The following is a 141,400-nucleotide window of genomic DNA, read 5'->3' on the forward strand; positions in this document are numbered from 1 at the left end:
TACCTTTCTAAGTTTCTTGAGTTCCAAAAACGTTTCTCTATTTTACCTTTGAATAAGAACCAAAACAGAGAGAACAAGAGAAGATTATGCTGGCCTAGCCTGCAATTTCCAGAAGAAGTAAAAAGAAGAGAGAAGTAAAGTGGAAGCCTAGCGGCAAAGAGACAAAAAATATTAAACTTTGTATAAAATTCTTTTGATGAGACAATCCTTATATATGCATAAGAGGAGTAGCCTCCAAGTACATCTTTTACATGTATTTGACTAATCTTGAAAAAGGTAATATTCTATATTTTTATATTTACCATTATAGTAGACTAGTAGACCTTTGCCTCAGTCAATTCCATTAAAAAATGCTGTGGGCTTAGTTGGGAGGTTGTAAGGAATACTAGTTGAATTAGTTCTCAACTCTCCCCTTTTTAAGTGCTTCCATAGACAAAAACACAGCATATAAATAAAACCTCTCTGGTCTACAAGTTCCAAATCTTTAAAACTTTCAAGTGGATGATCGGTAACTCCAACATTGTTCATGTCAGAACTCTCAGAGAAACTGCGTCTCTTGAAAATGCAGAGTATGTATCTTGATTTTGATGAACATAATCCTGATTTTTCATGTTCATCTCTTTCTTGTTATTTTATGTTCCCGTTTTTTTTTTGACAACCAATCTTGTCGTTTTTGATGAAAAAAGAGCGTAGATCAGTGTTGAATAGTCTCTTGAGGTCCAAGCTAACATCAGCCCCGGAAGTGGCAACGGTTTCCCTCCATTCTGAAAATGCAAAAAAATCCGTCAAAGAAGAATCTGTTGAGGACTCGACCAGAGATCATCATGTTTCCGTGACGCTTCTGGATCAAGATGTTCTTGAATGCCCCATTTGCTGCGAACCCTTGAAGATTCCTATATTTCAGGTTTGGTATTTCTTTCTGGCTGAAGCATATTATACTCACAATTATTGTATTACATAATCCGTTGAGTCGCTAACAACTAGTGTGGTTTTGTCTTGCAGTGTGATAATGGTCATCTAGCTTGTTCTTTGTGCTGCAACAAAGTTAAGAACATATGCCCTTCCTGTACATTACCGATTGGGTACAGTCGTTGCAGAGCCATGGAGAAAGTTATAGAAGCAACTAGAGTGTCATGCCCACACGCCAAATACGGATGTAAAGAGAATATCTCATACGGAAACCAATCAAGCCATGAGAAGCTCTGTGTTTTCACCCCTTGTTCCTGCCCCATGAGTGACTGCAACTATACCGGCTCATACAATGATCTCATGAACCACGTCGATGTTGAACACAAGGAAGACCTGCTTCTTTTTTCATGGGACACTCCTTTAAAAATTAAGTTCAACCTCGGTGAGAAGCTTACAATTCTTAAAGAAAAGAATCATGGGAAACTGATTGTGGTTCAAGGTTCTAATGGATCGCAGGGTATGATTGTACGTGTGAGCTGCTTTGCACCTTCGGTACCTGAAAGTGAAAGGCTCAGTTTGTTTTGCAGTCTGAAATTGAAAAGCTTAAATTACAGATTGAAACATGGATTGAAGGTGACCAATATTCAGAAAATGAGTGATGAACAACCTGAATACGGTTTCATGTTGGTTCCTTCCTATATGCTGGGAAGAACATACATGGACATTTGCATCAGCCATAGACGTGCCGAAGCTTTTTACTAGGTAATGTCCAGTGCCATGTTTGTGATTCAACTTTAACTGAATGTCAAATAAAATGTCATTTTATTGTTGGAGATTGTTAACATATTCGTTAAGATTGTTATCTAATATGAATGATTGGGTATAGTTTGAGTAATAGAAACTAGTCAATGAAGTCGTTTTCACATGTTAAGATAAAAAGTCATTGGCTACTTTTGATTACAAGAACCAATTAGTGTACCTGAAGACACTGTGAACCTCGAAAAGATAAACTGAACATTCACATATTTACTACAAACTATCTATTTACATGCCCTGAAGGCATATATCTAAACTCTTAAAGATAAAACCCCTAATCCATCTTTGCTATTTGGTTCACAAGACTTACTTGAAAAAGCAAAAACACTTGGAGATACATATACATACATGATGATATTAGTGGCTAGCTCGGCTTCAACTCTCACTACCACTGTTTCTGCTTTTGCTGCTGGTGCTACTGCTACTTCCACTACCACTACTCTCAGCTCTGCTTTCACTGCTCTCGCTGCTTGAACTTGAACTCTTCCCCTCCTCCTCTCTCGCTTCTGCATTTACTTGAGCTCTAAGAGCTTCTGCCGCGCTAAGACCTTTATATGATTCATCATCATTGATGTCTACGTCAGCAATCTCCTCATCTTCCATTTCAGCAGGATGCGGAAGGTTAATGTCAATGTCAAGGCCACCAGTTCGAAACTCCTTTGCCAATGTAGTTTCTTTTCTTGCTATGTCTTGGCCATCATTGTCATTTTCATCATCATCATCATCGTCGATGTTGACATCCTCCTCGGATTCATGTGGATCCTCTTCCTTTTCATGATCTGTGACAGGTACACACAAAATGTAATTAACTACACTAAAAACACCACACATACGTACATTCATACACAGTAATGTAAATGAAACATGCCAAAGTAGAAATCTGTATACCTAAGCTAACAGGATTGTTGATGTCAATCTGTGCAAACTTAACCTGCAACATTGAAGAAGGAAAGACAAACACAAAAGCTTGGTATTATTTCTTGAAAACCGATTCGTTAACAAGAGATAAGACTTCTCTTATACCTTTGCTTCTCTACAAACAGGTTGTGAATACGATTCTGCTATCGGAGATTCGCTGGGAAAACGTCGGTATCTTAAACGTTTAACTGCTCGGTGAAGCTTCTCTAATCGAAATGTTTCACCATCAAAGAAGAGAATTGCGTCTTTGTCATTGTTATCTTCACTAACACCATCAAAGCTAACTTTTGGTTTACCAATTTGATTGTTCTGAAACTCCAACGTAACTTTATTATCATTGCTCTTGTGGAACGATCCTGGTTTGGTTCTATCAATTGATGCCGGTTTAAACTCATCTTCAAAATTTCAACACGAGAACATAAACACAAAATTTCCAGAAATCGCTCCAATTTTTTGGAAACAAACAAAAATTTCGACAAATTTAAACCATTTTTTACTTACATCGGAAACTGCAGAATCTGGGAGAATTATGTGAGTGACCATCATTGAGTAGTGATGGCCCTAAGGTGATATTGTACCAGCGATTTGGCTCTGGTGCGATGCTTGGCTCTTCATTGTGATCGTTCATTTCTTCATGAAATTTGAAAATCGAAATCGAGAAAAGAAAGAAAAGATCCTGGATTTTGTTGAAATTGAGAAAACCCCCAAATTCTAGGGTTCATGTTAGATTCAATTCGTTTCGAAGTCGATGAAACTGTACCTTCTCCACCTCAATGGGCTGAGAGAATATCTGCTCGGCACGGCCCATCTGAGCTCAGTCAGCTATGGTCAAGACCCTCTGAATCATTAAGAGGGTTATGCTTAGCAGATTTTATTTTTGGGTTTATTATTTCGGTTCAGTTTTGGAATCGGTTCGGTGTGATTTTCTTGCCCATCCTTTAACCAACTCGACCTAAAAACTTGATTGTATTCAATTTTTTTTCTTCTTCTTCAGAATCGTAGATCTTATTCGATCCAGAAATGGCGAGATTCTCAGTTTGTGGAGGAGACGACGGAGAAGGATCAAGCAACAATCAATCTCGGAAACGACAACGACTTCCATCCATCGATGAAGATGAAGAAGACTCCGAGGACTCTGACGCCGGAAGTTCCGGTGAAGAAGACGAAGACGAAGACGACATTTTTGTTCCAGGAAGGAGAATGGAGTCGGAGGATCGCGTATCCACGAGCGATGATAGCGACCTTGAAGTGGTGATAGAAGAGAGACGATTTGGGAAATCCGTAAACAGCCAGAGTTCTTCGAGCAGAGATTCTCCTCTTTCCGTAATGCTTTTGGATCCAGATGTTCTCGATTGCCCCATTTGCTGCGAGCCTCTGAAGATTCCAATCTTCCAGGTTCGCTTCCTTCTCTCTGATTGATGAATTTTGATTTCAGAAACCATTTTTAGGTTTAGAGTACTCACTAGGAAGATGATGAAGGAACAATAGATGTTAGATGAGCCATCACAGATTAACGATTTTAGGTGGAAATGGGAATTTATCGATTCTTTCTGCTGCAATATGGAATTTTGTGTAGCTCGAGGTTAAGCCCTTTTCGTTGTATGTTAAGATATCATTTTCCTTGAAGAACAATTTCGGTTTTTGCTCGAATAGGAAACGAAAGATTTGATTGCAGACAAAGAAAAATGCTGAATAACTTACGGTTCTAATCTTCTAGATCATTTTCATACGCCATAGAGTTTCACTGATGCTTCTACTTTCCTAGTGTTCTTATTTCTGCTGATATTAGTGCACAAGAAGTTTATCGTCGATGAAAATTACCAGCAATGTAACTAGAAGTGTGATACATCAGCTATTTATAATAACTCTGTGGTTCTGTGTTCAGTGTGATAATGGTCATCTAGCTTGTTCAATGTGCTGCAACAAAGTTAAGAACATATGCCCTTCCTGTACATTACCGATTGGGTACAGTCGTTGCAGAGCCATGGAGAAAGTTATAGAAGCAACTAGAGTGTCATGTCTAAACGCCAAATACGGATGTAAAGAGAATATCTCATACGGAAACCAGTCAAGCCATGAGAAGCTCTGTGTTTTCACCCCTTGTTCCTGCCCAATACTTGACTGCAACTACACTGGCTACTACAAGGATCTCAACAACCACGTCCGTGCTAAACACAAAAACGACCTGATTCCATTTGTGTGGGACGTTTCTAAAGGTATTAGCTTGGACCTCGACAAGAAGACCACGGTTCTTCAGGAAGAAAACGATGGGGAAGTGATCGTAGTTCAAGTTTTCAAGGGTTTGCACGCCGTGTACGTTACTGTGAGCTGTCTTGCACCTTTGGTACCGGGAGTGAGGAAGCTCTCGTGCTCTCTGGTGAATTTAACCGTAGATAGCTCGTTGAGGCAGGGATTCATGGTGAAGAACATTCAGAAAGTGAGGAATGAGCAGCCAGAAGATGGTTTCATGGTGATTCCTTCGTATATGTTGTCTGGTAATTTGCTGATTTCGATTGGCCGTGGCCGGACCTTGTTAATGCCTGAGTTAATAGATAGAATTGAAGTGTGATCAGTCGTTTTGTTCTCATGCACATTTTTAGGTGTATGTGATTGTAGTTTGTGAATCTAAACTTTGTGCATAAAGGTTCTTTGACAATTATGAATCGATGTCTTAGAAGAATCATTATTTATAGAAGATAAGATTTGGCCAGTAATTGTATTTGTGAGATCAATGTTAGATAGGTTCATATCGATTCAGAAGTGAATTCAATTTGGGGGTTGTAGCTATCAAACCGGTTTAACCGGGTTATAGATACCAATTTGAACCTGCACCTTTAAGGCTTTAACGACAAATGATGCCAATAATCGGTTATGGATTAGAATGGACTATCTGGTTTGGTTTCGACTCAGATTTACGGTTTAAGATTTTAATGATGCAAAGAAGATTATCTTTCATTCAGTGTAACTGATTACTTATAGTTTGATTTGATGGAATTTTGGTTTGGATCGATTTGGGATTCAGTTAGATTTTAGTTTTAAAAAACTTTAGCAAACGATGCATTCCACACAAACTTTGTTCTTTTGGACTTATCACACAAGCAAGTACAAGGATTGTTTAAACTACACAATTTTTTGAAATTCATCCTTTCTTTAGAGATCCATCTAAGCTAACCAAACGAATTAAGGCCAAAGGGGAAAACAAAAAAAAAAAAACTCTTGGGAAATCTAGCTTTACCCAATTTATGCAGAGCTCTTTCCGAGAAAGAGTTAACTAATGAATTCATTACAAAATACAAATGCATGCATGTCTAGATTCAAGATAAATAAAACTCTTGGGAAATCGGAGCATTAAAGCGTTAAGGTTTTAACCAGTTCTCTCACTTATATATATCTCTATTGAATCTCATGAAATTTTCAATATTCATACATATCCATAGATATGGCTGAGCAGATTAACTTATCTTCTAGATCCTCGAGTGATGAAAACGACGAAACGAACTGCTCGGCGATGCTCCTTGATCTTGAAGCTCTTAATTGTCCTATTTGCTTTGACGCTCTCACTAGTTCTATCTTCCAGGTTTTAATTCTTCTCTGTTTCTACATATTTCTAACGTTTTAGAATTTATGGAATGTTTTCAAAATTCGGACATTGCGTTGTTGATTCAAAGTAATTAGGATTGACCAGTTTTTGGAAAATGGGGTTTTTGCGTTGTTCAGTGTCACTAGAGAAGTAAGTAGTTTTTTATTTATTTAATTCTCTTCCCATTCTGGTATTTATTATACATGTTTTTACATTTCAGTGTGACAATGGACATATAGCTTGCTCTACATGCTGTGACAAACTAATGAACAAATGCCCTTCTTGTGATTCTCCTGTTGGTCAAATTCGTTGCCGTGCGATGGAGAGAGTTATCAGTGCAATCATTGTCCCATGCCCAAACGCGAAGCTCGGTTGCACCAAGAGTTTCTCTTATGGGACAGAATTAACTCATGAGAAAGAATGTGCTTTCTCTCGATGCTACTGCCCTGCAGAGAATTGTGATTACACTGGCTCTTACAAGGATATATACTCTCACTTTGATGTTCACAAGGGCGAAGCAAGATACAACTACCAGTTTCTTTTCGACGAATATTCTATAATAAACTTTGAATTGACTGAATTTACTTCAGTTGTTTTGAAGGGACATGAGGCTGGTATATTGTTTGTCGTGCAGTGTTTCAGTGAGCCACATGGTGTTTGTGTGACTGTGAGTTGTATAGCTCCTTCAGTTCTAGAAGTTGGTGAGTTCTCTTGTAATATCTATACCGCTTTGAAACCATATACTATAGTTATGTTCCCAGAGGTCACGAGAGTTCGGAAACTGAGGTTGGAAAACCCTGAAAAGGATTACATGTTGGTTCCTTCCTATTTCTTGCGTGAACGTGAAAAGTTGAAGTTGGGGATCTGTGTCAGCAAGTTGAACCAAGAGTAATAAGACTATGAGGAAGATAAAACAGTTTTTTTTTCCTTTTCTTTTTTGTTCTTTTTTTTTGGTTTCTCAGCAAAATTTTATCTATCTTATCAGAGAACTGGAATCTTATCAATCAGTTTTCGTTTTAATTAATTTCCTTATCATTGCGTTACTAGAATAAATGTTCGTTCTGAATAATTGTACAAACCTTTGATAGAAAGTCGGTTAGTAAAGAATTTGGAATGAACGAAATATCTTGTTTGCATCTTGATATGACTCACTCTGTTAGTTGGGGACAAATTTGTGCCATCTCACTACGACTTCAGTCATAGTTGGCCATCTGTGGATATCTTAAGTGGCAAGATAACCCGGATTTTCCTAGGTCTCAAATATTAGTGTGTGTTTCTGCTGTAGAAATTTTGGTTGCAATGCCACTAATCAGAAAATTTCACGGTTTTTGTAATGAAATTTTCTTAATTTTTTTTTTTTTTAAAAAAACTCATGGCTAGCTTAGTTTCCCCACACAACAAAAAAACAAATCCACGCAATTACTTAAAATTACCAGACTCGTTTTTCGTTTCACTAAATTAGGAAAGTGGGGAATGAACAGCCCCAAGATGGTTTCACGGCCATTCCTAATTCCTATATGTTGTCTGGTAGTTTGCTGATTTCGATTGGCCTTTGTTCTCTCCTGAATTATTTGACAGAATTGAAGTTTGAGTCGTTTTGTTCTCATGCACAGTTTTTAGGTGTATATGATTTAGTTTGTGAATCTAACCTTTGAGGCTTTGAGCATGAAGGTTTTCTGACAATTATGAATAGATGTCTAAGGAAGGAATCGGCACTATTCATTGGAGTTGTGGCCAATGATAATATTTGTGAGATCAACGTATATCGAATACAAAAGTAAATTCAATTTGAACCTAGCTATCAAACCGGACTAACCGTGTTTAAAATACCAATTTGAACCTGAACCTGCACCTTTAAAGGCGAATGATGCAATAGTCGGTCTTAGATTGGAATGGACAATCTGGTTTAGCTTCGTAAGGTGGACAACCAAGTAAAGACTACATCTTTTATTCACTTTAATTATATTTTGGTTTGGTTCGATTTGGATCCAGCTATTATATGTACTACAAAATCTTTTCCAAACGAGTCATTCCACACAAACTTTGTTCTTTAGGAATTTGGACTTACCAACACAAAACTAGCAAGTCATCCTATTTTCTTGGATTCGCTAAATCAGAAACAAACAAAATGAATTTTATTCTGAGATCTTTTTTTTTTTTTTGTTAAAGTGAGAGATCTGTTAAATCTGAAACTAACATAAAAGAACCGTATTTTCTTCCCAAACAATTTCTTATGGTGGGTTTAGGAATTTAGTATTAGGCTTGTTAATTTAACCATGGATTTACTAAAAGAGGTTTTCGACGCTGAATTTAACCTTCCTGTTTTATTAGTAACAGTTTAGGTAATTTTCAGCGGATGAAATCTAAAGTTTATGTGAAATGAATACCATTCCGGAAAATTTATGTATGGTATATACGGATGTTCAGCAAAAAAAGAAAAGTATACTATAATATAATTGTTCGTTGTATAAATTTCTCAATTTCTATTTATTTAGTTTTTTTGGGTTCAATTACATTATATAATTCTGATTCGATTGAGGTCTGAATATTAAAGTAATCAAACCAGTCAAGTGATAAACTGAAGTCTTTTGGTTAAGTTCAGTTTTAAATTTTGATTACAGTTCCTTTTTTACCTAGTTAATTATAGTCCTTAGGCCCAATGAAAAAAAAAAAGGAAAAAACTCTTCGGAATCCTCCACCCAATTTATTAAGAGAGAGTTTCAGATTTAACCCATATTTCAAAGTCAAACACAAAACTAACTTTTTTTTTTCTCTCTCCAACTTTTGCCATTTTCTCACAATTTTATCTTTCTCATTTAAACTATTAACGAAAATGTCATTATACATCTAATAATTCGATTTTTCTTTAATTGGCTAAAGTCTTCTTGGACCCTCTAAAGACTTTTTAATTACGAGAATGTCATCGTCTTCAATACCTTCAACCACCATGAACAACCATGAAAATGGAATAAATGCTTATCAACCAGTTTTAAAACTGTAATAAAACAAATATCTAAGCTCATTCACTCATAACATTGCTCATTCTATCATAATTTCTTCTCCAAAACATCTGGGCAAAGTTACAATGCTTCACACCATGCATTTTCGGTGAATTCTGGTTTACTCGACACCTGGATTGTTTAATTTCGGTGAAATCCTAAGTTCTGGGTGGATAAGAGAAACTTAGGGGAGCTCAATTTTGTTAAAGGTAATCCTCACACTTCAATTTCTCCACATTTCAGTTTTTATATCGCGAAAGTAGACTTCTCGTGAACTATACTGAAGTCTATGAGTCAACATAAGGTTATTTTTGCAATTGACTTTTAAAAAATAAACTTCATTAAACCTCACGAGAAGTCTACTCGATATCCTTTGAAAACAAAAAAAAGCATAGTAGACTTCATTTGAAGGCTTAAGAAGTCTACGAAAAAAAGGTTATTTTTGTAGTTGACCGTATTTTGACTTTTGGATTTAGACTTCATTATGAAGTCTACTGGTTTCGTCTGCATACGAAGTCTACTTTCAAGTTACTTTTGTAGTTTGACCAAAAACGTATATGTCATTTTTGTGTTTGACTTCTGTTTTTCAAAAATTAAAAAATTTAAAAAAATTCCAAAAAGCTTCAGTAGACTTCACAAAGAAGTCTACAAACTGTAGACTTCTCTGTGAAGTCTACTTATTGTGTTCGGTCAAACTTAAAAGGAATATTTTTTTGAGTAGACTTCATTGTGAAGTCTACTAAAAAAATTCAATTGCAAAAATAACCTGTTTTGTTCCGTAGACTTCTAATTAAAAAGTAGACTTCAAAAGTAGACTGTCAGAGAAGTCTACTCTTACATGAAGTCTACAATAGAAGTCTACTATGTTAGTCAATGCATTGGTCAATTGCTAAAGTAACCTTTTTTGCCTGAAGTCTACTCCTGAAGCCTACTGAAAGAAAAGTCAACAGATTGGTCAATTGCAAAATGACCTTTTTTTTAGTAGACTTCATTTGTAGACTTATCAATGAAAAAGTAGACTTCTCCTCCAGTCTACATTTGAAGTCTAATGTAGAAGCCTATTTTAAGCAAATGTATAAACTATTTTTCAAATTTTTTGGTTCAGAATTGCTTCTTAGTAAGTGATTGAACTACCCAGTGAATTTTATCTCATTTCATTGGATATTTATTGCTGAATCAGAAGTTTCGATTTTTAAGGTACTTAGCTTATCAAAGTAGACTTCGTCGTGAAGTCTACATTCTAAATCTGCAATAGAAGTCTACGTTTTGACGTTTTTGTAAAAACGCGTTTTAAGCAAATTTATAAATTATTTTTCAATTGTTTTTGTTTATAATTGTTTTTTAGTTAGTGATTGAACTACCTAGTGATTTTTATTCAGTTTCATTGAATATTTATTGTTGAATCAAAAGTTTCGATTTTTAAGGTACTAAGCTTATCAAAGTAGACTTCGTCGTGAAGTCTACTTTGATACAAAAAGTCTCTATGCAGTGTTTGCTAATACGGTTTATATGGTTATTTTTTCAGAGAATGGCTCAAATTCCAGTTGTGTACGGTGAGTGGAAGTTTAAGGAGAATTCATGGCATTTTGTTGTTGACATGGGCAAAGGTGGAAGAATGTGGTTTTTGAACGATGGTTGCACCTTTGGGCAGCTTACTGAAATGGCGCGAGATGATTATAATTTGGGCAAGAAGACTGGGATCATCGAGTTAACCTACGCACTACCAGTCTCAATGTTGCAAAATATGGCTCCAGATACACCTCCAATGCATGTCACCAATGATAGACAAGTTTCAAGCTTGATTGCGTTAAGCAGAGTACATTTGTTACGCCTTTGTGTGTCCTGTCGAGTGGAGATGGATACTGAGGAGAACCAGGAACGATCAGATGAAGAGTTTGGTGAAGATGTTGAGGAAAATTCAGAACATTCAACCGATGATGAGGCAGACAGTTCTGATGTGAACGACGATGGAGAAGATGTCGACGATGCAGCTTACTCTGACGGAGAAGATTACAGTGTCTACGGAAAAGTGAAAGATGAAGATGATGATGAAGATGAAGTCTGTATTGAAAAGGTCAGAACCCGATATGGTGAAACAGGAAGCACACCCATGTCATGGTCTGATAATATATATGTTGGGGCAAGTTTCCTTACAAAAGAGAAGCTGTTATCAGAGGTTAGACTGACTGCCATAATGTTAAAATTTGCTTTTAAAACACAGAAGTCTACCAAGAACCTGTTTGTGGCTAAATGTCGAGTGGAAGGATGTGCATGGATGGTTAGAGCGAGCGTGAAGAATGAGGCATCCACTTTTTGGGTGACAAAATATGTGAAAGACCACACATGTTCAATAGCCCATCGAATGGCTCACCGTGGGAAGTCTACTCCTAAGTATATTGACCAGCTTTTTATAAGCTATTTCGGCATAATTGATGGACTTACACCAGAACATGTCAGGGTTTCAATGAAGCATATGTTTAGCATCAGGATGGATTACACTACCTCTTACAGATCTTTGATATATGCCCAACAATTGGTCAGAGGAACAGCTGAAGATGGATATGCGAGTCTACCAGCTTACCTACATTCAGTGAACAAAGCCAATCCGGGAGCTGTATCAGTTCTTCATGTAGATTCGAATAACAAATTCAAATATCTATTTCTCGCATTTGGAGCATCGATTGGTGGTTTTCAGTACATGAGAAGAGTTATTGTGGTTGATGGCTGTCATCTAACAGGGAAATACGAGGGTACTTTGTTGGTTGCCACCGCACAAGATGGAAACTTTCAGATTTTTCCTTTGGCCTTTGGAATTGTTGATGGTGAAGATGATGCTTCATGGGAATGGTTTTTTTCTAAACTGCGTGAATGTGTCTCAGATGGTTATCCTTTGGTGATAGTTTCTGACAGACATATTTCTATTAAGAAAGCTTGTGAAACTATTTTCCCATGGGCAAAACGAGGGATCTGCTACTACCATCTACAACATAACATAGTAACAAAGTTTAGGGGGAAGCAGCTGTTGTACTTGGTTAAACGTGTGGCTTATGCTTACAACCTCTATGACTACAACCGGTACATGGCGGAGCTGAGACAGATCAAGACTGACCTTGCTGACTATTTGGAAGAAGCCGATGTCTCTCTTTGGTCCCAAGTTCATTTTGTTGGAGACAGATACAATATTAAGACTAGCAATGTTGCAGAGTCTATAAATGCTGCACTTAAGAAGGCCCGTGGCTATCCCATTTCATTCCTCTTGGATTTCATCCGAGAGAAGCTCGGTCGGTGGTTTTTAAAACGCAGAGAGGATGCTTTGAGTCTCACAACACATAATACTCGGGGAGTGGAGTATTTGCTGGCGATTCGTGGACATTATGCAGATGCAATGGAGGTGGACCGAATTGACACTTGGAGATACTATGTGAAAGGAGGAACCAGGAATTGTATTGTTGATTTGGAACATGGAATGTGTGAATGTGGTGTGTTTTACATCGAGAAGATCCCATGTTCACATGCTATTGCAGCTGCCTTAGCCGGTGGGATATCTGTGGATTCTCTTGTATGTCCGACTTACTCAAAAAACTACTTGTTTGCAGCATACTCTGCCAACATATATCCCCAAATCTCAGAGGTCCAAGGAGGCCCAACTTCAATATGTCTGCCACCAGACATTCGCCGTGCACCAGGCAGACGGAAGAAGTCTCGGTGGCAATCATGGCTAGAAATTGCTAGGAGGAAAAGCAAGAAGCCAAGGAAGCTGCACAAAGTATACAGCTGCTCCCAATGCAAACAACCTGGTCATACCCTACCGAATTGTGTAAGTTGAGCTAAACTCGAATAACTATGTTGCAATTTTTATTTAATATACTTAGCCGTCGAAGATTCACCAGAAAAATAACAAGAAGGCTCCGGAATAGGAAGACAAAGCATCTATTGTTCTCAAAGAAGTCATCTATTGGTGAAGTCTACTTTCGAAGTCTACTATGTGTGTGATATTTTGGTACAACGGTTATGTTTGAAACGACTTCATATATGTAACTGCTCTAACGACTTTAACGGTGCGTATAACCGTTGTACCTGTTTGTGTTCTGTATTTCTGCTTATAAATTCTTGGGTTTAGACGAATTATAGGCTCATTCCAGACCCATTTGAAGATGTCGAACCCCTTAAACTTTAACTCTATCCCTTCCGACATTCTGTGGGATATCCTCTTAAAAATCACTTCTCGTTCCTACGGTGGGCTCTGTAGAGCAAGGGTCTCCTCCAAACATCTAAATGAGATTTCTAATGAAGAGGGTTTTTTAAGAGCCGTTGATCTAATAACTTTGACGATTCCATGGGTCTGGGATCAACATGGGAGGGTTGACGCTTTCTTTCGGCGCTGTTTGGAGTGTGGAAATCCTACAGCGCAATACCTACGAGCCGTTTCTCTAATCTTCTATGAAGATAGCATCCAAGAAGGATTTAACTTAATAAAGGTGTCATCAAATGGAGGATGTCTCGTGGCAACTTACTCCATGGTTATGTTCGCTTTAACCATGGATGGTAGCCATGATGTATTTAACCACATTCGTGGTATAGTTCTGGCAGAGGCAACGAAGATGCGGAAGACTATGCAGCACATAAACAGGTGTCCGACCACATATAAGAAGCCTGACGCGTTTCACGAACCGGTCTTCCATGTTTTTGATAAGGCACAATCAAGGAGTTGTGCTTGTATGAATCTGCCAAACCAGCACTGGATGGATGATGAACGCCTCGTGGACTCATATGGTGACAAACTCTGCAGTCCTTGCTTCTGGAAGTTAGAATGTGCCTTATTCTGGAAAACATTTCCTGGATTTGTAAATGAATGGCCGCAGTGAAATTAGTTGACTCCATGTTTTATGTTTTTTGGGTTTACATATATGTTTACATGACTATGGTAGACTTCGTTTGTAGACTTATAATTCTTATTTTAATAAAACTTTTTCCTTGTACACTTTTTTCCGTCTACAGTTTCTGGTATACTTGAAAATTACAGAACTTAATCAGTTGTAAGGGTGAAATCGAAATTAGAAATACTAACATGTTAATAGACTTAGTAGACTTCAGTACGGATACAATTACAACTTAGTAGACTTCAGTCAAAGACTTCAGTCGTAGACTTCAGTTTAAGTACAATATCCTAAACGAAAATACAACATATTTGGCAAGTTAATTATGAGATAGGTGGCCAAAAAACTTCCACACCTATCATCTACCAATTGCTAAAATGACCTCCAATCACATTGAAGGTCATTTATGCAAGTAGCACAAAAGTTGCCATAAAAATCAAAGTTAGTTTTAAGAACGGGAACACTAAGCTTGCCTATCATAAACATCCAGCCCGGTTGCATCTAGCTTATCATGGCCCTTACATCCTGTTTCGTCATAGATCTCTGCAGCCATTTTCTCCCTGATTTTTCGCATGTTTTTATCGCAGAGTTCCGGAGGAAATGGCAAATCCAATGCATGACACTCGATGTACTTCAGGCAGTACACTCTGCAATCACCACTCTGAATGTTTTGAGGTATCTCCGTACCTGGTACTCGCGAATGGGTGAACGGCATGTAGGAGAATCTCCACTTGTCATCGTCAGGTGCACAGGTCTGAAGAAGGTAGGGTATCATAACCGCAAGAGGCTCCACAGCTTCAGCAATTTATTCGTCAGATGCATGTCTGGTTCGCGCATGGCTATCCCAAACCGTGATATGCTTGGTCACAAATGAGACCCATATTGCTACCCAATGGTCCTCCCTAATGTTCAACATGGAGTACAACGAGTCCACATCATATGCCCACGTCTTCTTAGTCTGGCAGTAGATAGGTAATTCGCCAGTGTAGTACGGATATGCTCCAGGCGGCAGAAGTTTGCCAGACCCATCTGCATTCGGCTCGGATTTTTTGAAGTCTTCGTAGTCACGCCTCCAAACAGTAGCAAACATGGAGTTCAGGAAGCAAATCCGGTCGGATACAAACCACTCCGGATGCTTGGATAATCGCAGCCTGAGTAGGTTGATGTAAGCTTCCATGTGCTGCACATTGGGGAAAATAAGAAATGAGTGAAGTCTGCAAACGAAGTCTATTATAGAAGTCTACGAAAGACGTCTACGGAAGAAGTCTACGGAAGAAGTCTAACCACGAAGTCTACTATGAGAAAGTAAAACACTAACCGTATCAGCTAGCCATATCGTCGGTGTCCGGAGAATGTAATACCAATCGATCGAAGCGTTTCTTGGGCGTTTTGGCCAGGCACTGTACAAGTGAAAGAGTTAGAAAGGAAATAATACTATGAGGAAGTCTACTTACATACGTATAGAAGTCTACTTACGGGTTTGATTTGATAAAGTTCATTAGAGTGGTATGCTTCGCCCTGACACCGGTTTGATCAAAAGGATCATATCCACGGGCACGGCTGGAGTGAGATGCCGACGATGGAATGATGGCCTTTGCGGTGCTGTTTCCTAAGAAGGGACTCTTCTGTGTCGCAGCCAGCTGGCGGTGTCGGGCACTCGTTGCTCGGGCAACTAGCTGAGCCGCTTCTGGCTTTGGCATTTTTGGCAAGTGCAACCGCGTCGAAGTCTACATCACACGTCTTCGGGTCAATTTCACAAATACTAGGCTCTGGGGCCTCTTCTTCATTCACGGCAGCCTTCTTTCCTTTTGCATCCCCGGGGGCGTTAACACTCTCACATGCACCAACGTTGACATTAGCTTTCATCGGAGCATCATCTTTCTCTGAATTACTCTGCAGTTTATTGTCAGAAACATGCATGAATATACAAATGAGTACACCAATGCTATAATTTAGTAACATGTTTTATCATAGTCTGAAAATTGTAAGCAACAAGTTTTGAAAACATAAGTAAATAATCTCACATGGTACATAACAGTAGTAAACATGTTCGAATTCAAATGACATTAGTATTAAGTGTTCCTAATTTTGTGTGATCTTGTTCGCATGTAATGTTTTCGTATAGGCGGATGGTTTTTGGAACTAACCCCTTTATGCTTCTTGGATCCAGTGCCCTGCTGCTGGGTTGGCTCTTCCTCAGTGTGCTTCGCCGACCCCGTAGTCAACTCTTCTACCGCACGCTCTACAGATTCAACCTTCTCGGTGAGAAGTTTGATCTGCTTTTCACAGCTACCAAGACCATTCAGCATCTTGGTTGAAAAGCTTTTGAAGCATTGGTCGAAGTGCGCTTTCATAGTAGCGACAACTCCGACCCCTTCATCACCAACGAATGATGCGGCAGATGCAGAGACTGTGCGGGATCTCTTGCGACTTGATTCATCTGAGGGAAGGCTCCACTTTCCGGCTTCTGACTTGACGATGTGTGCACCCAAAATACCTTCCAAAGGCCAATGGTTTTTTGAGAACTTGAAATTGGGGTCATGGATTGCATTGACAATCTTGACAATATCTGAATCCTGTTCGTCATCATCCCACACGGGAAACATATCCGCCAAGTCCTTAGCCACGCAGCACTGTATGCGAGCCTGGAAAAACACAATTAATAAATGGATTTAGGGCCATATGAAGCCTCGGAAAAATACGTATGAAGTCTACTCCTGAAGTCTAACAATGAAGTCTACTTTCAGTAAAAGAAGTCTACTTTCACAAAAAGAAGTCTACTTTCACTAAATGAAGTCTACTTTCACAAAATGAAGTCTACTTTCACATTCTAAGTACAATCCGAGTCGTGAAGTCTACTGAAGCCAACCGAAGCAATCTTAACATTAAAAAAAATAGTATATGAAGCAATCAAAACATCATAAATACTACATATGAAGTCTACAGAACCCAACCGAAGCAATCAATACATGATAAATACTGTATATGAAGTCAATCTACAAAGTTTAGAGTGTTACCGCCTTTATTAGATGCAGCTGGCGCCGAGAAAATACAACCAGATCTGGTAAAAAAACCTAATTCAAACCCGACGGAACAAAAATTACAGGAAGATAGAAGAAATTTAAGAATTGCTAAGTATATAACTTCGGAACAACATCTACTAACCGTTTTGAGGCAGGAAATTACTTTAACCTCCAACGGCGAAAGCAAATCTGCAAAAAAAAAAAACCCTAATTTCAGATCTGGAAAATGGGGGTTTAGAAAACGGAACGGTGATGAATACGGAGGAGTAGGGAAGCATGAGGGTGTGGTTGGAGAAAGAAAACTTGCCTGAACGAGTTTATCGGCGGCAGTTCTGAATGTCGACGGCGCCGGAGCAGAGAAACGGAAATCGCCTTCGAGTTTTTTTTTTTTACACGAACTTTTCGATGGTTTTTTTTTAACGGGATCTGTAATTCGTATATATAGTCTGGTAATTCCGTACGGTTCGGGTAAGTTTTTTCCGGTTAAAGTTGCTAATTTTCCGGGGTCTAGGTTAATTTACCCGGTTAAGGGCAGTTTCTCTTGGTTAAGGGATGTTATTCCCGGTTTAATCTCGGTTAAATGTCCGTTAGGTTAATTTTTACGGTTTAGTAGACTTCAATATCGAAGTCTACAACTTTTAAAACCTAAATAATAAATTTACTTCTACTTAATTTAAAAACATACATTTCCATTTACCAATGTGAAAAAATAATTTTTTTTGCATTTGGGTTACGATTACGAAATTTATGATGGTAAATTTCATACCAAAATAATTTTTTATAAATTTTTAAATTAAATTTACAGATTTAATTACTTAGTAGACTTCATTTGATAAAATGAAGTCTACTAGTAGACTTCAGTTTTACTTTAGTAGACTTCGTCAGGGAGAAAACGGTAATTTGGACATCCGTCTTTTGTTTACTCATACATGATTAAATGGTCTTTTCACTACCCCTGTAGGTTTTATCTGCTAAATGTTTTTTCAGGGATCTACTTTTATATTCAAAATCAAATTTTGGGTTATTTTTAGCAAAAATCTCATTTATTAATTATGCATGTAGAGCTATTTCCGAGAATGTTTTAATGATATTATAACAAATGCATGTCTAGATTCAAGATAAATAAAAAACTCGTGGGAATTCGGAGCGTTAGGGTTATAGCCATTTCTTTTACGTATATCTCGATTAAATCTCATCAAAATTCTTACCTTTGCATAGATATGGCTAATCAAATTAGCTTATCTTCTGAATCCTCCAGTGGTGAAAATGACGATACAAACTATTCGGCGAAGCTACTTGATCTAGAAGCTCTTAACTGTCCTATTTGCCGTGACCCGTTGACTACTAGTATTTACCAGGTTTCGTTTCTTCTTTGTTTCTACATAAAATGTATAGTGAATGTTTCGAAAAAGGGTTGACCAGATTTTGGAAAATGGGTTACTGAGCTGTTGTGTTCACTAGAAAATTAGAAATACTGTTTTTGCTAGTTTTTTATTTATTTAATTATAATCCCATTTTAGTATTTATACATGTTTTTACATTTCAGTGTGACAATGGACATATATGCTGGAAAATGGGGTTATTGAGCTGTTGAGTTCACTAGAAATTTAGAAATATTGTTTTTGCTAGTTTTTTTTAATTTAATTATCTTCCCATTTTGGTATTTATACATGTTTTTACATTTCAGTGTGACAATGGACATATATGCTGGGAAATGGGGTTATTGAGCTGTTGAATTCACTAGAAAATTATAATTATTGTTTTTGCTAGTTTTTTTATTTAATTATCATCCCATTTTTCTATTTATACATGTTTTTACATTTCAGTGTGACAATGGACTTATATGCTAGAAAATGGGGTTATTGAGCTGATGAGTTCACTAGAAAATTAGAAATATTGTTTTTGCTAGTTTTTTTATTTAATTATCTTCCCATTTTGGTATTTATACATGTTTTTACATTTCAGTGTGACAATGGACATATATGCTGGAAAATGGGGTTATTGAGCTGTTGAGCTCACTAGAAAATTAGAAATATTGTTTTTGCTAGTTTTTTAATTTAATTATCATCCCATTTTTGTATTTATACATGTTTTTACATTTCAGTGTGACAATGGACATATATACTAGAAAATGGGGTTATTGAGCTGTTGAGTTCACTAGAAAATTAGAAATATTGTTTTTGTTAGTTTTTTTTTCTTTAATTATCTTCCCATTTTGGTATTTATACATGTTGGTTAGCAACAGTAGTTAGTTAGAAACAGTAGTTAGTTAGAAACAGCAGCCGCGGATCAGTCGGAGAAGTCGACTCTTCTGGAGCGTTGAAAGACTGAGTCTAGGACTTGGTTGAAGACGAGCGGGGATCGAAGTCTGCGGGAGGAAGTAGCTATGCTGGAAAATGGGGTTATTGAGCTGTTGAGTTCTCTAGAACATTAGAAATATTGTTTATGCTAGTTTTTTTTTATTTAATTATCATCCAATTTTGGTATTTATACATGTTTTTACATTTCACTGTGACAATGGACCTATATGCTGGAAAAATGGGGTTATTGAGCTGTTGAGTTCACTAGAAAATTAGAAATATTGTTTTTGCTAGTTTTTTTATTCATTTAGTTCTCTTCCCATTTTGGTATTTATACATGTTTTTACATTTCAGTGTGACAGTGGACATATAGCTTGCTCTATATGCTGTGAAGAACTGGGGAACATATGCCCTTATTGTGATTTTCCCATTGGTCAAATTCATTGCAGCGCAATGGAGAGGGTTCTTCAATCAGTCCTTGTCCCATGTCCAAACGCCAAACTCGGCTGCACCAAGAGTTTCTCTTATGGGACAGAGTTAACTCATAAGAGAGAATGTATTTTCTCTCGATGCTACTGCCCTGCAGAGAATTGTGATTACTCTGGCTCTTATAAGGATCTATACTCTCACTTTGGTATTCACAAGGGCAGAGGAAGATACAACTACCTGTTTCTTTTTGACCAACCTGCGGAAATATACTTTGAACTGTCTGAGTATACGTCAGTTGTTATGAAGGAAAACAAGAATGGTCTATTGTTTGTTGTGCACTGTTTCAGAGAGCCACATGGTATTTATGTGACTGTGAATTTTATTGCACCTTCTGCTGTGGAAGTGGGTGATTTCTCCTGTCACATCTCCTCCCTTGTGAAAAATTATTATATGGTGTTTGTATTGCCGAAGATCAAGGGGATTCGGAAAATGAGTTTTGAAACTCCTAAAGAGGATTTCATGTTGGTTCCTTCCTATTTCTTGCGTGGAAGTCAAGCGTTGAAGTTGAAGATGCTTGTCAAGAAGTTGAACCAAGGGTAAGTAAGCTGCGAGGAAGATGAAAACAATCTTAATTTTATTTTCTCGTTCTTTTTTTTTTTGGATTCCCATCAAAATTCTATCTATCTCAGCAAAGAACTGGAAGCTTATCAGTCTATTTTCGTTTTAGTTATTTTCCTAATTATTGAGATACTAGAATAATTTTTTTTAAAAGAAAATTGTACGACCCTTTGATTGAAAGTCGGATACAAATGAATTTGGAATGAACATCTTGGTTGAGAACCCAGTCTGTTAGTTGGAGTCTTCTCACCATCATTTCATTCATGATTAACCATCTGTGGATGCCTTAAGTGGCAAGAAAAACCCAGATCTGCATATGGTCCAAGGATTAGTAATTGTGTTCAGGAAGGAAATTTCAGCAGAATTTTAAGTAAAATTTTGTTAACTTTATAAGTACGTTCCTGTTTCTTCATTAAAAAGAAAACTCATGGTTAGCTTAGTTTGCCCACACTAAAAAAAAAAACTAAGACAAACAAAGTTTTACGGTCTTAGTTGGTTGCCGTTCTTACAACAAAGTTAGTTTAAAAAATCATTTAGATTTTATTTAATCTATTTTTGATTATGCTAAGTATTTGTTTTACTAAAGATTCATATAAGTGGTATTTAACTGAAAAAATTCAAAAAAAAAGTAGCCATGGAGGGCGCTGAAGAAATAAGGCAATGCATCTTACAGAAGCTTGATCTCCAACTAAATTCCGATCTTGGTACTTTCAGAATTGCGGATTTTGGTTGTTCTATTGGCCCAAACACGTTTCTTGCTGTTCAAACTATCATTGATAGTGTGAAAGTCAAACAATCAAAGGACAACAAAGAAGTTAGCCTCATGCCTCTCGAGTTCCAAGTATTCTTCAACGATCAACCCAACAACGACTTCAACACACTCTTTAGAACTCAGCTTCGTTCCTCCACACATGAATATTTCTCCACTGGCGTTCCTGGCTCCTTTTATGGCAGAGTGTTACCACGAAACAGCATCCACATTGGACATACTTCCTACACAATTCACTGGCTTCCCAAAGTTCCCGAACAAGTATGTGTCAAGAATTCTCTAGCTTGGAACAAAGATTACATTTAGTGTAATAATTTAGTAGAAGAAGTGACCAAAGCTTACAAAGTCCAGTTCACAGAAGACATGAAAGATTTTCTTGAAGCAAGAGCTGAAGAGATTGTTCAAGGAGGATTGATGATTGTATTAGGACAATGTTTGTCTGATGATGTTCCTATGTCTGAGACATGGCAGGGTATTGTGGTGGATATTGTAACACTCCGGTCCTAGGTTTCAAAGGAAACCAGATTAAACCGGCAGTATTATCTAACCTAGCCAATAATTCCTGAATAATCCTTAAATCTTATTCCAAATTAGATCAAATCCAGTCTTACAATAGAAATGAATAACTTGAATAAATCCAAAAATAAGCAGAAAAAATGTCTTAAAAGAAAATACGAAAAATAGTTCTTAAAGCAATAAAAATCTTCCTCCATCTCTGAGGGCACACCACACTAGAGCTACTTGTCTAGTTCCTCCCAGACATCATTACAATCAAATTCATCACACTCACCTGGAATATAGATTTAAGAGAGAGGGGTGAGTGATTTGGGAAAATTACTCAGTGAGAACCCTTGTTCAAAAACTCGGCCGCCTAGCCGCCTAGTCGGCCGCCTAAGCCCTAGGCGATGGGTGACCGCCCCGACTAGGTGCTAGGCAGCGTCTCTAGGCGGTCTCCGATTTTTTACCGCCTAAGATCGTCTAGGACCGCCTAAAACTGCCTAGAACCGTCTAAAATCGCCTAAAACTGCCTAAGATTAATTAAAAAACAAAATTATCGTCTAATTTTTGAAAATCAACCCAAAAAATCTCAACATTTTTGAAGTTGGGCCAACTTTATTAATAAATTTCCATTTTTTATTCTGAAATCGGCCCAAAATCAGTCCAATTGTTCTTCTTTCCCAATTAAAAACGACATCACATTTAATACTTAACCAATTAACGATTTTGACGACCTAATCCCTAATTAACAATTTTTAATTCAACTAAATTACTGAAATCAAATCAAAATCAAATATAAGCAAGTTCAAGTTCCAAAATAATTAAAAATTAAATATAATATAAATTAATCAAAAAATTAATTACCAATTAATCAGCGATTAATCACCGATTTTTGACCTAGGCGCTAGTCGGAGCCCGTCCGCCCGCCTACCGCCTAGCGATTTTTTGAACACTGGTGAGAACCAAACCAGGCTCCCTTCCCACTCATTTATTTTCCACCAACATGTCAAGAATAAATCCAACAAGCAACACACAAGCATCCTAGCGATGCACAAACAACTAACAAGCAATGATGTCTCCAACCCGCCTATCACACAAGGCCACACCTCCCAGTCACACAGACTAGGACAACATCTCCCATGTCACACAGACATAATACCAGGCAGTCACACATACACACCTCCAGCCATACAGGCTCCGGAAGGATCGTCGTACCTTCCCCCACCGTTGAATTACCGCTATAGTCACACAGACAACAATAGCGCAGCAAACAAGTCCATACCTCGACACATCATCACCGAGATGAACACCTGATCTAGCTACATTACCAATCACTACCACACATCAGGGTGAACAATCAAATATGCTGGTTCTTCCTCTGATGAGATCTTAATTCATTTCATTAGACTCACACATGGATCTAGCTAGATGCACAAGGAAACATCCTAGACTCATCAGATCTAGACTCCACACACCAGAAGAAGACAAATGAATAAGAAGAAGACCCTAGATCTAATCCTCACCTTGGCCTAAAAGCAGATCTGACTTAAGGAGAACTGGTGGCAAAGGAATCAAGGAGTTTCTGCGAAGGAGGAGGCTGACGACCACTCCTTGTCCTCTCAGACGGCAGCGGCGGTGAGCTCAGGCGGCTGCGGCGGCTGGAAAAATACCTCAGAGTCATGGTCGTTGCTTACAGCGATGCTGGGTTGATTTTGATCGAGGCAGTGCCTATCGTCGGAAAACTATCCTTTTACGTGGATAATCCGGTTTCTAGGGAATTTGTAAAAATCCTTCCTCCAAGGTTTCATCAGAAGGCAATTCACTATCCGTTGGGTATTGTCACACGAATCGATAACGGCGTCCTTTTGAGTTATAAAATTATTTCTTATGATGGAAAACAGAACTACAACTACTGCAAGATTTTAAGGTTAATGATATATTCATCTGAGACAGGCTTGTGGAATGACGAAACTGTCCATTTGCCTTTCTCCTTTGAGTTAATTAATAAATGTAGGTGCTCCATTAGCTTGAACGGAAATCTTTACTTGCTAGCCTGCAAGGATGACCTTAAAGAATTTGTTTTGTCCATCGATTACAACGCCACTTGCCGTGTAACTCCTTTCCCTGATTTAGACAAACGTCGTAAATTCGAAAGATTTTTCACAACTTCTCAAGGGAATCTCATGTATATGAACATATTCTTCCATGATGGAAGTCTCGATCATAAGTTATTCTTCCATGATGGAAGTCTCGATCATAAGTTATGTGTATGGACGCTAAAGAGCTGGGAATGGCAACTAGTATCTGAAATCTCTGCGGATTTTACCAAGACCTTTCAGTTGGCAATAAACCTTTTTGATGCTACAACAGCTTACTTTCGGTGCATGAAGCGCCACTGTTTGCTATCTATTAACTTAGACAATGGGGAGTTTGTTAGATACCTGAAAGATAACATCTTTGAATGTTACTATTCCTCATTCGTTCTCCCTTAATGGCTGCATCGGATCCCCAAGACAGTGAGGAGAGTCTAGACATAGTGTTTGCAAGGCTTCTTTATATTTGCTAATTACTGAGTTTGGTTCCATAGGCAAGATGAAGAATTGTAGGATGGTATTGTACGGTTTATTTTAAGTGGTTTTGTTTTATTTATGAAATTGGCTACGGCCCTGAGATATTAGTGTTTTCTATATTCAGACTTCACTAAACATCCGACCAAAATAAATAGAGTCATATGGATTGCAAAAACCGAGCTGGAAAGTGTTTGGATAGGGTTTAGGAAAACGGCACAAAATTTTGGATCTTCAACTGTTTATTTAATTTAACCAGCTTCAACTCTTGCCAATAAGAATAAGAGGTGTTAAGTTTGGAACCTAGAGTAAGATTGTAACCAGCTTTCAGCTTTCAACACATTTTTTTCTGGGGATATATAATTTACATTGTATGATCTTTCTGGTTCAGAATCCGTTCTTGAGCCATAGCGTTGAGATTGTTGTTTCTATGACCAAGGTGGTTTTTGTCACCCGATACATTGTAATCTCTTCAAGATGAGTAGCCCACTCCAAATATGAATATAAAAGTATTACAATATTTCGACTGATTAAGCAGGAGTGGTAAGGTGATATTGTTCTCTGGACCTTTAACGGAAATCCTGAGCGTTGAGATTGTTGTTAACTCATTATACAACTTGAAGAATAATGTTTGATTTAGTTGACAGAGAAGAGAAAAAGGTTAAAAATCCATTACCATATCTGACATCTAATGAACAAAAAGAGATATCAGAATCTCTGTTTATTTTGATTCACTTGAATAGATTGAACGATGGTCATATTTAAAAATGAAGTGGTGGTGAATGAATTAGTGATTCCTATTTGTTAACGAGTTGTTTTGTAGGTACTTCTTCATGCTTAGTTATGTTTAAGAAACACTAGACTTAATCACTTAAACGACGTAATATTGTCACTCAAACTTATGTTTATGTTCTTCTTACTTGTGTCACTCAAAGAATGGTTCAATATTCATTAGTGGATGTTAATGAATGGTTATTTACGTTAACTCCACAAAACGCAAAACAGATACTATTCCAAATTCACACTCACTGCATCACACTTCTCGACAAAACACATGGCAAAAACCAGAGTGGAAAAAATATAAGTGTAATTTTGATGCGAGCTTTAATCATGAAAATCTCCACTCTAATGTAGGATGGGTTGTAACAGATCATTGTGGCATACAGTATTTTTGGGGTTCAGCATCGATTGGACAAACAATCCTCACCACTGGAGGCAGAAGCTAAAGCTCTACTCTTGGCAATGCAACAAGTCTGGTGTACAGGACTTTGATCACTATGTTTTGAAGGAGATTGTAAAACACTCTTTGATGTCTTAGAAAAGAAATCTGCTGAGTTCACTATCCAAAATATATGCAGTGATATCTCTCATTGGACATCAAAATTTGTGGAATGTAAACTTCAACATACAAAAAGATCAAACGATATTCTAGCTCACCTGCTTGCCAAAAAGGGTCCTCCAAATTCCATTTTCTTTTCTTCAAAGTTGTATCCACCAAGATGGTTATCAGTTTCTTTGTATTCTGATTATGTAAACTCATTTTAAAATAAATAAAATTCACTTTTGCCGAAAAAAAAAAAAAAACTTGTGTCACTCAAACGACTGTGGTTTTGTCATTTTACCGAAACGAGACGTTTTGGTGCTTCTTCTCTGTTATTCTTGAATCTTCACTCGAGTCGCCATTTCAGCATTTCAGATTCTCAGAAAAGAAACCCTAAATCCTTGCTTCTTCTCCCCTCACTCTCAATTCGTCTGCCTCTTGATCCTTGTGGGTTAGTCAGAACAGAAAAACCCACTAGTAGTTCGTTCTATTCGATTTGACAAATATGCTTATACAAAATTGAAACTGGGCATGGACTTTAGGGATTGCATGTTTGTTCTTAGCTTCTAGGCTCTTTTCTTGTTACTCTCTTAATATTTTATGTAAATGTTCACTCTTTCCTCTGTTTTTCCCCCTTTCACTCTTTTTGGTATGTAATTTGTCTTCTGTTCCGTGATGTTGATATCTGGGTATGATCAAATTCATAAATTTTGTATCTTTGATCTCTTACAATCTCTATTTGTATGATCAGTTTCATAACTTTTGTCTCTTTGATCTCTTACAATCTCTATTTGGGTTTTCTTATTCATGATTGTTTTGGCGATTTAAGTTCCTCGAATCTTGTATTTGTGTTTGCTCTTCTGCTGAGAATTGGATTATGCTATGAAGCGAATAGTTGTGGTTTAAACCCTGTTAGCACTTTTTTTTTTATTTTGAGTTTCTGAATCGTTTCATATGCCTACTTGCCATTAAGCAGATATTGATTTCAATGTCACTTTTAATTTATGCAGGATGGATTCGCAGTCACAGGAGGAAGCAATTGCGGCTCTTAATGCTGAGAATGAATGGGAAATGAATAAGTGTGACTTTGAAAATCAGGAACCAGCAAGAAACGAGACTCAAGCGACTCAAACGGTTTTTAATTCTAATCGAAGCCTGAGAGCTGATGTCTGGAAAGAGTTTGTGTCGGTGGGAAAAGGGGAAGATGGCAAAGAAAGGGGTCGTTGCATCCATTGTAGTAAGAGTTTTGTAATAGAGAGGAATAATGGAACATCAGCTTTAAGGCGCCATTTACTATCTGCTTGCTCAAAGAAGCCTAAAGATAAAAGTGGAAGCAATGGTGAACAAGACAAAGAAGTGGGAGCCTCAGTTTCCGAATCCTCCTGCGACAGAGAAGAAGTGAGCAACATTCTCTCGAAAAAGAGACAGCGTAGTTCGATATCGGAGGACAAGACACGCTCGGCGATGCTGCTCGGTCTGGATATTCTCGACTGTCCCATTTGCTTCGAAGCACTAACTGTTCCTATCTTTCAGGTATTGTTTCTGATCTTTTTTAAAGAGTTTCTTTTTCTTGTAACTAGAACTGTCCATCCCTTGAAATGTGGTTTCGCTATGAGTCAAACTCTGCAGAGGATAGTTAATGCATCCATAGCTTTTGTTGATTTTAGGTTTCTGGCAAAGTTTGACTCTTTGTTTCTAAAAGATTTATATTCCACATTTTGTGAAGCTATATGCTGATAAAGACACATTTTTTACAAAACCCATGTTTACAAATGTAGTTCTTGAAAATGTGTGTATAACTATGGAAGATCTAGTATATATCATGAACTATCGATTCCCAATTGAGGTTTTTTGTAACGCTTCATTTGGGTTTTCTACTGTGACAATGCGATTTGCTTACTGTTTTCAAAGTTCATGTTCCAGGTTTTGGTTTCTTATCTGTTTCAACCTAAAAACAGTTTATCTCACTTTAAAGAGTTTCCTTTTCTTGTAACAAGAATTGTCCATCCCTGGAAATGTTGTTTCGTTACTCTGCAGATGATAGTTGGAGTATCCATAGCTTTTGTTGATTTTAGGATTCTGGCAAAATTTGATTGTTGTTTTTTTAAAAAATTTAGGTTCACCTTTTATGAAGCTATATGATGATAAAAGACACATTTTTTAAAATGTGTGTATAACTATGCAAGATCGAGTATATTTCATGAACTATCAAATACTATATCGATGAATCCTCTCCATGAATTATATTAATTACCAATTGAGGTTTTTTTGTAAAGCTTCATTTGGGTTTATTTACTTTGACAATGCGATTTGTATGTTAAACTGATTTCAAAGTTCATGCTCTCTTCATTGCTATTTGATATTCACTGCGAGGAAATATTTTCTCTTCTTGAATATATTCATTACCTAAAGAAGTGGAAAACCCTTTGCTAAGTTTCTTTTCAGGAATATGTGCGGTTATTAAAGCTTTGATCGAAACTCGTTGGTTTTGCATTTCAGTGTGATAATGGGCATTTGGCTTGCTCTTCGTGCCGTCCCAAGCTGAGTAATAAGTGTCCTGCATGTGCTTCTCCTATTGGCCACAATCGCTGCAGAGCAATGGAGACTGTGCTCGAATCAGTCTTTCTTCCATGTCCAAACGCCAAGCTTGGATGCACCAAGAATGTCTCTTACGGGAAAGAATCAACTCATGAAAAGGAATGCACTTTCTCTCAATGCACCTGCCCTGCATTGGACTGCAATTACACCGGATCATATAATCAGATATATAGTCATTTTGTTGATGACCACAGTCACAAACCCAAATCTATGTCCTTTGTGTGCGGTGGTTCTGTTGATGTTCAGATGAACGTGGCTAGCGACAAGATGTTAGTTCTTTGGGAATTCAAGAAGAAACTATTGTTTGCACTTCAGTGTTTCAATGAGCCGGCTGGTGTGTATGTGACCGTTAGATGCATCGCACCATCTTCTCCTGAAGTAGAAAAGTTTCCGTATTGTCTCTCCTACTCAATGGATGGGCACACTCTTACTTATGAATCACCAGATGTCAAGAAGGTTCTTCAAGTGAGCTCTCAAATCCCACAAGACAATTTCTTGTTTGTCCCTCACTGTTTATTGCGATGTGACTTGTTGGAGATGAAGCTTTGCATTGGGCTTTAGGTTCGTACGGGCTCATAACACTCTCTAAACGTCCATTGGACAATCTCTCTACGTAGGTCTTGTTTGTTTTTGTTTGCAGATTAGTTAATTAACAGACTCGTAGGTGATGGAACAGCATTTGTATCTCAAAGCAGAGCTATTGTTTGATGGCTAAGCAAATAGATATTCTTTTATTTTATTTTTGGTCAAAAGCAAATAGATATTCTTAAGCTCTGGCTATAGGCTTAGCCACTTAATGTTTATTTCTACTGCTCCATAACGGTTTTAGGCTCCATTTATAATTAGTAGTAGTTTTGGTTTATGAATCTAACCTTTGAGCATAGTGGTTTTCTAACAGTTACGAATCGATTTGTCTTGAGGAATTATCACTAGTGGCCTATGATTGCATTGTAAGGAACAATGCTCAATATTTTATTCATTAAAACTACTTTCTTTTCTGATCATAAAATTTCTTTTCATTAATTAGAGAGTTACGTATGTAATCACAGTCACACAAATACTGTACTTTCCATACGAGTGGGCATAAAAACTCAGTTGAAAATTTATTAATCTGATGAATTCATAGTTATCCGAACATTTATACCGTTCGGACCAAACGACAATTTAAAATTTTAATTTGTAAACTGACACGTGGCAAAACAGACTACGAAATTAAAAGTTACATACACTTAAGGTTAATTAACTTATTTGAGCCCATCAAACTCTTCGAAATCCGTCCAAGTCATAATGTATGCATGCAGCTTTTACTCGAAAGTCTTCGGGAATTGGATTAGCAGAGCATGTGTTTAATTAGGTTTAAACCATCTCTTCTATTTATATGTGTAGAAATAATCATCCCGATTCACTAGTTCCATTTTATTTATTTTTCAGCAAATCAATAAAAAATAAAAAGCAGTAGTTCATAATCCATTTTGTATCGATATGGAATCTGATTCGGGCAACACTCGCTTGCACAAATCGAGAGGTTTGAGGACTTGATCACCAACATCAAATATAATGGAGTGTCCAATGATTTCCTCTTCTATAAGTTGTTTCCATACTCTTTTATTGGAGAAGCAGTTAACTGGTTGAAGCAGTTAGAACCAGGATCACTAACTATTTGGAAAGAGACCAAAAACGTCTTTCTGCACAACTTCTATGATGATGCTAGGTCTGAAAAGTTGAGACTCAAAATCTCAACGTTTTCTCAGGGACTGACTGAGGCATTCAAGGCTGCTTAAGTCGTACCAGCGAGATTGCCCCCATCATGGTTTCAGTAATGTTCAGTTGTTGGGTATTTTCTTCAGAGGTGTTATTTGGAGATATCAGATGGCTCTTGATGTTGCAAGCAATGTGAACTTCAACACCAGATACCCTGAAGACGCTGTTGTGCTTATTGAGAACTTGGCATCTAGCAATAGTACCAAGAATGCAGACTATCAGCGAAAGAAGCAGGGTGGAAACATGGATAGATCGCAGATTGCTGAGGTGAAGGCTAAGCTTGACTCTGTGCATAGCCTTCTTTTGGGTAAGAAATCTGTCAGATTCGGACCAGATGAAGCAATTGAGGAAGATGATGTTAACTTCATCAATGGAGCTCGATTTCAGGGTCAGAGATTTGGTACTCAGCAAGGGAACACGAATTACAATGGAAATAATCAGAGGAGTACCTTCACAGGTAATCAGAACTTTTCTGATTATAACTCTAAACCTCAGTACCAGACATCCTACTCCAACAACAGTTATTCAAGGAACTATGGTTCTCCTCCTGCTCAAACTCCTGATAATGAGGTGAAGTCTATGCTGGAACAGATCTTGGAAGGTCAGCAGAAGATGACTGTGGATTTCAATGGGAAGATTGATGCTCTGTATCTGGATCTGAATGGAAAAATTGAAGTTCTGAACACTCATGTCAAGAAGTTTGATACTCAGGTTGCTCAAACTGCACAGTCTGTAAAAAGGCAAGAAGGATTCCTTCCTGGGAAGACTGATACCAATCCTAGGCATTACTGCAGTGCCATCTCGTTAAGGAGTGGTAAAAAGTTGACTCATGTGCTTAAAAAAGATGTTTCTGAGGATGAAATCGTGGAGTTTGACGAATATGAAGAAAATTTCGAAACTGCAGAGCCAGTGTCGAGCGACACTATAACTAGTGTCGCGGGACACCAATCGCAGAGCGAAGCTGAAGTTGTTCAGAATCCGAAACCAACAGAAGAAAGAGTCTACAAACCTAAGGTTCTTTATCCAAGGAGTCCTAAGAAGTCCAAGCAGGAGCTAGAAGATGCTAGATGCAAGGCTTTGATGGAGAAGCTTGTGATTGAGATTCCTTTGGTTGATGCTGTGAAGATTGCTCCTACTCTCAGACACTATGTGAAGAAGATGGTGACTAATAATCTGAGTCATGAGGAAGGAGTGATGATGATTTCTGAACAAGTCAGTGCTGTGATTCAGAATAAAATTCTAGAGAAGCTCTCGGATCCAGGAAGCTTTGTTTTCGACTGTTCTATCTTCTTAGAGAGGTTCAAGAGATCGCTGTGTGATCTTGGTTCGAGTGTTAATCTCATGCCATACTCTGTAGCTGTAAGTCTTGGAATGACTGATTTCAAGCCAACTAAGATCTCTTTGATCCTAGCAGATCGATCTAAAGAATTCCAAAAGGTGTCTTGGAGGATGTTCCGATTAAAGTTGGTGATTGCATAATTCCTACAGATTTCGTGGTTCTGGAATATGGAGAGGAATCCAAAGATCCTCTTATCCTAGGAAGATCATATTTAGCTACAGCTGGAGCAGTAATTGATGTCAAGCTTGGTAACCTTGATCTCCACTTGGGAGATACCATCATGACTTTCAAGATGGAGAAGCTGAAGGATTCAACCATAGATGATCAGACATTCCAAATCAGTGCAATACATGAAGTGATAGTTGGAGATCATAACGTGTTTGATGCTGAGAAGGTGATAGATCAACCTGAGTTGACGAAAACGTCTACAGAACCACTGACTGCTGTTGATCAGGAAGCTCAAAACATCTCACTCTATTCATATCCACCAAAGCAAAGAGCACTTGGTTTTTCCATTGATGATATTGCAGGGAATAGGTTAAAGTCGTCCAAACACAGATCTCACCCTCTTGCTATTCTTGTATTCCTTGGACGACCTCATGCACACAACGCTTACACACCACCATGGATGAGACGACTTTCACAGAGGCATTATATGCCATTGTCTGAACCACCAGATGCATAATCTATCCATAGTCAAGCTAATGACTTAAAACAAGTGCTTGGTGGAAGGCAATCCACAGGTAAGTCTGTACTTTCAGCTAACTTTCGTTTTTCGTTTTCGTGTTTTAGGTGAAGTAGAAGTTGGTGTCGAGCGACACCACCATCGGTGTCGCTTGTCATTTGCTTCTGTCAAAAAAAAAAATTAGGAATTAGGTTAACAGGAAATCCAGAACTGGAGTGGAATCGGGAGTCGGATCGAGCACAAGGAGATTAAGTTCACGACGTACAAGTGTCGCGCGACACTACCTTTGGTGTCGCTCTAACTAACAAACAGGTAAGTTCTCCGTTTTTACTGTGTTTCTCTGTTTCCTTTCTTTTGTTTGACCACCTTCGGACTAGATAACACTGGGGACAATGTTGTTTAAGTCTGGGGGAGGTAGTCGCTGACATTGTGTTTGTTTTTCTTAAGAGTCAATTGTGTCAAAACGTTTTTTAGTCAAAACTTGTTGGAGATTATGATGTTTTTCCTGAAATTATTGTGCTGACCTTTCATCTAAGTGACCACTGCTGCAAATTCAGTCTAGATCCGACTAATGAAAAATCCAAAGGCTGACCAGTTGACTAGAGGCGTCCATGTTTCCAACAGAGTCGACTAACCTGAGCTAATTTCTGAACTCTTTCTTTTACCTCATTGATGTGACTGATGTTTATAGAGCTTGATTCCTCGTTCATACTTGACAAATGAAAGCCTGTGTGAAATCTAATGTTGGTGCTTCTCTCCCTGTGACGAGCTTAAATAAAAAAATGAAGAAAGAAAGAAAAAGACAAAAAGATTGAGATGATTTTCGCTTAGGATTGAAGGGGTAGGAAAATTTCCAAAGATCCCATTATTTCACTTCTAAGTTGGAATGATCACACAAAGGAAGGAAGTGAGGGGTAGGAAAGTTTCCTATGACCCCACTATTCGCTGAAAACCTTTGATACAAGGTAAGGGGACAACTCGGGGACTCGATGGCAAACACCATCAGTACTCGCAGCTTTACCCTTATCGAGTATATGCCAAAGAAACGAGAAAAAGAAAAAGATGATGAGTGTGCAAAAAGAATAAGTCTGGGGGAGAGAAAAGTACTAAAGTGTGTAAGGCTGATTTGTTTGAGTATAGATACGGAAAAAGAGTCTAGAAGGTTCTTGGCATCTAAATCATCAGTGAGATCCAGCGATGAGGGTTTATGGACAATGTTCTGGAATTTTGGACTTAATCTGGAACGCTGTGAATGTTTGCGGAGAAGTACATGGTGGTTCGATTTGGAATGATGAAGCAGTAGTTGAGTTGCAGGGTGATCTCGGTCAAATTGATGTTCCAGTGAAAGGTTGAGTCTCCGTGTTTTCAAACCTCTTTCTCTTATTTTGTGTTCTGTTTGCTTGAGGGCAAGCAAATGCTAAGTCTGGGGGAGTTGATATATCATGGCTTTTATGGTTTTTAACCATGGTATATGTCTTATTTATAGAGTCTTTCTAGTGTCTTTCAAGTCTTTTAGAGTCTTTACAAGTCATAGGTACGTTTGGAGCTTAATTGGTGATTTTGGAGCACTTTGGAGCTAAACAAGGATCAAATTCGTGAAGAATGAATTATGTGCTTTAGTGTCGCTCGACACCATGAAGAGTGACGCTCGACACCGATCGCAGAAATAAGAAAAACGTGATTTTGTTTCCTGTTTGAAGAAGGAGTTGGGCCCAAAAGTCTCCAATAATTATAAGGAAGCCCAAAACGTGTTTTTAAATTATAAATAAGGTTTTTAGCCACCTTATATCGATACCTTAGATTTTCTTAGAGAGAACTTTTGTTTTTGAGAGCTTTTGGGAAGACAAGTCTGAAACTCTGTTCAGGGGAGAGAAGATTTTGAACCCATGTTTATTAATCTATTTACTGCTTTCTGCAATCTATTCATTCATGTTTATTGTTTCAATCTCCATGTCTGAGTAGTTTGCCTGTTAGGTTTAGGGTTCTCATAAAGGATTTCTTTGGATGTTAGATTGATTGATTAGTTAGGGTTCATATCTATTTAGTTCTTCAACATATGTTGTTCTTAAAGCTAATTCTGGACTGGTCACCTAGAACTTAGATCTTAGGTTAATTGATTGACACGGAAGTGTAATTGAATAACTGGAAAGAACCTACGGTGAGCAAAGTAGCTATTCGCAAAGGAATTTGGTTTATATACTTTTTGAACATATCGAACTTGAGTATTAAAACTGGTTTAAGTCTTTAGGGTTTGTAAAGGAATTTAGAATTCTAGGATTTAGACTTAGATAGTTCTCGCAACAGAAGTTGGTTAATTATAATTTCGTGATTTGAGTTTAAAAACCATGCTTAACCCTGAACCCTGATTTACCGAATAATCTGCATTCTCTGATTTCCTGAGAAATACTCTGAGCCTAATTCTTTTCCATCGAGTTTACAACCGTTTTGCTTTAATTGTTGTTTTTAATTTCATTGTGTTTGCTTAGCATAATTCAACTATATAGAGTTTATTGAGCGAATCTCTCGTCTCTGTTATTCGATCCCTATTATATTACAACTACAAATCTATGCTCTTGCAGAATAGTTTCTTAAACTTTGAGCATATCAATAGTATTATCTCATTCAAGTCTAATACACAGTCAGATTTTAGAGTTCTCAAAACTCTGAAAGTATGCCAAAAAGGCAAAAACCAATGCCTTTATCTTTCACACATCACTCTGTATATACGAAGCAAAATGTAACTGTACATTTATGTAATATGCTCAGTTACTATGGTATCGGTAGTAGACTAATTCATAGTCTTTTTCCACAAATATACACTACAGATTAACAACAAATAACTTTTATAATCCATTGTCTTATCAATAATTTTATAGAATTAGGAATTTGAGAGTTGGACAAAAACTATTTCCTTAATATAGCACACTATTAAACACGTAATAAATAAAACAAAATCAGATGAGTTAATTAGATAATTAAACTCTGACGAAAAAAGAGCCACTCGTATCTAAAAAGTGCCCAACATTAATTACTTTTCATTTCGATTCTAGTACATATATTTATATGTAGTTATTATTCTATAAATTTCTCTTAAATCTTTTCATTGTCACTCTAACCTTCTTTTTCAAAAAAATATGAAATCAAATATAATTGTCTAAAGATGTTGTTATTATTGTGGGTTTATCTCTTGTGTTTTGATGAAACTGCGAGTCTCAATAATCGTTTTATGAATGCAGAAACATTGCAAAGTTTCAACGATTTCGAAATCGAAGAACAACTTAGAATCATCAACAAACCTGCGGCTAAAAACATCAAAGTCTGTTTAATCCAAAGTCATTTTGTACTATTTTAGACCATTTCCATAATTTTTTTAAGCCTATATGTTCACCTTAATTTGTTGTTCTTTCTTTCTTTTTTTTTGTTAAAGGAAACGAACGCATGTTCTTACACCATGACATATGAAGTGAACAAAAACATTTTCTAATCTATTTTTGTTTTTGGATGATAGATTATACATGGTGACACATACGGATGTGTGGATTTTTACAAACAACAAGCGTTTGACCATTCGTCGATGAAAAATCTCGTTTTCCATTATGAGGTAAACATAAGATGTTTTGGCCATTTTTATATTTGCATCATATCATTTGATTTTGTCAACTTTTATGCACTATATAATTGATAGTCTAACCATATTTAAAGCACTACTGGTGAAATGAATTTTAAAACAAAAATGTTGATATATTAGCAAAAACAAATTGAGATAATTTATACAATTTTTTAATCTTCGCGCATACACCTATAACAATTGATAAAATAGAACATATGGAGAATTTTTATATGTGAGTTGCAATTTTGTTTTTTTTTTTAAAAATATCTCTAACAACATTTAACAAAAAAAATATCTCTAACAACAGGTGCAGCGTTTTATAAAACAAAATCAATTTTTACAGAAATATTTCTAAGAGTTAGTCCTTATGGCAATCATTAACACATGCTTTATTTTAACTGTAGATGCGTCGGATATCATCCTTCCAAATTTCAAGAGCGAAAAGGATAAACAATAAAACGTTTGGTTACTTGTGGGAAAATGGCATAGGGTGTCCAAGTGGTACCGTACCCATAAAAAGAGTCACTAAAGACGAATTCTTGAGATTAAATTCGTTCTCCGACAAATATAAGCCTCAAGGTTCTTGGAACTGCACTTATAATCAACTTACTGTCAATACTGACCAACATCACGTAAGTGGTATATTCTTTGGCATTTTTCAAAACAAAGTCAAAGAATGGTAAAATTGTTGATTATGAATGGTAATGATGATTAGTATGCGGTTTACCGTACCAAAGGAAAAAAGAAAAACTACAATGGAACAATGACAATAACTGTACATAAAGTTAAACCTAAACAGTTCAGTTCTTCTCGTATGCACATTCAGATTGGAGAAGATTATATTCAAACTGGTTGGACTGTAAGTTTGTTATCATATTTTATATTTGATTTGAGATTGTTGCCTAAATCTATATCAAAATAAAAAAAAAAGTTATGATAAGTTGATACTTTGATAATCTTTACAAATTTAATGCTTAATTTTGATATTACACAGAAATATGTTTACTTTTCAGGTCAATCCAGCATTGTATTCTGATAGCAAAACTCGGAATTTTGTGTTTACAAAAGTAAGTTGTTTAGTCTCTCTATAACATAGTACATTAAGAATATAAAACTCAAGTTCAAAGGAAATTACAAGCTATGCCAGTTGAAAATATTTTCACAAGTTCTTTTAAGATTACAAATTTTTAAAAGATTCAATACTATTTTATGAATCAATATACAAAATCTTTTCATAAGATCTTTTAGTGTATTGTAGGCAGCAAATAAATCAAAACTTGCCCGTAATGCGGATTGACTCTTAGTTTTACAAATTACTTATCATGTGGATGATCAGTGACATGATCACATAGCATATATATGAAAGTTACTCATACCGTACCAAACAATTAAATAACAATTTATAATATTATCATTTTCGTGTACGTCACTATCATATATCTTACCGTCTACAAATATTTAACTACAAAAATATCATTTTCAAGATAACATTTTTAAGAAAAAAAATCAATCAAAAAGTAATAATTATGCCACCATATTGATTATACGTTAGGTATTAACGATATAGATAATAATGGTGCAGGCAGGTAATTATCAATGTTATAACAGCATGTGTCTAGCTGGGATTACAATAGTGCGTCCAGATTTTCCTCTTGGTTCGGTTCGGGATCCTAAAACAAGCTACGAAGATAGATATGGCTTACTCAAGGTTTGCTAGTGATTAACTACTTAATGAGATTATTATAATAGGTTATGTGAGTCGTAAAAAATCTGATGAGCATTCTATAAATTCCTAAGAAACTAGGTTATCTTATTCAATTTTTTCAGTTATATATTATCTACATATATAACTCATCAAATTGATACTTATATTTTGCCGTTTGATGAGTGAGTGAATACGGTGTGACAATACTAATTGGAAAAAGGAGGATCTTATTTGTTTCGTGCAAAGAATCAAAAGAAAAAGCGTATTATTAATGTTTATATGTAACATCCCGATTTTTGATTAACCAAATATAGGATGTTATCAGTTTTTAATTTTGGTTTTAATTAAATTAAACTATTTCTATTTCCTTTTTTTTTATTTCCTTTTTATTTGGGTTTTTCCTAATTTCTTTCTAAAAGCCCATTAAACCCAATTCATCTATTAAATCTCCATATAAATACCTAATTAAATCTCTAAAACCTTCATTAAGCTCTTAATCAATCCTAGCCACCTTTTTCCTCTCTCTTTTTCTCCTCTCTGCGCCGAGCTGCTCTCTTCCTCTCTCTCTCTGCGTTTTCTTCTTCTTCCTTCTCTCTCTCTTGGCCGCCGCCATCCTCCGAGCCTTTCTCGCCGCCGAAGCTTCTTTGCCCAGCCGTGATGTCTGTGCCGCCTCCTTCTACTTTGAGTGAGATGGGATCTGATTCTGATGGATCTCATCTTAGATCTCTTTCGCCTCTGCCTCCTTCTCCAGTTTCTCAGCCTTCTAAGTCAATGTGAGGGCTCTATGGCTTCATCCTCTCTTACATATACATGGTTGACTTTTAAGTGGTTTTTTCTGAGATCAGGCTTAGATCTGCTTGTTAGGGCTGTTAGAATTGTTTAAGACCTGGATATATGTTGCCTGTTTGTTGATGATTGCTGGTTGCTGGTGGAATGAGATAATTAACCTGAATATGGATCTAAACTTATTTGGACCTTAAAATATTGATTGTGTGATGTTGACCTGATTAATGTTCCTTTTGTTACAATTGGTATCACCGAAAGTGCATCTTAATAATGGAAGGACCTTTAAGAAAAGAATGGTTATATGAAATGGATGATTTGTGCATAGTAGATCTCTATTAGGAGCCCTGACTCCTGGAGGCGGGAGTCAGTGTTGTTTGTTGGCTATCGCTGTCGTGGAGGCACAACTAGAGTCATCGCTGGAGTGGATTAGTTATCCACTGGTTATTGGGCCGTCCAAGGGGACCGCTGGGTACAGTTTTCTGGTGAGACCGCTATGAGCAGCTGTCTGAGTGACCGTTAGTGTCATAGCCTGTCTTGGTGATTGCTGTGGACCAGTCTGTGTGACTGGCAGAGTAGACCTGACTAATGGGTATGGTAATAGGCCAGCCATTGGATGGGATTATTCCGGTTGCTTTTCCGGGTGAGGCATGGGGGCTCATGTGGCAGCCTACTGTTACTGGCAAAGGACAGGGACCCGCTGCTTGTGTAGTTGCTTGTAGGGCTACCCTTGAATGATGTGTGAATGATTGCTAGGAATGAACTGTCTATATATAAGTAAATATATATATATATATATATATATATATATGTTGATTGGACTTGCTTTAGGATTAGATCTCTTAAAACCAATTTATGCTAGTTTGATGATGTTGTGGGCTTCCTTAAGGCCCATCCTCACTGAGTAATCCCAATTACTCACCCCTCCTATCCCCTTGCTTTCAGGTTTAGTAGAGAGATCAGCCTAAGTCTATGTTGTTGATTGTTACCTGGGCGTTTTCTTGGCGATCCTGTGTGCTCACCAAATCGGACATCTTACCGGACGCGGTTCGATGGCCGATCTAACATACCCGGTTTCCCGCCTCTTAGGAGCCCGGGATAGGGATGTTATAATTGGTATCAGAGCCCATGATTAGATCACTTTAGCTCCGTTCTAAAGTGGTCACGCCCGTTTTTGTTTTCAAAGAGAAAACTGTTTGCGAAAACATTTTTATGAAAAATCTTTTTAAAATGTTTTCAAACCTAGAACAACCAACAACTTATAGACACTGATCTAAGAGATTCTCTTTTTCATTTTTCCTTTTTCCTCTCTCCTTCCTCTTCTAGATTTTGGTTTAGGACCAAGGAGACAGCCATGAAGAGGACAATTGCTGCTACCCGAGTGACCCTTCAGTACACTCCTTGGAGATGTAATGAGGTGCATGAGGCATCTACAAGTGGACTGAGCCAGGCCAGGCGAGCTCCTTCAGCTTCTCCTCTGCAGCAGCCTAGTTCAGTTCCTGCGCCTCCTTCTGAGACCAAGCCAGTTGCTCAGAAAATGGTGGAGCATGGGCGATGCTGCCAATGCCCGAAGACTTCAGCAGCACCAGGTGCTCCTCCGGTGAATCCACTTGGTGCTTGGAGAGGGTTTGCCATCCAGGCAGACATGACGCTTCTGGAGTACCATCAAGATTTTGTTAATGCAATGGAGCATGCACCTCAGGCCTACTCAGCTCAAGAGTTTGCTAATTTCTTCTTCCAAGGTCTGCATTACAACTTCAGGGCAAGGATCAGGGAGATGGGCAGAGGCATAGGAAGTCGTGTAAGGGAAGTCTACAAGAGAGCCTTGTGGGTAGAGAGATCCTTTCAGACTGGAGGCCCTGTCTACATCTCCTCTGACAGCGAAATGGATGAAGATGAAGACCCTTCTGAAGATGATCTTCCTGAAGATGCTGATAGTGATTAGGAAAAATTGTTTTCATGAGTAGAACTACTTATTCTTTATTTATTCTATTCTATTGATTGATTGCTTGCTTTAGGATCTAGTTATTAGGACTTAGCTAAAATTCTTTGTTGGTGTTTCCTAGTATTTTTTTTTTTTTAAAACTATATGTTCTACTCCTCATTTTTAAATTCATAAGAAAAGGGTTTTGATTTATTTCTAAAGTGTTTTAAATTGCATCATACCTTAAACTCTCCATCCTACACGATTATGTTGATCACTCTGCGTTCTAAACCCTTAGCCTCCAATTCCTTCTTGGCGCCATGTGTCCTATGGCTTCCTTTCTGCTTTCTCTTTCTTAGCCATTAACTCTTCTGTTGCCATGGCTCACTTAATTCTAATTCCTTTTCCGATTTCATTTGTGAGTCCTTCCTGACTCCATTTCTGCCTTTCCGCTTGGTTTCACTTTTGACTTCATTTATGCCTTTTCTCCTAATCATATTTCCAATTTCCTTTCTGAACTCATTTCTGAGTCCTCTGGCCTTATTTTTGTTTTTCTTTCTGATTTCATTTCTAATTTCCTTCCTGGTTCATTTCTGATTCATTGTTTTTTTTTTTCCTCTCAGCCTCTATCCTTTCTGGTGCCATAATTTCTTGTGGTTCTATTCCTAGTCTCCTTCCGAATTTTTAATCATGCTTTCCCTTTCTGATTTCATTTCCAATTCTCATCCTGGAACCATTTCATCTCCTGCTCCCATTTCCTGATCTCATTTCTGATCCTCCTTCTGATTTCATTCCTGTCTTCCTCTCTGATTTTATTCCTAGCTTTATTTCTGAATTCCTTTCTGATTTCTTCTCTGAGTTCCTTTCTGATTTCCTTTCTGGTTCCATTCCTGCTTCCATTCCTTGAGTTCATTTCTGAATTCCTTCTCTTCTGTGACCAAGGTCCTCTTGTCATTTGTGCCTTTGTTTCCCTTGGTTTGTAGTCTTCGAAATTCCTTTCAGGAACTTCTCTCTCTTAGGATTCGGGGACGAATCCTGTCTAAGGGGGGAAGATTGTAACATTCCGATTTTTGGTTAACCAAATATCGGATGTTACCAGTTCCTAATTCCGGTTTTAATTAAATTAAATCATCTCTATTTCCTTTTCTTTTATTTCCTTTTTATTTGGGTCTTTCCAAATTTCTTTCTAAGAGCCCATTAAGCCTAACCCATCTATTAAACCTCCATATAAATATCTAATTAAATCACTAAAACCCTCATTAAGCTCCTAATCAACCCTAGCCACCTTTTTTTCCTCTCTCTTTCTCTCCTCTCTGCACCGAGCTGCTCTCTTCCTCTCTCTCCCTGCGTTTTCTTCTTCTTCCTTCTCTCTCTTGGCCGTGTCTCTCTCTCTCCTTGCCGCAGCCGCCGCCATCCTCCGAGCCTCTCTCACCGCCGAAGCTTCCTTGCCCAGCCGTGATGTCTGCGCCGCCTCCTTCTCCTTTGGGTGAGATGGGATCTGATTCTGATGGATCTCCTTTTAGATCTCCTTCTCCTCTACCTCTTTCTCCAGTTTCTCAGCCTTCTAAGCCGGTGAGGGCTCTGTGGCTTCATCCTCTCTTACATATGCATGGTTGACTTTTAAGTGGTCTTTTCTTAGATCAGGCTTGGATCTGCTTGTTAGGGCTGTTAGAATTGTTTAGGACCTGGATCTATGTTGCCTGTTTGTTGATGATTGCTGGTTGCTGGTGGAATGAGATAATTAACCTGATATGGATCTAAACTTATTTGGGATATTAAAATATTGATTGTGTGATGTTGACCTGATTAATGTTTATTTTTGTTACAATTGGTATCACTGAAAGTGCATCTTAATAATGGAAGGACCTTTAAGAAAAGAATGGTTATATGAAATGGATGATTTGTGCATAGTAGATCTCTGTTAGGACCCCTGGCTCCTGGAGGCGGGAGTTAGTGTTGTTTGTTGGCTATCGCTGTCGTGGAGGCACGGCTAGAGCCATCGCTGGAGTGGATTAGCGATCCACTGGTTATTGAGCCGTCCAAGGGGACCGCTGGGTACAGCTTTCTGGTGAGACCGCTATGAGCAGCCGTCTGAGTGACCGTTAGTGTCATAGCCTGTCTTGGTGATTGCTGTGGACCAGTCTGTGTGACTGGCATAGTAGACCTGACTAATGGGTATGGTAATAGGCCAGCCATTGGATGGGATTATTCCGGTTGCCTTTCCGGGTGAGGCATGGGGGCCCATGTGGCAGCCTACTGTTACTGGCAAAGGCCAGGGACTCGCTGCTTGTATAGTTGCTTGTAGGACTACCCTTGAATGCTGTGTGAATGATTGCTAGGAATGAACTGTCTAGATATAAGTAAATATATATATATATATGTTGCTTGGGCTTGCTTTAAGATTAGATCTCTTAAAACTTATTTATGCTAGTTTGATGATGTTGTGGGCTTCCTTAAGGCCCATCCTTACTGAGTAATCCCAATTACTCACCCCTCATCTCCCCTTGCTTTCAGGTTTAATAGAGAGATCAGCTTAAGTCTATGTTGTTGATTGTTACCTAGGTGTTTTCCTGGCGATCCTATGTGCTCACCAAATCGAACATCTTATCGGACGCGGTTCGATGGCCGATCTAACATACCCGGTTCCCCGCCTCTTAAGAGCCCGGGATAGGGATGTTACGCTTCACATATTTTTATTCAACAATCTTGATCAATAAGTGTGTATGACATATTTTATTTATAATTGTATAATAACAATATGTTTTGTTTTGGTATGACTATTGATCAAAGGACAAGGACACTGGTATATGGGTGCTCGAGTTTGCAGGAGAAGAAATCGGGTTTTGGCCAGGAGATAGATTTCAACAAAGCTCTAGCAACGACGTTGAGTGGGGAGGAGAAGTATATAGTGCATATATGCCGAGTACTCCTCAGATAGGGAACGGTTATTTTCCCGAGGGAAAAATAACTCATGATGCCATTATACATAATATAACTATAGTCGACAAGGATTTTAAGATTTTTGACCGGATAAAGGATACCGAGCTATTCTCGGATAACACTCGTGGTTATAAAGTGTTTAGTAGTATATTTCCATTTCACCCGACAAAACCTATCATATATTATGGGGGTCCTGGGAATATCTAAAGTGAGAAGGTAAGTTTGTGTAAAAGTTGGAGACAAATTCTGCTAAACAGTTTGTAACCGAACATAGAAAATAAATTGTTCCCCTTCCTTGTTTTTACCATCTTGCCAAGATCTTCTACTAGAGAAATGCTGGTAAGAAGCGACTTCACAAGTCATATTTGCCTTTCTTCTTCTCTTACTAGGTAAGTTTCGTCATCACCAGTTATGAAAATGTTGCAAAGGGGCCAAAGAAAATGTGATTCCTCCTTTAAAGAGCATCTTTTTTTAATAATTAATTGAAGGCTTATAAATCGCTTGATAATGGTATATTAGTGTAGTCTTTCTATAATTCATAAAAATTTATATACTCACCCTAAAGAAGTAAAGAACTCGTATGTGCATAAACTCTGATGGTACCGACGAAAGAAGTGTCAGACAGGCGATTATGGGAGAAAAACTAAACTATGGCAGAGACAATTCTGTTAAATTTTAATGATAAATTCTGCTAAAAGAGATTGTAACCGAGTATCTAAATAATTTTTCTCCTTCGACGTTGATGTTTGGTGCCAACTGAAAATTCCGACACAATTTGATCAAATGGAAAAACCATGGTTTTCGGTTTTCTATAAATGAAGAAGAACCAGGAACTAAAAATATGAGAGACGTATTCATAGATCTCCAATAATATTTCATCATCTTTGCAATTTTTTCTCTATATCTTATTTCCATGACTAATCTTTTCATGATCATGCTGTATTTAGAGAGTAATTATCCAATTCCATGGATATGTATTGAAGCTTTGAAAGTGGTTCTGAAGCTCGATGATTTGGATTTAGAGGTTTATGATTGATGAGCTTGAAAATGGAACAAGATGACCTAAAAGGGGGAAAATTAACAAAATAAACGAAAATGGAACCGATCAGTAAATCATTGTGGCTTTGATTCACAGGTCTGTGATAGCCACTAAGTCCAATTCTAAATCTCTCATCAAATTACCATGTAATCAGAGCCACAATGATCTAATGATCATTAGATCAAGAATATGTTATAGCCGTCATATCTTTCTTCAGTTTACATATATATAAGTATAGACTTAATGGCAATTGGTTACAAAAATATCACAGAATAATGAGAAGAGTAGATTTAGGGGAGTGTTATCAATGTCTCTCATCCATCAACTCTTTCTCCTTTCTCTCTCCTTTGTAACAACCCAATCTTCGGTTCTCCAAATCTCGGTTTGTTTCCGATTCTTAAACCCGGATCTATTTTAATGTTTGTTATTTCTGATTGGGTTTCTTTTATTTGATTTAATTTTAAAAGTCCATCAATCCAATATATGAAACCCTAACTATAAATACCTTTTTGATCTCTCATGCTCACCTTTAGAAATCTTAGCCACATTCCTCTCTTCTCTCTCCCTCTCTCAGTCATGCCACCCTCTCTCTCTCACCGTCGCTCTCTTTCTCTCCCTCTCTTCCTCATTTGCTTCTCTCTTCCTCTCTCTAAAACCCTAGCCTTTGCCACCACCTTTCGTGACGGCAAACCATGAGGAGTCACGCAACTATCTACCTATCAATCTGAAGCCCCAAGTCTTAGCTTTCTAAAAAGACAAAGTTTGTCCGAATCAGAGATCTTTTCTCGGAGTAATTGCCGTTTGTGTTGGTGTCAGATCTGCCCAAAGAGGAGAAAAAGTGTATTAGAAAGACATCTGCGAGGACTTGCTGCTTCACCCTCTCTTTCATAAGCATGTTTATTTATAGTTAGTCTTTTCCTAAACCAAAACTTAGATCTGCTTGCTAGGGTTTGTAGATGAATGATAGGACCTGGATCTCTGTTGATTGATGGTTGATGATTGATGATTGTTGGTGGAATGATACTAAGTAAACTGAATTCGATTTAAACCTATAGAACCCTAAAAGAAACACTTTTTTTGATGACTTGTTGTTCTTTTTAGGATTATGTTACACTCACCGCGAATATGCATTTTTAAATGGAAGGATTAATATTAAAAAATAGTATTTTTTGTTGATTGTTTCTATTGTGTAATATAATAGAACTTTCAGGTCCCCGGTCCATCCTAGTATGGTGCGTTGGTGTTCTTTGATGGCTGGTCTTGTGTCTGTGTGACTGTACTAGTAGCCAACGTTGGGTGAGGTGATTATCCACCAAGCCGTCTGTGTGACCACAGCTTGTCTGTGTGACCGTTGGCTATATTTTTTGTGAGACACGGGGACAGTCTGTAATATTGGGTGGATATTGCCTTATTTGGTGGGCATTATCATTGTTCAGGGCCATCCCATGCTTTGATGGGAAGACTAAGTGTCTGTGTGATCGTACTCACCAAATGGGTTCGATCAGGTCCGTTGTTTGGTAATTGTATGAAGAAATACCCCTTGTGATGTAGAAGTGTGTAGGACTAGATAATATATTGTGACTGCTATTGCTTGAGCTTGTTTAGTATAAGACTTATTTTATAAATAATTCATGTTTGTTTGATGGTGTTGTGGGCCTCCTAAAGGCTCATCCTCACTGAGTAATCCCCATTACTCACCTCTCCTCTATCCTCACTGAGTAATCCCTATTACTCACCCCTCCTCTTCCCCTGTTTTTTCCAGGATTAATTAGGTGGATCAGCTAAGCTTATGTTGTTCTTACCTAGGTGTTTTCAATCCTGACAGATCTGAGGCTTACGAAGGGCCAAAACCAGGTGTCTTACTGAATGAGGTTAGACTACTAACCTCACATACCCAATTTCCCTGCCTTTCTAAGAAACCCGAGATAGGAATGTTACAACTTGGTATCAGAGCCTAGGTAGATCTCATAGCTTTTTCCTAGGAAGTCGCGCCCGTGTGTGTGATTTTTCGTGTTTGCGAAATTTTTTTTTATAAATATTTTCAAACCTAGAACAACAACTTATAGACGCTAATTTGATTGATGTTTTTTTTTTTAACTTTTCTTTTCCTTTTCCTTTCTTTTCTTTCCTTGAGCCTAAGCAACCAGTCGCGCATGGGCTGAGCCAAACCAGGAGGGTCTATTCAGCACCATCTCATCAGATTGCATCATCAAAGAAGATCCACCTGAAGCTTATATTAGTGATTAGGAAAAAAAAAAATTTCTTGGGAGTAGAACTTTATTTATTTTTAAATTGATTGATTGTTTTAGGATTTATTTTATTCATAAATTAGTTAGATTCTATGTTGATGTTCCTTTCATTTTTCTTTTTCAAAAAAGGAAAATTGCTATACTCCTTTTGCATTAGTAAAATGGCTTTTGGCTTTTATACAAATGTTTTATTGCCATCATTCATTGAACTCACTCTCCTTCACGATCTGTCTACCACCACTCTGTGTTCCTAACCTCAACCTTCTTCTTCGATCATGTTCCTCTATCTCTTAGACCTTCTCTTTTCTTATTTTTTTATCTCAATCTTTTTCATTTCTTTCCACAGTCTTTTTCTCTAGGATTCAGAGACAAATCTTGTTTAAGAGGGGAAGATTGTAACAACCCGATCTTTGGTTCTACAAATATCGGTTTGTTTCTGATTTTTAATCTCAGTCTATTTTATTTTTTGCTATTTTTATTGGGCTTCTTTATTTGTTTTCATTCCAAAAGCCCATCAATCTAATATATGAAACCCTAATTATAGATTCCTCTTTGATCTCTCATTCTCACCTTTAGAAACCCTAGCCACATTATTCTCTTTTCTCTCCCTCTCTCAGACACGCCACCTTCTCTCTCTCTCACCATCACTCTCTTTCTCTCCCTCTCTTCCTCATCTGCTTATCTCTTCCTTTCTCTAAAATCCTAGCCTTTTCCGCCACCTTTCATGACGTTTCCCCGGTGAATTGTAAGGAGCCATGCGATGATATACCTATCAATATGAAGCCCCGAGTCGCAGCTTTCTAAGAAGACCAAGTTTTTCAAAATTAAATATCTTTGCTTAGAGTTATTGCCGTTTTCGTATCGGGTGTGGGATCTGCCCAAAGAGGAGAAAAGGTGTATCTTCTTCCAGAAAGGCATCTGTGAGAACTTGCTGCTTCATCATCTCTTTCATATGCATGTTTATTTATAGTTAGTATTTTCTTAAACCAAAGCTTAGATCTGCTTGCTAGGGTTTGTAGATGAATGATAAGACCTGGATCTCTGTTGACTGATTGTTGATGATTGATGGTTGCTGGTGGCATGATACTCAAGTAAACTGAATTGGATTTAACCCTATAGAACCCTAAAAGAAACACCTTATTTGATGACCTGTTGTTCTTTCTAGGATTATGTTACACGCACCATCAAATGTGCATTTTTAAATGGAAGGATTAATATTAAAAAGAAGTATTGTTTGTTGATTGTTCCTATTGTGTGATATATAGAAATTTTAGGTCCCCAACCCATCCTTGTGTGGTGTGTCGGTGTTATTTGAGGGCTGGTATGGTATCTGTGTGACCGTGCCAGCAGTCAACGTCGGGTGGAGTGACAATCCACCAATCCGTTTGTGTGACCACAGCCTGTCTGTGTGACTGTTGGCTACGTTTTTTGTGAGACACAGGGACAGTCTGTGTGACTGTGTACAGTCCGTTGTAATTGGGTACAGTCTGTTGTGACTAGGGGATATTGCCCTATTTGGTGGGCATATTATCATTGTTCAGGGCCATCCCATGCCTTGCCGGGGAGGCTGAGTGTCTGTGTGTTTCGACCAGGTCCGTTGTTTGGTAATTGTTTGTAGGGATACCCTTTGTGATGTGGAAGTGTGTAGGTCTAGATAATATTATGACTGCTATTTTTTTAGTTTGGTTTAGGATTGGACTTATTTTAAATAACTCATGTTTGTTTGATGGTGTTGTATACCTCTTTAAGGCTCATCCTCATTTAGTAATCCTCATTACTCACCTTCCTCTTCTCTTGTTTCCTCCAGGATTAGGTAGATCAGTTAAGTCTATGTTGTTGTTATTGGGGCGTTTTCGATCCTGACAGACCTTAGGTTCACCAAAAGCCAAAATCAGGTATCTGACCGAATTAAGTTATACTACCAAACTAACATATCCAATTATCCCGCCTTTCTAGAAAACCCGAAATAGGGATGTTACAACTTGATATCAAAGCCCAGGTAAACCTCTCTCTAGTCTAGAACTTAGGTCAAAGTGAAGACTTGTTACCCTTTACTATTTTCAATCCGTATTTTCCTCATTTTAGCTTAGGCTAGGGTTAAACCATATATTTTCCATGAAGTGAACTATTTGATTGCTGAGTGATCCCTTGACTGATGGAATATTATTTGAATATTTTCCATATTATTTAACTTTTTTATTGCTTGTTTCACAAGTCACCTTAACAACCCCTAAATAACTAATTGACCTAACATCTGGATTTTCTATACACCGACCTTTCTTTGGTCTCCGAGACTTTGTTTTTACCTCTTTTCGACCATTTCTGTTCATCTCTCTTCAACCCTATACAGGCTTTTATCTCAGAGTGCTCTCTAAAACAGCAAATTCTTTTGTGGATACATCCTCTCTTTTGGACCCAAAGTCACTTAAGCTTTTCATTTTTTTCTTTCGATTCTTTATGGTTTCTGTTGTATAAAATTGTTGTCTTTTCTTTCAGTTGTCCTAACTTGAGAGTTGGATAGTCGTCAGAAAATACACCACTATCATGTTTTCTGGATCTTGAAGTGTTTGCTACTTGTGCACGACTCTTATTCTAAATGGAAAAAAAATCTCCCAAAATATATGTAAAAAATCTTCATATATGAATTTGAAGAAAAATTATATATATTATTAGTTTTATATGAATTTAAAATAATAATAGTTATTATTTTTTATATAAATAATATTCTATATGAATTTGAGACGATGATAAATTTAATTGGAGCTTTTTTTTTAAACACCTCTGTGGGTACGACTCTATCTATTGGTCGCTTCTCACACAAGTAGTGGTAGGGTGGTAGAGGGGTACCATATCATCCTTGAAGGGATTACAGAACTCTATTTAAATGGTTCCATCAATGAAGGGACCGGAAGCTAGGTGAGATGTCACTGAAGAGCGTGACTAAGATCTTAGAATCTCGGTATTTTATTAGTATAAGATTTTATTACCACGAGGGACACGAAGTACTAATGTTGTCCATAGAACACACTTGTCCTCTTCTTTTTTCTTTACATTTTTAATTTAAATGTAAATGGTTTATTGGTCGCTTCTCACACAAGTAATGCTGGGGTGGGAAACGGCCGGGCACCATCCTCAAAGGGATCACACAATGACACAACTATAATTAAATGGCTCATTCAATGAAGGGACCGAAAGCTAGGTGGGATGTCCTCAAAAACCGTGCCCGATAGCTTAATTAGCATCTCGTAATAATTTTTAATGTCTATTACCACGAGGGCCACGAGGCACTAATATCGTCCATAGTACACACTTCTCTCTTCCTTTTATACTCTTTCGCTACACAGACTTCTCAATCCTCTCTCTCTGCCATTGAGATTCTGATCTCTGCCTTGGCTTTTCTCTCCCACCGTAAGTGTTCTTTCCTCTTTGAGCTTGGTTTTGACTTGATGATCACTTTCTGCTCTTTCTACACGATGATCCTTTGGTCTTTTTACACTTACGTCTCTATATATGATTGATCCAACTCATACTTGGCTTAGATCTTTCGTTTCTTGTAACATCCCGATTTCCGGTATATATGGAAAGGCTTATAAGAATTGATTTGGCTACCTATGTCAACAAAGTGCACTTATCTTTTCCGGTCAAGTGTGCTGAGAGAACTCCAGAGTTAAGCGTGCTGATGCTGGAGTAGTCTCAGGATGGGTGACCTACCGGGAAGTACTCTACGGTACTGTGCGAGTGAGGACAAAGCACGGGGAAAGATCATGTGGTGATTGCAGGGATAGTAGACAATCTTACGAGCCTTTCGAAATAACGACTCCCGACCGTCGGACAGTGGTGGGCCAACGGGCCTAGAGAGGACGTTGGGCCCACGTGCCTAGAGAGGGCGTTGGGCTCACTGGGAGGGGCGGTTGGGGGGGAGTTAGGATTGATATCGCCGGTCCGCGCCTGGTTCCCAAAGGGAGGGCGGGTCGGGATGTCACAAGTGGTATCAGAGCCGACACCCAACCACGTGTGTGGAGTCGTCATGTGGCCTCACACCGTAACAGGGTGAACGATCCTGGTGCAAGCACTGTGGGAGTAAAGGGAGAATTCGGGGACGAATTCCTTGGAAGTCGGGGAGAATTGTAACATCCCGATTTCCGGTATATATGGAAAGGCTTATAAGAATTGATTTGGCTACCTATGTCAACAAAGTGCACTTATCTTTTCCGGTCAAGTGTGCTGAGAGAACTCCAGAGTTAAGCGTGCTGATGCCTGAGTAGTCTCAGGATGGGTGACCTACCGGGAAGTACTTTACGGTACTGTGCGAGTGAGGACAAAGCACGGGGAAAGATCATGTGGTGATTGCAGGGATAGTAGACAATCTTACGAGCCTTTCGAAATAACGACTCCCGACCGTCGGACAGTGGTGGGCCAACGGGCCTAGAGAGAGGACGTTGGGCCCACGTGTCTAGAGAGGGCGTTGGGCTCACTGGAAGGGGCGGTTGGGGGGAGTTAGGATTGATATCGCCGGTCCGCGCCTGGTTCCCAAAGGAAGGGCGGGTCGGGATGTCACATTTCTGATCCAATTTCTACAAAGCTCAAAGGAAGATTTTTTTCCTTGATTCTCTTTGAGGCATGTCTTTCAACTCTGTGTTGTTATCGTATCTGGTCCTCTTTCTTTTGGTTTTAAGTTTTAGTACTATCGAAGATTATGGCAGAAGGAGGGATTCAGACACTTATTGTTGATAATGGTTCCGGAATGATCAAGGTGACTTCCTTTTTTGACTTATGTTGTGAATGAAAGGGTCGAATCATAGTTATAAGAAATTTGCTGCGGATTTCCAGGGAATTTGCGAGGGATTTTAAAATTTCAAACATGTGAAAACGGCTAATTAAATTAATGGCTATTTAATCTCCGAATTTTTTTTAGGGATTTCTGGCCGTAAAAAAATTCTGACAGAAATGGTGGTAGAAAATTTCTGACGGATTTCCGACTCATCAGAAATCCATAATGAATGTCATCAGAAATTCCATCAGAAACAACATTCTTCTATTGTAGTGTTCTTTTCTCCTTCCTTTGATCAAGTCTCTATCTTGATAGGCTGGTCTTGCTGGTGAGGATGCTCCCAGAGCAGTCTTCCCAAGCATTATAGGTCGTCCCATTGAAGGAATGGGACATAAAGATGCTTATGTTGGTGATGACGCTCAATCGAAAAGAGGTGTACTTACCTTGAACTATCCTATTGAACATGGTATAGTCACTAATTGGGATGATATGGAGAAAATTTGGCATCACACATTCTACAAAGAGCTTCGTGTTGCTCCTGAAGACTGCTCTGTGCTTCTTACTGAAGCTCCTCTCAACCCTAAAGCTAACAGAGAGAAGATGACTCAGATCATGTTTGAGACTTTTCACGTACCTGCTATGTATGTTTCCATGCAAGCTGTGCTTTCGCTTTATGTTAGTGGCCGTACTACAGGTTAGTGTCTTAAGGTATATAGACGAATCTATAGATGAGAAATGTGTGGTTGATTTGGTTTTTCCTTTAGGTACTGTGGTAGATTCAGGTGATGGAGTCAGTCATGTGGTTCCTATATATGAAGGTTTTGCGCTTCCTCATGCTATTCTCAAGCTTGACTTAGCTGGACGAGATATTACCAATGCTTTGATGAAGATGTTGACAGAGAGAGGGTACGCAGTTGAGAGAGAGATAGCGAGAGACATCAAGGAGAAGCTTTCTTACGTGGCATTGGATTATGAGGAGGAGCTTGAGACAGCGAAATCAAGCTCAGAAATCAACAATAGCTACGAGCTTCCTGATGGTCAGGTGATTACGATTGGTGCAGAACGATTCCGCTGCGCAGAAGTCCTCTTTCAACCATCGCTTGTCGGGATGGAAGCACCAGGGATTCACGAGACAACTTATAACTCTATCATGAAATGTGATGTCGACATTAGAAATGACTTGTATCATAACATTGTGCTCAGTGGTGGCTCGACCGTGCTTCGGGGAATTAATGAACGGATGATCAAAGACATCATGGCATTGCAACATAGAAAAACGATGGTTAAGGTGGTTGCACCACCGGAGAGGAAGTACAGTGTTTGGATTGGGGGTTCTACGCTGGCTTCTTTAGCGACATTTCAAGAGGTATTGTAAGCTAATTACTTGTATTGATGTTTCCATGATTCACCCAATGTACATGATACTTGGTTTACCTTGTTTGCAAATGCAGATGTGGATATCAAAGGCAGAATATGAGGAATCAGGACCTGCCATTGTTCACAGTAAATGCTACTAGACAACTTCTTTATGTAGCTTCGGGGCTTGTTGATTGATGATGAAATTGGCTTAAGATGAATATCTTTGGTCTTGGCTTGTTTTAAGTTTTTTGCTCCTTTTATGTTTGTTCATGTGTGTTTGAGAAAAGGGCATTTAAGTGTGTAATTATGGAAAATAAATATTACTAGGTGATTACCCGCACTATGTGCGGAGTAAATATTAACCATAAATATTTTATTTGAATATGCAAATATAATATATATAAATACAACTATAAAAATGTTAGCTGATATTTATAATTGTATATATATATGATGATTATGCAATTGTAAATAATGATCAAAGTTATATTTATTTTATAATACAATTTCATAAATGCTAGATAATTATTGGTTTTATAATTAATTTCGAGTAGTATTTTTTATATAGATAAAATTACATATTAAATATACTAAATTAAATTAATATGTTCTATCTAACCGGTCAAACATCAGACTAAAATATTTTGCTTTGATATAAAAAAAATGAATTATAATATATTGAAAAAAATTAAATTTTTTATTATTAAATAGATAATATGATTATTTTTTAACAAAATTAAGATTAAAGAAAGATGAGATAATAAAATAATGTTTAGTAACATAAATAATATTATGCATTAAATTTTTATAAATATGTTGATAAAAAATAGAAAGAGAGAGAATATCTTACAAATTAAATGTTTGAGTATTAAATATATATTTGATATAAAATAATCTCTTACCAAATTAATATTAATGGTATATGATGTAATTAATCTAGTAAGTTGAGTCTAATTTCAAAAAAATTCTTGAAAAGCTCTATTAGATTGATACATCAGCATGACAAAGTTGTTAATAACACATGACATAAAGGTTTTTTCTTATGTGTCATTCTCAAATAATAATAGAAGATTAGATAGGTTATATATATATGGACCTTTCAAATAAATATATATGTAATCATTGTAAAATAAAGTTCTTGTGATTTTTTTTTTGGACAAATGTTCTTGTGACTTGTTTAATGCATATAAATTAGAAGGTTAAAATACATACTAAAATAGTAGTAAATAGTTGTAATATCATTATCATTATATAATTAAAAATGCAGCTATGACAATAAGAACATGCCTCAAATATAGTTGTAATATCATAATACTTTACACTAAGCATATATATTAAATTTGTGAATTATGCAAATATATAAAAATAATAGTATAAGAGAGTATATTAAAATAAAATAGAAGATAAAATAATATAAATGGTTGTTATGCATATATATTAAATTTGTGAATTATGCAAATACTTTACATTAAGCATATATATTAAATTTGTGAATTATGCAAATATATAAACATAGTAGTATAAGAGAACATCTTAAAATAGAAGATAAAATAATGTCAATGGTTGTTATGTATATATTAAATTTTTGAATTATGAAAATACTTTACATTATATATATATATATATATATTAAATTTGTGAATTATGAAAATATATAAAATAGTAGTATAAGATAATATCTTAAAATAGAAGATAAGATAATATCAATGGTTGTTATGGTCTAAAATGGCATAACTGTAATTATTTTAGTAATATGAAACCATTTTTAAAACAACTCTGAGAAGCTCTCTGAAGATGACACATCAGCATGGCAGACCTGTAAATCACACATGAACCCAATATCCTTTTTATATTTTCCTTGTAAAATAATAATAGAAGATTATATGTGTTGAATAAGTTGTTATAATGATGAGTGTGTTGAATAAGTTTTTGTAATAATAAATGTGTTTTGTATTGATTTTGTTAAATGTTGAGTTTGACTTCCCTTAAAAGTTAAAACCACTAAGTTGGGTAGATTGTTTCACAAAAGGTATTTTAGTCACAAGACCTTTGGTAAAGGAATTTAAAATTTTTGTCTTTCTTAAGTCATGGTTGATTTCGCTGCATTATCTTCACAATTGGACCCCTAACTAATACTCCCAGATTTTTTGTCTCATCACTACATAAGACAAACTCATGTTATTCCTCAATTTACATCATAAACTCTTAAAAATCTTCACATTTAGTAAAATCCGATAATTAGAAACAAAATCCGTTTAGAAACCTACAAATCGTCTTTTGTTCAAACGATTACGATCACCTGAGTTTGGTTATTAAGTGGGCAAAAACAAGAGAAAGAAAAAGTATAAGAAAAAGTATATAAAGTGTGACATCTCCACCCGCCTTCTATTTAGGAACCAGACGCGGACCGGTGATATTAATCCTAACTCTCCTCAACCGTTCCTCTCAGTGAGTTTAACGCCCTTTCTAGATCTGTGGGCCCAACGTCCTCTCTCTAGGTCCGTTGGTCCAACGTCCTTTCTCTAGCCCCGTTGGCCCAACGTCCTCTCTAGGCCCGTTGACCCACCACTGTCCGACGGTCCGGAGTCGTTAGTCCGGAAGGTTCGTAAGACTTGTCTACTGTCCCTGCAATCACCACATGATATTTCTCCGTGCTTTGTCTTCACTCGCACGGTACCGTAGAATACTTCCTGGTAAGTTATCCATCCTGAGATTATTCCAGCATTAGCATGCTTAACTCTGGAGTTCTCTCAACACACTTGACCGGAAAAGATAAGTGCACTTTGTTGACATAGGTAGCCAAATCAATTCTTACAACCCTTTCCATATACCGGAAATCGGGATGTTACATAAAACTTTATATTAGTTAGCAAGGAAATGCATGGATATTTTCAAATGTAAGAAAAACGGAAAATGTAACTCCGGTAATAGCGTAACGGCAGAGTATTCAAACGTTATGGCATAGCTCTTTAAAAAAAGCACAAATATTACCGAGTGCTACTCGAAAGGAATCGTCCATTCACTGAGAATTTAAGAGTCGGACAAAAAAGATTTATGTTTTAGAAAAAAAGAAGCCACCCGTATCTAAAAAGTGATGAACATTAACTGGCTTTATGTTTCTATTTGTCCAATTCATTTTGATATTAGTAGTATATAGGGCTGGAATTATTATCCGGTATCTGGTATCTGATCCGGTATCCGGTCCTATCCGATCCGTAAAAACCGAATATCCGTGAAGTTCGGATCCGGATCCGGATAGTGAAATTAAGTATTCGTTTATTTCGGATACGGATCCAGATAATAGAAAATTTTGAAACCGGATATCCGTTATCCGTTTGTTAAATATTTATTTATTTTTAATAATATTTATTCATTTTTAAAAACTAACTTTAGAATTTTTTTGGTTTAACTCCTTTACATATGATTGAAATTCATATTGTGTGATAAATTTCTATTTTAGATTATGAAACAAAAACATGAAAATGGATAACATATGATAAATTAACTTCTTTATTTGTATTTTTTTTTGTTACTTAAACTTTATGCTATTTGAATATTTTTTAAATTTTGCTATTTGTAACTTGATATGATGATATATTTTAATTATCTATGTTATCTCATTATAATTTTTAAAAATTAAAGATTTTTTTAAAATCAACAAAACCGAATATCCGGTCGGATATCCGTAAATATTCGGTTCAAACCGGATATCCGGAGACCGGATATCCGGAGTTTTCGGATCCGGATCCGGATAGTAAAACTGATTATCCGGTGAATCCGGATCCGGATCCGAATACATTGAAAAGTCCGGATATCCGGCTCCGTTCCAGGCCTAGTAGTATATACTATATACCATTAGAAATTAAGAAAAAAGGTTAGTTTGCTTGAGAAAAAAGCTTAAAAACCAATTGTATTAAATCATATTACAACATAACTTTAGGATTGTTACTAGTCTTTTATGGTATATTATTGGTTTTAGTTCATGTTATTTATTAGCTAATGAGTTTATATGTAAAAAATTTAGAAAGAAAATCATAAATCTATAGAGATTAAATTGTCTTTCGATTTTCTCTGTATACATTTAAGAAAAGAAGGATTTACTCTATCTTTTATATATATATATATATATATATATATATATTAATAATATTGAAAACTATGATGAACCACTATTTTACTTTTTCGTGTATAACTGTTATTTTTATGAAATTTTATTATTATATGGTTATGTTTTTTCAATTATTTTTTTTTTAAATTGTATCTTTCCGAACTACAAATGAACCGTTATCTTTCTAATAAATATTTTTAATTATATATTTTCATGTATAACTGTTAATTTTATGAAAAGTTATTATGGTTATGTCTTTTCATTTTATTCATTTTACATAACTAATGATTTTATGTAAAAGTTACAATGTTTAGTTATATCTATTTTGGTTAATATTTTCAATTATATCTTTCCATACATAACTGCTAATTTAATGAAAGGTTATAATTCTACGGTTGTATTTTTTTCGTTATATTTTATTAATTGTATCATTTCGTACATAACCACTGATTATCAAATGTTGTTTCTCTTAGTACTTATGTCTTTTCAAAATTGTATATATTTTGTTATATTCTTCATTATTTCTTTTATCAAAATATTTTTTTTTATAATGCTCTCTTATTTTGAAAAACAACACCTTATACATTAATTAATTGTTGAAAAACTTCAAATAAACTAAGAATTCCTTAAGAAAAACATAGTTTATTTGCAAGCAATTATTACAGAAATAGTGTTAAAAAAGACTTTTTAGTAGATGGTTAACCATCAATAAAGAAAAACTTGAAGTGAAGGGTGAAAGATCTACTTAGTCCCCGAAATTTTTTTTTGGAACAAAAGCCACACTGAGTGCTTTTACATTAATATTGGACAATACAATTCTTGATTCATAGGTCCTCGGTAAATGCCCTTTAAAAAACATATTAAAGCACTTTGATAATTAGTAAGTTAGTCATAGTTATAAGAAGACTTGGTATATATTACTTACTCCTTTGATAATTTCATAATATGGAGTGAAAAGGGCAAGTCCACCTTCCATAGGATGAAATTGTAACTTCTCTAAGGGGGTATGTAGACTCTTTCCCGAAGCAATGTAAACGTGAGGATCTTCTAGTGGTGGTGGTGTATAATGTGGTAGAGGCACCATTCTGGAACTTTGGTATGGAAAATGTCTTTCTAGAGGGAATCCTTTCTCTTGTATAAACTTCATACCTTTCACCAAACTATGCATGTAGCAATAATGACCCTTTGCATACATCTGATTTGCCATGATCAATCATTTACTCAGTATATACTGTGTTCTTTCCTCAATTATACCTCAATGCACTTACTAGCTCAGATTACATAACAGTCCAACATGAATCTACAAACAAACAAAAAAACTAGAAATAGTTTATAGCAAAATTACAAATTATTCAAAATTTTATGCACTTAATTGTGTAAGTCGATCTTATTGTGGGGTTCTTGGTCTCTAATTCGACCTCTCCAATCAAAGCCCTCCAATAATTCTGATACAACCTGAAACAGAACATAATCATAACAGTTATTAACCAATGACAGTAGACTCTTGTGTGAAATACAACAATATACATACATAATATAACTCCACTACATTGATACAAAGTAAATAAATACAACACCACATACACCTAATTTACGAAAACTATGAGGGAAAATGTGCTTTAATATTAGAATTTTATTTCTTTATATATATTTTTAAAATTAATCACAAGAATTATATGTATACTCTGTATAATTTGTGTCATCACAAGAATTATATGTATACTCAGATATCTCAATAGCCTAATATGTATTTAAAAAAGAAAAACTGAAAGGATGTATATTAAAATTACATTGGTCAAAAATTGTGCACTTAGTTTTGTAAGGTTATATAGTTGTAGGATCATTGATTTCTTATGTGATCCATCAAATATATTCAATCAAATGTCTGTAAGAATTCTAATAAAACTTGAAACAAAACCTTAGTCATAATCACTTATTAACTAATGACGATACATTTTTTATCAACCATTATCATGTTTTTTCAGCTAGCATATGATGTATTATTGATGTCAATTATACCATCGGGTTTTGATTGTATGATTGATTACATGGTCAAACTAAGAATCTGCCTGTAAGGCCTATAAATATATATATTTTGAGGTATAGTGAATGTAAACTGCAAATATGTATACACTTATTAAAATTAGTTACAAACAAATCTTTAACTATAGCTAATATTTGCGCTTATTGTAATAACAATCCCCCAAATATAAAAGATTAAGTGAATATTGCGAGACTTTACCAATCATATTGGAGAAAAGGTAAAAAGAGTTTATTTCAAAGAGAGAAAATTACATGTATTGTATACAAACACAGTCATGTGAAAGTTCAACCATTGTTAAAAGTGGAAATTTTTTATATCAATTTATTGTTGATGCTTACAATGGATAAGATCAAATCAGAAAACAATAACAGTTGATAAGTTGATTAGAGATGATAATGATCCAAGAAGTGTTGCAAAACATATTGTATTGGCATCATTCCATACGAGTAGTCCAAGATACATGGCTGAAAATATCAAGACGGTATGGCTATTTGTTGATGTTTTGGAAATCTTTATTTATAACAATGACTGCAAATTCCAAAATGTGTTGACATCTCTAAATTTTTTAGGTTTCACTGGTGACTTATCTGGTACTAGTAGGCCTGATATAGAAATTCGGATTTTTCATATTAAACTAAAACACTTAGTAATGTGTATTGAAAAAACAAACTTTTTGGCCCAACCAATGGATTAACATATTTTTAATCTTAAAGAAAATTTTATCCAACTATTAATTATTTGCAAGTTCTTAAATATGATAGGAAATATATTTCTTTTTTTGGGGTATTAACTATAGGTTTTTTATGTTGTTTAATTTACACCACCTTAATTTCTCAAATTTTTCTTTTTATTTAATTCTAAATTTTTACTTCTTACAATTCTATTATTTTTCTGTTGATTAATTTTTCATACATTTTTTTCTCCTATTAGTTGTTTATACAGTTGAATTCCAAAAACGTGGACTTCCTCATGCACAGATACTTGTTTAAAAATGGATTTTAAAAATCTATCAGTTTAAGATATTGATAAGTTTGTATCACAAGAATTACCAGACGTAGGTAATGATCCAGAAGAGTATCAATTGTTAGAACAACACATGATGCATGGTCCTTGTGGAATAGATCAACCTACAAATTTTTTTATAGAACATGGAGTTTGTAATAAAAGATATCCACGTGAATTTTGTTCTTCTTCAACTCTGTATAAAGATGGATATATAATCTATCGACAAAGAGATATAAGTTCAATATTTAACCAATCAGACTTGAGGAGAACCTTGATACTCAGGCTTCATTGCATCCTATGTCTCTTTTGATGTTGATGATGCCACAATGCGTGAGAATATTTGATCAGTCACAGCAGTTTGCAAAATTTGCAATGCCATCTGATGTGTTGCGTTTTTAACGTATTCTAACATGATTTTCCACGTTTCAAGACGGAGTTTGGAGACTTAGGAGTAAAAATGGCGAAAAGTGCAAAAAAAAAAAAATTGGAACGATTCAGCCAGCTAAAACGATCCAACCAGAAATTGCGAACATTTTCCAGCACGACCTATTCTGTAAGGCACGATCGATCTATGCTGAAACGATCGTTCCAGATATTTTACATTGATCGTTCCACCTCCCTAGAGAAGAAGAAAATTTTGATTTTTCCTGTTTCAGCCCAAATTCTTCTGATTTCGGCCCTGGACGATTTTTCCTGTTTCGGCCCTTTTGCATTTCTATTTATTGATAAAAAAATAATAATAATAATAAATTATATTAATATAATTTTTATTTTTTTATTAATAAAATAGAAATCCAAAAGGGTTCAGAAATCTTCTCAGAGATGTAGAGTCAGAGATTCGTCTCCCTAATCTTACAAATTGCCAAAAGCTCAAAAGTCTCAATAGAATAGAAAACGTGTCCAAAAAAGTGATAAAATATGTTAAAATAGGTCTGCAGTCGTCCAGGGCCGAAATCAGAAGAATTTGAGCCGAAACATGAAAAATCGAAATTTCCTTCTTCTCTGGGGAGGTGGAACGATCGATCTGAAATATCTGGAACGATCGTTCCAATCGTTCCAACATAGATCGATCGTGCCTTACAGAATTGGTCGTGCTGAAAAATGTTCACAATTTCTAGCTGGATCGTTCTAGCTGCCCGGATCGTTCCAATTTTTTTTTTTTTGCACTTTTGCTGTTTTTGCTCCTAAGACTCCAAACTCCGTCCAGAAACATTTTCTGACCTGAAATGACTCTAAAAAGACTAAAAGACTCGAAAAACACTGGAAAAGTCAGGTTAGAATGCGTTAAAAACGCAACACATCACTGTCATATCATTTGATGATGACAAATTTGAATTTTTTTCCTATATAATTTTATGCTCTTTTTCGAGATTTTAATATTCCATATCATGATAACTTTTTAAAAAACTTCTCATTGTAAAAATATATCTATCAACAATTGAGCTTTATCCATAAAATTGATCATGTTTTTTTTGATAAAATGTGAATATATTACCAAAAGGAACACGCGTTTAATTACAATGCTTTAGACAAAACCAGCAGCTTCAGGCCCAAAAAAAAAATAAAAGCCATAAAAACTAGGGCGGGAACAATATTACAAGATGCAGATGATCAGGCGTGGGTGAACCATTGAGAGAGAAGCTTCTCGCAGCCTCGTTTCCGGAGGCGGGCAAGAAGAGAGTCTCTCACGGTTTGGTCGATTTTCCTGAAAAGAGCCTCCACCGTTAAGGAAACCTGTGTGTGGATCCTGTTGTTGCGCTCATGCCAAAGGAGATAGATTATTGCCTGGGCAGCCAGACATTTCAGGGTTCTAGAGAACGATCTGGTTGGCGTCCTCATCCACTGGAGAAGAGTTAGCCAAGTAGTTAATATTGAGGGAGTAGCCTCAAAACGCTGTAGAACTCTGTCCCAGACCTGGAGCGAGAAAGGGCAGGCGAGGAAGATGTGGTGACGTGCTTCCGGAGAAAGGTTGCAGAGGACACAAACCTCAGAGACGTTGACTCCCCATTGTATCATCCGATCCTTGGTTGGTAGCCTGTTCAAGTTTGCAGTCCAGAAGTGGAAGGCATGACGTGGAGTAGCATGCTTGAACCAGACCGTTTTGAACCAGGTAACCATGGGAGCACTCGGCCTTAGGAAATCCCAGGTGCACTTAGTCGAGAATTGGTGGCGACGGGAACCTTCAATTCCCCATGAAAAGACATCAGGTCCGTTGCTTGTCTGTGGTGGGACAGTGGAAATGAGAGTATTTCGCAGGTCTCTAATTTCCAAGCTCCTCGATCTCGCATTAGGAAGGCGCCAGGTTCCGTCAGCAGCGACCGCATGAGAAACACGCGCGCCGATGGGAATACCAAGTTTCCGGGGCCCCGCATGGCCAATGTAGTCAATTAACGGACCAAGAGCCAACCAGTTGTCACACCAGTAGCTCGCAGAGCATCCATCGCCAATTTCGCAGCCAATCAGAAGCTTGGCGAGAGGTCGGAGGCCAAACGCAGGTTGAGATGTTTATCTTCAAAATTGATCATGTTGATTATAATCGTTGTTTATCTTCTTCTTAATTTCAATCGTATGGATGTTGTTGGAGATAAATTTGATTCTTCCTATGTGGACGAATCACGTGCTAGCATGTGGTATCCATGGCTTTTTTGCAGGTACAACCCCCCCCCCCCGGGCCAAATTAGGGCTGATATTAGGCCTCCGGCCCAATACGGCCTAAGCTTATAGCACCAGGCCTCGAATCCAGTTGGATTCGGGAGATCAGGCATGATTGGCCACCTTTTCCTTGGATTACTCGTGCCTGATAGCGCAGGCCACGTTGTAAGAACAAGGAAGTCAGGAACTGAGTGGTCAGAAGGAGTAGAGTTCACATTCTTTATGTCCTAGACCTAAGCTCAGTGATCCGAAAGATCGGGATATAAAGAAGAGTGGCCCGCACAGGTACCCGGAGAGCGAAGTCATTAACTCCCGACAGTCCAGTCTCAGTATCGAGGGATCCGGGCCATGTATGAATAATCCATTTGGGCGGGAATACTATTCAAATTTCCTTCGAATCGACAATAGTAATATGCCTTGGTCTGATTTGATTGCTCATATTTTTACAAACCCGCAGAAGTGGCATTTAATGCGTTTCCTTGTGTGTGTCAGGTGAAAACGACTTTTCGCAGGAGCCAGGGGAAAAAGTAGAGGTTCAGTAAAGAGTTATACCACATCTGAGCTGCCGACCCAACTCGTACACTGAGAGTGAAATAGACACGCCAAGAGACGGTCTCGTTGCAGGCAGAACGCACTAATGAAAGTTGGTGAGACCATCAGAGGAATGATGCCATCACACGATTCGAGTCCAGTCAAGTCAGGTCATGGGCCGATCCACCTTAACCACAATCTATGGGCCAACCCAGTATACTAATCAGAGTCAGGTAATTCCTTATAAATACATTATTCTTCCCAACGGGGAGGGGGTTCACATTCTTAAGCTATTTTAAATCTCACGATATCTCTCTAGATACTTGTGGTTCTTAAGCTCAGGCATCCTACACGATTCAAACCATTTCTCCGATCATCTTTTTGATCATCTCTATTCAGTTCACCTCCAGGGCGGTTCATAAACTGTGGAGCTTCTTCACTCTCAGACTTTTCTTCTCTCTCTTTTCACTGCAAAAACCCCATTCACACTCAAAGATCCGAGTAGATTGTGCCTTTCTCAAGGACTCTCGATCCACCTTCCTTCACAAAGTTTTCCGATCTCTTTCTGCTCTCCGACAGCTATATTGTGGTTTTTGTTGAGCTGTTTTCTGACTTGAGCATCAGAGTGCCTTCGGAAAACACACCCCCATCGTGTTTTTTGGGCCCTGACATATTTTCTGTTTTGGAGGAGACTTGCCCCAGTGGTGGACTAAAAATCCTTGTATATGTTTAGGTACATTGTTACATTAATTGTAAACTATTAACTAAATAAAAATGTTTTTTAATTTCTTTGTATAGTTTCATTCATTTTTGTATTTTTTAATTTTTGAAAATTATATTTATTTATTTTTTTATAATAGTAGTTATTTTTCAAAAATTTTTATTATATATATAATTATTTATAAATATTTTAAATAATTAAAATATTTAAAATATTTTATTTCTTCTGCGATTTCGCAGAAGCTCGAGACCTAATATATATATAAAAGTTAATATATCTATATTTTCTAATTTAAATGAAAAAGAGGACATTCAATTTTTTTTTTGTTATTTGATTCATGACAATTTTTTTTCTTTCAGAATTCAAGCTTTACTGGATATAAAACTATAAGAGGAGAAAGATTAAATCAACTTTTTTTAGATATGCAATCAATAAATTTAGTCCCAATTGGTGTTTTCTATTTTATTTGGTACACACTTTCATGAATATATATATATATATATATGTTAAAGAACATTAATAATATAGTTTTCAAGTTGTATTTTCTAATATTCATTTGGCACAAAAAGTTTTAAAAAACATAATTACATTTTTTAAGATTATTTTATTTTAAATAGAAAAAAAACGAGTTGATGAGGTAGCATTTGGTTGGAAGGACTCAATATTCTATAAATCTCTCTTTAGTCTTTCATTGTCACACTGAAGTTTGAACCCTCTTTGTTAGAAAATATGAAACTCTCAAGTTGTCGGAGGATAATGTTATTCTTGTTGGGTTAGACCTTCTGTATTGATGAGATGATGAGTCTAGATTATCGCTTTGTGGATAAGCAAACATTGCAAAGCTTCAACGATTTAGAAATTGAAGAGGAACTTCAAGTCAACAACAAACCTGCTGCTAAAATCTTTAAAGTCAGTTTTAATTTCAGGATAAACATTTTTTTAGCCTACCTATTAATCAACTTTATTTGTAGAAATGAATGCAAATTCTTACGGATGCTAGACGCATAGTCATATGAAGTGAAAAAAAATCTTCTAATCTCTTTTGTTTCTGGATGCTAGACTATTCATGGTGATACATATGGATGTGTCGATTTTTATTAAAAAAAACCAGCGTCTGACCATCCGTCGATGGAAAATCATATATTCCATTACGAGGTATGTATTGTATTGTTTCTGTTTACTGTTTTATTTTATAACAACTTGTAACCATTTATTTTTGCTTTATATTATTTTGAAATTTTCAATTTGCTATGCATTATTTTTGTTGTCAACTCTTTATGCGTAGTTTCTTATATTTAACTATCTCTATGAGACTAAATTAGTATTTGCAAATGCATTGTAGAACAAAAATTTAGAGATATTTTATACTCCTCTGTCCCATAACATAAGATGTTGAAGACTATTTTTGTTTCAGTTTATAAGATGTTTAGAAGTTTGTATGCAAGTTTGAATGTAATTTGATACTTTTAAGTCTTTAAATTATATTCTGTAATTTTTTCAAGATTAGCTGAATTACATATGTTTTTTAACTAATAATTAAATTATGTTTTGTTTTAAAAACTCTTATATATTTTGGAACAGAGAGAATAACCTTGCTTGGCGTTGGCTTTTATGGCTGTTAAACCAATTTTACAGTTTAAAAAGTTATATTTTTGCCAAACACACTTTTATTTCATTGATTACTTTTAAAGTTTTAAAAGCCAAACTTTTGATATTGGTCATTAATTCTAAAAACTAAGTGGGAGAGTAGCTTTTAGAAAAAACTCTAACAAAAATAAATATATTTAATATCTTTATCTATTTATTCTCCTCCCAGAATTATTCAAATAATTTTATAGATATATATATAAATAATTCCAAATTAAATTTAATTGATTAAATCTTAAAAAAAATTTTGCTTTCTTTTGAGATTCATTTCTTAAAGTAAAAATTTAAAATTTTGTAAATGAAAAGTTAGCAGTTAATTTCTACAGTTTTTAAGATCTATTTATACCAAACATTTTTTTTTAATTTTTTAAGTAACAGCAAAAGTTTTTACAGCAAAAATTTTTAAAGTTAAAAATCTACAGTAAAAATTAGAAATAAAAGTTCTTACCAAGCAGGCCAGTGTTATTTATTAATCTCTGCTTATTCACAGAAAACTAATACGACAAATAGAGAGAAAATTAAATATATGTAAACTCGATCATTATTTCAATCACTAATACAAAATTTATTTACTTGTCATTGTAGACGCTTGAGACATCATCTCTGAAGGGTTCAAGATCAAGAAAAAATAATAAGAAATTTGGTTACTTGTGGGAAAATGGTATTGGGTGTCTTATCGGTACCGTATCAATCAATCTAATGCTAAAACTGACCAACATCATGAAAGTATTTGATTCTTTTTTATTTTTCCAAACAATTTTGATAGTGATTAGTTTTCTGTGTCCCGTACCAAAGAAGGACAAGGCAAAACTTACAATGGAGCATCAATGATCATTACTAATAACGATCCTAAAGTTAGATCTGAGAAACAGTTCAGCTCTTCTTTTTTTTTTTTTTCTGTTGACGTCAAACAGCTCAGGTCTTCTCGTATGCACGTTCAGATTAAAGAAGAATTTATGCAAACTGGTTGGACTGTAAGTTTATTGTCATATCTTATAATCGATTCGAGTTATGCTTCTTGTGGCCTACATAATAAAAAAAAATTCATGATAAGTATATATCTTTATAACTATTTAAAAATGAAAATACATAAGCAAACTTTCAAAGTTTTTGTTCAAAACTTAGAGCATCTGAATCTATGAATCTCTCAAAAAAGTCTTTCAACAAAGAAATGTTAGTATTTTCTTAGAATTATTTTTATTAATTTTTAATTTAAAAAGATAATTGAACTATGAAACTTTTATTAATAAAGTTGAGCCGATTTTAAAATTTCAAAGATTTTTGACTATTTTAAAAAATTAAGCAATAATTTTTTTTTAATCAGTCTTACGATGAAAAATTAGAGAATTGCCTAGAAACGCCACCTAATACCTAGTTGCGGCGGTCATCTATTGCCTAGCGCATAGGTGGCCAACTAACCAGCTAAGTGGCCGATTTTTTTTAACATAGATTAATAGTACTCATTTCATCCTCTCCTTTTTTTTTAGATTTAAAGATTACTACATCGCTACTTTAAATTTCTAATAATAGCACAATTTCAAAATCTAAAGACTAAAAAGTTTTTCCTAAAAAGGAAAAATTGAACTCGTAATGAAGAATAAGGCATCCAAACATTGGGTTCGAATGGTGACGGCGTATTTGATTGTGCGAGAAAAACGATTTTAGAGTGCGGTACGGTTCAACTGCGATACGTGCAGGAGAAATATATTTACGGAAAAAGTACATTAGTAGAATAAGCGGTATAAAATAATATTTAATTAATAAAAATATAAGATGCGATAAACATAAACTAATTATTTTTAATATTTGGAATTATCAAAACATCCATTGCTTATAAAAATGCATAAAAAGATAAGATTTTTAAAAGATTTTGGTTTCAATTTTTTTATAAACAAAAACAAAAACAAAAACCACAATTGAAACACACCAAAAATACAACTTTTCAAAACCGCATAATTTTAATCACTTTATGGACCGTATTTAACACTATCTAAAAATTTTAATATAATTTTGTAACAAACTGAAAAACGCTGTATATGTATCATAATATGATGAATGGAAGCAAAATAGCGGTTTTGCAAAAACCGTACCGCATTTTATTGCCATTATCTCTTATATTTAGATTTAAATGTATTCCGTGTAAACAAATATTTTCACATAATTATTTGTGTTATTTTCGAATTTTAAATTTGTGGTGATAACTAATGTTTGTGCTATTTTAAAGTATTTCTCTACTTTTGTAAAGACATTTACCATAAATATGTTTACATTTTGAGGTTCATCCAAACTTGTATTCGGACTGGAAAATAAGGAATTTTGTGTATACGAAAGTATGTTTATTATTATCTATGTATGTCCAACTATATTATTAACTATTGCATCATAATTTTTTTAATTTTTATAGATGTACGTTAGCCATAACGATTTATATTTAATGTTACAGTCAAGTAAAACTCAATGTTATAACAACATGTGTCCATCTGGGATCGTATGTGTCCATTCTGATTTTCCTTTTGATGTTGTTCACGAATCCTCTTGTGTTCGTTGTTCTGAAGAAATTATATACAGTATATATGCCTTACTCAAGGTTTGCTAATTATTAGTATCTTGTTTTTGTCTAAGTTTACAAGATTCTTTTTTTAATTAATCTATACGTTTATAACTAAATAAGCTTATACATAATACTAATAATCTGTTTTTGTTTTGATGTAACTATTGATCAAATGACAAGGGATTTTTTGGTAACTGGTGGTTCGAGTTTATGGGGGAAAAAATCGAGTTTTGGCCAGCAAGTAGATTTCCACAGAGCTTGGTCAACGATGTCGAGTGGAGAGGGGATGTATATAATGCATCTATGCCAAGTCCTCAAATGTGAAACGGTTATTTTCCGGTACAGCATCCATTTTACGATGCAATTATCGATAATAACTATAGTCGACGAGAATTTAAAATAAATGATTGGATAAAGAACACAGAACCGTTCTCAGATAATACTCGTGATTATAGAGTCGAAGATGACATATATTCCCAATTTGGGTCCAAATTGATGGTACATTTGGAGGTCCTGAGAATCTAAAAGAGAGAAGATAATTTTGTTTTAAAAAAAAAAAATAATAAATAAACTGTTCACCTTCGTTGTTTTTAATTTGTTTGGTGTTTGTGTATGTGTATATATCGCCAACATCTTCTACACGAGAAAACATGGCAAAAGAAGATGTGATTTCACTAGTCATATATTCCATCATTACTTATGAAGATATTACAAATGGCAAAAGCAAATGTGCTTATTAAACTACTTGATCATGAGGGCATGCATAGTCTTTTTTATATATAAGTGATAAAATTTATTTACTCTCCATATGAAATTGTAAGTGCATATATTCTCAGATAGTAGAACTCAGCTATAGTTAGAGCCATGCATGCTTTTGTGAAATCCAAGGCCAATGAAAAAACTGAAACATTTTTTTAAAAAGTTGTAGTAATAATGATGGTGTCAAAATGAGATAAAGAATCTCGTAACAATTAAAAATTTCAACAAAAAATAGTAGTTATTTTTTTCATCTAATAATATAACATCAAATTCTAGATTTTTTCAAAAATCGTTAATCAAAGGAAAATTGCATCAAATAACCAACAAAAAAATTATAATTAACTATATAACCATATTTTTAATATGGTTAGACTATTCTGTATATTTTATATAATATGACAATGTTTACCCTTAACCAATCACAACCACTTATCTCTTCCCTTTTTCATATTTCTTTCTCTTCTTTACTTTATTTTTTTTATTTCCTTCTTATCTCTTTGAATCTTTAAATATAAAATTAATTTAAATTTGTGATATCACTAGAAAAAATATAGATTTTTCCAGGTATATTCTATAGTTTGAATTTTTATAAACGGACAAATTGTTTTTAAAAAAATATATATATACATCTAAGGAATAACAAAAAAATCTTATATACATGGACACTATAATGGAATAGTATTGAAGACATTCTATATTTTAATGTATATATAGAACGTCTATTTTTTGTAATTTTATTTCTGACAACAAATTAGATAAAAATGACAATATGTATAGAATATCTATATGAAATATCTCACTATATTTTTTCCTTTATAGTATTCATCTCTTTTCCCCGTCTATTATACTTATCAAATACTATTATATAATTTTTTTGTAACCAATATTATCTGTAATTTGTATTTCAAAATTTGATATGTAATATAGTTTAAAAAGTAGTCTATATAAAACGCATAGATTGTCTACACTAACTTACGTATATTATATTCTACGTGCGACAAAGTTTTCTCTAGACCACTATATTTAAATAAAACGTTTATTTTTTTATTGAAAGGCAATCTTGAAGTTGTATAAAATCATCTATATATTTTGTATAGAACGTTTATGTTGTATAAAAGTTCTATTTTGTATAAAACATTCTATGATAGTTTGCCTTAAATATTTATAAGAGCATTTTTGTCCTAATAGCATTCAAAGTGTTACTTGCTTAATTATGACAATTGCATGAATATTTTCTTTTCTGGTTATCAAAATTAGTTATTAATTTAATTATCCGTTAATCAAATGATATAATAGTTTTCAACTTATTTATTTGTTGATATCAAGCAAAGTCTACAAAAAAACAATTTTCAAATTATTTACAGAATTTCAATGATTTTATTATAGTCTGAAAGTAACTACACTATAATGTGTACGAAAATTTCGAATAAATAGATTTAAAATTGAGTTTTTTTTCTTGTAGTATTTTATAATTTTCCAATTTTTCTATGTAGTTCTAGTTATTCAGCCTTAAATATTTTTTTTCTTTTTGCAACTGGTAAACTCGTTACATTTCGGTCTTAATTTGTTTTATTAAACTTAATTTTATTTCAATTTATTCAATCTTATTTGCTTAGAGTAGACTGCTTCTCTGACATGAAATTAAAATATACATATATGTTACTCTTTTTTCGACGCCGGATATCTCCATATCAATAGATAGATAGTCATCATGAATCATTATTACTCTTTTTTCGACGGCGGATATCTCCATATCAATCGCAGGATATCCAGTATTTCATTGAGACAGATAGTCATCATGAATCACTATACTGCACATAATAATTAATCTAATCTATTATCCCAAAACAAAAAAAAAACATTTACGTATGGTTACTTTAATTGACAAATGGCAATACATTATAAGTCATTTAACAATTTTACGTATGGTTTAACTTGTTTCTTCCCAGCATTACTCTTCGAGATCCCTACTTCCCTCCAAAGTTATGTTGTATGCGTTGGGAATCGGAATCTATTGGAGATTAAAAAACACAATATTAAGCGTTTAGCTTTATAAACCGATTCCATTTCAGTTTCAGTTCCATATTCAAAGTAAACCTTATTGATATGGTGAGTGCTTCTTCAAATAGTCATTCGCTAAAGAAACAACGGCTAGAGGATGAAACTCGATGTGCTACCTTGCTGGATCGAACTGTTCTTGACTGTCCAATTTGCTGGGAGCCATTGGTCATTCCCATCTTTCAGGTTAGATTGTGTTTTATCGGTTTTATTCAGATTCATTTTGTTGGACTAAACTATGGACTGATAAGATTAATACTGATGTTAACCATGGTCATTTCACTTGTGGTCGTTTTTGTTACAGATCTTAGAAATTTTGGTAGGTGTTAAAGATTTAGTTTAATAATTCTCTCTTCTTCATAATTTTTTTTTTAACTTTATGGCTGATTTGAGATTATATAGCTCAAAAACAATTTAGAGTAATTTACCTAGAATGTTTTTCATATTCTTCTTCTTGTAATTTTTTTGTTTGCCATATTCTTGTAATTTGATAGCTGCATGTTGAGGAAATTTTGTAAGCAATTATTTATGTTTATTCTTATGTGATTCTTATGTGATTACATCCGATTTTCAATTTAATCTTTTCTTTTTCTTCATGTTCATCCTATTAGAAGTTTGATAGCTGCAGGTTTAGATGTTTTTATAAGCTTTGATTTGTGCTTACTCATGTAACTACATCCGATTTGATATGTTTTCTTTTTTAACTCTTTGGTTGTGAATTTCAGTGTGATAATGGCCATTTAGCATGCCATACTTGCTTTCCAAAACTCAAAAATAAATGTCCTGTATGTGCTATCCCCATTGGTAACAATCGTAACAGAGCAATGGAGAAAGTTCTTGAATCAACTATTGTCCCATGCCCAAACACTCAGTTAGGTTGCACCGAGAATGTTCCTTACGGGAGAGAATCAAATCACGAGAAGGACTACTGCAAATTCTCTCTATGTTCTTGCCCTGATGAAACCAATGAATGCAATTACACCGGCTATTACGATGACACTTGGCTTCACTATCTTGCTTGCCATTTATTAAACCCCTATTGTTTCTTCGCTTTTGGTCTACCCAGTGAGGTGCAGATGCACATAAGTGAAAAGATTCTGGTTCGTTCGACACTTGAAGAGAAGGTTTTGTTTGTGGTGCAGTGTTTTAGGGAGCCAAATGGTGTTTATGTAACTGTGAAATGTATTGCACCATTGGCTCCAGAAGTAAGGAAGTACTCATATCGAATCTCTTACACGTCCAACGGACACACTCATACTCATGAATCGGCAGAGATGAAGAGGATTCGTAAAGTGAGTTTCCAAATCCCTCAAGAGAAGAACTTCTTGTTTATTTCAAACAGTGTATTGCGAGGTGAAAAAGTGTTGAACATGGAGATTTGCATATCGGAAGTCGGACAAAGGGTAATATAATTTTCTTCTTACTTCTGGTTCTTGGACTACTTGTAGGTTCTGGTTTTGATATGGTTTTAGATGAGAACGCTGTTGGTTTTAGTGTGTTCCTACTGTTTGTTGCTGCTGACTTGGTGTGGTTTTTCATTCATTGTTGCTGCTAGTTTTGGTTCTTGCTTGGTATGGATTGGTATCTGATTGTTTTTCTTGATAGTTTCCTTGGTTCCAGGCTGGTTCATCATCTCAAATGGCACACTCTCCACCAACAGAAACAAGCTAGGAATGCTCATTCGATAAAGTTGGAGACTATGTTTAGCTTATGTCTTTTGACTATATGTATTTTGGGTAATATCGAATGAGAAACATTGTCTTTTGTCTTTTGAATGTATGTGTTTGACTTGAAGTGTAAAACTCAAACTTGTAGAAGCTATTATGAAAGCCATTTTGGTCTTTTTGTGGCTATGTTTAAGTTAAATGCAATCTTCTCTTATGAATTCTCCAATTTCCTCAATATTTGGAGCTGTTTCAGTATTTGTTCAAAACGGATCAAGAAAAAGAGTCACATTTCGTTTGTGCTGGTGGATTCCAACAACATAATTAATGATGCCACGAAGACATAGACTAGAGTTTGTAGGTAATAATCAAAGCTATGCTTGATTAAGAAGTTATAACTAAAAACAGAAAAGAAAAAAAAAAAAAAAAAACTCTGACTACGTATCATTGATTTCAACTTTGCAGTGCCAGTTTTTCTTAAAAGTGGTGGTCCTTCTTCTTCCATTTTTAGTATTTAATCTTTTCTTAAATTCTCACATTGAGATTTTGACACTTAAAAGCCATGAACGTTGACCAACAGAAACTCTCTCTTCCTCACAAGAAATTGGTGTGTAGTACTCTGACACTCACCTTCTCAAAAAGCTGACAAGATCGAGATTTCTCTGTGGCCACCAGAATCTTTGTCTCTCTCCATATTTTATGTATACATGTATCTATATCTCTTCCTTCTCTTTTTATACCAAACTTTTGTTTTTCTTTAGAGTCCAAAGACATAAGAGAAAGAAGCTAAAGGAAAGATCAAATGGAGAAATCAAGAATGCCAAGAAACGTATATGAAACTTTAAAGGTACTCCTCTGTTTGCCTTGAAGACCCAAATATTGTTCTGTTTCAAATCTTTTTTAATTTTGTGCTTTTTATGTAACAGACATATTTCCTCAAGGTTAACATCAACTGCCAAGGATGTAAAAATAGAGTGAAGAAAACACTTAGAAAAGTTGAAGGTGAGATCTTAAGATTTATCTTGTCTGTTGGTTCAATAACTGTCTCTTATGTGTTCGTTTTCCATGGTTCTTTGGTTTCAGGTGTTTACTCTGTTGACATAGACACAGATCAGCAAGCAGTGATCGTTAGAGGGAACTTAGATCCAGAGATTTTGGTCAAGAAGTTGAACAGAAGAGGAAAGCATGCAGAGCTCTTGTTCTTCAGCCTTAACCATAAGGACCAGTTTGGTAATCATCAACCTGGTCTTAACCATGACAACAGAAGCTTGAGGAACACACAATACAATTTTGGAAGCAATCACTTGAACAATGTCCCAAGTTATGAAAGGCAGAGTCTTAATCATCCTAGTGACGAAGAGATGATGATGATGATGATGGCGAACAACATGAAGCCTGTGATGATGAACGATGCTGATTACTTTCAGATGAGCAATTCACCTGAAGATTTCCAAGAGATATTTGGTGAAGTACCACGAAGACACAACTATGAAGAGATGAATCAAAATCTGATGAGGGACATGGAGCTTGGATATTCTAACGCATACCCTGCAGCAGAAACAATGAATATGCAGGTTGGAGGAAGATCAGATAATATAATGATGATGAATGAGAGAGGTTTCCGAGGTCAGATGATGAATGGTGCATCTCCAAATCCTCCGTTTATCAATCAGGAACAATTCAGCTCAAGGCAACTTAATGGGTTTTACTACTGATTGAAGAAGTTAGTAACGTTAGCTTAACTAGCGATATGTGTCATTACTTGGTTTTACTTCAAGCATAATAGACTATTAGTATAGCTATTTTGTTTCAGTGTTGGTTAAGTGTGGGGAAGAACAAACCCTGTTACTACATTAGCTAAAAACCATACTCTAGTGGTAACAATCTCAAATCTAAATCATAAGCAGACAGGTCAACTGAGTCAATGTTCCTATATCATCATATTCTCTTAACAACACCAATTATTGCAATTCCTATGGCTATGGCCTACGGGTCTTATTTTGTTCGTTGGTCTAGTGGGAACATCAAAGAAAAGGGTTCCTCTGGTAAGACTTAGTGCAAATGTAGCTTCTCTGCTATCTTGTTATGCAAAAGTTACCACATTCAATGTCCGTGAATCATGAAAACAAGTTTTCTGTTGTCACAAGTAATCAGGCAAAAGATTGTCAGATCTACTAAGCAATTTTAAGAAGGATAAGTGGAAGCAGAACAGAGGAGAAGCTTGTAGAGTTAGATGGTGATTTGCTTCCACGGCAGGACTTGGATGGATCATTACTTAAAGCTATGTGCTCTTTTGTTCAGAGGCAATGTTGTGATAATAACCACGTGAATCCGCAGAACAGGGTTGCAAGAAATTGCACACAAAGAAGATATTGCAAACAAAGACAGAAGAGCAGAACTAGAATCAAGGCAAGAATGCATATCATTGTATCCTCTTACTCTAAAGTCTGAACTGTTTATATGCACAAAAGAATCGTGCAACATAATCATTGTATCCCCATTACAGAGATCTCAACTAACTTACCCCCCATTTCTATGTTTTCTTATTTTAAATAGAATATTGTTACATTTTCACCTTCTTCAGCTGTATCTCTCAGCTTTCAGTTCGACATTTGGTTTGCGAATCTCATCCTGGCTTTGTATTAATCTAATCTCCAAACTGCTTGAGGTGGGATCATACCCAGCTCGTTTGTAATCATCAAGTGTCCTTCGCAGAAGGACCTGCTCACCATAACAGAGAGTTATTCAATCCTTAGTTTCAGTAACAATAAGCACACACAAAAAACAAACAGTACAGAAGCTACTATATAGTAGCTTTTTACAAGCTTAGAAGCTTACCTGCAACGTTGAAACTGCAAGCTCGGCTGCCTTGTCAAGATTGTCAGGGTATTTCTGGATATTACAATTATAAAACAAGAAACGTCAAAACGTATATGGAAGATCGATAGAGATTATTTAGCTTTCATATGAAAATGAAGAGGCATTACATTACTCCAGCCGAGTAGAAGTGCAGTCATGAGATCTCCTGTTCCCTGCAAGTGGTGTTTAAGAAAGTGAATCAACTTCAGCATTTCAAATCTGTCGGAACCACTGGAACAAAACTTAAGCTAGTTTAATGATAATATATGAATGTGTTGAGGCAATGAAGTGCATACCGTAAAATACGCAGGAATTTTGTGTATTAAAATCTTGAATTGCTCAGGCTTTAGACCCTGAGGTTTAAACAATAAGATCAGTTTACTCGAAAGCCACTCTTCTTTTTTCTTAATTAAAAGATACCAAGGTTGCCAAAAGCTGGATGTTGTTACAGAAATCTACCTTCTCTTTCTGATGGCTTCCAATAAGCAATAGAATGCCTCCTATAGTAATGCTAGTGATCACCACCTGCCAAACATTAAAATCATCGATTTTTATAGAAACAACGAAGCTAATCTTTCACGCTATGCAAAGAAGCTTCTCAACCCTTTAAAGATGGATATAACCAGCACTAAGTTATATGGAAACCTATTTAGGAAGGGTCTGTTGAATGGAATTAGTAGAGAAACGACTTTGAAAGTTTATGAAACAAACCTTTGAAGGACCAGCTGCATGAAGAATCGCACAAGCTTCCCTGCCATCTTCCTCAGAATTTATCCTGTAATGTTCTAAAAACATGATGTTTTCGAGGCAGGACAAGAGAAAAAAATCTAGAGTAGGGAATCCTCCAAGTCTTGTAATAAGATAATGATCAGGTAACTCAATCAAAAAGCTAAAACATCATTATCATGAAAGCATGAACGTCATAGGTGCATAAACTGATGAAAGGCACAAACTAGAGATCCATCATCCATGACAACCACTTCAAACACAATCCCATTCATGATAGCTCGTGAGCTAAAGAAAGCAAGTTTTGCGTCTAATCAAGTACCTTAGTCCTGTTAATTTTTCTGCCTCAAACTGGTTAGGAGTCAACATAGAAGCCAGGGGAACAACCTAAATAGAAAAATTGCGCTCAACTAAGAAAAGGGTCATACATAAACAGCGTTATCAACTGATCAAACTAAAAGTACACAACCACTTATTTCTTTGAGTCGCGTTTACCTTTTCACGATAAACCTGTACCAACTCTTCAGGCACATACAACTTCCCTTCATCACCCATCACCGGATCACATACTAAACAAGAATAGACTAACATTAGCGTAATACTACCACTTAAGAATGATGGTCACATAACGAATACTGCATTCCAGCACTCCAGTTTTCAAACACTACAGAGATAGAGCCTAACTATATCTTTGTTCCGATACATCCTAGTTATCCAGAACATAGAAAAATATAATGAACAACAAAGAGAAACAATATGGTATCACAAAGCACTCACCATACGTAAGATTCGGGTTTACAGAGCGAAGCTTATTGATAACCTCCAAAATAGTATTCAGAAATGACACTGATCCAATATAACCTGGATTTTAAAAACATAATTAATAAAAGGGCTAAACATAAAGCTGTGCTGCTTTGAGGCTGGTGTTCATAGTGAGCTGAAAATTGTTAGTTTGTTACCTGTTAATAAATGAGTGTAGAACAATAAATCGTTCGATTCAAGACCTTCAATCAAATCCCACAACTGTTCACCATTCAAAACCTGTCCTTTGAATGTAGGATACCCTGGAAAAAATGTTTTTAGAATAGCCAAAATCAGTAGATTCTCATACACCTACGATGAGACGTAATCCTGAAGTTTTTCAATCAATTGTTAAAAATTTCTCACAGGCTCTATACATTAATCTTACCTGTATGGTTTGAGAACTGTACTGAGTTTATTGGATCTACATCATACCCCAACAATTGAAGAGGAAAGACAGCTGATTTGTTACCAACATAGCCCTAAGAAAAGCAAAAATACATAAAACAACCATATTCACTCTTAGAGAAAGTTCCTGACTTTAGTTGCTAAGGATAAATACGAGATCATCACCCTCACAAATTGGTAATTAAAGGAACAGAGTATATACTAGTTCTACACATCATGCTCTTCCCTTCAATTAAACAAATTTTAAGACATTTTTTTTCAAGTCTAAAGGTAGAATCTTAAATCTTGTAATAAACATATTCAAGGTGAATCAGCACACCATATTATTGACTCAAATGCAGAAGGAAACAACAAATTTTTATGTAATCCTGACTTTAGTTGCTAACGATAAACACGAGATCATCATCTTCACTAATCGGTAATTAAAGAAACAGAGTATACAATATTTCTACAAATCAAGTTCTTCCCTTAAACTAAGCAAATTCTAACCTTTACTATTAAACAAATCCTAAACTTTTTTGTCAAGTCTAAACGTAGAATCTTAAAGCTTGTAATGAACATATTCAAGGTGAATCAGCACACGATCTTATTGATTAAGGAAATAACAAAATTTTATGTAAAAAATAACAACAAAAAAAACCCATAAAAATCAAGCAAGCAGATTTTTATATACAAGGAAAAGATCAAAACTTTCTCAAGAATTTTAATCCAAATCGTTATACAAAGAAAAATTCCAGAAATAAGGGATATAAAAGTCTGATAAAGGAAAAAAGGAAAAAACCTGAACAGTGTGAGATTGGATACTAAGAACTCGACCAGTATCTGAAGGAAGAGCGAGCGAGAGAACAGGAGGCGTCGTCATTCTCGAATTTCTCGATCTTCACCAATCAAATTAAACAATACCTCAATTGGAATTTAAATAAACATAAAAAAAACGAAAAGTTGATATCTAAGATTAACCTGAGATTTGGAAATTGGTTACGATATCTAAGATGTGGTGGTTGTCAGAGAGAAAGGCATAAAGAGCTGACCTTTAAGATAGAGCGTCTTCTGTTGACCAGCGGGAAGTCGGAACTACAAGACTTGTAAGAAATCTGTGTTTAAAACCGGGTCAAACCGGCTAGTTGAACCGGTTTAGTAAGAACCAGATGATTATTCGGTTTTAGACTTTGGAGTACCACAACACAGTTTAATAAAATTACTTCTAGATCTCATCGATCTTAGGTTTTTTTAAGTACATCTTTATGATCAAAATATGAATATTATTAGATACGAAAAATCTGAACTGGCTAGAAGTTTTGATTTTGCTGAAGACTACATGTATAAAGATGCATTTTTATTTCTGATCAAAAGGTTCTTTTAAACCCGAGACCAAAACATGTGCCACTCGATTTTGCGACCGGAAAAATTTGATATATTTCAAGTCGAATTAATGATATTTGGTAATAAGCTTTGAATAAGTTGTAGACAAGAGTATTGCAACTTCAAACACTTATCTTTTGTATCATATATAGTGTGATTGGTAATTCTCCAAGTTTTCTACCATCCAAAGAAGTTACCAATCAATAATATATTTTTCCTTAGGGACACGAGAAGGCAAAAAATAACATATTTACACTTAGCTATTTTATATTAATTCTTAACACTTTGTCGAGTTGGAACATCAAAATCTCGTCGACCTAACTGTTTGATGAAAACAGTAAGAATCTCGTACTAAGAAACATGGGATTGTCGGTTAGGTTCAAACTGTATTTTATCCCCAATAGGCAATAGATCACCATCGACTTTAATATGCTCAAAAAGAAGGATAATGGCTGCCTCGAATTCTATGGGCTGAACTCGATAAACCAAAAGAAAACTTTCAAAGCTAACCACCAAAAAAAGAAAACTCAGAAAAACAAGAGAAAATCTCAAAATATTTCGATAAAACGTGAATGATCAATACATGAGAGTCTGGCCCTTTATATAGGGGTGAAAAAAAAGTGCAAAAGACATAAAAAAAAATTAAATGAAAGCATTAAACTAGTTGAATGACCACTCGGCTCCCTTGACTGATTTTTTGACTCCTTATCGCGAGTGATCCTTCAGCTCCCTTGTAACGGCTAGTGAACTTACTACGGACAATGAGTGGTGTAACCCTTAACCTCATTAAAATCCCATCCAGTAAACCCAGTGGGACAAACCCGGATACAAGGAAAAAGAGTATTAATTCCCTAAATGTATTTAACTCCTTAAGATTACTTGATAAACACATATATGTCAAAATTTGAATTTTTTTTTTTTGTTTAGAAAAGTGTTTGACTTTATGAGATGGTAAGCCATATCATTCTCTTCATCTAAATCCCCCATGAACCTCAGAAAATATTGATTATAAGATTTAAGGGTTACATTTCGTCGTAAATTCGATGGTATTTTACGACGAATTTACGACGAATCACACCCATTCGTCGTAAAGTCGTCGTAATATAAACCACATATCTACAAGTTCTTTAATCTTATACTACAAAAACTTATATAACACATCAGCTTACTCATGAAAATGCACCAAAAAACCATTCTATAAGTTGGGAAAGCGAAACCCTATAGGGTTTAGGATTTGCAGTTTACGACGAATTTACGACGATTATTTGGAAATCGTCGTAAATTCGTCGTAATAGTCAACATATGTCCAAGTCACAGGCCATAATGAATATTGCCTACCAGACATACCAAATGGATTAAACCCGTCAGTGCAAAGACCAAGATAAACATTTCGCTTAGACCTAGCAAAGTCTGGATGTACGGTGTTAAAATGTTTCCAAGATTTCCCGTCAGACGGGTGAGTCATTTTGCCATCTGTTTGTGAATGTTCTGCATGCCATCTCATCGACGCAGCTGTCCGTTCAGATTGATATAGTCTTTTTAACCTATCAGTGATAGGAAGATACCACATTTTTGGTAAGGAATCTTCTTACGCCCAGCAATTTGCGGTCTATATCTTGGCTTTTGGCAGAAACGACATTCTTCAAGCTTCTCATCATCTCTCCAAAAAAGCATACAATTATCAACACAAACATCAATCATCTCAGAAGGCAACCCAAGACTAAAAACCAGCTTCTGAATTTCATAATACGTTTCAGCAGCCAAATTATCATCTGGCAAATACTCTTTAATAAGATCTGCCCAATCGTTCATGCAAACTTCAGATAGATTGTGATCAGTTTTTATTGTCATCATCCGAGCTGCCAATGATAATTTTGATAAAATTCCCTACATCCCTCGTAAAGAGGCTGTTTTGCTGCGTTTAACATATCATAAAAGCGTTTCGCATCTGCATTGGGCTCCTCAACAGTATCAGCATGTGTTTCATGAAATGCATCAGTAAGCATTTCATGCATCCTATCATGATCTTCAACCTGAACTTGACTACTTTGATAATCATTTGACGCTTCAAAATCCCCATGTTCTTGATGATTACTACTACTCCGTGCAGCCATCTGACCACTACTTTGACCATATCTCTCTTCATGCTGATTCCAAATAAAGTATTGGGGCATGAACACTCTATTCAATAAATGCTGCCAAACAGTTTGTCAATAGGAATATGTTTCCTATTTTTTCATTTTACACAAGGACAATACATTTTGCCGCTTTCAATTACAGTTTGCATAAGGCCGGCCTGGTACATGAATATTTCCAATCCGTTTTGAAGTCTTCAGTTAACGACCCATCACTATTTTTGGGCGTATACATCCACTTTCGTAGATCGTATATAGACATTTCAAAAACAAATAAGTGACTTTTTGTTTTTGAAATTTGATATAAATTTCAACTACTAAAAATTTTACTTAAACATTCAAAGACTCAAAAAATTTGTGTCTTTATATGTTTTTTTGGGTTGATGGAATAATGAGAGAAGAAAGGGTATATATAGATTTTTTGTTTGGTTACCAACATATTACCATTGCATATTTACATCAAATTTACGTCGAAATAAAATTTACATTATATTTACATCGATATTACGTCACTTACAAGATAGAGGACAATTCGTCGTATTATCGATGTAAATTTACGACAACATTACGACGAAATAAAATTCGTTCTTTATTCGTCGTAATGTCGTCGTAACTTTACGACGATTTTACGAAGGAATTTTTTTACGTCGAATTTACGACAAAATTTTTGGACGTCGTAAATTTACGACGACCATAAATCATCGTAAATAATTCGTTGGAAAAGCCCCTCTTTCTTGTAGTGCTACACCGTCCGAGTAGGTCAGAAGCGTTACGGCTTGGTCACTTGGTGTAGCGTCCGAGTTCTTGACCCATAGATCAGAACATAACCTCCAAATGGTAATTGATAGCTTCTTGGCTCGTGACCGTGTTGTTGGCCCACTTGGAATGATCAGGTCATCATTCAAGTCTTGTCCCTTGTCCCGTGTTCCGTCCATGTCCCTTGTTCCGTCCAGATGGTCGGCCTCATGGTCATCACTTGGGTCCATGCTCGTATCATTACTAACTACTAAGAATAACCAACTAGACAGTAAACGTGTAATAGGTTAACAAAGGGAAAACAGAAAGTGCAACTTTCCAACAATCAAGGCAAACCTATTGCATCAACTAAGAAATTATGTGATGATCATGAAGCCTAAGGCATGTTTAGCTTTTGGCTCATGTTGATTTGACATGTATATTTTTAGGTTTTTATTGGTGACACTCCAAAAGAGATATTTAAAATAACAAAAATTGAAAACCGCTATGTTCCTAATCAAATATTTTTTTTAACACAAATGCGTTTTATTTTTTAAACAGAACACGGTTTTACCTATTGAATAAAAACAAAGAATCACACCCTTAAAACTGAATGGAGTCATTTCCCAGTAGTTTTTATTGAAAACCGCACTTGGATAAATTTATTTTAAATATATTATTTTTAAATTACTAAACCTAAACTCTAAAAACTATACATACCCCATATATTGTTGTTTTGTTCTATCATATGCTATATTAACATACATATGTTAACAAGTATTGGTTTTGAATCAAAAGATTTTATATATATATATATTTTTTTTTTTTGAAAAAATGAAACAAATAAAATAAAATAAACTATTGACAAAAAAATAATTTGTATTAATTAAATATTTCAAGTATTAATTATGATTACATTTTTAAAAACTTGATTGAACAGAAAATAATGAGATACCTTTAAAGTAATATATATATATATATATATATATATACATGTTTTAAAAAAATTTTACTCTAAATAAATTTAGATATTTAAGGTTTATAAATAATAAAAATGTTTCTTTATTAACAGTAAACAAATAATTAATTTTATATATATTAATTATATTATATTTATGCTATTTAGACATTAATGTGTACCGCAAATCAGTTTTTTTACCAATTAAACAACAGTTATTATATACCACCCACATTTGTTCTACATATTTTTTCTCACACGTATCACAGTTGAACCGTACCACACTATTAAACCTCTTTTTCTGCATAGCTAAAAACATTGTCACCATTCAAACCCTTAATCTATTACTGATTTTGATATTAATAAAACAATACTTAATTTTAGTATGTTATAAATGGCTAATTATTGACAAACTTGGTGTTGGCTTGCTATTAAATTTTATACACTTAAATAACTTGGCTTATTTTACTAATTATTTATACATGGCACACAGAAGAAAAAAAAAAGATTTGGCACACAAAGGCAATTCGGTAGATTTTATTAAGTCACTACACTTATTTTTCAAGTACAATTATATTTTTTCTAAGTATTTTGTTTTCAATTATTATTATCCAACACATTTGAGATCATAAATAATTTGAAGAGTTTCATATTCAAACTGATAACGAGATATTGGATTTATTAGTGGTTGAAAAAAAAAAATCTTGATTAGGGGAAAATTATACAGGATTTCAAATAACTGTGTCAAAAACTTTATCAAGAGTGCATAACATGCTTAACATGTGTCCACTCATGTTTTCAGTAAAATATGCTCACCTACCCAATGTATCAATATCTACTAGTTTATTAGGCTAATTAAGCCTACAATAAAACATGCTTAACTAACTACCTAAAACTATTTAACCTTTTTAAGTAACTGTATCAGATATAAAATAGTTACAAAATAATAAATAACTAGATTCTAAACCCGTGCGTCCGCACGCGAATTTTTTGTTTTTTTTCCTAATATAATTTGTATTTATTTTTTTGTTTAGATATAAGTTTTTTTTATTATTTATTTATTTTCTTAAATCAAAAATATTTATTTTCAATTTCTCAAATATGAAAAAATAATAAGAATGAGATGTGTTAAGTTTTTCATCATCCTAGTGTCAAACTATTTTTTGCAGGACATTTTGTTATCATGTTTTATCTTTAAATAGTATAGATTTGTATATTAGTAGATTTAGAATATGAGTTAATTAAGTATATTTCGATCTAATATTAATTATAAATTTTGTTATTATGTGATTTTAATTATGTAAATTTAATTATATAATTTTAATTATGTGGATTTACATATAAATAATTTATATATCTATGAATTAGCTAATCAATCAGTTTAGTTGCCTTAAATCATTTTTTAATATTTTATATGTTTTTAAAAACTAACTTGTATAAGAATGTAATTATAAATGCATAACCCTAACCTGTTCTATCATATTATTATTATATAAAAATATTTACTAATATTGAATTTAGGTCGATTTGATTACGATAAAATATAATAAGATATTCAAGTACCATTTGTGTTATTATAAAAATAGATATATCTATAAATTGGCTAACTTGTTCATTTAATTACCTCAAATTATCTTAATATCTTACATGTTTTAACAAACTAACCCGTATAAGACCTGAAGTATAATAATACATAACCTTAATCAGCTCCATCATATTATTGTAAAATATAAATATTTATTTATCTTAAATATTTGATATTTTAGACCGTTTAATTATGATAAAATAAAATAAGATATTTGTTTACCATTTGCGATATTATGAAAGTACAATTTAAATTTAAAATTTAAAATTAAATTTCTATTTAAAGAATTCTAAACCCTAAATTTTTGTAATAAAATTTAATTATAAAATTTTTACTTTTTTGAATTTTAAATTAAATTAAATCTAAATTTTTGTAATTATATATAGTTATTAAAAAATTTGAATAATTTGAAATTTTATTTAAATATAACTATATTTAAGGAGAATCTAAAAATATATAAATTAATATCTAATTTTCGGAATTAAATATAAATATAAAATAAATAATTTTAAAAAAACTTTAGAAGTGTTTGGAAGCAAACACTACAAATGTTTTTATTTTAATATAATAGATTGGAGTAACAGAGAGGCTGGTTTCCAAATTGGTTATCCGGTTATAAGTTCTAACCACCCGAAAACCGAATGGATTTTAATCAAACCGGAAAGCAAAAGAACCTGAGAGATCCTTCGTATCCAGATCTGTGGTTTCCAAATTGGTTATCCGGTTATGAGTTCTAACCACCCGAAAACCGAATGGATTTTAATCAAACCGGAAAAGCAAAAGAACCTGAGACTTCATATCCAGATCATCATCATCATCATCATCACTTTCATCAAAACACCCACTAAACTGTGTTGACTCTCTCTTCTGAAACTCGCTCCTCGAGCTTCCCTCTCGGGCGATTGTTTTTTCTACCAGTGAAAGGTATATTCATGAATATCTGGATTTTTCTCTTATCGATCCTTTACTCTTTTCGTTTAGTTTGAGTTTGAGTTTGGTTCTATCTGAAATCTCATCACCTGGCAATGATCACGATCATCTAAGTTATTTCTTTCGATTTACTGGATCGAAGTTTTGATCTATTATCATCGATGTTGCGTACAGATGTTTCATTAGAGGAAGGTGATTAGTTAATTTGGTTAATTATTGATTTGATTAGCGTCATTTCCAGATTCTTCCCTCGAATTCAGAATTTGATTCTTTATGATTCGAATATCAATTCTGTGCCAAGATGTTTCACTAGAGGCAAGTGATTAGTGAATTTTTCTTGTTTGTTTTGGTTGATTAGTGATTTGATTAGCATCATTTCCAGTTTCTTCCTTCGAATTGAGAATTTGATTCTTGTGGTTTATAATTCTGATAAGGCTAGGGTTTATGATTTTTTTTGTGATTTTGCAGATAGAGAGAGTGAGAAGATGGGTGCAGTTATTGAAGGGAAACTAAGGTTTTGTATTGACAGAGGAGGTACTTTCACTGATGTTTACGCCGAGATCCCGGGACATTCCGATGGTCGTGTTCTGAAGCTTTTATCGGTGGATCCATCGAACTATGACGATGCTCCGGTGGAAGGAATCAGGAGGATACTCGAAGAGTACACAGGGAAGAAGATCCCAAGAACATCTAAGATACCAACAGATAAAATCCAGTGGATAAGGATGGGCACTACTGTGGCTACGAACGCTTTGCTGGAGAGAAAAGGCGAAAGAATAGCTTTGTGTGTTACAAAAGGGTTTAAAGATTTGTTGCAGATAGGTAACCAAGCTAGGCCAGATATCTTTGATCTTACTGTGGCGAAACCGTCGAATCTTTATGAAGAGGTTATAGAGGTTGATGAAAGAGTCGAGCTTGCGCTTGAGGAAGAAGATAATGATGATTCTAAAGGTCTGATCAAGGGAGTGTCTGGTGAGCTTCTTAGAGTTTCGAAGCCGTTTAATGAAGAAGCTTTGAAGCCGTTGCTTAAAGGTCTGCTTGATAAAGGGATAAGTTGTTTGGCTGTGGTTCTGATGCACTCGTACACGTACCCGAAACATGAGATGGCCGTGGAGAAGTTGGCCTTAGAGATGGGTTTTAGACATGTCTCATTGTCTTCTGCGTTGACTCCAATGGTTCGAGCGGTTCCTCGTGGTCTTACTGCAACTGTGGATGCATATCTGACGCCTGTGATCAAGGAGTATTTATCAGGTTTCATCTCCAAATTCGATGATGATCTTGGGAAAGTGAATGTTCTGTTCATGCAATCTGATGGAGGTCTAGCACCAGAGAGTAGGTTCTCAGGTCACAAGGCTGTGTTGTCAGGTCCAGCAGGAGGAGTTGTTGGTTACTCGCAGACACTCTTTGGTCTTGAAACTGAGAAACCGCTGATTGGATTCGACATGGGTGGTACATCGACGGATGTTAGCCGCTATGATGGAAGTTATGAGCAAGTCATAGAAACTCAGATCGCTGGAACGATCATCCAAGCGCCGCAGCTTGACATAAACACCGTCGCTGCTGGTGGTGGATCGAAGTTAAAGTTTCAGTTTGGTGCTTTCCGGGTCGGACCGGATTCCGTGGGTGCTCATCCTGGTCCAGTTTGTTACCGGAAAGGAGGAGAGTTAGCAGTTACTGATGCAAACCTTGTTTTGGGGTTTGTGATTCCTGATTATTTCCCATCCATCTTTGGACCTAATGAAGATCAGCCTTTGGACGTAGCAGCGACAAGAGAAGCATTTGAAAAGCTTGCAGGACAGATCAATGCGTATAGAAAGAGTCAGGATCCATCTGCAAAGGACATGACGGTGGAGGAAATAGCAATGGGGTTTGTAAGTGTTGCTAACGAGACCATGTGCCGTCCCATACGGCAATTGACGGAGATGAAGGGCCACGAAACAAAGAATCATGCGCTCGCATGCTTTGGAGGTGCTGGACCGCAACATGCTTGTGCAATAGCTAGATCTTTGGGCATGAAAGAAGTTCTTGTTCACAGATACTGTGGGATTTTGAGTGCTTATGGAATGGGTTTGGCAGATGTCATTGAAGATGCTCAAGAGCCGTATTCAGCTGTTTATGGTCCTGAATCTCTTTCAGAGGTGTTTAGAAGGGAGACTTCATTGCTGAGAGAAGTGAGAGAGAAGCTCCAAGAGCAGGGCTTTGGTGATGAGAATATCTCTACTGAGACATATTTGAATTTAAGATATGACGGCACAGATACAGCGATCATGGTAAAGGGTAAAAAAACTGGAGACGGGTCGGCATTTGATTATGCTGCAGAGTTTCTCAAGCTTTTCGAGCAAGAGTATGGATTCAAACTTCAAAATAGAAGTCTCCTCATATGTGATGTTCGTGTTCGAGGAATTGGAGTGACTAGTATATTGAAACCACGTGCAGTTGAAGCTGCCCCTGGTACTCCTATGATTGAAAGGCACTACAAGGTTTACTTTGAAGGTGGATGGCATGAGACACCGTTGTTCAAGTTAGAGAATTTAGGATTTGGTCATGAGATCCCCGGCCCTGCGATCATCATGAACGGGAATAGTACAGTTATTGTAGAACCACACTGCAAAGCCATCATCACAAAATATGGGAACATTAGAATCGAGTTAGAATCTGCAACGAGCAGTGTGAAGCTTGCAGATAATGTTGCAGATGTTGTTCAATTGTCTATCTTTAATCACAGATTCATGGGTATAGCTGAGCAGATGGGAAGAACCTTGCAACGTACTTCCATATCGACAAATATCAAAGAAAGGTTGGATTTTTCTTGTGCCTTGTTTAGTCCTGACGGCGGTTTAGTTGCTAATGCGCCGCATGTTCCAGTTCATCTTGGTGCCATGTCCAGTACAGTTCGCTGGCAGCTCAAACATTGGGGTGAAAATCTAAACGAAGGAGATGTGTTGGTAACTAATCATCCTTGCGCCGGTGGTAGCCATTTGCCTGATATAACCGTGATCACTCCTGTTTTTGACAAGGGTAAGCTCGTGTTCTTCGTGGCTAGCAGAGGCCATCATGCAGAAGTTGGAGGAATAACTCCAGGAAGCATGCCTCCTTTCTCAAAGGCGATTTGGGAGGAAGGCGCTGCGATAAAGGCGTTTAAAGTTGTTGAGAAAGGTGTTTTCCAGGAAGAAGGAATCGTCAAACTTCTTCAGTTCCCTTCTTCTGATGAAACAACAACTAAGATTCCCGGAACTAGAAGGATTCAGGACAATCTCTCTGATCTTCAGGCTCAGATAGCTGCAAACCAGAGAGGAATTGCTCTAATCAAAGAGCTGATTGAGCAGTATGGCCTTGTGACTGTTCAAGCTTACATGAAATACGTGCAGCTTAACGCAGAAGAAGCAGTGAGAGAAATGCTGAAATCTGTTGCTATTAGAGTCTCCTCCGAAAAGCCTGAATCAAGAGTTGGTAGTTCCGTAACCATAGAAGAAGAGGATTACATGGATGACGGATCTGTGATTCACTTAAAACTCACGATCGACGCTGACAAAGGAGAAGCCTTCTTCGACTTTACAGGAACAAGCCCTGAAGTCTACGGTAACTGGAACGCACCAGAAGCAGTTACATCCGCAGCGGTTATATACTGCCTCCGTTGTCTGGTTAACGTCGACATCCCTCTAAACCAAGGCTGCTTAGCTCCGGTTGAGATCCGCATACCGGCTGGTTCTTTCTTATCTCCAAGCGAGAAAGCAGCTGTTGTCGGAGGAAACGTTCTGACATCTCAGAGAGTTACAGATGTTGTCCTAACAGCTTTCAAGGCTTGTGCTTGTTCACAAGGATGCATGAACAATCTCACATTTGGAGATGACACGTTTGGCTACTACGAGACCATTGGAGGAGGATGCGGAGCTGGACCTACATGGGACGGGACAAGCGGAGTCCAATGCCATATGACCAACACGAGGATGACTGATCCAGAGATCTTCGAGCAAAGGTACTGAAAATTCTTCCTCTTAAACCTGTTGAGACCTACTTGCACTAGACTAACACAAGGGTTGGTTTTATCAGGTACCCGGTACTGTTGCATAGATTTGGATTGAGAGAGAACAGTGGAGGCAATGGGTTGCATAAAGGAGGAGATGGGTTGGTGAGAGAGATAGAGTTTAGAAAGCCTGTGGTGGTTAGTATTCTCTCAGAGAGACGAGTCCACTCGCCACGAGGATTGAACGGTGGCCAAAACGGAGCTCGTGGAGAGAACTATCTCATAAGTAAAGACAAAAGGAGAATCTATCTTGGAGGCAAGAATACTGTACATGTGAAAGCCGGTGAAATCCTACAGATTCTCACTCCGGGCGGTGGCGGATTCGGCTCCGGCGTTTGAATTACTCATCTCCTCTCTCGTAAGTCCCTTCTCTAACTTCATCACTTCTTCATTCAGGCGTAATCAGATTAATGTTTTACGAGTCTTTTTGTTTTTTTTTATTGTCAGATTCTTTGGAGGTTGGCCACTTTCGGTGTAATATGGATCAATAAGCTGTAAGTGATTTTTATATATATTTATGTTGCTCAACAATTCAGACATTGTACAAGCGTTTCGTTTGATTATAACGTTTAAACAGAACTTCAAGAGTTTTACGCCAACCAATAGCTCTGCTTCGTTATAATACTAACTTCCTCATTAAGCATAGCTCTTCTCTGAGCATATAAAATCCAGTCTAAACTGAAACCTTTGTAGAATTAAAGCCGTAAAGCAACTTCTGATCTTAGCTCGCCAGGACAAAAACTTACATCGAGCAACTAGATCTGATCTTAGCAACTAAAACTTACATATTAACGACAAAATGCGGACGAGATAGATAGACACTCAGTATTAAAAGGGCCTTCTTCTAGATCACTCCAACCTTCTTACTCTTTCTTCAACTTCTTGATGCAAATCTTCATCTTCAACGAGTCACCACTTAAGCAACTGCGAGGGATCAACAACATGGAATTCTCCTGAGGGGTTTCAAAACTCACTTCACGAATCCTCTTCACCTCTGGTGATTCATAAGTCATAGTGTGTCCATCGGCACTAGTGTAGGAGATCTGATATGAGAACTCTCCTACTTCTGGAGCAGATGGTGCAATGCAGCTTACTGTTACATAAACACCATACGGCTCCCTAAAACACTGCACTGCAAACAATCGAGACGTTGTAGTATCCACTTTAATTGATATCTTATCACTGATGTTCATCTGGGCACAAAAGGAATTGCCAAGACGGCAAAAGTTAACAATTGCTGGATAAGAAGTTATGTAATTGTGATCGTAGAGATAGTGATCGTAGAGATCCTCGTATAGTCCAGTGTAATTGCAGTCTAGCTCAGGGCAGGAGCAACGAGAGAAGGCGCATTCCTTCTCATGGGCTGATTCTTTTCCGTAAGAGACTTTCTTGGTGCATCCAAACTTTGCATTTGGGCATGGGACAAAGATGGAGTCAAGAACACTCTCCATTGCTCTGCAGCGAATGTGGCCAATAGGCGAAGCACAAGAAGGGCATTTATCACTCAGTTTGGCACAGCAAGAAGAGCAAGCCAAATGCCCATTATCACACTGAAATGCAAAAACCAATGATTAACAATCAAGTTTACACTAGAGAAAAACTAACCAATGAGTAGTTGTGGTTCTCTTAATTCATTGATAATATGCCAAATTATACAGATATTTACAAGAATTACTTCCGCAGTCTGCAAACATGAACATATCTTACAAAAACTTCACTAGATCCTCAAAATCATCAAAACAAAAGCTAGGGATACTCTTAAAATCCAACTCTTTTCTTCATTCTACTCCAAATTATCCTCTTCCTAATGCAGATTTTGACCCCAAAATTCTACATTTTCAAGAACTATAACTGTAAACAAGAGCTAAGTACACTTCAAATTCACAAATTCTACCTAATGCAGAGTTTCGTTGACATATTTTCCAAAGAAAAAGCTTGGGATACTCTTAAAATCCAGTAAATGGGCACAATTTCTATCTACGTTTACTTAAAATCGTTTAATTAAAATCATGAAAACAAAAGCTAGGGATACACTTATATCCTCGAAAATGGTGACAGTTCAACGAAAAAAAAAAATCTTCCTCTTACTCCAAACCATCCTATTCCAGATGCAGAGTTTGAGAAGCTACAATTCAATTCAGGTAAGAGCAAAACCTGGAAGATAGGAATCGTCAATGTTTCGAAACAAATGGGACATTCGAGGATATTTAGATCGAGCAGCATCGTCGAGAGTCGCTTATCATCTGTTCCCACTCTCTTCGCTCCATCACAGGGAGATATCGAAGAACGTGGTCTCTTCTGCGAGAGTATGCTTCTCGATCCATTCCCTTCGCCGGAAGCTTCCGCACTCGCCGCTTCCACCATGTCGGAGGTTTAATCGGAGAAACGGCTAAACCCTAGTCCCTTTTCTATTTCCGATAATTCTCTCAGGATTAATGGCTGAAAAGTGATAAATGAGAAAAAAACAATTTTCCCTACCACATTTGAATGAGCGACAGGCTAAAATGTCTGTAAAAAAAAATGCCAAAATGCCATGTAATAATTAATTTAATTTTGATTTTTATTTAAATCCAAAATCTTGGAAAATTCTACATTTTTTTGAAATTTCGATTTATTTACATCAAAACCAGAATCAAACTCATCTAGTATTGGTTAATCCGTTAACCCGACCCATTCGAAATTATGTTAATTATTTGAATTAAATATTTATAAAAACCATTTTTTCTTTTCATTTTCTATATTTTTTCTTTTTTATCTTCATTTTATTCGAAACTTTTCAACTGCTCTCTCTTCTTCTTCACACGTTCACACTCCTTTGAATCGAAAACCGATTCGCAACTTCCCTCAAAACCGTTAAAGCTCTAATAGTGCTTTCTAAACACCGTAGAATCGTTTTCTTCTGGCGAATATCGCGAATCTGAGAAGGCCGCGTGAATCCCAAATCTCCGATTTATGGCGAAGGTGAGAAACAACGGCCAAGAGTATGAGTCTTCTTCTTCAGCGGCGGAAGTCCAAAACCCGACGGAAAACGAAAAAGAGAAACCTGAAAGTCGGCCGAAAGGAAACCCGGCTGAAATTGAAAGACCCAGAAAACGGGAACCCTAACAATCCGGCGGAAGGGAACCCGACGGAAATTGAGGAACCCCGGCGGGAAGGAATGGCTGTGGAGGAAATCGTAGACCCACAAATCGAGAACCATCCTGAAATTGAGAACGCCGAAGTGAGCATGGCCACACCAACGGCAAACGATGGTGACGGGGAATTAGCAGGAGAAAATGAAGCAGAGGAGAAGGAAAAAGAGAAGGAAAACGAAGAAGAAGTGGAAGAGAACCAAGAGGAAAAGGAAGAGAACAATGAGGAAGAGGAAGAGGAAGAGAACAATGAGGAAGAGGAAGAGGAAGATAACCAAGATGAAGAGGAAGAGGAAGAGAACCAAGAGGAAGAGGCAATAGGAGTTGAAGAGGAAGATGGTACTGCGCCTGCGCAAGAGGAAGAGGAAGCGCAAGAGAACCAAGAGGAAGAAGAGAAGGATGAAGCGCCAGCCAATGTCAACGAAGAGGAAGGAGAAATGCTAGAGGAGGAAGCAAGAATGCAAGAGGTATGTTTTAGACTCCCATTCTTGATAATCTTGTAGATTATTGTCTGTTTGGTATGTAGACAACTAGGACAACTATGTAGTAACATGTATGTTTGGTCTGCGGACAAATAGGACAATTTTGTGGCTTAAGATTTCTTTGGTATTTGGACAACTGGGACAACATATAGTTATAGTGTATAGGACAACTGAGACAACTTAGGTTTATAGAACGTATGTGGACAACTGGGACAATTTAGGTTTATAGAACGTATGTGGACAACTGGGACAATAACTCGTTTATAGTATTTATTGGACAACTGGGACAACTTGTCTTTATAATATGTATATAGGTTACTATGGACAATTGGGACAACAAGTTTAACTAATTTATATAAAAATTGTGTTACTCTTCTGAATTTCAGGATGCCGATGATGAAATGATGCTAATGGGGCCTGAGAAGCTTTATTTTGGCCAACCGAATATAGCAAGGCGTGTAAGATAATTACAAGATGTGCAGTTAAGAGTGTACTTGATGTGATTGGGAAGCTGCCTGAAGAGTTGGAGTGGTTCAAATCGCATCCGCAATTCAAGCACCTGTTTCATATGTATAAGGAGCCAAATCATATGAATCAAGGGTTGTGGATGCTTCTTCTTCACACAGCTTATACTGAGAAGCAAAATGAGGCGTGGTTTGTGGTAAATGGAGCGCCTATTCGATACTCTTTGAGGGAGCATGCACTGCTATGTGGTCTTGACTGCCATGACTACCCTGCAAATTATAAGAATTTGGGTAAGATGAACTTTGTAAAGAAGCAGTTTGGCAGGGGTGACAAAATCAAGATCGGAGAAGTGGAAGCAAAGCTAGCAGAAATGAAGGAACCCTCTTTGGACAGGAAGAGGATGGCACTACTTTTGTTTCTATGCAAAGTATTGAAGGCGAAGTCAAAGCTTGATGGAAACATTGACCCATTCTTGCTCGCAGCAGCCGGAGATCTGAAGCTGTGCAGAACGTTTCCTTGGGGGCGTTACACGTTTGACGAGACTATAAGGGAGATCCAGTGTGTGGTCACCAAGTTCAATGGCAGCGTCAAGCCTAAAGGAGCTGAATGCACAATCTCTGGTTTCATTCTTCCTCTACAGGTATGTCTTTGTTAATAGATTATCTGTTTGGTATGTGGACAAATAAGACAACTTTTTAGATAAATATATGTTAGGTCGATGGACAACATGGACAACTATGTGGATTCGTTATATGTTACGTTGATGGACAACTGTGACAACTATTTAGAATGATTTTTTTAGTTTGACTTTGTAGACAACTCGCACAACTGGGACAACTAGTTAGTTGTGTGGACAACTCGGACAACTTGGAAAACTATTTAGTTGTAATTTAATTTGGTCTGTGGACAACTAGGACAACTGGGACAAATATTTAGATTGATTTATGTTTTGACTTTGTAGATTATTGCGTTTGAGTGCATTCCAAGTCTGGGAAAGAGGTTTCGTGAAGCTGTCCATGCTGAGCCTAACTGTCCAAGGATTTGCAAGCATAGGTTCACAGTGAGAATAGGTAAGTATGCTTTTGCATAGTCCCAGTCTGATTCAGTAGGCACACCGTCCAACTTCCCAAGTTCTACCATGTATTTCTCATCCTCTAACTCAAGCATATCAAAATCTCTCTTCAATTTCAAAGCTGATTCCAACATCAGATATGTAGAGTTCCATCTGGTCTCAACATCAAGAGATACACCAGAAGTAGATGAAAGCTTTAGGTGAAGAAGACACTCTTTGAATTTGTCTAATCTTGCCGGAGAGGATCTTACGTACCGAACAGTAGAACGTATTCGACTAATGGAGGCTTTATTTTCTTCCAACCCATCTTTGACAACCAGATTTAGAATATGTGCACCACATCTCATATGAAGATATTCACCATCAAGTAGACTATTACCCCATGACTTAACTCTTCTTTTTACGAATCTCAGTGCTACATCGTTTGCACTTGCGTTGTCTACGGTGATTGTGAAAACCTTGCTGATTCCCCAAGACACCAAACATCTTTCAACCATTTTCCCTATCAGCTCACCTTTGTGACTCAGAATTTGGCAAAAATTTATGATTTTTTTTTGCAAATTCCAGTTCTCATCAATAAAATGTGCAGTCAAACACATATAGTTGATGTTCTGAACCGACGTCCAAGTATCTGTCGTTAGAGAAACACTCCCTTTGTGTTTCTGAAAGAACAGCTTCATCTTTTTCTTTTCTTCAAGAAACAAACTCATACATTCTCTAGTAACAGTTCTACGGGAAGGGATTTCAAACCGAGGTTGGAGAACGTATATGAATTCTCGAAAACCTTCCCTTTCCACAGTCCTAAAAGGCAACTCATCCTTTATAATCATTCTGACCAAACCTTTTCTGCAATCTTCTTTATTATATTCTAAGTATGATGGAACAGCTTCATCATTCTCTTTTTTAGATCGATGGTGCAGGGTTGCTTGCTTAAGTCTTTTACCAGCGACAGTCTCAACCTCAAGTTCTGGATGTAGCTTCTTACATCTAACCATGTGTTTCAGCATAACACTAGTATTGACACCAGATGGTGATCTAATGGTAACTACTTGGCCACAATGATCACACTTAGCTTTGTCTCCATTCTCTAATTTCTTAAAGTTAACCCAAGCAGGAGATCTTTGTCTAGGGACTACCTTAGATTCAACAGATTCCATAGTTGGAGCTGATTCACCACCATGTCCGCTCTCCATTTCCTCTGCATCAGTTTTTTTACCTCCACTAATACTATGTTGCTCAGATTCCATCTATACAGAAAAGTTCACAACTCAAAATGTTTAAACAATGATGGAAGACATAAAGATTGAACCCTAATAAAAAAAAACAAAGAAATTCATTCAGATATTGTGAAGACAAACCTGATTAGATCGATAAAATTGAGTGATTAAGATAAGCAATGGAGAAAAAATCAACGGCTATGAAAAAAAGTTAAGCAGCCGCTTTCTGCTTTCTTTCTATTTTAAATCTGAGAGTGAAGAGATATCGAGAGAAGCCCTAGATCTCTTAAAAGTTAGAAATAAATAGCATCGAAAATTATAACAAAGAAATTTGGATAGTTTTTGGGCTTAATCTTTGGGCTTTAATATTTGTTATAGATTTTGTTATTAAAAGGGACCAAATAAGTAACAAGTATAAGTAATGAGACAAGTAACAAGTATAAGTAATGAGACAAGTAACAAGACAAGTATTAAAAATAAAAATGATACTTGATACTTACCCGTACTTGCAAGTAATGAAATTTGTTGACTTGTTACTCGACTTGACAACAACAAGTACTTGTTTTATCAAGACAAGTAGCGAGTACGGGACGAGTAACAAATATTTATGCCCAGCCCTAGGTTCACTGATGTAGCCATGAGAGGTATTCCTTTGGATGACATCAACCAAGCTATTGGCACTAGTGCGGAGGTCAGTGATTTTTGATTATTGATATTAGCTTGATATTAAACATGGTTGGTGGAGAAATGTAATAAGTGGTATTTGTTGATATTATCAGGACATTATTAGCATTTTGGAGGCTGACTCGGATGAAGAAGAGCTATTGGCGGAGATCGCAGATCCTGGATTCGATGATGGTATCGGATATATTGACATATTTGTCAAGGGCTGGATGGATCACTTAACCAAGAAGAAGAAAAAGATTGTTTGGAGAGAGCTGTATGAGGCTGATATTGCTTCTCGGGTTCAAGTCCCTGATATGGAACCAAGGGAAGATGAGCCCATATCAGTGGTTCAGCTGAAGGCGTCAATGGAGAAGAATCAAGAGGAGATTGTAGAGAAGGTATAAGGCATGGATAGAAGATTGAAAACTCTTGAGGGGATGGTACCTCCATCAGGACGAGTCTTCGATACAGCACGGCCATGCTCACCAGTGCATTCGCCAGCACCAACACGATCACCAGTGGAACCGCCAGCACCAACACGATCATCAGTCCGAGTGCAGTCGGCAGCGCCACCAGCCTCAGAGCACTCTCCACTTGTACCAGATCCTCCAGCTGTTGCCACCACACCTCTTGCACCAGGTCCCTCCTTATACGTAGCAGGTTCATCCTCACTTGCACCAGGCTCCTCGTCACCGACAGTGGAAGAGGAGAGAGCAGCAATGAGAGCAGCCATATACGAACCTGGCAAAGGACCATTTAAGAGGACGAAGAAAGGATATAAGTAGAAATTGCAACCACGCGAGCTCCGACCACGCCCTAAGAGATCCCATGTACCATCGAAACATGTGTCATCCCCTTTTACTGAAGAGAGACCTGCTAAGAAGAAGAAGGATGAATAATATGTGGGGTTATTTATGGTTTTTGGATAACTTATGTTTATTTGATATCTTATGCTTTTGGATATTGTTTGTTTGTTGGATATTGCTTGTTTGTTGGATATTGCTTGTTTGTTGGATATTTATGGGTTTGTGTATGGACAACTGGGACAACTGTTTACATGTGTAGGTATCAATGTATTAGTTATCGGTAACATATAGGACAACTGGGACAATTATGACATCGTGATAACATTGGACAACAGGGACTATTATTAATAACTTTGAAATTGTTAATATTTGGACAACTGGGACAATAACGAAATTGTTATATAACTGGGACAACACTAAGCATAGAAACACATAGTAGGGGGAATACAAATCCAAACAGATGAGTAATACAAAATTCTACTTGAAAAGATATGAAACCACAGCAAACATCATGAAAAAAGCGATTATCACATATTCATCACCTCTGTTGGCAATCAATTCCTTCATCCTTCCAATCTCTCTTTCCATCCCAGATAAAAGCTCTCTGAGTTGCCTAATTTCGGATTCATGTGTGTCAAACGAGCTAGTCTCATGAAGGCAGTTTCAGACAACTCCCATGTTATGCAAGCTTTTCATCCCAGATGTGGCATTATCAACTCAAATTTTCAGAGTTGATAGCTCTTCTATAACTGCGTCCTCCCACCATTTCCATATGTGGTTATGATTTGGGCAAGGCCTTTTATAACAGTGAAGCGGAAATCAGTAAATTCGCCATATTCTAAATCCTAAAATAAAATTCAACTAAATCTAAAATTGTAGAACTAATTAAAACTCCAAAAAGTTATTACCTCAAATGTCCAATCTGGGCAAGTGTACATTTTCCATCCTTGGGTGGCTTCTGACTTCGATTCCCTGATAACCATCAGGAGACCACACCAACACGATTCTCTCATACCATCTTCTCCATCAGCTCGGTAATATGAACTGTCCCACGAGTGCCTGGAAGAAGTAGAACCCGAACTGTAACTTGGCATCTTGTTGTCCAGCGGCGGCGGAGGAACCCTAGATTTCGAGTTGGGGGAATTCTATTTTTTTTTTCTCTAAGAATTTCCTTATAAAGGAGCCTACTTATCAAAACGCTGAGTTTCCCTCTAATATTTGTCGGCGCCGCAAATATTAATTTAACATGTGCTTCACGCGCTCAATACCGATAATAACACATAGTTGTACCGATACGTCATGTTGTCCAAAATTGTTCATAGTTGTCCTTTTTGGTTATTCTACTTGTCCGGTAACATAAATCTATATTTAATAGTTGTCCACATGACTATACACTCATGGTTACTATTTACTATTAGATTGCAATAAAAGTTGATCAAAATCATATAAATTTTGTTTTGACCATTGTAAGATGCTCCATTATCAAAGAGTTACATGTATCATATGAGGTTGTTGATGTGAAACCCATACATTGTTTCAACAAACCAATAATATCTTGTCTATTTACGTTACTATTGATTTATTATATATTACATAGATTTAGAGTATGTGTTTTATTTGTTTATTTTGTTTAATTTGTTAAGTTAACCAGAATTTTAACATATCAAATTTAATATATAGTTGTTCCAACTTGTCCGGTTGTCCCAGAAATTCAAAAACCATTGCATACATGAATCATAACGTAGTTGTGTCAACTTGTCCAGTTGTCCAAGTCATCCGAGAATTTAAAAACCATTACATTTAAGAAACATAACGTAGTTGTGCTCATAGTTGTCCAGTTGTCCAAGTCATCCGAGAATTTAAAAACCATTACATATAAGAAACATAACGTAGTTGTGCCAACTTGTCCAGTTGTCCCAGTCATCCGAGAAATTAAAAAACCCTAAACATAACTTAGTTGTACCAACTTGTCCACTTGCACTTGAGAGATAAACTACATCAAAGTACAAAGACCACAAACAAACTAAATTGGGTTTCCACTTTCATTTCCACTTTGGTTCCCACTTTGATTTTCACCAGGGTTTAATGGCTCAAACCAACGTCTGAGATGTATTCCGGGTTGTGCCTTGTTACTTCCTTTAGGGCGAGCTTCTCCGGTTAAGGGATAGCGCTTATCTCGCTTTCTTCCACGTTTCTTAGTGTAGTCCGGTGATAAAACGACTAACTTCTGGATTTCATCAGGGATAATCCATGTAGACTGATGTGGTACCATATAAATAGTCCTGTAATAAGCTAGGGCCCACGTATCAATGTGGTAATATTTTGAGCACAACTCATGTAAGTGGAGTTCCCTTCTTCTCTCAGCCGAACGCATCATTGGAATGTCAGCGGCTATTGCATAAACACAGGGAATCTTGTATATATCAAAACGCCTACAGCTACAACATTTACTTAACAAATCGACCAGATAACCCTTCCCATCATCTCCAATCACACTGTATTCTAGATGAGTAACGTTAAGCTCAGTGACAAATAATCTTGTCCCAATCGCACATAGACTATGCAACTGGTTCTCAACATAGGGCACCAATGTCTTCGAGTCTGATGCATATGCAGTGTCTTTCCTATGCTTGTTGAACCATTCAGAGATTTTTTCAACATATGCATCAATCAACGGTAGTAAGGCATACTTCCTTGCCTTCTTGAAGACACTATTCATAGACTCACAAGCATTGTTTGTGTCCAAGTTTTACTTGTCTCCTTTAAAGAAGCACCTTGCCCATTTATCAACCGCAACATGCTCATCTAAATACTCAGAAACTTTTGGAAACCATATCCTAAAATCAGTGTACGCACATAGGAATTCACTTTCAATGTATTTGTGAGTGCATTCTTTGAATTTGACTGCACACAAATCTTTGCAGCCAATCCCAGCTTTCCCTCTCACGTTTTGCGACAAATTCCAAATGCAATATCCATGCTGAGACTGAGGGTACACCTCCTTCACTGCTCCAATGATGCTCTTATGTCTGTCACTCATAAAAACCAGTTCCTTATCATCAGGTATAACAGTTTTGAGTGTTTCAAAAAACCACTTCCAACTAGCATCTTTCTCACTATCAATAACACCCATTGCAATTGGATAATGGTGATGATTCGGATCCTGCGCTGTGGCAAATACTAGCATACCACCGTACACACTCTTAAGAAAGGTCGCATCCACAACTATGACTTTCCTCATTGCTCCAAAGCCTTCAATACTAGCGCCCAAAGCGACAAAGAGATACTTAAACTTATTTTTGGCATCCAGTTTCACACTGGTTATTGTCCCAGGATTAACAAGCTGTAACATGTAAAGATAACAATACAACTTTTGATAGCTTTCTTCTGGACTGCCCCTCACTTCACTAATAGCTAGTTTTTTCCCTCTCAAGGCTGTAGAGTATGACACATTCACGTGAGCTTCATTTTGAACAACTTTAATCAAAGCTTTGGGCGCAGGGGTGTCTACTTCACCTGGATAGCACCCACGCAAAACATTTGCTACTACTTGTGGTGTGCCTTTTCTTTTATTTCGAACTGTGCTCGCAACAACCCGAGAGCAGGTATGGATATTCCTATACACCCTAATACTGAAATAATTTGAATCCACAATTCGTACGACGTGTAGATACCATGTACAACCAAGTTCAGCTTGCCGGCATCTTAGTATGAGTCGCCTTGGATCCGACTTTACCGTTTTTACCTCAAAACAGCCCTTATGTGAAGCTCTGTCGACCAAAACTCGCAAAGCCTCCTTGGATCAAAATTCTTGACCTTTTTCAAACCCAGCTCCATCCTTCCATTCTAGAACAAACCGAGTTTGTTCCACAGGCCGTAGAGGCTCAACATGATCATGTTCATCTACATCTTCATGCATGCCACACTCCTCATGTTCATCCAGTTCCGCATTCTCCTCTAGTAACGCAATTTCACAGCTTACCCCTAAATCAACATTCTCCATCCTCTCAGGTTGTCCCTGTTGTCCCTCTGCTTCTTCCGGGTTGTAAACAATCAACTGGTCTCTTTGTTGTCCCTGTTGTCCCTCAATATCAGGGGCGTCCTCTGCTCTGGGAAGCTCTTCACTTAACTCGCCTCGCTTATCTCTCTCAATATCTTCCATTAGCTCCACATTCAAAATGGATCTAAGTCCCTCTTTATCCATTGTCGTAAGATACACATAAACATCACCATCATCAACAATACATGACTCCCTAAGAGGCTTAGCTACCAACGGAATATAGCTCAATTTCAGCTTCCTCATACTGTCGTTCAACCCAATCTTCTTGCATATACCATCTACAAGCACCGAATAGGTTAACTCCTCCATAGATAAGTTTCTAAATGATATAGCATATATGGAATTTTTAGAATTCCATTTAAACTCTTCTCCTTTCAGTGAATAATATCCTCCATACTAAAAATATATGTTTGTGGGCATGCTCATCCTCTCCTGCAAATACAAAAAAAAAAAAAAATATTGCCAATTGTCAGCTTTCTCTCAATTGTCCCACGTCAGTAATAGTATTTGTACCAGTTGTCCTACATATATTCTATTTGTACCAGTTGTCCCACTTCCATAAGTACTACCACTTATACCAGTTGTCCCACTTTCTTAAGTTCTACCAATTGTACCAGTTGTCCCATATTCATAGGTTATACCATTTGTACCAGTTGTCCCATAATCATAGGTTGTCCCATTTGTACCAGTTGTCCAATCTTTCTAAGTTGTACCAGTTATACCAATTATCCCGAAACTCTTAGTTATACCACTTGTCCCAATTCTCGCAAATCTCACGGATTCATCATTCACAACCTAGAACACTACGACTCAGCTCGATTCACCAACAACCATCGACTAATCGATCCATATAGTTGTCTTAAATATCCAATGTGCATGCTAAAACTCACAAATTTCACAAATCGACCCCCAAAATTAGAAAACTCCAAAACCATACCTAATGCTTTGCAAGGAGCTCACTCGAGTTCAGAGTATGAAGTCGTTGTGTACAGGAGGACGACACAGTGGCTAATACGTCCCGGCGAGATGGGTCACGAGTCCAGCGCAAGATTCAGCTTGGATCGGGAAAATCCAATTTCTCGAAAATGGATTCTCAAAAATGTGCAATTCGAGGAGAGAGAGAGGAAGATAGAGGAGAGAGAGAGAGAGAGCACAGCTGAATATAATATTTTAAACTTTTAATTATTTTCTGTTTTCTTTTCCTTTTTATCTTTTAATTAAACCAATAAAAAAAATCGAAAATTCACATATGCCACAAATGAATTTCATTAAGGGTATATTAGGGTTTTCAGTCATATTATGGTACTGAGACTCCATTATAGCAGTGCAGATTTTTCCTCTTCAATTTATGGCAAATGAGCCTTTTTCCATTTGAATCTGTGTGCCATAAGACATGTGATATTCCAAATTTATCTTTAACGAGTAGTTTTTATGGCATTAGTGATTATCTTATTTTAATTTTTTTTTTGAAAATCGATTAAAATGAAAATTGAAAACCTAAAAACCAAAGCCGATTAATTTTTGGGTAGCTCCTGAACCGAAAGAACCGACCGAAGTCGAAAATCTCCCCAGAAATCGACCGATCGTTCTACTTGAATCGGGATTCCGTCTGTGATTATTTTTGCTCGACGAGGTGCGCCGACCTTCTCTGAACCCGTGTTGTTCGTCAAATCTTGTTTCTCTGCCGTCATTTCGCAGTTAAGTAAACTTCTTCTATAGTTTGGGGATTAGGGTTTAGTAATCGATTTGTCAATTCCGATCGTTTTAGGTTGCACATTGGATAGTAGAGTGGCCTATATATGTCGATTTAGTCTTCTGAGTGTTAAAATTTAACTTGTAGCCGTTGAATCGAGCTGAATCGTAGATTTGTATAGTGAATCTGTGAAAATGGGACAAGTGGTACAATTGGGTTAACTGAATGGAATGGGATAACTGGTACAGTTGGGTTAACTGAATGGAATGGGACAACTGGTACATTTGGGTTAACTGAATGGAATGGGACAACTGGTACAATTGGGTTAACTGAATAGAATGGGACACCTGATACAATTGGGATAACTGAATAAGGTGGGACAACTAGGTACACTTGGTATAACTGAAAAAAATGGAACAACTAATACAATTGAGATAACTGAATTGAATTGGGATAACTGAATGGAATGAGACAATTGGTACAATTGGGACCCTGAATGTATTGGGACAACTAGTACAATTGGATAACTGATTGAGATATGTGGGACAACTGGTACAATTGGTACAATTGTGAGAAAATAGGAAATTCTGTTATTCGTTAATGACTTATTTTTTTGTATTTATGAACAGAAGAGGATGAGCGGCCACACAAACATACATTTTGAGTATGGAGGATGTTATTATAAGGAAGGAGAGGAGTTTAAATGGATATCAAGAAGCTCCATCTATGCTATATCATTTAAAACCTCTTTGGATGAGGTAACCTATTCGATGGTTGTAGATGGTATATGCAAGAAGATTGGGGTAAACGATAGTACGACGAAGCTCAAGTTAAGCTACATTCCGTTGGTAGCTAAGCCACGCAATGAGTCATGTATTGTTGATGATGGTGATGTGTATGTCTATCTAAGAACTGTGGATAAAGAGGGACTTAGATCTGTGTTGCATGTGGAGATAATGGAAGATTTGGAAAGATATAAGATTCAGGAGCTAGAAACAGGGGATATTATGCGTGAAATCGAGGAAGCAGGGAAAGAACAAGACGAACTTGCTATTGTAGCTGTTGCTGAGACTGAGAAACAGATAGTGATTGATGATGTTGTTTCACAACCAGATGATCATGAACATGTAGAGCCTGCAGAGTATGGTATGGATGAGCATGATCACGTAGAGCCTGCTGGGGCTTTAGAACCGACTCAGTTTGTTCTTAATGGGAGGATGGTGCTGGTTTTGAGAAAAATCAAGAATTTTGATCGAAAGAGGCATTACGAGTATTGGTTGACAGAGCTTCGCATAAGAGATGTTTTAGGGTCAAAACTGTGAAGTCTGATCCTGGGCGACTCATTCTTAAATGCCGTCAAGCTAAAAATGGTTGTTCATGGTATGTACATGCTGTAAGAATGAAGGATTCAACTTACTTCAGCCTTAGAGTATACAGGAATATGCATAGTTGCTCTCGGGTCCTTACCAGCACAATTGAGAATAAAAGAAAAGGCACTCCACAAGTTGTAGCAGATGTTTTGCGTGCTTCGTATCCAGGTGTAGTGGACACACCGGCTCCTAGAAGTATAGTGAAGGCTGTTCAAAATGAAGCTCATGTGAATGTGTCCTACTCTACTGCCTTGAGAGGAAAAAAACTCGCGATTAGTCAAGTGAGGGGTAGTTCGGAAGAAAGCTTTCAAAGATTGCATTCTTATCTGTATGTGTTGAAGCTGGTGAATCCTGGTACAGTGACGAACGTGAAAGTGGATGGTAATAATAAGTTCAATTATCTTTTTGTTGCTTTGGGTGCCAGCATTGAAGGCTTTAGTTCAATGAGGAAAGTCATAGTCGCGGATGTGACTTTTCTTAAGAATATTTATGGTGGTATGCTAGTGTTTGCCACCGCTCAAGATCCTAATTATCACCATTACCTCATTGCAATGAGTGTAATCGATAGTGAGAAAGACTCTAGTTGGAGGTGGTTTTTAGAAATGCACAAAACTGTTATACCAGATAATCCTGAGATTGTTTTTATGAGTGACAGACACACAAGCATAGCGAAGGCAGTGCAGGAGGTGTACCCTCAGTCTCATCATGGATTCTGTGTGTGGCACTTGTCTCATAATGTGAGGGTTAAAGCAGCCAATGGTTGGAAGGATTTGTGTTCTAAAAAATTCATTGAGTGTGCTCATAAGTACACTGAAAGTGAGTTTCTAAGTGCATACACCGAATTTGGTAGAATGTTTCCCAAAGATGCGGAGTACTTAGAGAATGATCTTCCTCTTGAGAAATGGGCACGGTGGAATTTTAAAGAAGACAAGTACACTTGGACACAAGCAACGCCTGTGAATCAATGAACATCATCTTCAAGAAGGCGAGAAAGTATGCACTATTGCCTTTGATTGATGCGTATGTTGAGAAAGTGTCTGAATGATTCAACATGTATAGGAATAACATAGCTGGTGCATCATATTCGAAGAAACTGGTGCTGTATGTGGAAAACGAATTGCATAAACAATGTGCAATTGCGACAAAATTAGATGTGACTGAGCTAAATCTACATGGGCTTGAATACAGTGTTGTTGAAGTTGATGGGAAGAACTATCTGGTTAATTTGGATTCAAAAAGCTGTGGATGTCGCATATTTGATATTGATAAGATTTCATGTGTTCATGCAATAGCCGCAACCATTGCAATGATGCGGACGTCCTCAAGAAGAAGAGACTTACACATTTTCGATTTATGCTCGAGATACTATTTGATTGATACTTGAGCGATGGCTTACCACAGAACCATCTATATGGTGCCGCATCATTCAACTTGGATTATTCCTGAGGAGATTGCTAATTTAGTTGTTTACCCACCAGACTACACCAAAAAGTCAGGAAGAAAGAAGGAGAAGCAGTTTCCTTCCACCGAAGAAGCTCGCAGGAGTCAGAAGGCCAATCCAAACATAAACATTGGGCAGTTGTTTCAACCACTAAACCCAAGGGAGGGAGAAGAGGGTCAGAGCTAGGTCGCAGGACTATTTTGGAGTTTATTTGTATTTTCATTATCTTAGATTTCTTGCAATACTATGTATTTTGGAGTTATTTGTATTTTGAATTTCTTGGATTTGGAGAATGTCAACAGGGCAATTGGTTCAACGTTTAATAATTTATGTAATATATTTCAGGGCAACTAGGTGCAACATGATGCAAATACGTCCAAACCCAGGCAAACTAGGTACAACTAGGACAACTAGGTGCAACATGATACAACTACGTCCAAACCCAGGCAAACTAAGTACAACTAGGACAACTAGGTGCAACATGATGCAACTAGGTCTAAACCCAGACAAACTAGGTACAACTAGGACAACTAGGACAACTACTTGTTTAGGTGCAACTAGGTACAACAAGGACAAAATCATTTTTTAAAATTTAGGAACCCTAAACAAATACAACCCATAACCTTAACTACTGTATCCTCAACAGCTACACTTGGAAATACAATAAACTATTGTTTTCTGAAAATAAAATAAACTATTTGTGTTTCTAATGAAATAACCCTTATGGTATAAGGAATTCTTTGACAATGTTTAGGGTTTATAAGAGGCTAAACGTAAAAATATAGGAAATATATAAGGATGGGCGTGAAACCCTTGGGGCAGGTATAAAATGTTCCAAGGGTTCAGGGGAAAACTAAAAAAAAAAGGTATTCATGTTAAAGGACAACTGAAAAAACTTAAAAATAAACCAAAGGACAACTATTCCAATTTTGGGACAACCGGACAACTAGGTACAACTGTGATGTCATCGGAATATGCACGTGTGAGAATGGCGGCTGAGAATAAAATTTATATGTTATTTTCCTTTTTCCTTTTCTTTTTCGTTGTTGTTTAGCGTTTTCTCTTTCATAGAAAAGGGTCAAAGGGTTCTTCTCCTTTTATTCTCTTTCCCAATTTTTTCTCCCAGATAGGTTTGTTAGGGTTTCCGCCGCATCATGGATAAATATCAGAAAGCCATCGCGAAATTGGCTGAAACAAAGAATGATGACTCTTCTTCTGTCTTGCCTAAGAAGGATTACGGGATGACCACTAAATGGGGACCCGAAGTCAATGGAGTAAGGACCATTCTGCCATGCCCTATACAAAAGGGAATTCCAAAGGTTTGCTACTGCGGCTTAGCTCCAATTGGGTGTTTAACAGACAACTCTGCGCTGGAAAGGGGCCGGAAATATTATGGTTGCTTCTACGGCTGTTACGTTGTGGCCCAAAAAACTTCCCGGAAGTAAGTGTTGGAGTTAATTTCGATTTGTAAATTGAGTATCATCTGAATAACAGAGTTTCAGGTTTTCAGGTTCCCAGTTGTGGCTTCAAGAAGTGGTGGATGTCACAATACTCGAAAAGATTGAAATGCTCAATGAAACTCAAGAAGCCATGCAGGCTTTGTTTGACACCGTTTTCTCCAAGTTAAACCATTTGGAGGCAAAGGTGGTATCCCTTGAGGCAGCTATAAAAAAGAGTTAAGGTTGAAGAAGATTTTTAGTGTCTTATTTACCTGTGTTTGCCCTTTTATGTTATGTTCTTACTCTCCTTTGTTTTATTTAGAACTATTTTTCCTTTTATGAAGTCGCTCATGTTATGTTTTCTATCTGTTATCCTCAAATTGTGCCAGTTTTCCTAAATAAAACTACGAAGTTGTACCAGTTGTCCTGAAAAAGCAACGATATTGTACCAGTTGTCCAAAATAAAACACACTAAGTTGTACAAGTTGTCTTAATAAAACGAATTAAGTTTTACCAGTTGTCCAAATAAAACACAAAAGATAAAGTTGTACTACAAACTAAAACACATAATCTTAAACATAAACAACACATTCTACTTCTTGGCTTTCTTGTTTTTTCCCGCAGAAAGCCAAGGCGACTTCTTGTACTTTGATTTTTTTCTGGGCCTCTTAGTTCCACCTATACCGGCTTTTGATGAGGATGCTTCTGGTGGTGGTGCGCGTCTTGAGGCGGATGCAGGTGGTGGTGCAGTTGATGACCGAACATCCCAATACATGAACTCAGCTTCCTCCGATGTGTCAACCAGCTTAACCTTGTAACGGTTGTTCGCCACAATTGCCCTCACTATCCCTTGATGCCAGATATCACACTGCAACACCTCCACACGATCCAACAAAGAGTACAAGGAGTTTAGGGTAGGAGGTGATGCACCTGGTTGATGGGAGCCACCTGCGTGTGGATGAGAGGAGACTGGTGAAGAGGCGGGTGGTGGAGAGGATTGGCGTGGTTGACGGGAGTCAGCTGCGGGTCGATGAGAGGAGACTGGTGAAGAGGCGGGTGGTGGAGAGGACTGGCGTGGTTGACAGGAGCCACCTGCGGGTCGATGAGAGGATACTGGTGAAGAGGCGGGTGGTGTAGAGGATTGGTGAAAGACATACTGCTCAAGCGTCGCCACTCTTTTTTCTAACAGACCAATGTTAGCCTTCAGCTCCAACAATGATGTCACCTCAGGTTCAGATACTTGAGGAGTGTCGGCTATGATTCCACCCCGATGTTGAATGTCTAACTCATACAAAGATCTCCAGAAGAGCTCCTTCTTCTTCACCATGAGATGATGCATCCAATCCTCAACACCTACATCAATAAGTCTTATCCCATCATCATAGCCAGGATCTAATATCCGACGCAATAGTTTTTCTTCACCCGAGTCTGCAGGCTTCAAGATGCTATGAATGTCTTGGTAACATAAACAAAGACAAATTATTGATGCATCTGTAACAACAAAACATATAGTTGTACCAGTTGCCCTAGTTGCCCTTTAACCAAAACAATAGATACATAGTTGTACCAGTTGCCCTAGTTGCCCTTTAACCAGAACAGAAGAAACATAGTTGTACCAGTTGTCCTAGTTGCCCTTTAACCAAAACAAAAGAAACATAATTGTACTAGTTGTCCTAATTGTCCCACGACCAATAATCTTTAATATTTTTTAGTTGTACCAGTTGTCCCTGAACCACTACCAGCAAGTCAAACATAGTTGTACCTTATTGTCCCATAACCAAACCCATCAAATAACATTTGTTCCAATTGCTGCGTTTATATCATCCAATGGAATATCTTTTATGCATACGTCGGTGAACTTGTGCTTGCACATCCTCGGACAGTCTTTCTGCGCAGGTACAGCTTCTCGAAATTTGCAGCCAAGGCTAGAAATACACTCAAAAGCAAGTATCTACACAAAAAGTCAAAAAGTTAAACCCTAAATTATTTAAATAAATTAACTTTTATAAACTATTGACTGCGAATCACCTCTAGATGAAGAATGAAACCAGACAAGGGACATTCTGCTTTTTTGTCTTTAATGCTGCCATTATATTTTGCCATCACACGTCGGATCTCCTTCATCATGTCATTGAATGTGTAACGCCCCAAGGGAATGATTTACACACATTCAAATCACTGACAATTCTGAGCAAGAACGGATCAATGTTACCATCAGTGTTGTATTTCGCCTTCACTACCTTGCATAAAAACCAGAGGAGGGCCATTTTCTTCCTGTCCACAGAGGTATCCTTCATTTCATTTAATTTTTCTTCCACATCCGCAATGTTGATATTATCCGCCCTACCAAAGTGCTTCTCAACAAACTTCGTGTTCCCCAAATTGTTATAGTCAGCCGGGTAATCACGACAGTCAAGTCCACTCAAAAGCGCATGCTCTCCCAGAGAATACTTTATTGGAACTCCGTTAACAACAAACCAGCATTCACTAAGCCTTTCAGTATGAGCAGTGTAAAGGAGAAGCATCCACAGTCCTTGATTCATGTGGTTGTGCTCCTTGAACATGTGAAAAAAGTGCTTAAATTGAGGATGCGCTCTGAACCATGCTTTCTCCTCATCAAGCTTATCAATCTTATCCACAACAGCTATAACTGAGCACCTTGTCAATATCCTCAACCCTTGCTGTACTCGGTTGGACCAAAGTAAAGCTTCTCAGGCACCATCGGTTGACTACCATCATTGGCATTCTGAAATATAAACAAGAAACACAATCATATCAGACTTAGTTGTCCCAATTGTCCGCGTGTTATCTAATTCTGTTAAACTAAGTTGTACCAATTGTCCTAGTTGTCCAACATTTGACCAAAACAAACATTCATCGAACACAGTTATCCCAGTTGTCCTAGTTGTCCAACGACCAAACATAATTTCATCAAACACAGTAATCCTAGTTGTCCTAGTTGTCCGAGTTGCCCAACATTTGACCAAAACAAACATTCATCAAATAAAGTTATCTCAGTTATCCTAGTTGTCCAACGACCAAACATATTTCATCAATCACAGTAATCCTAGTTGTCCCAGTTGTCCAAATGCCAAACATAATTTCATCAAACACAGTAATCCTAGTTGTCCCAGTTGTCCAAATGCCAAATATAATTTCGTGCAAATAGTTATCCTAGTTGTCCTAGTTGTCCAACGACCAAACATAATTTCGTTCAAAGTATACTTACTTCTAAATCTTCATCTGCCTCTTCGGCATCCTCTTCTTCTGCTGCATTTTCTTCCTCTTCATTTCCTTCCTCTCCTTCTCCCTCGTCGTCTTTCTCGGGTGTCCCCCCTCCCTCTTCGTCTGCTTCTTTCTCGGATTCCTCTTCTCCACTATATTTCTTGGATAGCTCATCCTCTACTTCCTCTTCTCCTGTTTCCTTCTCGGATTCCTTTTCCTCGGCTTCTTTCTCTGATTTCTCTTCCTCGCCTTCTCTTTCTGAAGCCTCATCCTCAGATACATCTCCGTCACCTTTTTTCTGGGATTCTACCACACCCTCTTCCTCAGCTACTGTATCCGCTAAACACTATTTCTCAGGTTCTTCACGAGATTCCAACCGCTCCTCTGCTTGATCTGTCGCACCCTCGTCTGTGGGTGTTGGTGCGGTTTCAAGGGCTTCTTTGGTGGTTTCGGTACCGACTGGATGTGCTTCCATCAATGATTCTTCTTCTCTCCAAGTTTTTTCATGGGTTGTTTCTTCATCATTCGCCGGAGGGTTTGGGGTTATTCCTGGGTCTTTATCTTCCATATGTGCTTCTTCGTTGTGCTTGGGTACTGAATCGTTCGAATCATATACCACGCCCTTTATTCAAGTTTTAGCCATGGAGTTAGGGTTTGTCTTGATGTATGTAGAAGGATAAATTAATGAATAAATAGTACGGGAAGTTGAAGAAGGGGAAGTTGAAGAAGGAGAAATTACAAAATCTAGTGTCTTTTTAAGGGGGAAGTTGCAGAATTTTCGGAAGAGTGAGGGGAGTGGAGATAGCCGTTCGGGGAAGATGAAGAGAGAAAGAGGAGAAATCGAGATTTGATTTTCCCTTTCAAGTTTATCAATTGGTTCTGGTTTTGAGAATCAAATCCACTCAGTTCGGTTTCGTTTACCCAATTTTTGGTTTAACACTTAAAATTTTCTATTTTCGATTTCAAATTCATTAAATTTTATTATTTTTTTTGGAAAGAAATTGAATTTTTTATGGGTTACCGGGTGGGCTTAAAACGGGTGGGTTTTACCCTGGTATTTTCGTGATTATGGAGACATGTAAGAAGAAAGGTATAATTTTCAGGGTTTAAGTTAATAAAAATAATTCAAAAAGAAATTAATTATTATACCCATGGCTTTTCAGCCTACTTTTTCGCGTCCCATGGCTTTTCAGCCGCGCACTCATTCTCTCACTTCTATGAGTTATGTATAGTACCCTGATCCTAATTTTACTTTTTAACCAATACTTAGTTAATTTTTTATCCAGATTTTACTTACCATTTTCGAATTAAACAGAATACTTGAATTAGTACAATGATCACATATAAACTTTTACATTGAAAACTAGTTAGTTTATAGATGTTAGCTACCCACATCTTACCATATGTTCCTTCACAGCATTAATTCGTGTGTGTTGATCAGATATATATTTCTTTTTATCTGTATCCATAAAAGAAAATATAAGCAACAGAATTACTTAGTGAGAACGGTCATCCCATTTCTCGAGCTAATAATCAGAACCATCAACAAACATCGATCACATAGTCCATATAATGCTTATTACAACAGAAAACTACCCGCGTATAACCATCCATGTTTACCCGGCCGATCCTCCAGCAACCAAATTAAAACATGTCTCGGTGAGCAACATAACCCTGAGCGCAATGTCTAATCTTGATCGCTGAATAAAGTGAACCAATCACCGCAGTAGCCAGCAGAATATAAATCATGATAAGCCAAACACGCGCAAATAAGCACAAACAAGTGCACAAGCAAGCAATCAGAACTAAGTATCTATGCATGAAAATGACCAAGACTATTAACCACACACACTCACCTTAGCTTTTTTGATAGATTCTGACACCTCTTGTCATGTTCCCAACACCCGAACAGATCGCCTAGACAGTTTCTTTGATCTCTTGGGTAGATCCTAACTACTCTCGGCCTCAGTCGAATTTCTCTCGACTAGATGGAAATTCTCTCAGATAACTTTTTTCTCAGACACAGACAATTTATCTCGGATATTTTTCTTCCAACTTTATCTCTCAATCTTTATCTAAGTTCTTCCAAAATAAGAAAATGAGCCACAAACCTTTCTTAAATAAGTCTTCATTGTTTTCTCCGAAGAGCCAGAAACCGTTTTTCCTTACACGCTCGGCAAAACCGCTCATGCCCGTCCTTTTTCCCCAAGAATAACAGTTTCCGCATAAACACTCACTCGACTAAAATCAGATAACTGTTCCGGTATTTTTACGCGTTTACCAGGTAACCGATTTCGCTTACATTTTCTCTACGCATTATCAACTTCTCCCGATAACCGTTTACCAACATTGTTAGGTTCCAACCAAACTTGTCTAAATCCTGACCAAAGTCCGAAAGACACGACTAGTCCGGATAATTTCCCAGACTTAGCGAAAATCACGGAGTAGCTCATTTAGCTTGGCAAAAGTTGAACTTAGCTCGGAAATCACCCAAAGTGTCATTTTTCCCGGCTAAATCTATTTTCTGGCTTTTCTAAGTGAGTTTTGTTGATTTTTCTCATTTTTTCTTTATACAACTCATAACTTCTTTAACCAACTTTATAGCTTTGTAAGGTTTTTCCGAACAAGAGTGTTACATTATGATTTTTTTTTGATAAAAAAGCCTCTCCATTTCGTTTATCAAGATAAAAAAAATAGTCGAAAAGGGTTCAGAACCAGTAATTCGAATATTCAAAAATAATACATTTTGTATAAAAAATGAGATGGAAAATAAGGGTAGCATATTAAAAAATAACATTTCATATATAAAAAAAAGAGACAGGAAATTAGGATAGCTAAAAAGTTAAACCTCTATAAATTAATAATATCAAGACTGTAATATTCTATTAACTTATCGAGTTATTAATTTATCGATATAAAAATCAGCCCGAAAAACTAATTTGGGATTTAAGAAATGTATTAATTTATCGAGGTATTAATTTATCGAGTATTAATTTATAGAGGTTATATCTAAAAACTTTCACTAATTTGGATAAAGATCAATAACAAAATATGAAAATAGATATCTAATATAAGTTCAGAAAAAAATAAGGAATTTGAGAAACTTTAAGATGATTTTTAGATAAGCTTTCATTAAGTATCTTAAAAACCTCCCAAAAAGGATAATTCTAGTAACTCTCTCTTTTTCATGTCCTTTTGACTAAAATAAATTATCCTAAACAGGTACTTATTGAGTTTTAAACAATAATGTAAATGAGATGGACAATCCAATGTTTAAGTATGGGATTTTAAGAAGAAAAAGAAGATGACATCATTTTTTACTCAACCGTGATTTACAACCGTTTTCTAATCATGTTTATTCGTATTGTTTATCGACTCAACTTTGTGTCTAATTTAGTTCAATCAACAAAATATATTATAGGATCCATTGATCTCATATGGAGCTATGCAGCCATGCTATTTCCAAATGGATAATTTGGATAACCTGTCCATACCACTGCCCTTCCCATGCCGTTAAAATAAAATAAATTCTTGTGGTTAATGTGTTGTAATTGATTTTATGTATTTATGCTCCTCACCACTTCATACATTATTATACAAACGTTTCGCTGAATTATAGCTTTCAAGAGATTTTAGTTTAAGCTGTCTCACCGAAAAAGGTAATCAAACGATAAACGTTTTGAGTATTTATGCTTGCTTAGTTATAATTATAAATTCCATTAAGCATAACTGTGCTTTGAGCCTACAAAATCCAGTCTAATCTGAAACCTGGTCAAAACTTACATAACGATAAGGTACTTCTTCTAGATCACTCCAACCTTCTGACTCTTGGTTCAACTTCTTCTTAATGCAAATATCCATCTCCAACGATTCACCACGCAAGAAACTGTGAGGGATCAACATGAAATTCTCTTGAGGTATTTGATGGCTCACTTCACAAATCCTCTTTACTTCTGGTGATTCGTAAGTCATAATGTGTCCATCGCCACTAGTGTATGAGATATGATATGAGAACTCTCCTACTTGTGGAGCAGATGGTGCAATGCATCTTACAGTTACATACACACCATACGACTCCCTAAAACACTGCACTGCAAACAATCGCCTCCTTGTATAGTCCGCTTTAATTAATACCTTATCGCTGATATTCATCTCGGCACTAAAGGAAATGCCACAACTGAACGTATTAAGTAGGGTTTGCAAGGAATTCATATGGATAAATTTGTAGTGATCGTAGAGATCCTTGTATGATCCAGTGTAGTTGCAGTCTAGCAAAGGGCAGGAGCAAAGAGAGAAAGCACATTCTTTTTCATGAGTTGATACTTTCCCATAAGAGACTTTCTTGGTGCAACCTAACTTAGCGTTTGGGCATAGGATCAAAGTCGATTCAAGAACACTCTCCATTGCTCTGCAGCGAATGTGGCCGATAGGCGAAGCACAAGAAGGGCATTTATCACTCAGTTTGGCACAGCAAGAAGAGCAAGCTAAATGCCCATTATCACACTAAAATGCAAAACCAATTAGCTCGTGATAATATTTTCAAAAACTACAACTGAACATGAACACATCTTACAAATATTCACTCGAATCCTCAAAACCATCAAAAACAAAATCTACGGATACACTTAAAACCTAGAAAATTGGGACACTTCCAACTTTTTTTCTTCCTTTCTACTCCAAATTATCCTATCCAACTGAAATACAAAATTAAATGAGTTGTAATTCTTCATATGCTGTTTTCTAAATCATGATAATATTTTCAAGAACTACAATTGCAAACAAGAATATATTTTACAAATCATCACTAGAATCCTCAAAATCATCAAAAGAAAAACAAAGTATACACTTAAAACCTAGGAAATGGGGACAATTCCAAAAAAAAAAAAAAAATCTTCCTTTTAAATCCAAATTATCCTCTTCTTAATGTAGAGTTTGACCCACAAATTCTATACTCTGCATTTTCAAGAACTACAACTGTAATTATATCTTCCAAAACACAAACTTGGGATATTTTAAAAATCCAGTAAATGGGCACACTTCCAATTTCTTCTTTTCCCCATTTTCTTTATTCATGGATAATATTATCAAGAACAACACGTATTCACCGAAACTTCACAAGAATCCTCAAAATCATCAAAAGAAAAGCGAAGTATACACTTTAAACCAAGAAAATGGGGACAATTCCAAAAAAAAAATCTTCCTTTCTACTCCAAACAGAGAGGATGCGAAGCTACAATTCAAGTAAGCGAAGCTACATTTCAGGTAAGAAACAAAACCTGGAAGATAGGAATCGTCAAGGCTTCGAAGCAGACGGGACAGTCAAGAATATTCAGATCAAACAGCGTCGCCGAGAGACGCTTGTCCTCTCTACACGATTTCTTCGCTCCATCACCGGGAGATATAGAAGAACAACGTTGTCTCTTCTGCGAGAGAATGCTGCTCGATCTATTATCTTCCCCGGAAGCTTCCGAAATCGGAGCTTCAACCATGTCGGAGGCTTAATCGGAGAAATGGCTAAACCCTAATCCCTTTTCTCTGTTTCCGATGATTTTTGTTTTCTTTAACTGAACTACTGAAGAGTTAAATCAGTTTACAATTACAGATATTACTCGGAATATCACACATACTTCTATTTTTGGTCTCAGCTCCGTCTCAAATAGAATCAAACGAGCTAAACTTTTTTAGTTAGGTTCGGATATAAAAAAAAATGATAATAGTTACTACTTAAATTATTAATCCTATTACTAGATTTTGCAGTAGCGTGGATATTTGGTTGATAAAAATTATATGCAATCAATTATATTTATTAATATATAAATTTTATATGTTAGTATTTTAATAATATATTAATAATATTATGGTGTTAATCTAATAATTTTTATGTAAATAGTGAGGTTTTAACGGATTTTTTTTTCTTAAATCTATATACAATATGTCATATTTCAAAAACATATTATTTGGTCAAAAACTTATAAGTTAATATAACCAAACCAACTAATTTTTTTTTATATAAATTAATCAAATGTTACTTTTTAAACACAGTATTGACATGATGATAACATGTTATACATTCACTTTTTAAAATCAAGAAGATTATTATTTTTATCATTTTCACTTTTATTACAATTATATATATGTTCTTTAAAAACAATAAAAAACAATAAAAATTAATATTTCATCTTTTTTCTTCATGTTCATTTTTATTCTTGTTATATCTGTTTTTATCATATTTATCTATTTAAATAATTTATGTATGATTATATTCAGTTTCATCATATTCATTCTCAGTTTTTTCTAATTATAATTAAGTAGGCAAAACCGATACAATTTAATACATACAAATTTATAACAATGAAATAACAAATTGAGCAACTCAAAATTAAGATCTTCTACATTAATCTATTGCAATTCCAAGTCGAATATACAAAATGTAGTTTTTTGATCATTTTCCCATAATATATTACATAAGATTATTTGAAAATATGTTTTGCATATGTGAAAAAAGTTTAGATGAATATAAATCATACTTATTAGTTATTTAAAATTTTACGTGAAAATTCTTAAAATCAAATATCTTAAACTTGTATAAGTAGCATATATTTTTTGATAGATAATAAATTAAATTTGTAACTTAAACAGTGATAATGTATATTTTAATATCATGTTAAATTTTTTGTTATTTCTAGAGGTTTAATTTATTTTTTAGTTTATTTTCTTAACCATGATATTAGAATTAGAAAACTTTTAAAAATTAAAAATGTTAATATTTACGAATAAAATTAAAATTTTAAATGCTGATGTGGATACTTTGAAAATAATATAGCTTTAACTGTTATTAATAATAGAATAATTTTAATTAACAATTTTCTTATATTTTTTGTATTAACAATATAATTTTATTATTTAGATTTGTTTTTAATTTTAGTTATTGATGTGGACTAATAAAATTGATCTTTTAAATCTTTTGAAAATATCTTTAGAGGCATATAGCTTCAATTTTGTTTTCTATAAATATATATATTTTTTGTTAACAATATAATTTTAAAATTTGAAAATTGTCTTAATTTTAAATATTGATGTGGACCAATAAATTTAAAATTTAAATCATATGTGGACATTCTTAGAGACATATAGCTTTAACTTTTATTAATAATAGATTTAGAAATCAAAGCTGGAAGATCCCACACGAAGCCCGTTGCTGCAAGTGATTTTGATATCTCCTCCTTATTTTGAGGCTTACCGAATGTATTCGGATGGTGTTTGGTCAGCTAATTGTTATCTTTGTGGTTAAGTTTAGGTTGTTAAAATCCTATCAGATGTCATGTTATTTCAAAAATCTAGCTCGGATACTCAGTCTCTTTCCTCTTAATGACGGAACCTCTTTCTCTATTTTCAGTGCTTCTTTTTCAAAAGTGTCGAGTATCAATCACTTGACATGTTTCTCGGATTGCTTGAAATTTATCATTCTTCTCAGATTCTTTGGCCAAGCTTTGGAGATTTTACGGTTTTTTTTTCAATATTAAACGGTTTGTAGTGACTTTGTTTATATCTCCTTTTCTTATATTTTTGTAATTTAGCTAATAGTAAAACATATAGTTTAGTCAAGTTAATTCCTTTATGTTGTAATGATTCATTTTTTTAGTGAAACCCAACTATATATATATTTTTTTGTTTATTTGACATAGTTGCACACACAGAAAAACAAAATTTAAAAATTATCATAGTTATATGAAAATGCTAATGTAAGAGTCTCTAAATATGTGTGTATACATTTAATTTAAATTTAAAATTTCATATTTTAGTTTTTTATAATTAATATGAATTTTATATATAATTTATTTACTTTTAATAATTTTTAAAAACAATAATAGAATTTAGAAATTTTTTAATTTTCAGTGTTGAGCTGGACCAATAAAAAATTTATACATAATTTTTTTACTCAGCAATAATATTAGAATTTGTAAATTTTCTTAATTTACTTATTCAGCATTAATATTAGAATTTGTAAATTTTCCTTAATCTTGAATGTTGATGTGGACCAATAAAATTGCCCTTTTAAATTCTATGTTGACATCTTAAAATGTATTTAGCTTCAATTTTTATTAGTATAAGATTTTTGTACACGTGGAAGCCCGTAAAATCCAACAGATTCTCACTCTGGGCGGTGGCGGATTCCCCTCTGGCGTTTGAACGACTCATTTCTTCTCGAACTTAAATCACTTTTTCATTTCAGGCGTCATCTGATTAATGTTTCTTATTTCATTGTCAGATTCTTTGAAAGTTGGCCACTTTGGGTGAAATAAGGATCAGATTCTTGGCTCAGAACAAGTGCTGCTAGTTAACTGCCAAACCAAAAAAAAAAGTTAATCAAAATTAAAATGTTCCGGAGTTTTGGTTAATAAGCTGTAGTTAATTATATATCTTTACGTCGCTCCTCAACGATTCAGACATTGTACAAACGTTTCGTTGGATTATAGCTTAATTTTGGGCAGAACTAACAAAAGTTTTACCGAAAAGAAAAAGTCAAACGACAAACGTTTTGAGTATTTATGTTTGCTCCGGTCTAAACTGAAACCTTGGTAAGTTAAAGCCGTAAAGCAACTTCTGATCTTACTAAGTCTGGTCAAAAACTTACATATAGCAACAAGATCCGAGCCTAAAACGCCGTTCTTTTTGGTCTTGCGAGGAGAGGCATAGCTCCTCATGGGTTTGGAAGTTCATGCTAAAGCTAAGACCCTTAGCGAAGAAATTTCTCCGATGTTCGGTCAACAATGGTGAGACTGCGTCTTATTGGTTTGATCATTGGTGCTCGCTAGGTCTGCTGATTGATGTTGCAGGCTCGGATGGACCCAGGAAACTCGGTATCCCGAGGGAGAGTACAGTTTTTGATGGATGTAACTCTACAGGATGGATCCTTCCTAGCCCTCGCGTCAGACTCCCAGCTCTCCGTGAAATAAGAGGTATGCTCACTTCTACTCCCGCGCCGACTCAACACGGCGGCATGGATGTGTTTACCTGGGAAGCCAGCTCCTCAGGCAACTCTGGTTTCTCTTCGTCAAAAACCTAAGAACCTGGGACTGCATTCGACCTTCCGCAACTCGAGTTCCCTGGAAGAAGGTGGTTTGGTTCAAGGGGCACCTGCCTCGTCACGACAGGCTCCCGATCTGTTCCGTCTCTACCAATGGGGAATCATCCACTCTGACCTCTGCTGTATTTGTAGCCTCCATGCGGAAACTAGAGACCATCTTTTTCTGCAATGTGAGTTTAGCAAACAAGTCTGGAATAAGGTCATGCATCGCCTAGGACAGGAGAGAACGCAACACCAGGCTGCACGAGGGCATTTCTATGACACCCAACTCTATCTTTGACGGATCGCACGATCAGGGATATCTTATTGGCTCGCATCAGGAGAGGTCTCCCGAGTCTCCTCTCCACCTGGTTTACTTATAAGATTTTTAATCTTTAGATAGTTCTAATTATATCTTTCGGGCTTTTTTATTTATTTTTTTGGTCCGTAACATGTAACCTGCTTCGCCGAGCTTTGTAAAGAACGTTCCGTTTTTGGTATAATATTTACATTCTATAAAAAAAAAAAGATCTGATCTTAGTTCGCCAGGTCAAAATTTACACGGTTTAGGGTTTAGCTTCTTAGGTTAAAGCTTACATATAGCAACAAGATCTGATCTTAGTCCGCCAGGTCAAAAACTTACATATAGCAACTAGATCTGATCCTAGCTTGTTAGGTTAAAACTTACAGACGACAAAAAAGGGCCCTCTTCTATACCGCAAGCTTCTTACTCTTAGTTAGTCTTCTTCTTGATGCAAATATTAATCTCCAACGAGTCACCACTTAACCAACTGAGTGGGATCAACAACATGGAATTTTCTTGAGGGGTTTGAAAACTCACTTCACGAATCCTCTTCACCACTGGTGATTTGTAAAACATAGTGTGTTCATCCACGCTCTTGTATGAGATCTGATATGAGAACTCTCCTACTTCTGGAGCAGATGGTGCAATGCATCTTACAGTTACATACACACCATACGGCTCCCTAAAACACTGCACTACAAACAATAGACTTCTTGTATCGTTCACTATAATAAATATCTTATCGCTGATATTCATCTTGGCACCAAATGAACTTTGACGATAATTACTAATCATGTAAGCAAGGCCTGTTGACCATTTTTTTCTGTGGGTAAATTTGTAGTGATCGTAGAGATCCTTGTACGGTCCAGTGTAATTGCAGTCTAGCACTGGGCAGGAGCAAAGAGAGAAAGCACATTCTTTTTCATGAGTTGATACTTTCCCATAAGACACATTCTTGGCGCAACCTAACTTGGCGTTTGCGCAAGGGATCAAAATCGATTCAAGAACACTCTCCATTGCTCTGCAGCGGATGTGGCCGATAGGAGAAGCACAAGAAGGGCATTTATCACTTAGTTTGGCACAGCAAGAAGAGCAAGCCAAATGCCCATTATCACACTGAAATACAAAACCAATCGAGTTGTGAGTCTTCATAAGCTCTTTCTTACAAAACTTCACTGGAATCTTCAAAATCATCAAAACAACAACTAATAATACACTTAAAACCTAGAACATGGGGACAATTTCAACCTTTTTCTTCCTTTCTACACCATTGTCTTCTTCCTAATGCAGAGATTGGCCTATAAATTCTACTTATACTCTACATTTTTAAGAACTACAACGAGTTTCGTTAACAGATCTTTCAAAACAAAAGCTTAGGATACTCTTAAAATCAAGTAAATGGGCACACTTCCATTTTCTTTCTCTGTTTACTCAAAATTATGAAAACAGAAGCCAAGGATACACTTAAAACCTAGAAAATGGGGACAATTCCAAAAAAAATTATTCCTTTCAACTCCAAACCATCCTCTTCCTAATGTAGAGTTAGAGAAGCTACAATTGAATTCAGTTAAGATTGCAAAACCTGGAAGATAGGAATCGTAAATGCTTCGAAGCAGATGGGACAGTCGAGAATACTCAGATCTAGCAGCGTCGTCGAGAGTCGCTTATCCTCTGTACCCACTCTCTTCGCTCCGTCGCCGGGAGATATCGAAGAACAACATGCTCTCTTCTGCGAGAGTATGCTGCTCGATCCATTTCCTTCTCCGGAAGCTTCCGCAATTGCCGCTTCAACCATGTCGGAGGCTTAATCGGAAAAACGGCTAAACCCTAATCCCTTTTCTCTAAGGAGTTAAACAGCTATGTTTTACAATTACAGATTATTGTATTGATCAAGAAAAGGCCTGGCTTATATCCGGTTAAAGGGCTTGAATAATCTAGGCTTGAATAATGTGGAGAAGGCCCAAAGAGAATCACGCGTGGAACTTAAGGAAGAAGAGAGCCTGCGTCCGTACAATGGTCCCCCCTCAGCGTGTTCACACCTGGTCTTGTGACCGTTGGAGCTGTCGCTGTCTCTTGGATTCAGAGACAAGATTCACGTGTTTCTTTGTGTGTCTAACCACTTTTCTTTGTAATGTAGTGTAGGCTAAACCTAGTTTCTGCATTGTCTCTCTATATATGTATTGATTCCGAGAATGAATACACACACTCTTTTGGGAACTTTTCCCTTAGTCTCTTTTCTCTTAATCGTTACATCTCTTATCTCTCTCTAACTCTCTTCTTAATCTCTTTACTAATCCGCATTTATTCTAACATGGTATCAGAGCTGGTTTCGATTTCCTGAGAATCGATTCTCAAGTCTCAAACTCTTGTTTCTTAATCTACAAGCTTCATTCTCGCAAATCTCACCTCTCTTTCATATTCTCTCTCGTTTCTTTTTCTGTTCAATTCTCTCTCTTGTTCTTGAGCGTTTTCCTGAAATTCCAAGATAGAATCTGTTGCTCAAGCTTCCGAGAACTCCAAGGCTTTGGTGATTCCGGTCATCCTCAAAGGAGGCACTACAAGAAAGATTGGGTTTTATGTCGGCAGATATTGACGTAAAATCGACGTAAAAGAGCATTTACGTCGAATTAACGACGAAAAAAAAATCGTCGTAATACGATCGTCGTAAAACCAAAATCGTCGTAAAATTACAAACCCGGGAAAATCGTTGTAATATCGTCGGAAACTATTCGTCGTAAATGCGACGTAAAGTTTCCAACGAAAGTACAACGAAAGAAGTCCATCATAAGAACGACGTAAAATCGATGTAAAATTACATCGATTTAACAACGATTAGGAGACGAACAATTTCAATTAAGGGAAACTAATTTTTCAATTGTCGATGTTAATTCGTCGTAAAGTTTCGACGTAAATCCGACGTAAACATATTCGACGTAAATTCGTCGTTAATAATTCGACGTTAGATCGACGTAAATTTACGACGAATTTACGTCGATTTATAAATTCATATTCGACGTAAATTCGTCGTTAATAATTCGACGTTAGATCGACGTAAATTTACGACGAATTTACGTCGATTTATAAATTAATTATTTAATTCGATTTTAATTTAATTAATGAATTTTTAAAATAATTAAAAAATTAAAAATAGAAAACAAACAATTTAAATTGAAATTTAAATTCGAAAATAATTTATAAATAAAAGAAAAAATTTAATACAAATTGTTTTTTACAAAAAAACCTAATCTACAATGTGATTTCGTAATCGTCGAGGTTGAGATCGACGTCACGAGGAGGCTCTCCGTCTTGGCCGCCCGTCGCTGCTGGACCGTCGTTTCCCGTCTGCACTACCGGAGCCGAAGACTGACCCTGCGTCTGCTGGTCCGATGGTCCAGTACCGGAAGTACCACCGGTCTCAAAAACCATTCGTGCTCGCTGTTGCCTCGCTCGGATTGCGGTGGCCAACTGCGGAACCGCTTCCGCAACGATGTCGAAGAGATCGTGTATCTCGGTGAGCTCCTGCTTCTGGGCCACTTGCTCATGCCTGAGAGTGGTGATCTCAACATTGGCCGTAGCAAGCTCCTGGCGAAGATGACTCGGATCCTCCTGCGTGCGAAATCCGGAAGCCGAGGCGGCAGAACAGTCTCTAATAGAGCCCATCCCTAAGGTTCGGCCCTTCTTCTTCGGAGCAACCTACAAATGGAAAATGAAAACGTTAATTATTTATTAAGTAATAAATATAATAAATTTAAAAAAAATTGAAATAGATCATACCTCTTCGAAAATCTGGTCTTGCTCAGCGACGGTCAACGGTACTTGGATAGTACCGTCAGGTGTGGCCTGGGTCTCCCGCTCGGCGATCCGCTGCATAGCGGCATTGTAGATCTCCTCGGACCGAGCGTCGACAAAGCTCCCGTCACTCTTCCGGTGAGTGGTCTCGAAGAGCTTCGTCATCGGAGGTAGTTCTCCTCCGTTCTCCTCGGCCTACCAATTAATAAACATTAGTCAAAAATATTTAATAAATTATAGCAATAATTAAAATTAAAATAATAATGAAATAATTTATATTTAATTACTTACCATCATGAGACGTCTTCCCGCAAAAGATATTTGGCCAGAAGTGTGCGGGGTCACTAACTTCTGACCACTCACCGGATCGACCCGGTTTCGGACGGCCGAACACTTAGCCGCAGTGGTTTGGGCATGCGGGTCCAGCCAATACGCCTTCAACCCGTTCCAACAGGAAGTGGACATGGAGCTCGGCTTTGCGTCGTCTCCATCGGTCTCCCACTTCCGCTTCCAATCGGAAACGGTGTTGACTAGGCGTTTCTGCGCCTTCAGCCGGAAAGCTTCGCGGACCGTCTCGTTGATCCCGATGTCCCAGTTCCACCGTTGCTGCAAAAGAAAACAAAAAATTAGATAAACAATATAAAAGTTAGATTAATTAAATTTAAAATAATTTAAAATGATATAAATAAGATTTTAAAAACATTACCGCGAAGCACTTGTACCAGGTGTCGAACGTCTCTTGCGACACCTTGCTCCAATTGTAATGTGGCTCCACGAAATGACTCTTAATTGTGTCGGAAATGCTCCGACCGACACAATTATCCAAATCAAACCTATGAAAACAAAAAAAAACTTATTACATTAATATTTAAGTAAATTAAAGCATTAATTTTAAAAAATATAAAAAACAAAAAAGTTTACTTACCAATAAGAGCCTGGTTCCGCTTTTCCGGGAACCAGACGTCGTAAAGCCCCCCGTCCCGGTAGGGCTAGTAAATCCTCAACCGTAAACTGGGCATACGGATGTGGAGGGGCGGGTACCGGTTCGGCAGCCGGCGGTGGAGGTGGTGGTGGAGGCGGTGGTGGAGACTGCTCCGCGGTATTCGGAACCTGGGAGGCTCCGGAAGATGAAGGGACATCGGTCCCGGTGTTTCCCAAGGCAGACGCCCGGGAAGAGTGTCCGTCCGCCATGAAATTGATGTAATGCGTCCTTCGTCGAGTCATCGTCTGCAAAACCGATAAAATTTTATTTTTCAAATTAATTACAATTAATTTTTAATTATGATCCTAAATCTAACAAATTCCGAGCCTAAACTAATTCCCGACCTAAACCGTTTGAATTTCTAAACTATTTAATAATATTATAATTTTAAGTAATTAAAAAAAAATAATTACCTTTTTTTGCGTCAAAAGGAGGAGGAATGCAAGGGAGGAGGAAGCAGAGAGAGAGGAAGGAGAGATGAGCGACGAAATGAGGAATGGGTGCGGTCCTATATATAGAATTTATTTTCCTCGTAAATTCGACGGAAATATTACGACGAATTTACGACGGATTCGTCGTAAATTCGTCGTAATGGTCCCACCGTACAAGAAAGCAAATAAGACAAACACACGTGGCTGTATCTTGGCTTTGCGACGATTTTACGATGATCCGTGTTATTCGTCGTAAAATCGTCGTAATGTTACGACGAATCGTATAAATCATAAAAATTAAGACGGCTGTGTATCCACAAATCGTCGTAAATTTGTCGTAATATTACGACGAATTTACGATAAATTATACCAAAACTGATGAAATTCAAAAATTGAAACATCCATAAGCACATACAAGCATGTCTATTCATGATAAATGTGGTCTGTATAACTTTCTAGCATGTTTACATAACTTAATGAAGAATTTAGTAAGATCTAAGATAAATCCTTACATCTTGTGTAAATGTATATAACACCTTAAGATTACTTGATAAACACATATATGTCAAATTTTGAATTTTTTTTTTTGTTTAGAAAGTTGTTTTACCTTATAAGATGGTAAGCCATATCATTCTCTTCATCAAAATCCCCCCTGAACCCCAGAAAAGATTGATTATAAGATTTAGGGGTTACATTTCGTCGTAATCTCGATGGTATATTACGACGAATTTACGACGATCACACCCATTCGTCGTAAATTCGTCGTAATAAAAACCACATATCTACAAGTTCCTGAACCTTATACTACTGACCCTTATATAATACATCAGTTTACTTAGGAAAATGAACCCAAAAACTATTCTGTAAGTTAGGAAAGCTAAACCCTATAAGGTTTAGGGTTTGCATTTTACGACGAAGTTACGACGATTTCTAAATAATCATCGTAAATTCGTCGTAAAAGTCAACATATGTCCAAGTCAACACTTTAACAAATTTTATTTTCATTAATTGGCTTTAATTTTTCAAAAATTTAAATTTGACAAATGTTACATTGAAACATGCAATTAAATGTCAACATATTTAATTAGTCTTCATCAACATTTTCCTCGGTGTCCTCATCATCATTGTCATCATCACTGCTTGTTTGAAATTCGTCAGCAGCTTCTTCAGTTTTGTCCCCATGTAGATCTTCAACTTGTCGATTACGTGGATCAATTAAAAGAACATTTTCTTCAACATCCGGTTCTGTAATGTCGACACAATCATCTTGTTGCATTGGCGGGAGATCTACACCATCAATTATACCCCTTGGAGCAACTTTGACAACCGCCAGCCATGAAATTCCCGTATTCCGTACTCGAGGATATGGAACAAAGGTGACTTGTTCTGCTTGAGATGCAAGTATAAAAGGCTCGAACTTATTGTATCGCCGAGATGCGTTTACATCTACCACTCCGAATTTGTTAATTCGCACTCCACGACCTATCGTAGGATCAAACTAATCACATTTGAATAGAACAGTTTTCATTCTGACTAATCCGGGGTATTCCACTTCAATTATCTCTTTGATGATCCCATAAAAGTCTACTTCACCTCGTACACAAACTCCATAGTTTGTAGTTGCCCGTTGAGTGCCATGACTATAAGTATGAAAAACATAGCCACGTGTGAAATACATAGCTGCAGTAGTTATCTTCGAAATAGGACCTAGGAGCAACTCATGAAACCATACTGCATATGTCATGTCATCATGCTCGACTTGACCTTTTAACCACAATGCATAATGTTGGTCTTTCCGCTTGTTAATTTCATCTTCTGAAACACCGTCAATGCATTCTCGGACTTGACTGACGAAAGTGCTGAAATTTTAAAACATTGTTAAGGACATTTCGTCTGTTCAATCAAATTTTAATCATGCATGGTTATAATTATGTACCTCTCGTAAGGTGCCAATTCCTCGCAATTCAGAAGTATATATGTATGTGCGCTGTGGTAGTCTTGTTCGTTTGACCAACAAGTTTTTTTAGTTTCCCACTTAGACGTCCAATTGGTGAGAATATATCAGGCACACCTTCTACTGCGTAACTTTGTCCTACACCCCCATCGTCGTAACGTCTTGGATCCCGTTTGCGTGTACGAACCTTTGGAGCAAAGTAATAAGACGTGAAATGAGAAGTCTCTTCTGTCAGACTTCCCGCCACGATAGACCCTTCAACTTTTGCTAAGTTTTTGGCCTTACCCTTCAAATGCTTCATAAATCGTTCAAACGGATACATCCACCTAAACTGAACAGGTCCTCCCAACTCTGCTTCATGAGGGAGGTGTATAGGTAAATGTTCCATAACATGAAAGAAAGCAGGTGGAAATATTTTCTCTAAATTGCACAACAATATTGGAATATTTGTAGACAGTTGTGCAACTACATCTTCTGATAATGTCCTTGTACTTAGATCACGGAAGAAAGCTCCAATGTCTCCTAGTGCCTCATGGACATGTCCCGGTAGGAGTTCAGCAAACGCAAAAGGAAGTAATCGTTGCATAAACACATGACAATCATGACTTTTCATCCCTGAAAACTTTTGTCCTTTATCCACAGATTTAGCCAGATTAGATACATATCTATCAGGAAATTTCACGGCTGATGATACCCAATTAAACAATGCTGTTTTTTGTTCAGCACCCAACCGAAATACAGGAACAAGTGCTTTCCCACTACTCACCATATGCAACTCAATTCTGTTACATATATCGGGTAAGTCCATCCGTGATTTAACGCTGTCTTTGGTTCTTCCTTGGACGTTCAAAACAGTATGCATGATGTTATCGAAAAAATTCTTCTCAATGTGCATAACATCAAGGTTATGTCTGAGCAAATGATCTTTCCAGTAAGGCAGATCCCAAAATATACTTTTCTTGTGCCAATTATGATGAACCCCATATCCTTCAGGCATATTCGCAGGAGTGTGCCAATTTCCTCCTCGGGGGACCGTTTCAAGTCCACCCCAATGATCTATTTGCGCTTCAAGCTCTTCTCCAGTTAGGTACACTGGTGGAGGGAGACGAACCAATTTGTTCTTTATAAACAAACGCCTATTTCTTCTATATTGATGGTTTGGTGGTAAAAACCGACGGTGGCAATCAAACCAACAGGTTTTCCTACCATGTTTAAGCTGAAATGCATCAGTCCTATGAAGACAATAAGGACATGATAACCTCCCATGCGTTGTCCAACCTGATAGCATTCCGTATGCCGGGAAAAAGCTTATTGTCCACGTAAGCACCGCTCGCATCGTAAAATTTTTACCACTCGAACAGTCATATGTTCGTACTCCAACATGCCACAACTGGTTTAATTCATGTATGAGTGGTTGCAAAAACACATCAAGGGCCCGCTTCGGGTGATTTGGACCAGGGACTAATATACTTAGAAACAAAAACTCTCTTTGCATGCACATATCTGGAGGAAGGTTATATGGCGTAAGAATCACAGGCCATAATGAATATTGCCTACCAGACATACCAAATGGGCTAAACCCGTCAGTGCAAAGACAACATTTCGCTTAGACCTAGCAAAGTCTGGATGTACGGTGTTAAAATGTTTCCAAGATTTCCCGTCAGACAGGTGAGTCATTTTGCCATCTGTTTGTGAATGTTCCGCATGCCATCTCATCGACGCAGCTGTCCGTTCAGATTGATATAGTCTTTTTAACCTATCAGTGATAGGAAGATACCACATTCGTTGGTAAGGAATCTTCTTACGCCCAGCAATTTGCGGTCTATATCTTGGCTTTTGGCAGAAACGACATTCTTCAAGCTTCTCATCATCTCTCCAAAAAAGCATACAATTATCAACACAAACATCAATCATCTCAGAAGGCAATCCAAGACTAAAAACCAGCTTCTGAATTTCATAATACGTTTCAGCAGCCAAATTATCATCTGGCAAATACTCTTTAATAAGATCTGCCCAATCGTTCATGCAAACTTCAAATAGATTGTGATCAGTTTTTATTGTCATCATCCGAGCTGCCAATGATAATTTTGATAAACCTTCCCTACATCCCTCGTACAGAGGCTGTTTTGCTGCGTTTAACATATCATAAAAGCGTTTCGCATCTGCATTGGGCTCCTCAACAGTATCAGCATGTGTTTCATGAAATGCATCAGTAACCATTTCATGCATCCTATCATGATCTTCACCCTGAACTTGACTACTTTGATAATCATTGGACGCTTCAAAATCCACATGTTCTTGATGATTACTACTACTCCGTGCAGCCATCTGACCACTACTTTGACCATATCCCTCTCCATGCTGATACCAAATAAAGTATTGGGACATGAACCCTCTATTCAATAAATGCTGCCAGACAGTGTCAATAGGAATATGTTTCCTATTTTTGCATTTCACACAAGGACAATACATTTTGCCGCTTTCAATTACAGTTTGCATAAGGCCGGCTTGGTACATGAATATTTCCAATCCGTTTTTGAAGTCTTCAGTCAACGACCCATCACCATTTTTGGGCGTATACATCCACTTTCGTAGATCGTATATAGACATTTCAAAAACAAATATTTGACTTTTTGTTTCTGAAATTTGATATAAATTTCAACTACTAAAAATTTTACTTAAACATTCAAAGACTCAAAAAATTTGTGTCTTTATATGTTTTTTTGGGTTGATGGAATAATGAGAGAAGAAAAGGTATATATAGAATTTTTTGTTTGGTTACCAACATATTACCATTGCATATTTACATCAAATTTACGTCGAAATAAAACTTACATCACATTTACATTGATTTTACGTCAATTACAAGATAGAGAACAATTAGTCGTATTATCGATGTAAATATTACGACAACATTACGACGAATTAAAATTCGTTCTTCATTCGTCGTAATATCGTCGTAACATCACGACAATTTTACGAGGGTCATTTTTTACGTCGAATTTACGACGAAATTTTTGATCGTCGTAAATATGACGTAACGTCGTCATAAATTTACGACGACTAAAAATTGTCGTAACTAATTCGACGGAAAAACCCCTCATTCTTGTAGTGAGGAAACTATCTCTTGTGGTCAAGAACTACAAAAACTGCACTATGTGGTCGAGGGCTCTGGAATCATGTTTTGGAAGACAAAACACCAGAAGAAGGCGCCACTAAAGAAGGAAAGAAGAATGAGGAAGCCGCAGCTGCTGAAGCAAAATGGTTCCAAGAAGACCAAACGGTGCTGGGTCTCATTCAGAACTCTCTTGAACCGAGTATTCTTGAAGCATATTCCTACTGTGAGACAGCTAAATCTCTATGGGAAACGCTCAAGAATGTCTTTGGCAACATTTCAAATCTGAGCCGAGTCTTTGAAGTCAAGAAAGCTATCAACGACTTGAGCTAAGAAGATCTGGAGTTTACAAAGCATTTCGGGAAGTTCAGAGCTCTTTGGGCCGAACTTGAGATGCTGAGGCCGAGCTCTATGGATCCAGTGGTGCTAAATGAAAGGCAAGAGCAAGACAAAGTCTTTGGACTGCTTCTCACCCTGAACCCAATGTTTAATGACCTCATTAAGCATATTCTGAGGGAAGAGAAGCTGCCTAGTCTCGATGATGTCTGTGCAAGGATTCAGAAAGAGCAAGGCTCTATTGTTCTCTTCAAGAAGAGTGAGCTCATTTCGGCTAATAAGGCGTTTGTCTCGGAGGATAAGAAGTCTTGGGTCTGTGACCACTGCAAGAAGAAGGGCCACAACAAAGACAAGTGCTGGATTCTCCATCCTCACCTCAAGCCGAGCAAGTTCAAGGAACAAAGGGCGAATCTCTCACGCGAAAATGCTTCAGCATCAGGTGGAGACATAGCCGCTATGAATGCTACGGTGGACTTTGTAAGAAAGAGTGATCTTGAGGCTATCATCAAAGCTTTTGCCTCAAAGCAATCTGGTATCAACTTCTTTTCTCATAAACCTAGTAGCTCGCTTGTTGTTGACTCAGGAGCATCTCATCATATGATTAGTAACTCTAAGTTGTTAAGCAACATAAAACCGGCTCTAGGTAGTGTGGTAATAGCTAATGGTGAAGGAATTCCTATAGAAGGAACTGGTGAATTAAAATTATTTAACAAAAATAGCGAGGCTTTCTTTGTACTCAAATTCACATCTAACTTAGTATCTGTTAAAAGGGCAACTAAGGACTTAAACTGCTATGCTATATTTGGTCCTAATGATGTTCATTTTCAGGATATTGAAAGTGGGAGGTTACTTGGAAAAGGTGGAACCAAAGATGAGCTTTATGTTCTTGAGGATTTTTCACCAAATAAAACCGATGCTGTCCCATTTAGTTCCTGTTTTTCTACTAGCTTAAACTCTATATGGCATGCTCGTTTAGGCCATCCACATTCGCGTTCTCTTGAACTTATGTTGCCTGATGTTTCCTTTGATCATTCTAGTTGTGAGTCTTGTATTCTTGGCAAACATTGTCGAATTGTCTTTCCTAAATCATCTACTATCTATGAAAATTGCTTTGATCTTGTGCACTCTGATGTTTGGACATCTCCTTGCATGTCTAGGGATAGTAACAAGTATTTTGTGACATTCATCGAAGAAAAATCTAAATACACTTGGATTACTTTACTCCCATCTAAAGATCGTGTATTTGAGGCATTTACAAACTTCCAAAACTATGTTACTAATCATTTCAATGCCAAGATTAAAATTCTTAGATCAGATAATGGAGGAGAGTACACAAGTCATAGATTCAAAGAGCACCTAGCTAAGCATGGCATTATTCATCAAACGAGCTGTCCATACACACCACAACAAAATGGTGTAGCTGAAAGGAAGAACAGACACCTTATGGAGGTGGCGAGGTCTATGATGTTTCATACAAACGTTCCAAAACGTTTTTGGGGAGATGCAGTGTTGGCGGCTTGCTACCTAATCAACAGAATCCCCACCAAAGTCTTACAAGACTTATCACCCTTTGAGGTATTGAACAAAACTAGACCATCTCTTGATCACTTACGCGTTTTTGGGTGCTTGTGCTTTGTCTTTGTTCCAGGAGACCAGAGAAACAAACTAGAGGCTAAAAGCACCAAATGCATGTTTCTTGGCTACTCAACAACTCAGAAAGGGTACAAATGCTATGATCCGGTCAATGGCCGCACGTTGGTGTCTCGGGAGGTCAAGTTCATCGAAAGCCGTGGGTATTATGAACAGAAAGATTGGGAAAGTCTCAAGGATCTATCAAGCTCACCTTCAGATCTTGCTACCAGTCTCAAGTTCTTGCTAGATCATCTTGGGAACCCAGAAGCCCCACGTCAAAGTCAGCCACCGAATCCATCAACAGTTCAAGATGAAGAAGCTCAGGCGACGGTTGAGCCTCAAGAGGAGCCGATAGAAGATACACATGCAGCTGTAGAGGAATCATCTCTTCACAATATCGAGGAGGAATCAGCTTATCAAGAGGAGGATCAACCGGTTATCGAAGAAGTAGTTCAACCCCTCAGAAGAAGTACTCGCCTCATCAAGGATCCATCGAATTGGGTCAACACAAGAGTTTACTACAATAGTCAGGCGGTTGCTCACCCTATTCAGGCTACTTGTTCGCTTGCCCTTTTGCCTGCAGCTCATCAAGCGTTTCTTGGCAAAATAGACCAACATTGTATTCCAAGAGACTATGAAGAAGCTAAGGATCATAAGGAGTGGCTCGATGCTATTGGTGATGAGAAAGGAGCTATGGAACGCAACCATACATGGGACGTCGAAGAGTTACCACCAGGAAAGAAGGCCGTCAGTTCCAAATGGGTATTCACCATCAAGTACAAAAGCAATGGGGACATAGAGAGATACAAAGCACGCCTTGTTGCACGCGGTTTTACTCAGACTTATGGTGAAGATTACACTGATACTTTCGCTCCTGTGGCAAAGTTACACACGGTGAGAGTGGTGCTCTCCTTAGCCACCAATTTATCTTGGGATTTGTGGCAAATGGATGTCAAGAATGCTTTTCTTCAGGGGGAGCTTCAAGAAGAAGTATATATGACTCCACCACCAGGCCTAGAAGATACCATCGAACCCGGGAAAGTCTTGAGGCTTAGGAAAGCTATCTATGGGCTGAAACAATCGCCAAGGGCTTGGTATCATAAGTTAAGCTCCACCTTAATGGCGAATGGATTCAAGAAATCCCACTCTGATCACACATTATTTACTCTCAAGGGCGATCAGGGTATTGTGGTGGTTCTTGTCTATGTAGACGACTTGATTATCTCTGGTGATGACAAAGAAGGCATTCAAAATACCAAGGCTTTTCTCAACTCGGCGTTTGATATCAAAGACCTTGGTGAGCTGAAATACTCCCTGTGCATTGAGGTCTGTCGATCACCTGAGGGTCTTTTTCTGTCTCAACGCAAGTATACCGTGGATCTTCTTATTGAGACCGGCAAGCTGGGAGCTAAGCCAGCCAAGACTCCGCTTGAAGAAGGCTACAAGGTCACTCGAAAGGGGGAGAAGACAGATGAAGCGTTCTCTGATGTATCTAGGTATAGACGACTTGTTGGCAAGCTTATTTACCTCACCTTGACCAGGCCAGACTTGTGCTTTGCTGTGAACCAAGTTAGTCAGCATATGCAAGCGCCTACAGTCTATCATTGGAGCATGGTGGAACGGATATTGAGGTATCTAAAAGGGAGTCCAGGGCAAGGTATTTGGATGGGAAAGAACAATAGCACAGAGATAGTTGGTTATTGCGACTCTGATTGGGCTGGTGACAGAACTGACAGAAAATCTACAACTGGTTATTGTACTTTCATCGGATGCAACCTTGTGACATGGAAGACAAAGAAGCAGAAAGTCGTATCTTGCTCAACAGCTGAAGCCGAGTATAGAGCCATGAGGAAGCTGACTAGTGAACTTACATGGCTCAAAGCTCTTCTAAAAGATCTCGGCATTGAACAAGAAAGCCCCATCACAATGCATTGTGATAATCAAGCAGCTATCCACATTGCAACCAATTCGGTGTTTCACGAGAGAACAAAGTCCATCGAGATAGATTGTCACAAGGTGCGTGAGAAGATTGAAGAAGGAGTTGTGCTCCCATGCTATACAAGAAGTGAAGATCAGTTGGCTGACATATTCACTAAGGCCGCAAGTCTCAAAGTTTGCAACCATCTCTTTGGCAAGCTTGGACTTGTAGACCTTACTCATCCTTGATCTCAAGTCCTCTGATCCATGGACATCACACTCTTTTTCCCTTAACAAGGTTTTGTCCCACGAGGTTTTCCTTGTTAAGGTTTTTAATGAGGTGATGCTCATGGGTCTTCAAGCTTAGCAATCTAAAAGCTTTGATGGCTAAGCTTGAGGGGGAGTATTGTATTGATCAAGAAAAGGCCTTATCTTAGGGCTTATATCCGGTTAAAGGCTTGAATAATCTTGGCTTGAATAATGTGGAGAAGGCCCAAAGAGAATCATGTGTGGAACTTAAGGAAGAAGAGAGTCTGCGTCCATACAATGGTCCCCCCCTCAGCGTGTTCACACCTGGTCTTGTGACCGTTGGAGCTGTCGCTGTCTCTTGGATCCAGAGACAAGACTCACATGTTTCTTTGTGTGTCTAACCACTTTTCTTTGTAATGTAGTGTAAGGCTAAACCTAGTTTCTGCATTGTCTCTCTATATATGTATTGGTCCCGAGAATGAATACACACACTCTTTTGTGAACTTTTCCCTTAGTCTCTTTTCTCTCAATCGTTACATCTCTTATCTCTCTCTAACTCTCTTCTTAATCTCTTTACTAATCCGCATTTATTCTAACACAGATAACACACAGGCCTCTCTAGTCTCTAAATAGGATCGAATTAAACGGTTTATTTACGACAAAAAAAAACGGTTTATTTTTTTTTGGTTAGGTTCGGTTGCAGTACGAGTAATCTATAAATTATTAGGGTTTATTATACTATACATACAGGTTTTTTCCTTATTATACATTAAGTTTAAAAATTATTATAAAAAAATATTTACACCAATATTAATTTTGTTTTTAATCCCAAACACTAAAATCAGAAAAAAAAGAAATATCTATTTTGGTCATGAGTACTCATAATTATCTCATTAATCTCATTTCTAGAGAGTGGAAAGATGGAATCTGGAACAATCATTTATGCTTTTTAATTTTGATTCAAAATTCCATAAGTCCGCAGATAAAATTTTCGCTTTTCTTCTTTTTTTTTTTGTGGGGGTCAAATTCCTGAATATTTGACAGCTACATTATAATCTCTATATTAAATTTGTTTCGGTTTTGTTTACATAATCCATTTTCTTTTTCTTTTCATTTTGTTTATATACACACTTAGCCACATTGTGTAAGATGGGATCATTTGCCTCCAATAATTTTTTAAAAATTGAAATAATTTATTAAAGGGAAATTGTAATGAATAATAGTCTGCAGAGAACAATTTGCAAGAATGAAAAGTAACTTTTTTACCCTTGTGCAAAGACACTACACACCTTCAGCTTCCCAACCTTATGACATAAAACTTATATCATAGCAACACAAACTTTTTTCGTCTGACACAATTTATCTTTTTGTTTCACTGATTTCTTTTTAAAAATAATAATTTACGTCTTGTTTTCATATTCAGGATTTTAAAATTTGAAATCGTGTTCTTCATTTCCAAATCCTCTCTTTATATCCTCTCTTTATATCCTTCTTCTTTCATCAAAGATTCAAAAGAGGCGTTTTTCATTTTTTTATTTTTATTTCAAATAATTTCTCCCACATCCAAAAAATTCTCTCCTTTCTTTTTCTACGGTGACTACTCGTTCCTCTTTCTTCTTGCTACTCTCTTTCTCTACGGTGAGGCTCTACTATCTCTCATTATCGCCGGTTCATCAGCTTCAAACCATGGTGAAAAATCTATAACACAGCCGATTCTTTCTTCAGTGGTGAGGTATGAAACGTATATCTTCGATACCTAGTTCTGTTCTGCTGATTTTTACTTTCTACTATTTTTGTAAATTGGTCTCTGTATTTCTTCAGTATGGTGGCTATTTTCGCTGTTATCCACATCTGGGTTTCTTGATTTTATAGATCTAGGATTTTTATAGATCTAGGATTTTATAGATCTAGAATTTTTAAATTTTTCTTTCGGTAGTTAACTATATACATCGTCGCTAGTAATCGTCTACTCGCAACGTCTATAATCGATTCAATATAAAGCTACATATTCAGTTAGTCTACATAACTACTAGACAGAAATAGTCATCTACTTATATATGTGCGTTTGTTATTTACGTCACATTGGTAGTCAGTTTAAAGTAGCTAACTATTTGACTTTCGTTCGTTTCAAGGGATATATGTACTTTTCGACAATCTGAACCCACACCGTTTGCAAATAATGTGCTTCCCCAGATTAATGATGCAAACTGTCATATCCGTCCATTTTATGTTAACATTGCTAATCAACTACAATAGCGAAACCAAGAAGCAAATCCTATGTTATTTACTGTCTACTAATAGTTGTCTACTTTCTATTTATTTATCAGAATGAACAACCTTCTACTAATAGTTGTCTACTTTATATTTATTTATCAGAATGGACAACCTTCCAATAACAAAAGACACATCCACTTCTGAACATCTCAACGTCTCGGCAAATAATGTGTTTCTCCAGATTTGGGATCTAGTGCTTGATATCTTTGTAAGGCTAGGAAAAGAATCTGCGGTCGATCCTATTTTTTTTGGTTGTTATCTAGAAAAAGCATGTTAAACCAGTTCTTTCAAATTTAGTTGTTGTCTCTTGTTTTAGTAGACTACCTATGGTTAGATGTCTATGTTTTCCATTATAATTATGAACCTTTTACATGTTTTGCAGTTAACTACTATTATGAACATTCGTTTTTGAATTTGTAGCCAACTATTTATCTATGGATTATGTTTCAATTTAATTTTTAATTGTAGTCGGCATTTTGTGTAATTGACAACTTGTAATTACTATTCAGATATACCATTACTCAGAAAATCAAATACCTCCTATTCTACTGTTCACACTAGCCTCTTTCAGAAACAGTAACATAACGGTTTCTTCTTTGATCAAGTTCGTATTCATATAATTGAAATCCAATATGTCGTAATCTTATATTTTTATTCATGTCAGATTACATTACATGTTACCGAGTATATTGCAGACCTCCCAGAACCGAATTTGGAGTTTGGAAAGGTCAAGGTTCATAACCATCTACTAGTAGACATCTACTATATAATCAATTTATTTCATGGGTGATGTGTTAATGTTCAAGCAACCGAGGAGATTTCAGACCTCCCAGATCTGAATGTCGAGCTCGCTAAAGATCAAGTTCGTATTCACCTATTAGTAGCAGTGTTTTGATAATTGATTATTTTCACTTATCTTGTGTTACTGTTTAGCCCACCCTCGAAAATGCAGATATCCTAGAATTGATATAATTGATATCGATTATTAATAGTCGTTTATCTAATTGATATATGTATTCGACTATGTCTCTTATTCTTTTGATCGTTCAGGTTACAGATGTGAATGTTGGCCTCCCTGTTCCCAATTATGAAGTAGCTAAAGAACAGGTATGTAATCGATCTTTAATAATCGTCTATTTATGTAAGACATGTAATCGAGTATCTATTATTGTAGTACACTACTTTATAATCGATTATTTTTACTTATCTTGTATTACTGTTTAGCTCACCCTCGAAAATACAGACATCTCAAACCTGAATTCTGAGATTCATAAAATACAGGTTCATATTTAGCTATTAATAGTTGTCTATGTAGTTGATATATGTATTCGACTATGTTTTCTATTTTATAGTTTATATCCATCTATTAATAGTTGTCTATCTAACTGATATATGTATTCGACTATGTGTTCCATTTCTTTTGATCATTCAGGTAACCGATGTGAATGTTGGCCTCTCTAATCCCAATTATGAAGTCGTTTAAGAACAGATATGTAATTGATTTTCTTATAGTCGTCTATTTATGTAAGACCTGTAATCCAGAATTTCTTATTGTAATACACTATGTTTACATATTTTACATATATATTATAATACTCAGTTCAGTATGTAGTTAACTATATTTTAACCATAATCGACTACTGTAAGAGATATTGAACCCAATAATAGACGATCCTCCAGCTTTTTCTCATTCATAGACAATCTTCCAGCTTTTTTCCTTAGTTTTTTTTCGCTTGGACTATATTTCCAATCGATGCTTAAAAGTAGTCACTGCTATCGTTCTAAAGTTGATGGTAGCGTCTTCAACTTTACAAAAAGTAGACGTCCTTTTCATGTCAGGAAAAAGCATTGTTTTGGATAAGGAAACAAGGGGTTTTTTGTATTTTCCCCAGCTTCTGGATGGTTGACTATTGCTATTTACCTAATTGACTGTTCTTATATGGTATTCACCTAATTGTCAGTGTAAAAGGTATTATTTATGCAAATCACCCAAAACCTAATATCAATGATTCACTCCCAAAATCATATTTACTTCTATTTTTTTTTTTTTTTGAATGAATGTTAAATTTATTCGAACAAAAAAAAAAACGTTTTTACATCAGATGTTTGCAAGTTTAGAAAGCATTATCTATGAAAATTTGAATCTAGACTTCAGTGTGGATATGAAGTTAGCCAGAGCTGATATCCCTCTTCGTACTTCCGATCTCCAAGCAGGCGAATGGAGTTGACTCTGTTTTTCATTCCTTTGTCTATTCTTTGTATAAGATGCCGCGGTTCAGAGTAGTGTTCTCCATGCCTGCGACCATTTCTTTCTCCCCAAATAAGGTAGATGGTCATTTGGAAAAGATACCTGGTCATGAAGTTTTTCAGGCGACCATGGTTCTGGTGAGTAAGGAAACTCAGTAATTCTTCCCAGGAGCAGGTGAAGTTTTCCTTAAGTATTCCTCTTGCTAAAGCATTCCAAATCTGGGAAGTGTATGGACAATCGAAGAATAAATGGTCTCTGCATTCAATTGGATAAAGGCAAAAAACACAAGAAGTGTATAGCTGCGCATTCCATGTCAACATTCGGTCTCTAGTCGGGAGTCTGTTAAGAATAGTGATCCAGGTGTTGAAAGCAAATTTGGGAGTATTATGAGTAAACCACACCACTCTTCTCCATGGTACTAGAGGGCGTGATTGTCGTAATAGGTCCCGAGTTTGTTTCGTACTGAATCGAGGCTTATACTCATCAAGATTCCATCTCCAGAGAACAACATCCTCCTCATCTGGCTTGTAGCGAGTTCGGATTGCAGAGATTTCATCCTCTATTTTGTTAAAAATGGGGTATCGATGACGCCTTCTCCGGTGAGAACAGAGGGCAGAGGCGACTGTTGCTTTTGAGCTCAGACCAAGGTCTATGAACCCTCTTTCTCCAGTTAACTCCACTAGTCGCCCCATCGAGGTCCAGTGATCAAACCAGAGATAAGTATTCTTCCCATTTCGAATCTCCATTCGCACAAACTCCTTCGCTTTGTCTCTGATTTTCAGTATCTGTTTCCACATCCACGATCCTGGTGAAGAGCTTTTAGGATCTTTAATGGCCCAAATTGATGATCCCTGAATATACCGAGAGTGAACCCAACGTGCCCAGTAGGAGTCTTTGACAGTAAGAATCCTCCAGAATAACTTCAAAACGCAGACGTCATTTGCTTCTCTTATGTTTTTTAAACCAAGTCCTCCTTCTTTCTTCGGAGAACAGACATCACGCCACGCGACTTTGGCCTTTTTGGTGTTCAAGTCTGGTCCAGACCATAAGAAAGCTGAACAGATACTTTCGATTTCATCAATGCAACCCTTAGGTAACCGATAAGCAGAGATCCAGAAATTTGTTAGTCCACAGATTACAGAGGTTAATAACTGTAAACGGCCTGCAAAAGAGAGAAAACGAGCTGTCCAAGAATGAATTCTTCGTCTGATTCCATCTATGAGGGGAGCATAATCCACTTTGGTCATCTTTTTGGTGAGGAGAGGTAGTCCTAAGTAGCGGACTGGGAGAGTTCCAGCAACAAAGGGCACATTCGCAAGTGTTGTTATACGGAGATCCCCAGCAACACCTGCCAGAAACACAGTCGACTTTTCTAAGCTAACTTGGAGCCCTGATAGCTTCGCAAAATCCTCAAAAACCGTGATGATATTTCCCATAGAAGCCAAACTTCCATCTGAAAAGACCATCAAATCATCAGCAAAACAAAGATGTGTGAGAGCTAACTCCTTGCATTTGGGGTGGTAACCTATTCTTTGTTCAACTGCAGCCTTGTCAATCAGCTTAGATAGAACATTCATACACAGAACAAAAAGGTATGGGGACAATGAGCATCATTGTCTAAGGCCTCTCTTGCTCCCAAAAAGTAACCAGCTAGTTCCCCATTAACTTGAACAGAGAAAGACGCTGATGATATGCACAGCCTGATCCAGTGAATAAACTGTGGGGGGAAGTCAAGAGCTCTGAGAATGGTGAGCAGAAAATCCCATTGTACAGAATCAAACGCTTTGGAGATATCTATCTTCATAGTACAGCGAGGAGAGATGGATTCCTTATGATAATCCTTCACAAGCTCAGATGCTAGTAGAAGATTTTCAATAAGAAGTCTATCTTTTACAAAGGCAGATTGATTTGGAGCTATAAACAGGGGTAGGATTAGCTTTAATCGATTTGCTATAATCTTAGATATGACCTTGTATAAGACATTGCAGCAGGAGATGGGTCTGTAGTCCTTCATTTCTGTTGCTTCTTCTTTTTTCGGTATGAGAGCAAGGATGGTGGAGTTCACTCCCTTGGGCAGGAAACCCTTAGCAAAGAAAGATTGAATGCTAACCACAAAGTCCTTACCAATAATCGGCCAAGCTGATTTATAGAACTCAACAGTATAACCATCTGGTCCAGGTGATTTACCACAAGGCATAGCAAATAAAACATCAGAAACTTCCTTCTCTGTCACATCCCTTATTAACACATCTTTGTCCATCGGCGAGCACTTAAAATTCAGCAGCTCGGATAGGAAATCCTCTTCCACTTGTTGAAAATTCTGCGGAACTGTATTCAGAAAGCCTTCAAAAAATCTCACTGCTTCTCCTTTTATCTCCTCTTGGCCTGTAACAATTACCCCCGACTGAGTTCTGATCTCTCTGATTCCATTCGTGGCCGCCCTTACTCTTATAGCACAATGATAAGCCTTTGTACATCTATCTCCCACATTAAGCCAGTGTAATTTAGACTTCTGTTTCAGGTAGCCGTCCTCTAGTTTCGAAATGTGTTCCCAACGCTTAAGAGCTGCTTTTTCGCTCTTCTGATTAGCAGTAGTCGGCAGTACCATGGTCAACTCTTGCGCATTACACAGTGTTTCAAAACTGTCTTTCACCTTCATCGACAGATTATTCAAGTTTTCACGCGATATAATACGGATAGCCCCTTTAAGTTCTTTTAACTTCTTGGAGAAAAGATATAAAGCTGATGTCGAGATATATAAAGGTGTGGTAGTACCCCAGTATTCCGCAACCTTGGTCTTGAAACTCGGAAGAGAAGTGACCACATTTGCAAACTTGAAAGGTTTCTTTCTTGCGGTGATAATACCTGGAGTTAGATGTACTCGACAACGGAGATGATCAGAGCAACCACCTGGTTCAAAAACACTATACGAAGAGGGAGAATTCATCAACCAAATATCATTTACCAATACCCTGTCCAGCTTCTTGCAGATAAGACCATTCAACCTCTTGTTGCTCCAAGTATACAAGGGTCCATGATAACCCATGTCAGTAAGGCTACAGTCCCGTACCATATTTTGAAAATCATACATACCAGAATCAGAACCCGTATAAGTATCCGAGTTTGATCGCTCCTCTGTTTCCATAATCTCATTAAAATCTCCCATGACAACCCATTTCAACTTTCGCAGGATTGGAGAACTTGAATGACTCCTCAGATCATCCCAGAGCACTTTCCTCTCATCTTCAAAGTTAGAAGCATAGACAAATGTACACAGGAACTCATTCTCCTCAGTCGGAAGCTTCACTAGAACAGATATCAGCTGTGAAATTTTGTAAACCGGAGTAACTCTAACCCAATCCTTCCAAACTATCCAAATTCGTCC

General features: G+C 36.7%; 19 protein-coding genes and 1 pseudogene across 20 annotated transcripts in view; 14 read left to right on the plus strand and 6 right to left on the minus strand.

Annotated features, from left to right (window-relative positions):
- The window catches only part of LOC18022787 (E3 ubiquitin-protein ligase SINA-like 10), a 4,595-nt gene extending 2,924 nt beyond the window's left edge, over window positions 1-1,671 (plus strand). The window contains exons 4-5 of the mRNA XM_024158706.1: window positions 735-904; window positions 1,003-1,671. Of these exons, the coding sequence (XP_024014474.1) occupies window positions 735-904; window positions 1,003-1,671 (839 nt within the window). The remainder of the gene's footprint in view (window positions 1-734; window positions 905-1,002) is intronic.
- A 227-nt stretch (window positions 1,672-1,898) lies between these two features.
- On the minus strand, window positions 1,899-3,401 carry LOC18022555 (ELL-associated factor 2). Its single transcript, XM_024158600.1, has 4 exons — window positions 3,145-3,401; window positions 2,749-3,038; window positions 2,614-2,656; window positions 1,899-2,504 (listed from the first exon to the last, which is right to left on the minus strand). Exons 1-4 carry the CDS (start codon window positions 3,269-3,271, stop codon window positions 2,101-2,103), a joined length of 864 nt encoding a protein of 287 aa, XP_024014368.1. The 5' UTR covers window positions 3,272-3,401; the 3' UTR covers window positions 1,899-2,100.
- A 235-nt stretch (window positions 3,402-3,636) lies between these two features.
- LOC18022556 (E3 ubiquitin-protein ligase SINA-like 10) lies at window positions 3,637-5,352 on the plus strand. The gene is made up of 2 exons (XM_006405751.2): window positions 3,637-4,038; window positions 4,529-5,352. Exons 1-2 carry the CDS (start codon window positions 3,664-3,666, stop codon window positions 5,210-5,212), a joined length of 1,059 nt encoding a protein of 352 aa, XP_006405814.1. The 5' UTR covers window positions 3,637-3,663; the 3' UTR covers window positions 5,213-5,352.
- A 730-nt stretch (window positions 5,353-6,082) lies between these two features.
- On the plus strand, window positions 6,083-7,024 carry LOC112088428 (E3 ubiquitin-protein ligase SINA-like 7). Its single transcript, XM_024158707.1, has 3 exons — window positions 6,083-6,220; window positions 6,444-6,924; window positions 6,987-7,024. Exons 1-3 carry the CDS (start codon window positions 6,083-6,085, stop codon window positions 7,022-7,024), a joined length of 657 nt encoding a protein of 218 aa, XP_024014475.1.
- A 3,726-nt stretch (window positions 7,025-10,750) lies between these two features.
- On the plus strand, window positions 10,751-13,048 carry LOC112088429. Its single transcript, XM_024158708.1, has 2 exons — window positions 10,751-11,972; window positions 12,102-13,048. The coding sequence occupies exons 1-2, from the start codon at window positions 10,751-10,753 to the stop codon at window positions 13,046-13,048; spliced, it is 2,169 nt and encodes a 722-aa protein (XP_024014476.1).
- Window positions 13,049-18,342: 5,294 nt separating this feature from the next.
- On the plus strand, window positions 18,343-20,451 carry LOC18022557 (E3 ubiquitin-protein ligase SINA-like 7). Its single transcript, XM_006405752.1, has 2 exons — window positions 18,343-18,480; window positions 19,777-20,451. Exons 1-2 carry the CDS (start codon window positions 18,343-18,345, stop codon window positions 20,449-20,451), a joined length of 813 nt encoding a protein of 270 aa, XP_006405815.1.
- Window positions 20,452-21,094: 643 nt separating this feature from the next.
- LOC18022558 lies at window positions 21,095-21,745 on the plus strand (annotated as a pseudogene).
- A 398-nt stretch (window positions 21,746-22,143) lies between these two features.
- On the plus strand, window positions 22,144-24,228 carry LOC18022559 (F-box protein At3g28330). Its single transcript, XM_006405754.2, has 2 exons — window positions 22,144-22,147; window positions 23,360-24,228. The coding sequence occupies exons 1-2, from the start codon at window positions 22,144-22,146 to the stop codon at window positions 24,226-24,228; spliced, it is 873 nt and encodes a 290-aa protein (XP_006405817.2).
- Window positions 24,229-25,960: 1,732 nt separating this feature from the next.
- Window positions 25,961-28,961, plus strand: LOC112088349 (E3 ubiquitin-protein ligase SINA-like 7). Its single transcript, XM_024158599.1, has 3 exons — window positions 25,961-26,075; window positions 26,635-27,157; window positions 28,124-28,961. Exons 2-3 carry the CDS (start codon window positions 26,636-26,638, stop codon window positions 28,781-28,783), a joined length of 1,182 nt encoding a protein of 393 aa, XP_024014367.1. The 5' UTR covers window positions 25,961-26,075; window position 26,635; the 3' UTR covers window positions 28,784-28,961.
- A 6,272-nt stretch (window positions 28,962-35,233) lies between these two features.
- LOC18022560 lies at window positions 35,234-38,843 on the plus strand. The gene is made up of 7 exons (XM_024158709.1): window positions 35,234-35,323; window positions 35,516-35,608; window positions 36,022-36,249; window positions 36,333-36,476; window positions 36,631-36,684; window positions 37,200-37,203; window positions 38,710-38,843. Exons 1-7 carry the CDS (start codon window positions 35,234-35,236, stop codon window positions 38,841-38,843), a joined length of 747 nt encoding a protein of 248 aa, XP_024014477.1.
- A 12,101-nt stretch (window positions 38,844-50,944) lies between these two features.
- On the plus strand, window positions 50,945-52,545 carry LOC18022561 (actin-2). Its single transcript, XM_006405756.2, has 4 exons — window positions 50,945-51,010; window positions 51,344-51,722; window positions 51,793-52,394; window positions 52,480-52,545. The coding sequence occupies exons 1-4, from the start codon at window positions 50,954-50,956 to the stop codon at window positions 52,543-52,545; spliced, it is 1,104 nt and encodes a 367-aa protein (XP_006405819.1). The 5' UTR covers window positions 50,945-50,953.
- Window positions 52,546-61,155: 8,610 nt separating this feature from the next.
- On the minus strand, window positions 61,156-61,985 carry LOC112088431. Its single transcript, XM_024158711.1, has 2 exons — window positions 61,941-61,985; window positions 61,156-61,764 (listed from the first exon to the last, which is right to left on the minus strand). Exons 1-2 carry the CDS (start codon window positions 61,983-61,985, stop codon window positions 61,156-61,158), a joined length of 654 nt encoding a protein of 217 aa, XP_024014479.1.
- An 8,526-nt stretch (window positions 61,986-70,511) lies between these two features.
- Window positions 70,512-72,134, plus strand: LOC18022563 (E3 ubiquitin-protein ligase SINA-like 7). Its single transcript, XM_006405758.2, has 4 exons — window positions 70,512-70,649; window positions 71,189-71,816; window positions 71,912-71,988; window positions 72,084-72,134. Exons 1-4 carry the CDS (start codon window positions 70,512-70,514, stop codon window positions 72,132-72,134), a joined length of 894 nt encoding a protein of 297 aa, XP_006405821.2.
- Window positions 72,135-72,944: 810 nt separating this feature from the next.
- Window positions 72,945-73,842, plus strand: LOC18022564 (heavy metal-associated isoprenylated plant protein 34). Its single transcript, XM_006405759.1, has 3 exons — window positions 72,945-72,974; window positions 73,054-73,129; window positions 73,211-73,842. The coding sequence occupies exons 1-3, from the start codon at window positions 72,945-72,947 to the stop codon at window positions 73,840-73,842; spliced, it is 738 nt and encodes a 245-aa protein (XP_006405822.1).
- Window positions 73,843-74,526: 684 nt separating this feature from the next.
- On the minus strand, window positions 74,527-77,980 carry LOC18022565 (pyridoxal kinase). Of its 2 annotated transcripts, none has more exons than XM_006405760.2 (13): window positions 77,882-77,980; window positions 77,703-77,799; window positions 76,902-76,995; window positions 76,672-76,776; window positions 76,490-76,573; window positions 76,208-76,281; window positions 76,035-76,099; window positions 75,698-75,761; window positions 75,446-75,511; window positions 75,283-75,339; window positions 75,115-75,159; window positions 74,966-75,019; window positions 74,527-74,848 (listed from the first exon to the last, which is right to left on the minus strand). In XM_006405760.2, exons 2-13 carry the CDS (start codon window positions 77,781-77,783, stop codon window positions 74,708-74,710), a joined length of 930 nt encoding a protein of 309 aa, XP_006405823.1. In that variant the 5' UTR covers window positions 77,784-77,799; window positions 77,882-77,980; the 3' UTR covers window positions 74,527-74,707. The 2 variants fall into 2 exon arrangements, with proteins under 2 accessions (XP_006405823.1, XP_024014737.1); XM_024158969.1 differs by having other exon boundaries at window positions 77,953-77,971.
- A 6,538-nt stretch (window positions 77,981-84,518) lies between these two features.
- On the plus strand, window positions 84,519-89,232 carry LOC18022566 (5-oxoprolinase). The gene is made up of 4 exons (XM_006405761.2): window positions 84,519-84,620; window positions 85,095-88,602; window positions 88,677-89,008; window positions 89,098-89,232. The coding sequence occupies exons 2-3, from the start codon at window positions 85,112-85,114 to the stop codon at window positions 88,987-88,989; spliced, it is 3,804 nt and encodes a 1,267-aa protein (XP_006405824.1). The 5' UTR covers window positions 84,519-84,620; window positions 85,095-85,111; the 3' UTR covers window positions 88,990-89,008; window positions 89,098-89,232.
- A 46-nt stretch (window positions 89,233-89,278) lies between these two features.
- LOC18022567 (E3 ubiquitin-protein ligase SINA-like 7) lies at window positions 89,279-91,096 on the minus strand. Its single transcript, XM_006405762.2, has 2 exons — window positions 90,805-91,096; window positions 89,279-90,200 (listed from the first exon to the last, which is right to left on the minus strand). The coding sequence occupies exons 1-2, from the start codon at window positions 91,012-91,014 to the stop codon at window positions 89,514-89,516; spliced, it is 897 nt and encodes a 298-aa protein (XP_006405825.1). The 5' UTR covers window positions 91,015-91,096; the 3' UTR covers window positions 89,279-89,513.
- A 12,545-nt stretch (window positions 91,097-103,641) lies between these two features.
- LOC112088432 (protein FAR-RED ELONGATED HYPOCOTYL 3-like) lies at window positions 103,642-104,580 on the plus strand. The gene has a single exon (XM_024158712.1). The coding sequence runs from the start codon at window positions 103,642-103,644 to the stop codon at window positions 104,578-104,580; it is 939 nt and encodes a 312-aa protein (XP_024014480.1).
- An 8,877-nt stretch (window positions 104,581-113,457) lies between these two features.
- Window positions 113,458-115,354, minus strand: LOC18022568 (E3 ubiquitin-protein ligase SINA-like 7). The gene is made up of 2 exons (XM_024158843.1): window positions 114,994-115,354; window positions 113,458-114,220 (listed from the first exon to the last, which is right to left on the minus strand). Exons 1-2 carry the CDS (start codon window positions 115,204-115,206, stop codon window positions 113,474-113,476), a joined length of 960 nt encoding a protein of 319 aa, XP_024014611.1. The 5' UTR covers window positions 115,207-115,354; the 3' UTR covers window positions 113,458-113,473.
- Window positions 115,355-119,320: 3,966 nt separating this feature from the next.
- LOC18022569 (E3 ubiquitin-protein ligase SINA-like 7) lies at window positions 119,321-120,967 on the minus strand. Its single transcript, XM_006405764.2, has 2 exons — window positions 120,671-120,967; window positions 119,321-120,204 (listed from the first exon to the last, which is right to left on the minus strand). Exons 1-2 carry the CDS (start codon window positions 120,881-120,883, stop codon window positions 119,518-119,520), a joined length of 900 nt encoding a protein of 299 aa, XP_006405827.1. The 5' UTR covers window positions 120,884-120,967; the 3' UTR covers window positions 119,321-119,517.
- Between the last annotated feature and the right edge of the window lie 20,433 nt (window positions 120,968-141,400).

The sequence above is a fragment of the Eutrema salsugineum genome, unplaced genomic scaffold (assembly GCF_000478725.1).
Source record: "Eutrema salsugineum unplaced genomic scaffold, Eutsalg1_0 scaffold_14, whole genome shotgun sequence".
Classification (NCBI taxonomy): Eukaryota; Viridiplantae; Streptophyta; class Magnoliopsida; order Brassicales; family Brassicaceae; genus Eutrema; species Eutrema salsugineum.

Coding starts and splice junctions, on each gene's coding strand:
- LOC18022555 (XM_024158600.1), bottom strand. CDS start 3,271: ATGAACGATCACAATGAAGAGCCAAGCATCGCACCAGAGCCAAATCGC. Junction 2,657..2,748: donor CTGTTTGTAGAGAAGCAAAG/GTATAAGAGAAG, acceptor TCAATGTTGCAG/GTTAAGTTTGCACAGATTGA. Junction 2,505..2,613: donor CAACAATCCTGTTAGCTTAG/GTATACAGATTT, acceptor TACCTGTCACAG/ATCATGAAAAGGAAGAGGAT.
- LOC18022556 (XM_006405751.2), top strand. CDS start 3,664: ATGGCGAGATTCTCAGTTTGTGGAGGAGACGACGGAGAAGGATCAAGC. Junction 4,039..4,528: donor TGAAGATTCCAATCTTCCAG/GTTCGCTTCCTT, acceptor TTCTGTGTTCAG/TGTGATAATGGTCATCTAGC.
- LOC112088428 (XM_024158707.1), top strand. CDS start 6,083: ATGGCTGAGCAGATTAACTTATCTTCTAGATCCTCGAGTGATGAAAAC. Junction 6,221..6,443: donor TCACTAGTTCTATCTTCCAG/GTTTTAATTCTT, acceptor TTTACATTTCAG/TGTGACAATGGACATATAGC. Junction 6,925..6,986: donor TCCTTCAGTTCTAGAAGTTG/GTGAGTTCTCTT, acceptor ATGTTCCCAGAG/GTCACGAGAGTTCGGAAACT.
- LOC112088429 (XM_024158708.1), top strand. CDS start 10,751: ATGGCTCAAATTCCAGTTGTGTACGGTGAGTGGAAGTTTAAGGAGAAT. Junction 11,973..12,101: donor TCTAACAGGGAAATACGAGG/GTACTTTGTTGG, acceptor AATGTGTCTCAG/ATGGTTATCCTTTGGTGATA.
- LOC18022557 (XM_006405752.1), top strand. CDS start 18,343: ATGGCTAATCAAATTAGCTTATCTTCTGAATCCTCCAGTGGTGAAAAT. Junction 18,481..19,776: donor TGACTACTAGTATTTACCAG/GTTTCGTTTCTT, acceptor TTTACATTTCAG/TGTGACAGTGGACATATAGC.
- LOC112088349 (XM_024158599.1), top strand. CDS start 26,636: ATGGATTCGCAGTCACAGGAGGAAGCAATTGCGGCTCTTAATGCTGAG. Junction 27,158..28,123: donor TAACTGTTCCTATCTTTCAG/GTATTGTTTCTG, acceptor TTTGCATTTCAG/TGTGATAATGGGCATTTGGC.
- LOC18022560 (XM_024158709.1), top strand. CDS start 35,234: ATGAATGCAGAAACATTGCAAAGTTTCAACGATTTCGAAATCGAAGAA. Junction 36,250..36,332: donor TCAATACTGACCAACATCAC/GTAAGTGGTATA, acceptor AATGATGATTAG/TATGCGGTTTACCGTACCAA. Junction 36,477..36,630: donor ATATTCAAACTGGTTGGACT/GTAAGTTTGTTA, acceptor TTTACTTTTCAG/GTCAATCCAGCATTGTATTC.
- LOC18022561 (XM_006405756.2), top strand. CDS start 50,954: ATGGCAGAAGGAGGGATTCAGACACTTATTGTTGATAATGGTTCCGGA. Junction 51,011..51,343: donor ATGGTTCCGGAATGATCAAG/GTGACTTCCTTT, acceptor CTATCTTGATAG/GCTGGTCTTGCTGGTGAGGA. Junction 51,723..51,792: donor TGTTAGTGGCCGTACTACAG/GTTAGTGTCTTA, acceptor TTTTTCCTTTAG/GTACTGTGGTAGATTCAGGT.
- LOC112088431 (XM_024158711.1), bottom strand. CDS start 61,985: ATGGATGCTCTGCGAGCTACTGGTGTGACAACTGGTTGGCTCTTG. Junction 61,765..61,940: donor TGACAACTGGTTGGCTCTTG/GTCCGTTAATTG, acceptor GTCCCACCACAG/ACAAGCAACGGACCTGATGT.
- LOC18022563 (XM_006405758.2), top strand. CDS start 70,512: ATGGTGAGTGCTTCTTCAAATAGTCATTCGCTAAAGAAACAACGGCTA. Junction 70,650..71,188: donor TGGTCATTCCCATCTTTCAG/GTTAGATTGTGT, acceptor TGTGAATTTCAG/TGTGATAATGGCCATTTAGC. Junction 71,817..71,911: donor TTCAAACAGTGTATTGCGAG/GTGAAAAAGTGT, acceptor GACTACTTGTAG/GTTCTGGTTTTGATATGGTT.
- LOC18022564 (XM_006405759.1), top strand. CDS start 72,945: ATGCCAAGAAACGTATATGAAACTTTAAAG. Junction 72,975..73,053: donor ACGTATATGAAACTTTAAAG/GTACTCCTCTGT, acceptor TTTATGTAACAG/ACATATTTCCTCAAGGTTAA. Junction 73,130..73,210: donor AACACTTAGAAAAGTTGAAG/GTGAGATCTTAA, acceptor CTTTGGTTTCAG/GTGTTTACTCTGTTGACATA.
- LOC18022565 (XM_006405760.2), bottom strand. CDS start 77,783: ATGACGACGCCTCCTGTTCTCTCGCTCGCTCTTCCTTCAGATACTGGT. Junction 76,100..76,207: donor TACAGGTTTATCGTGAAAAG/GTAAACGCGACT, acceptor TTTTCTATTTAG/GTTGTTCCCCTGGCTTCTAT. Junction 75,762..76,034: donor GAAAAATTAACAGGACTAAG/GTACTTGATTAG, acceptor AGAACATTACAG/GATAAATTCTGAGGAAGATG.
- LOC18022566 (XM_006405761.2), top strand. CDS start 85,112: ATGGGTGCAGTTATTGAAGGGAAACTAAGGTTTTGTATTGACAGAGGA. Junction 88,603..88,676: donor CCAGAGATCTTCGAGCAAAG/GTACTGAAAATT, acceptor TGGTTTTATCAG/GTACCCGGTACTGTTGCATA.
- LOC18022567 (XM_006405762.2), bottom strand. CDS start 91,014: ATGGTGGAAGCGGCGAGTGCGGAAGCTTCCGGCGAAGGGAATGGATCG. Junction 90,201..90,804: donor TGACGATTCCTATCTTCCAG/GTTTTGCTCTTA, acceptor TTTGCATTTCAG/TGTGATAATGGGCATTTGGC.
- LOC112088432 (XM_024158712.1), top strand. CDS start 103,642: ATGAAGGATTCAACTTACTTCAGCCTTAGAGTATACAGGAATATGCAT.
- LOC18022568 (XM_024158843.1), bottom strand. CDS start 115,206: ATGGTTGAAGCTCCGATTTCGGAAGCTTCCGGGGAAGATAATAGATCG. Junction 114,221..114,993: donor TGACGATTCCTATCTTCCAG/GTTTTGTTTCTT, acceptor TTTGCATTTTAG/TGTGATAATGGGCATTTAGC.
- LOC18022569 (XM_006405764.2), bottom strand. CDS start 120,883: ATGGTTGAAGCGGCAATTGCGGAAGCTTCCGGAGAAGGAAATGGATCG. Junction 120,205..120,670: donor TTACGATTCCTATCTTCCAG/GTTTTGCAATCT, acceptor TTTGTATTTCAG/TGTGATAATGGGCATTTGGC.